Raw genomic sequence first — 144,179 nt, 5'->3', positions numbered from 1 at the left:
GAACAGATACCTACACACCCACATAAATGGTATTAAAATTTTTGACTGCCCCTGCCATGGAATACAGCGATTTCCCAGGCAGTTCAGTGGTAAACAATCTGCCTGCCAATGCAGGTGACCACGTTCAATCCCTGGGTCGGGAAGAATCCCCTGGAGTAGGAAATGGCAACCTGCTCTAATATTCTTGCCTGGACAATTCCATGAATAGCGGAGCTTGGTGGGCTACAGTCCATGAGGTCACAAAGAGACACAACTGAGTGACTAAGCACTCACACGGCATGCACACACCACAGCATACACATCCTGACCTTTATCCTAAAAAATTGGGCTTTCTAACCAGAGAAATTGGCTTATTCGTTAGTGTTAAGAGATAAGGGGAGCTGTCTTAATCAAAGATACTATCAGAGATTAACTGTTCTCTGTCTGACTTGGACATAACAGTTCTCTCCTTATTTTTGGCCCTGCTGAGCCTCTAAATGATATTTGTAATGAGTTCAGCCTACATATAATTTTTTAAATTGAAGTTGATTTATAATATTGTGCTAGTTTCAGGCATACAGCATAGTAATTCAGTTTTTCTTTCAGATTGCTTTCCATTATAGGTTATTACAATATATTGAACATAGTTTCTTGTGCTATACAGCAAGCCCTTGTTATTTACGTAGTTTGTGTATAGTGGTGTGGGTCTGTTTATCCCATACTCCTAATTCAGCCCATGGAATACTTTAACCACCTTTTGCATTTCTACAATTTTGGTGTGTTTGTTATCTTCTTTTATTCTGATTGTAGCCAAGGCTAAAGCAAGAATCAAACATAGACCAAACCCATTTCTTTACCAGTCCTAATCATAACATCATCTAGGTAACTTTATTATCCTTTCTTCTTATCAGAGCACAGAGGATCCTATGACATACTACCCCACATGGCAGCAGCCACTGTTAGCTCATTTCCGCTTTCTTCAGCCTTGGCCACAGTAAGAGTGAAAGATCAAAAATTGCAGTAAAGAGGCTGAATAAGCATGAAATTGTGACTGGTCTAAGTCAATCAGAACTTTAAATCTCTTTGCCACATATTCACCTTTCAGCCTGTGTTGCAGTCAGAGATGGTTCTTTGATCCAGTTCCCATCTTGGGCATAGTAGAAAGTCTGGAAGATATTTCCTTCTTGATGAACAGGAAAGGTGTTTTTCCTTTGCCCCCTTTTCTCATCTTTGAATGTTGTGTGAAGACCTAAGGCCTGGAGTTTCCGTAGCCACTTTGTGACCTTGTGACAAATGTGAGGATGCAAGGCAGCATGCGTAGCCTGCTGAAACTCAAGGATGAAAAGTCGCTGGGTCCCTGATGACATGTTTGAGTTGCCAGTCAACTCTGGAACTGCCCACTTTGGGAATTTTCCTTAAGAAACAAGAAAATTTCCAATGGCTTAATGCACTTTTCTTGCAAGTGAACCTATCCTAATTGGTGCAAAGAATTATCAAAGAGTGAGAGGTTAAGCTTTTCTGAAGGGTACCCTCAATGTTGTAGTAACTACAAACTTAGTTCAGTTCAGTTTAGTCGCTCAGTCGTGTCCAACTCTTTGCAACCCCATGGACTACAGCACGCCAGACTTCCTGCCCATCACCAACTCCTGGAGCTTATTCAAACTCATGTCCATTGAGTCAATGATGCCATCCAACCATCTCATCCTCTGTCGTCCTCTTCTCCTCCCACCTTCAATCTTTCCCAGCATCAGGGTCTGTTCCAATGAGTCAGCTCTTCACATGAGGTGGCCAAAGTACTGGAGTTTCAGCTTTAGCATCATTCCTTCCAAAGAACACCCAGGACTGATCTTCTTTAGAATGGACTGGTTGGATCTCCTTGCAGTCCAAGGGACTCTCAAGAGTCCTCTCCAACACCACAGTTCAAAAGCATCAGTTCTTCAGCACTCAGATAATAAATCCAATTTCAGGAGTTAACCAGTTGAGTGAACACGAACATTTGTCTTCTAACTGGTGGAAGCTGATCTTTACAAAAGATGGACAGATTTAGATTAGCAAGTGGCCAAAAAAGAAACAACCAGAATCTATATCCACCAAACTTTGAGTACAGCTATATGGCATATTTTAAAAAATATACTCTCTGTTACATCTAAAACATGTTGACATTAGTATATTTTTTTTGACAATACCAAACTACTGCACAATTGCACTCATCTCACACACTAGTAAAGTAATGCTCAACATTCTCCAAGCCAGGCTTCAGCAATATGTGAACCGTGAACTTCCAGATGTTCAAGTTGGTTTTAGAAAAGGCAGAGGAACCAGAGATCAAATTGCCAACATCCGCTGGATCATGGAAAAAGCAAGAGAGTTCCAGAAAACATCTATTCCTGCTTTGTTGACTATGCCAAAGCCTTTGACTGTGTGGATCACAAGAAACTGTGGAAAATTCTGAAAGAGATGGGAAGACCAGACCACCTGACCAGCCTCTTGAGAAACCTGTATGCAGGTCAGGAAGCAACAGTTAGAACTGGACATGGAACAACAGACTGGTTCCAAATAGGAAAAGGAGTATGTCAAGGCTGTATATTGTCACCCTGCTTATTTAACTTCTATGCAGAGTACATCATGAGAAACGCTGGACTGGAAGAAACACAAGCTGGAATCAAGATTGCTGGGAGAAATATCAATAACCTCAGATATGCAGATGACACCACCCTTATGGCAGAAAGTGAAGAAGAACTAAAAAGCCTGTTGATGAAAGTGAAAGAGGAGAGTGAAAATTTTGGCTTAAAGCTCAACATTCAGAAAACGAAGATCATGGCATCCGGTCCCATCACTTCATGGGAAGTGGATGGGGAAACAGTGGAAACAGTGTCAGACTTAATTTTTCTGGGCTCCAAGATCACTGCAGATGGTGACTGCAGCCATGAATTAAAAGACGCTTACTGCTTGGAAGAAAAGCTATGACCAACCTAGACAGCATACTAAAAAGTAGAGATATTACTTTGCCAACAAAGGTCCGTCTAGTCAAGGCTATGTTCTTTCCAGTGGTCATGTATGGATGTGAGAGTTGGACTGTGAAGAAGGCTGAGCGCTGAAGAACTGATGCTTTTGAACTGTGGTATTGGAGAAGACTCTTGAGAGTCCCTTGGACTGCAAGGAGATCCAACCAGTCCATCCTAAAGGAGATCAGTCCTGGGTGTTCATTGGAAGGACTGATGTTGAAGCTGAAACTCCAATACTTTGGCCACCTGATGTGAAGAGCTGACTCATTTGAAAAGACCCTGATGCTGGGAAAGATTGAGGGCAGGAGGAGAAGGGGACGACAGAGGATGAGATGGCTGGATGGCATCGCTGACTCGATGTACATGAGTTTGAGTGAACTCTGGGAGTTGGTGATGGACAGGGAGGCCTGGCATGCTGCTGTTCACAGGGTCGCAAAGAGTCAGACACGACTGAGCGACTGAACTGAACTGAACAGAGAAAAGTAACCTATACAGTGTAAGAATGGGCTGCCCAGGTGGCACTAGAGGTAAAGAGCCCACTTGGGAATGCAGCAGACATGAGACCCTGGCTCAGGAAGATCGCCTGAAGGAGGCCAGGGCAACCTACTCCAGTATTCTTACCTGGAGAATCCCATGGACAGAGGAGCCTGGCAGGCTATGGTCCATAGCACTGCAAAAAGTCAGACATGACTGAAGTGACTTAGCGTGCTTGCATGCATATTATAAGAACAGGGAGTTAGAGTCTGAATAGAGACCTTTCAAGGAGCTTTGGAGGGCACTAAGGCAGAGAATAACCTTGAGCTGGCACATGCATCCACCTCAGAGCAGGTGATACTAATTATGTGTTTTCAGAACCAAAGGAAATCAGAAATATCTCTTGATTTCATCTACCTCATAACTAAACATTTTAATTTCCATCAATTTTTATTGAGTGGGTATTCATTTTGCAGATCATTACTGACAACTCTAAATGGTCCTCTTCCTCACAGCACCTAAAATATTGTTGGGTCTATTTAAAAATTGAATTATGGAATCTCTTTAAGAACATAGTACTAAGGAAAGTTCCTTAACTTTAAAGTCAGACCAAGGAGAATTTAAATTTCCTGATATTAATTAGCTGTGATCTTGGACATATTACTTTACACATTTGAGCCTCATTTCTTAACTGAGAATAATAATGCCCATCACAAAAAGCTGTTGGATAATTTAACTAAAGAATGTATAGAACACACAGTAGATATTGATAAGTGATAGATTCCTGTTAAGGGCTAACAGGAAATAGATGGAATATTTAAACTGGGATATTTTAAGGTTTACTTTTTCTTTAAAAATTATTTCCAATGGTGGGCAGAACTTAGGGGAACTACCTCTAAGAAAAAATTCCAGGGTAAACAAAGTTGCTCTCCAAATTTAACTTACAGGATTGTTTATCACATCGTTTTTGTGAACTTGGGGAACATTCGGAAGCTATCCAGATGTCTAAGTATAGGGGATTGTTTCAGTTCAGTTCAGTTCAGTCGCTCAGTTGTGTCCAACTCTTTGTGACCCTATGAATCGCAGCACGCCAGGCCTCCCTGTCCATCACCATCTCCCAGAGTTCACTCAAACTCAGGTCCATCGAGTCAGTGATGCCATCCAGCCATCTCATCCTCTGTTGTCCCCTTTTCCTCCTGCCCCCAATCTCTCCCAGCATTCACAAAGCTGAATATCAAAAAGCCACTAAAAATAATATTGTAAATGTATTTACATCAAATATTTTATTAGTGTAGTACTAAATGAAAAGAGCAGGGGTAAGACATCATGGAGAGTAAAATCTATTTTGCTTTAATTATATGTATGTTTTTAATCTACATTGATACCTAGAAATGAATATTTAAAGTCAGACCCTTAAGATTCTCCTGAGAGCTTTTCTGAATTGCCAGTTTTCTCAGTCCTCCTGAAAAAGATAGAAAGTTTATTTCAGGTTTGGGGAGATAGGAGTCACCCTTAACCTGATTGGGATGATTTACATCGAGTGGCCAGAATTCTGTTCAATAATGAGTCTTCTCATGTATGTCTGAATCGGAGCTATCTCTGAGGTGGGGTGTGGTTCAAAGTGAAGGTAGAAAAATTGCTCTTGCTTGCCTATGAGTTTAGAGCACGCTGCCTTGCTAAGTGTTGCTTGTTCCTTTGTGATTAATGATGCGTGAGATATCTGGGAAACTGAAAACCGCATGAAGGCTGTGATGCGGTATATTCCCTTTCGAATAGACTATGAAATTGGACTGGCCATGGTTTAGCTCAACACAGGCTGGATGACTGAAGTCCACGTATGGAATTACTTAACACAGAATAACCCAGAAAGCACAGCTGCTGGACTACTGTGGTCTGAGTTCATTTTCTGGCAATACCTCTGAGGGTGGAAAGGTGGAGTTTCATCAACAGGGAACTCGAACTGAAGTGCTTACACTGTGACAGGATGTAATGATACTTTTAGGGAACAGATCACAATAAACTGTGGAAAATTCTGAAAGAGATGGGAATACCAGACCACCTGACCTGCCTCTTGAGAAACCTATATGCAGGCCAGGAAGCAACAGTTAGAACTGGACATGGAACAATAGACTGGTTCCAAATAGGAAAAGGAGTACGTCAAGGCTGTATATTGTCACCCTGCTTATTTAACTTCTATGCAGAGTACATCATGAGAAACGCTGGGATGGAAGAAACACAAGCTGGAATCAAGATTGCTGGGAGAAATATCAATAACCTCAGATATGCAGATGACACCACCCTTAGGGCAGAAAGTGAAGAGGAACTAAAAAGCTTCTTGATGAAAGGGAAAGAGGAGAGTGAAAAAGTTGGCTTAAAGCTCAACATTCAGAAAATGAAGATCATGGCATCTGGTCCCATCACTTCATGGCAAATAGATGGGGAAATAGTGGAAACAGTGTCAGACTTTATTTTGGGGGGCTCCAAAATCACTGCAGATGGTGATTGCAGCCATGAAATTAAAAGACGCTTACTCCTTGGAAGAAAAGTTATGACCAACCTAGATAGCATATTCAAAAGCAGAGACATTACTTTGTCAACTGAGGTCTGTCTAGTCAAGGCTATGGTTTTTCCAGTAGTCATGTATAGATGTGAGAGTTGGTCTGTGAAGAAAGCTGAGTGCCAAAGAATTGATGCTTTTGAACTGTGGTGTTGGAGAAGACTCTTGAGAGTCCCTTGGACTGCAAGGAGATCCAACCAATCCATTCTGAAGGAGATCAGTCCTGGGTATTCTTTGGAAGGAATGATGCTGAAGCTGAAACTCCAGTACTTTGGCCACCTCATGGGAAGAGTTGACTCATTGGAGAAGACTCTGATGCTGGGAGGGATTGGGGGCAGGAGAAGAAGGGGATGACAGAGGGTGAGATGGCTGGATGGCATCACTGACTCGATGGACACGAGCCTGAGTGAACTCTGGGAGTTGGTGATGGACAGGGAGGCCTGGCGTGCTGCAATTCATGGGGTTGCAAAGAGTCAGACACGACTGAGCGACTGAACTGAACTGAACTCTATATGCTAACGAATATTCTAAAGTTTTCTCAAATTATTACTTTAAATCCTCTAAAAGCTCTGTGAAGGGGAATTCCTTGGTGGTCCAGTGGCTAAGAATCTGCCTGTCGATGCAGGTGACAAGGGTTCGATCCCTGGCCCAGGAAGATCCTACATGCCGCGGAGCAGCTAAACCCCTGCACCACAGCTGCTGAGTCCACACTCTAGAGCCCGGGGGGCCGTAACCCACTTCAGCAGGTCCTCCTAGAGCCCGCGCTCCCTCAACAAGAGAAGCCACCACAACGAGGAGCTTGTGCACTGGAATAAAGAGTAGCCTCTGGCCAGCCAAAGCTAGAGAAAGCCTGCACATCGTGACTAAGACCCAGTACAGCCATAAATAAACAGATTCGTTGGTGGCTCAGACTGAATGCAATGAAAGAATCTGCCTGCAATGCAGGAGATGCATGTTTGATCCCAAGTTGGGAAGATCCCCTGGAGGAGGGAATGGCTAGTATTCTTGCCTGGAGAATTCCATGGACAAAGAGGAGTCCGGTTGTCTACAGTCCATGGGGGTCACAAAGAGTTGAACGTAACTGAGCGACTAACACTTTCCAGGCTGGCCACAGCTAGAGAAAGCCTGTATGTAGCAACTAAGACCCAGCGCAGCCATAAATAAGTAGATTAAAAAATTTTTTTAAATTAGTTTTTAGAAAAAAGCCCTATGAGAAAGACACTGTTATTAGTTCAGCTTTACAAACTGAAGAAACTGGGAACACAGAGAGGTTAAGTAACTTGTCCAAAGTTACAGAGCTGGTTAAGTAGCAGAGCGGGGATTTGAACCCCAGTCTTGCTTCTTAAACCATTACTATCTGCTACCTCTGTAGTAAGTGTAACGTCCTTGACTGAAGCTGGCAGGATGTAGAGGAAAGGGAGAAGGCGGAGCTTGGCAAACGAGATAATGTCCTGACAAATGTCCATTAGCAAGCAACTGCTGTGGAGGAATACGGGCCCAGTGTTTCCAGATCATCCGAGTTTTTAAGAGAAAACTGAAATCTGACTTTTAAGTAAAATTCCTAATTTTAAAATATATTGCTGACCAAAGCATAAGTGTGCGTGCACACACATATGCACAGAAACACACATTCTTACTACGGTGGATGACTAACTTCTGAGCCCTGTTATAAAAAGAATGGGTATTTTGGGACTTCCCTGGAGGTCCAGAGGTTGACTCTGCACTTCCACTGCAGAGGGCGTGGGTTAGACCTCTGGTAGGGGAACTAAGATCCCACATGTCAGAGAGCATGGTCAAAGGAAAAAAGGACATTTCCATGTTCAGTTGTCTTGATCAGAGAAAATAATCTAGCTGATTAACCTTAGATGGAAAGGACAAAAAAACCCTCATCATTTATTATTCTGTGGTTTAAGCAAGTTAATGTCTCAAGTTTTTATTTCATCTGTAAATCAATGGGGATAATAGTATTATCTCATAGGATTTATGTGGGGGGCTATGTGGGACTATGTGGGGGCTGACTTGGGCAACCAACTTTTAAAAACATAAATAATAAATAATTATTCAATATATAATGGGGTAGATATGACATAAATGTATTATATTTTAAAATATTAAATATACAATATATTTAAATATTGTATTATATATAAAAATATATAACTATAATTGACAGTTGTTTTATTACTTTAACAAAAATGTGAAAAGTGTTTATTGGAAATTACTGGAAATTATATATCATTCTGTATTATTTGGGCTTCCCAGGTGGTAAAGAGCCTGCCTGACAATGCAGGAGACATAAGAGATGTGGCTTCCATCCCCGGGTTGGGAAGATCCCCTGGAGGAGACATGGCAACCCACTCCAGGATTCTTGCCTGGAGAATCCCATGGACAGAGGAGCCTGGCGGGCTACAGTCCATAGGGTCGCACACAGTCGGGCATGACTGAAGAGACTTAGCGTGCACACACCCAAGCAGTCATTTATCAGATGCATCCTTTGTGAGTACCTTCTCCTTGTGCAGGCCTTGTCTTCTCATTCTCTTGACAGTGTATTTCACATATCAGAAGTATTTAATTTTAAATAAGTCCAGCTTATCAATTATTTTTTTCATGGATCCTGCCTTTGGTATTATATATCCACGGTCTTCTATCGGTTGGCCTAAAAGTTCATTTGGATTTTTCTGTAACATCTTATGGAAAAACCCAAATGAATATTTTGGTTAACCCAATATATTTTCACCTGTTATCTTCTAGGAGCTTTATAATTGGGGGCTTTATATTTAGATCTATGATCTATCTTTAGTTAATTTTTGTGGTGGGTGTGATGTCTGCATCTAAGTTTGTTTGTTTGGGTTTGGTTTTTGCTTGTGGATATTCAGTTGTTCCAACAGCATTGTTAAAAAGATTAGCTTTTGGATAGCAGCCATTCTGACTGGCGTGAAATGGTACCTCATTGTGGCTTTGATTTGCATTTCTCTGATAATGAGTGATGTTGAGCATATTTTCATGTGTTTGTTAGCCATCTGTATGTCTTCTCTGGAGAAATGTCTGTTTAGTTCTTTGGCCCATTAAGTCTACAAGCAATAAATGCTGGAGAAAAGGGAACCCTCTTACACTGTTGGTGGGAATGCAAACTAATACAGCCACTATGGAGGACAGTGTGAAGATTCCTTAAAAAACTGGGAATAGAACTGCGCTATGACCCAGCAATTCCATTGCTGGGCATACACACCGAGGAAACCAGAATTGAAAGACACACGTGACCCCAGTGTTCATTGCAGCACTGCTTATAATAGCCAGGACGTGGAAGCAACCTAGATGTCCATCAGCAGATGAATGGATAAGAAAGCTGTGGTACATATACACAATGGAGTATTACTCAGCCATTAAAGAGAATACATTTGAATCAGTTCTAATGAGGTGGATGAAACTGGAGCCTATTATACAGAGTTCAGTAAGCCAGAAAGAAAAACATCAATACCATATACTAACACATATATATATGGAATTTAGAAAGATGGCAATGATAACCCTGTATGCGAGACAGCAAAAGAGACACAGATGTATAGAGTCTTTTGGACTCTGTGGGAGAGAGAGAGGGTGAGATGATTTGGGAGAATGGCATTGAAACATGTATAATATCATATATGAAATGAATCACCAGTCCAGGTTCGATGCATGATACAGGATGCTTGGGGCTGGTGCACTGGCATGACCCAGAGGGATGGTATGGGGAGTGAGGCGGGAGGGGGGTTCAGGTTGGGGAACACGTGCACACCCATGGCGGATTCATGTTGATGTATGGCAAAACCATTACAATATTGTAAAGTAATTCAGTTCAGTTCAGTTCAGTCCCTCAGTTGTGTCTGACTCTTTGTGACCCCAGGAATTGCAGCACTCCACGCCTCCTTGTCCATCACCAACTCCCAGAATTCACTCAAACTCATGTCCATTGAGCCGATGATGCCATCCAGACATCTCATCCTCTGTCGTCCCCTTCTTCTCCTGCTCCCAATCCCTCCCAGCACCAGGGTCTTTTCCAATGAGTCAACTCTTCGCATGAGGTGGCCAAAGGATTGGAGTTTCAGCTTTAGCATCATTCCTTCCAAAGAACACCCAGGACTGATCTCTTTTAGAATGGACTGGGTGGATCTCCTTGCAGTCCAAGGCATTCTCAAGAGTCTTCTCCAACACCACAGTTTAAAAGCATCAATTCTTCGGCGCTCAGCTTTCTTCACAGTCCAACTCTCACATCCATACATGACCACTGGAAAAACCATAGCCTTGACTAGATGGACTTTTATTGGCAAAGTAATGTCTCTGCTTTTGAATATGCTATCTAGGTTGGTCATAACTTTCCTTCCAAGGAGTAAGAGTCTTTTAATTTCATGGCTGCAATCACCATCTGCAGTGATTTTGGAGCCCCCCACCCCCAAATAAAGTCTGACACTGTTTCCACTATTTCCCCATCTATTTCCCATGAAGTGATGAGACCAGATGCCATGATCTTAGTTTTCTAAGTGTTGAGATTTAAGCCAACTTTTTCACTCTCTTCTTTCACTTTCATCAAGAAGCTTTTTAACTCTTCTTCACTTTCTGCCATAAGGGTGGTGTTATCTGCATATCTGAGGTTACTGCTATTTTTCCCGGCAATCTTGATTCCAGCTTGTGTTTCTTCCATCCCAGCGTTTCTCATGATGTACTCTGCATAGAAGTTAAATAAGCAGGGTGACAATATACAGCCTTGACGTACTCCTCTCCCAATTTGGAACCAGTCTATTGTTCCATGTCCAGTTCTAACTGTTGCTTCCTGACCTGCATATAGATTTCTCAAGAGACAGGTCAGGTGGTCTGGTATTCCCATCTCTTTCAGAATTTTCCAGTTTCTTGTGATCCACACAGTCAAAGGCTTTGGCATAGTCAATAAAGCAGAAATAGATGTTTTTCTGGAACTCTCTTGCTTTTTCCATGATCCAGCGGATGTTGGCAATTTGATCTCTGGTTCCTCTGCCTTTTCTAAATCCAGCTTGAACATCTGGAAGTTCACGGTTCAATTAAATTTATATTAAAAAAAAGATTAGCTTTTACCCTTTGTTAGAGTTCAGTTGACTATATTTACATGTTTCTATTTCTAGGCTGTCTATTCTCTATCATACTGATCTAATTGTCTGCTGCTGATGCTGCTAAGTCGCTTCAGTCATGTCCGACTCTGTGCGACCCCATAGACAGCAGCCCACCAGGCTCCACCGTCCCTGGGATTCTCCAGGCAAGAATACTGGAGTGGGTTGCCATTTCCTATTCCAATGCATGAAAGTGAAAAGTGAAAGGGAAGTCGCTCAGTCGAGTTCGACTCTTAGCGACCCCATGGACTGCAGCCTACCAGGCTCCTCCGTCCATGGGATTTTCCAGGCAAGAGTACTAGGGGGCGGTGCCATTGCCTTCTCCGATCTAACTGTCTATTCTTTCACAATACCACACCATTTTGAATAGTGTAGCTTTAGAGTAATTCTTGAAGTTGAATAGTGTCAGTTCCTCTAATTTTGTTCTTCTCCTTCAATTTTGAGTCTTTTCCTTCCTTATATGAGCTTTTATAAAATTAAAACAACAACAACAGCTGTGTTTTAAACTGGTAAGTCTGCAGTAATTTGACTTTTTATACAATCTTATTTATTTTTATTTGGCTCTGCTGGGGCTTTGTTGCTGTTCGGGCTTTTCTCTAGTTGTGGTGAGCAGGGGCTACTCTCTAGTTGTGGTACATGGGTTTAGTTGTTTAGTTGTGAAATCTCCCTGGACCAGACATTTAACCTGTGTCTCCTGGCAGGCAGATTCTTTACCAACAGGGAAGCCCCTCATATTAACAAAATCAGTTGGTTGATACCCATAAAATAACATGCTGGAATTTTGACTGAGATCACATTGAATCTGTAGATGAAGTTAGGTTGGGAACAACTGACGTCTTGACAACATTGAGTCTTCCTAACTATGGACACGGAATGTATCTTCATTCACTTAGTTCTTATTTGATTTCTTTCATTAGAGTTTTATATTTTTCATATACATCATGTCCATATTTTTTAGTTTTACACCTAAGCATTTCATGGGGGAGGGGGGTGCTAATGTAAATGGTATTGTTTCAAATTGCTAATTCCACTTTTTCATTCCTAGTATCTAGGATAGAGGATTGACTTTTGTATATTAAATTGTATGTTGTAGCCTTACTGTAATTCCTTACTAGTTTCAGAAGGGTTTTTTTGTCAATTTTTTTCAGATTTTCCACATAGACGATAATGTTATCGAAATAAAGATAGCCTTGGCCCATGCAGACTTAGCTACATGCATTGTTTTGAGAGTAAATTTGTAAAAATTTGTAATTATTCAAGCTAACTTTGGGTAAAGTTTGTGTCTCCAGTTCTTACGATAGCACGTATTCCAGTGTTTAACAAAAAATTAAAATAAACAGTGAGAGCACAGTGGTTGTAGAAACAAAGAAATAAAACTTGAGTTACTTCAGTTCTGTCATTATATGTAATGTTGGGAAGTTTTTTGTTTAAAAATTTAAGATAAAATTAAAAATTTAAGATTATAGAGATATTTGTAAGTTACTAGAAATGATCCTGAAGAAATAAACACATGGGCAATGTTTTGCAATTTTGGATTTTATTGTGAAATTGGATTCTTATGAATCACTGCTTACCTTTTGTCAAAAAAAGAAACTTAACTAGTTTATCTAGTATACATTAACAGAATTTTTGAAGTTAAAATTAATTAAGAATTAATAAATCTGGCTATATTGTCCATTAAACATGAGTATGCGAAGATCAGTTTCGACCAAGTCATTGACAAATCTGCATAGGTTAAAAATGACTTTGTCATATAGAGGAAAAAATGTTAAAAAAAATAGCCTGCCCCAACAATTAAATACTGGGTTTGATCCAAGTGTTAAAGGTGTCTATTTTCAGGGTAGTCCAGTTAAATTTTTCTCTCAAGCATCAGAGTTCCCGCCTCGGCTCCCTCTCTTTTTCTTCTCACTGTCCTCTCTCTTGTCTTCCTCCTCACTGCTTCATCCAGCTCTGAAGTGCTATTTTAATATGACGGATGTACTGAGAGTGAGTGAGTCTGAGGTGAATTCATCAGAATGGGTTGCAAAACTAACTGAATGAAAAATCCACATCACAAATAGGGGAACAGGAAAGCTTTTTAAAAAGGATAGTTGATCAAGTGGTGACCTTTCGGTAGAGTGCTGGGTAGTTTCCCCGTTGCGAGGACTATGAGGACTCTGAATGGGCTGCTCAGGATGTCCACACAAACTCTTGATGGGAGCAGACAAGCAAGATGGGAAGTGCTGGGTGGGCTGGTGGATATTGAGATGAGAGGGGAAAAGAGAACATAAAATGCACTGTAAGGAAAGACGGTGCTTTTCAAAAACACAGTGATACAAATTCCTCTTTTGCTAATGCTTTCTTGACCTGAGACAAGGGTGCTACATATCCAAACAGAACAAAAATTACTCAGAAAAAGTAAGTGCTTCTGGATCAAGGATATTCATGGAAAATTCAAAAAAGAAACTTAAAAAGCATGAATAAAATATAAATGTTATTACAATGATATTGTAATTCTAATAAAATAAAATATGCAACATTATTATAATTTAAGAAATGTGACTGAACAGAGAAGCCACCAAGTGTAAGCATAATGTAATATGTTATTTGTGGAATATACATTGGTAAGCGCTTCTTGATGAATTCAGCAAGTGGCTCTAGCGGTAAAGAACCTGTCTGCCAGTGCAGGGGACATAACAGATGCTGGTTCGATCCCTGGTGGAAGAAACCCTGGAGGGCGAAACGGCAGCCCACTGTAGTATTCTTGCCTGTTGAATCCCATGGACAGAGGAGCCTGGCGGGCTACAGTCCATAGGGTCACAAAGAGCTGGACATGACTGAAGCAATTTAGCACACATTCCTTAAAAATCTATATTCATTTGAACCCAGCACTTCCATCAGAGGAAGTTACTGTGATTTGGGGGAAAGATTTAACCTTATGAAAGTTAATTACAGTTAATTATTTTATAACTATAGAAATTCTGGAAATACCTCAATTACCCCAAAATAGTGGTTCCAGTAGATATAGAGTTGCCTTTGACTGAAAATTTATCTAGCAATTTAAAATTATGTACTATGTGCTGTGCTTAGTCGCTCAGTTGTGTCCTTCTCTGCGACCCTGTGGACTATATAGCTCACCAGGCTCCTCTGTCCATGGAATTCTCCAGACAAGAATCCTGGAATGGGTTGCCATGCCCTCTTCCAGGGGATCTTCTCAACCTAGGGATGAAACCCAGGTCTCCCACATTGCAGGCGGATTCTTTACCACCTGAGCTACCAGAGAAGCCCCTAAAATTATATATTGTGTGCTATCAAATATTTAAGCACATGGAAATATGCTCTTAAAAGAAACAAAAAAACAAACAAATTACCAAACAATGCCATATTATCCTTTATGCTTAGACAAGTAACTGGAAAATATATATTGAAATAGAAAGAAAATCTTTTCCCCCTTATTTCAGTCTTCCCTTTTGCTCTTCCCTAATCCAGTCCTGAGGAGTTTATAATATTTTGTCAAATTCTGGCGTAATGTTTTGGCCGCAGCGATAGACCGGCCATCTCTCTGCAGTCAGACGACTCCCTCTCTTGTTTCCTCCTGCCCCCATGCGGTAGGATTGGTGAATTGACTCGATCAGCTGGGACTAGCTGTTTCACCTGGTCTCTCTTCTTCATAAGCCTCATTATTGCTTAGGCCTCCTGTACCTTGCGGGGAGTTAGAGAGTGGACGATCCCAAGACATGTAATTGGGCTAAGGAAGAAGTGGAAATTCTAAGTTTATAGGGAACTGTGCTGAATCCACCCCTCAAGCATGCAAGGTCTAGGCTGACTGTCTAAACCACACGGAGGGTAGGGGATTCCTAGAGATACAACCATTATTTAAGCCATAGAAAACGGGAATCTCAAGGAATGGAGGCTTTTAGGGTGAGAAAATTTTTTTGACCAAATCCTTTTGTAGCCAGACTTTTGCCCAGACTACAGTCAGAAATAGTAATAACCATCTGTTTTTATTTGCCCTGCATCCATTTTTTTCTTAACCTGATAAAAACACCATGACTTCCTCTATTGAGGTTTTTGACTTTCATGAGCTAAACGTTTTCCTGGCTTTAGGAGTTGTCACGTGGTACGAGTCTGGTTGATAAGAGCTATGCATTGCTCTGTCCATGGTATTTTGTTTGGAGATGAAACTGCACAAAAGGGAAGGTGTTTCTTTGAAACTAGGTGCACTGACATGAACTACCACTCTAATACCTGGAAAAGTCTGTGCAAATAAAAATTATGCAGAACTCATCAAGGAGAAGAAATAGAGAACACTCATTGATTGAAATGTCAATCAATCAATCCCTGGTAAGGCATAAGAGATGCTATAATGTTAGTGCCAACATTTTGTTGTTGTTCATTGCTGTTCAGTTCCTAAGTCTTGTCTGACTCTTTGCAACCCCATGGACCACAGTACACCAGGTTCTTACGTCCTCTACTGTCTCTTGGATTTGTTCAGATTCATGTCCATTGAGTTGGTGATGCTATCTATCCATTTCATCTTCTGCCTTCCCCTTCTCCTTTTGCTTCAATCTTTCCCAACATCAGGGTTTGTTCCAATTAGCCAACACATCAGATCACAGATCAAGTATGTATTGGAGCTTCAGCTTCAGCATCAGTCCTTCCAATGAATATTCAGGGTTGATTTCCTTCAAGATTGACTGGTTTGATCTCCTTGCAGTCCAAGGGACTCTCAAGAGCGTTCTCCAGCATTATAATTCAAAAGCATCAATTCTTCGGCTTTCAGCCTTCTTTATGGTCCAACTCTCACATTCATACATGACTACTGGAAAAAGCATAGCTTTGACTATACAGAACCTTTGTTGGAAAAGTAATGTCTCTGCTTTTTAATATGTTATCTGGGTTTGTCATAGGGTTACTTCCAAGGAGCAAGAGCCTTTTAATTTCACGGCTGCAGTTGCTATCCTCTGTTATTGGAACCCAAGAAAATAAAGTCTGTCACTGTTTCCACGTATCCCTTTCTATTTGCCATGAAGTGATGGGACCAGATGCCATGATCTTAGTTTTTGAATGTTGAGTTTTAAGCCAGATTTTTCACTCTCCTCTTTCACCAAAATAGCAGTAGAATTAAGTAATTATCAGAGTGATTATTCATCATTTCTTCCAGTAAGTGCCACTGTGATTTTCTCCATTAGTGTTTCTTTTGTTCAGGAATTTTCTGTTTCTTTAAAATTTGTTTCCTATTTTCTCTCTTACAAAACATCTATTACATGAAAAATGATACCAGCAAAATTCGTGCTAACAGATGTATGAAACGAATACACAATGAAGCTACAGTCATGTCTACACTAAGTATTTTTTTGCCTCGAATACCTGATTTCATGTCGAGTGGAGGGCCACTGAGCACACTGCCACCTCTTCCTTTTTCCTTACAGTTTGGTAGTCTTTAACTTGCTGATAGCGACAACTTTTTGTTGTTGCACACCCCTCTGTAATTGCATTTCTTGGCATCCTTAGGGTGGATAATAATAGTTTCTTATAAAGTTAAACATATATCTGCTCTATGTCTCAGCGATTCTACCATAGGAAGTCCCCCCCCATATATATATATATATATTCATAGCAGCATAATGCATGGATTTATTCCACATACTGGAAACAACCAACCAGTACTGAATAGATGAATGGCAAACAGACTGGCATATTCATTCAGTGGGGAAAACCTCAGTAAATCTGAACAAGTTTCTGATATGTGTACAATCATGGAGAAACCTATATGCAGGTCAGGAAACAACAGTTAGAACTGGACATGGAACAACAGACTGGTTCCAAATAGGAAAAGGAGTCCGTCAAGGCTGTATATTGTCACCCTGCTTATTTAACTTCTATGCAGAGTACATCATGAGAAACGCTGGGCTGGAAGAAGCACAAGCTGGAATCAAGATTGCTGGGGGAAATATCAATAACCTCAGGTATGCAGATGACACCACCCTTTATGGCAGAAAGTGAAGAAGAACTAAAGAGCCTCTTGATGAAAGTGAAAGAGGAGAGTAAAAATGTTGGCTTAAAGCTCAACATTCAGAAAACAAAGATCATGGCATCTGGTCCCATCAGTTCATGGGAAGTGGATGGGGAAACAGTGGAAACAGTGTCAGACTTTATTTTGGGGGGCTCCAAAATCACTGCAGGTGGTGATTGCAGCCATGAAATTAAAAGACGATTACTCCTTGGAAGGAAAGTTATGACCAACCTAGACAGCATGCTAAAAAGCAGAGACGTTACTTTGCCAACAAAGGTTCGTCTAGTCAAGGCTATGGTTTTTCCAGTGGTCATGTATGGATGTGAGAGTTGGACTGTGAAGAAAGCTGAGTGCCGAAGAATTGATGCTTTTGAACTGTGGTGTTGGAGAGGACTCTTGAGAGTCCCTTGGACTGCAAGGCGATCCAACCAGTCCTTCCTAAAGGAGATCAGTCCTGGGTGTTCATTGGAAGGACTGATGTTGAAGCTGAAACTCCAGTACTTTGGCCACCTGATGCGAAGAGCTGACTCATTTGAAAAGACCCTGATGCTGGGAAAGATTGAGGGCAGGAGGAGAAGGGAACGACAGAGGATGGGATGCTTGGATGACATCACCAACTCGATGGACATGGGTTTGGGTGAACTCCGGGAGTTGGTGATGGACGGGGGGCCTGGTGTGCTGCGGTTCATGGGGTTGCAAAGAGTAGGACACAACTGAGCGACTGAACTGAACTGATGGATGTACCTCATAGATAGGATGATGATAGAAAGAAATCAGAACAAAGAAACTTCATATAGGACTTCCTTTCTATGAAGTTCTGGAATAGTCCAAACAATACAAGGGAATGGAATTTTAATCAGTGTTTCCTGATATGAGGGAATGGTGGGAGAGAGAGAAGTTTCTGGAGTGATGGGAAACTTGTATCTTGATTGGGGTGTGCTCAAGATGAATGTTTCCTTCCAAAGTCCACATGTTGAAATCCTAAACACCGCCCCCGCCACCCCTGTCGGGTGATGGTATTAGCAGTCGGGGTCTTTGGGAGGTGATCAGTACTTTTACAAAGAAGCCTCAGAGAGATCCTTCAACCCTTCTGCCCTTTGTGGTTACAGTGAGAAGGTGCCTTCTATGAACCAGGAATAGTTCTCACCAGACACTAATTCTGCTGGTGTCTCGATCTTGGACTTACTAGCCTTCAGAACTGTGAGAAATATTCTTCTTTATTAATCACCCAGTCTCACTTCAGTTCAGCTGCTCAGTCGTGTCTGGTTCTTTGCAACCCCATGAACCACAGCACACCAGGCCTCCCTGTCCATCACCAACTTCCGGAGTTCACCCAAACTCATGTGCATTGAGTCGGTGATGCCATCTAGCCATCTCATCTTCTGTCGTCCCCTTCTCCTCCTGCCCTCAATCTTTCCCAGCATCAGGGTCTTTTCAAATGAGTCAGCTCTTCGCATCAGGTGGCCAAAGTATTGGAGTTTCAGCTTCAACATCAGTCCTTCCAATGAACACCCAGGACTGATCTCCTTTAGGAAGGACTGGTTGGATCGCCTTGCAGTCCAAGGGACTCTCAAGAGTCTTCTCCAACACCACAGTTCAAAAGCATCAATTCTTCGGCACTCAGCTTTCTTCACAGTCCAACTCTCACATCCATACATGACCACTGGAAAAACCATAGCCTTGACTAGATGGACCTTTGTTGGCAAAGTATTCTCTGCTGTTTAGTTGCTGTCTAGCTTTTCTTCCAAGCAGTAAGCGTCTTTTAATTTCATGGCTGCAATCACCACCTGCAGTGATTTTGGAGCCCCCAAAAATAAAGTCTGACACTGTTTCCACTGTTTCCCCATCTATTTCTCATGAAGTGATGGGACCAGATGCCATGATCTTCGTTTTCTGAACGTTGAGCTTTAAGCCAACTTTTTCACTCTCTTCTTTCACTTTCATCAACAGGCTCTTTAGTTCTTCTTCACTTTCTGCCATAAGGGTGGTGTCATCTGCATATCTGAGGTTATTGATATTTCCCCCAGCAATCTTGATTCCAGCTTGTGCTTCTTCCAGCCCAGCGTTTCTCATGATGTACTTTGCATAGAAGTTAAATAAGCAGGGTGACAATATACAGCCTTGATGGACTCCTTTTCCTATTTGGAACCAGTCTGTTGTTCCATGTCCAGTTCTAACTGTTGCTTCCTGACCTGCATACAGATTTCTCAAGAGGCAGGTCAGGTGGTCTGGTATTCCCATCTCTTTCAGAATTTTCACAGTTTCTTGTGATCCACACAGTCAAAGGCCTTGGCATAGTCAATAAAGCAGAAATAGATGTTTTTCTGGAACTCTCTTGCTTTTTCGATGATCCAGCAGATGTTGGCAATTCGATCTCTGGTTCCTCTGCCTTTTCTAAATCCAGCTTGAACATCTGGAAGTTCACAGATCACATATTGCTGAAGCCTGGCTTGGAGAATTCTGAGCATTACTTTACTAGCGTGTGAGATAAGTGTAATTGTGTGGTAGTTTGAGCATTCTTTGGCATTGCCTTTCTTTGGGATTGGAATGAACACTGACCTTTTCCAGTCCTGTGGCCACTCCTGAGTTTTCCAAATTTGCTGACATATTGAGTGCAGCACTTTTACAGTATCATCTTTTAGGATTTGAAATAGCTCAACTGGAATTTCATCACCTCCATTAGCTTTGTTCGTAGTGATGATTCCTAAGGCCCACTTCACATTCCAGGATGTCTGGCCACCCAGTCTAAGGTACTTTATTATACTATTCTCAACATGCTAAGGCAGGATGGTACTTACAAGTCAAACCTCACCGTTAACTCTGAGCATTTTATTGTATACTGAGTATACCTCAAAAGAGTTGATTTATTAAAAAAAAAAAAGTTCTGACTTCAGCTTCTTTTTAGGTCTTTCCAGAATCATACATCATTATCATGATCAGCACTGTCTCATACATAATTTTCTTTGTGTTTTCAAAAATCATTTCTGCATAGGATTGCCTGTAAGTGAACTCAACTCAAAATAAGGTAGTTACCATGAGCAACTTATCTCACTTGATTTCTTCTTTTTTTTTTTTAAATTACTTTTCTTTTTTTAAAAAATTTATTTATTTATTTATTTATTTATTTTTACTTTACAATTCTGTATTGGTTTTGGCATACATTGACATGAATCCACCACGGGTGTACATGCGCTCCCAAACATGAACCCCCCTCCCACCCCCCCCAACAACATCTCTCTGGGTCATCCCCGCGTACCAGCCCCAAGCGTGCCATATCCTGCATCGGACATAGACTCTTACATGATATTATACATGTTTCAATGCCATTCTCCCAAATCATCTCACCCTCTCCCTCTCCCACTGAGTCCAAAAGTCCACTATACACATCTGTGTCTTTTTTGCTGTCCTGCATACAGGGTCATCATTGCCATCTTCCTAAATTCCATATATATGTGTTAGTATACTGTATTGGTGTTTTTCTTTCTGGCTTACTTCACTCTGTATAATCGGTTCCAGTTTCATCCATCTCATCAGAACTGATTCAAATGTATTCTTTTTAATGGCTGAGTAATACTCCATTGATTTCTTCTTTTGTGGATTATATCTTTTAGTTAGAACCAGTACTATTCATGTTAACATTTAGAAAAGAAGAATGTCCTACTGTATGAACGTGTTGTATGCAACAATGAAGGATTTTTAAAAAATTAGTGCACTCAGGAATATTCAGATACAAGTATGCTTAAACTCAGGCTGAAATCAATTTACCATGAGAAAAGGCAATTCCTTATTTTTTCATTGAAGTGTAGTTGATTTACAATATTATATTGTTTTCAGATATACAACATAGTGATTCAATATTTTTATGGATTATAGTCATTGGAAGTTACTGCCCTTTAAATACATGATGCCAGATGCTACTCCCTTCTAGCCTCCAAAGATTCGACAGAAAAGTCAGCTGATGGCCTTTTGAATTAGTGTTTTCCTTTTCTTCTTCTACATACCCAGGCATGGAGTTGCTGGAACACATGGTTGTCTTACTTTTAGCTTTTGATAAACCTCCATACTGTTCTCCACAGTGGCTGTACCAGTTTACACTCCCACCAACAGTCCATGAGGTTCCCTTTTCTCCACGTCTTCACTGACACGTTGTCTCTTGCCTTTTTGATAATAATCAATCTGAAAGGTGTGAGGTCATATCTCGCTGTATCTTTGATTCGAATTTCTGTGAAGATTAATGATGTTGAGAATCTTTGTTTACGGTTGTATGTATGTATGTATGTATGTATTTATCTTTGACTGCACCGGGTCTCTGTTGCTCCAGGCGGGCTTTCTCTAGTTGCAGCAAGCAGGGGCTACTCTTTGTTGTGGTGCATGGGCTTTTCATTGCGGTGGCTTCTCTTGTTGCAGAGCACAGGCTCTAGGTGAGCGGGCTTCAGTAATTGTGGCACAGGAACTTGGTTGCTCCATGGCATGTTGAATCTTCCCAGACCAGGGATCGAACCAGTGTCCCCTGAATTGGCAGACGAATTCCGATCCACTGTGCCACCAGGGAAGTCTGAGCATCTTTTCCTGTGCCTGTTGATCATCGGTATGTCTTTGGAATATGCTTTTTTTTAGAAAAATGTTGAGCTGTTCTTTGTATCTTTTGGATATTAACCCCTCATGGGATATATCATTTGCAAATACCTGGTCCCATCCATTAGGCTGTCTTTTCATTTTGTCAATAGTTTCTGTTACTGTGCAAAACTTTTTAAGTTTGATTAGGTTCCACTTGTTTATTTTTTTCTTTTGTTTCCTTTGCCCAAGGAGACATATCCAAAAATATATTGCTAAGACCAAAGTCAAAAAATGCACTATGTTTCCTTCTAGATGTTTTATGATTTCAGGACTTATAGTTGAGTCTTTAATCCATTATGAATTTATTTACACATGTGGGTGACAAAGTTGTCCTGTTTGATTATTTTGTGTGTACCTGTCCAGTGTTTCCCAGCACCATTTCTCGAAAAGGCTGTTTCCCATTGTATTTTCTTGCCTCCTTCATAATAGATTAATTGCCATATAATGTGGTTTTTGATTACTGTCGTTTTGTAGTATAGTTTGAATTCAGGAAATGTAATATATCCAGCTTTGTTCCTCTCTCTCACGATTGCTTTGGATATTCAGGGTCTTTTGTTTTTTCCATGCAAATTTTGGAACTATGTATTCTAGTTCTGTGAAAAATGGTATTGGTATTTTCATAACTAATGAAAATATACATTGAATCTGTATATACCTTGGGTAGTAAGGTCATTTTAACAGTATTAATTTTCCCAATCCATGAGCAAGGTATAACTTTCCATTTGTTTGTAATGTGTTCAATTTCTTTCATCAGTTTCTTACAGTTTTATGAGTACAGTCATTTTCCCTCAGATTTATTCCTAGGTATTTCATTCTTTTCATATGATTGTAAATGGGATTCTTTTTTTCCTGATAGTTTGTTGTTAGTGTACTTAAATGCAACAAATTTCTGTATGTTAATTTTGTATTATACAACTTTATAAAATAAACTACAACTATAGTTTAAACAACTATAAGCTACTGTAATAAATAATATATACTGTATTCATTGATGAGTTTTAGTAGCTTTCAGGATTTTCTATGTAAAGTATCATATCATTGGTGAACAATGACAGCTTTACGTCTTCCTTTCAGTTTGGATTCCTTTTGTTTCTATTTCCTGTCTCATTGCTCTGACTAGGACTTCCGATACTATGTTGAGTAAAAGCGGTGATAGTGGGCACCCTGTCCTGTTCCTGATCTTCAAGCCTCTTTAAGTCTGGTTGAGATCAGCTGAAAATGAGCTGGGTCCTGGGGCTCCTCTCAGTGCACGGACCTTCTATGATATGTCTCCCAGATTACTACAGTCTCTTAGGTTCTGTTAGTTTTCAAAGTGGTTGGGGATCATCTCTCTGGGGCAGGTCCTAAAAGTTGAAATTACCGGTATGGAAATGAAACCTTTTGCTCCTCAGAGAGGAGCTTCAGGTTTTGAACTTTCTCTGGGTTGTGTGCCACTGTGCTGGGGGTGCGGTTTATGGCGAGACTGTATCCCAGCCTCCTACCGAGTTTGATGTAGTTCCTCTTGTTTGCCTGATGTGTAGTCATCACTCAGCCAGGCTTTAGGTTTTTGAAAGACATTGTTCTATACATAGATGTAGACTCAGTGTGTCTGTGAGATCAAGATTTTCCTATATTGTCATCTTGAGCCAGAACTCCTTTTTTTGTGTTGTTTCTTTCCTTGTTTTTGGCTATTTTCTAGATAGTTCTGATTACCTTTGACTATCTCAGTTATTTCCGTAGGTCTTGGAGTAAAAGCAAAAATTAGAGAACCCACTAGAGTAGTAGTGGCGGTATAACCACTGTCTTTTATTTTCTGTATTTTGATGCTTTGACATCTGGGGCCTTGCTGACCCTGAAGGGACTACTCCTCCAGAGGTTAGTACATTTTTAGAGATAATAAACAACTCTCTCATGAGCACAGTTTTCAAATACAGAGGAGCCAATCCAGAGCTCACATTCCAACGATCTCTTTTACTGAGCTCTCACACTTAGGGCCATTTATCCACATGCCCTCATCACCCCAAGGCTAGGTACCAGATAGCTAGTAGGGACAGCCCCTATGCTACCGAGACCATTGACATTATTCAAACTAGTCCATCCTAAGCCTGCTTACCTGGCCCGGTCAGTTCCTTCTCACAGAAACCAAAATAAAGGCTCTCGCCCACAGTTCCTCCCTCTCCCTCTGCCCTAAAACCAGCATCAGTGCTTCCCTGTGTGGCCCCCAAGACACAGAGTGTCCTCTTTTCTTGGCAACTGTAATAAACTAACCTTTCAATGTCAGTTGTCTCCTGATCTTTTGGCCCTACTATACCTCTCGCATTCTCCTAATGCACAAGTCGGAGAAAACTACCCATATTGAAAATAGGTAGGAGAAAACTACCAATTCTTCTTATTCCCCATCTTTTTTTCTGCACTTGAAGAGATGCTATTTTTTGTGTGTGTGTGACTAGTAATTACAAATAATTTGTATACATAATTTTTCCAATAAGTTATCTTCCTACATAGATTATTTTCCTTTCAAACTCAAAAGGCAGGGGCAACGTGGTGAAGTCTGTGGTAGAAAATGTTCTGGTTCTGGTTACAAATATTGGCTGTTTAAGTTTTAACATTAACAACATTAACTAGAGACATTTAACTTCACATCTCCAAAGTTTGATCTTTCTATTTTTAACATGGGGTAATAATTTTAACCTAACAAGATTTCTTAAGCATGAAGTGAAATAACTTCCATAAAGTATCTAGTGAGTTCTTAACATTGCTCTAGGTTTTATGTGAATCCTTGGATTTGGATGGTGTCCTGGCTATCAGGGCTTCCCTAGTGGCTCAGACGGTAAAAAAAACCCGGGAGATCTTCTCCTGGCAATGCGGGAGACCTGGGTTCGACCCATGACTTGGGAAGATCCCCTGTAGAAGGGCATGGCAACCCACTCCAGTATTCTTGCCTGGGAAATCCGCATGGACAGAGGATCCTGATGGGCTGCAGTCCCTGGGGTTGCAAAAAGTCGGACACGACTGAGTAATTAAGCACAGCACCTGGCTATGATGGCTGCTTCACTAAGTCTGACGATGGTCACTGTTCAACTCATTTCCAAAACTACAGTAGGGGAAATTTTCACTGGACTTTCCCTGGCTTCTCTCTCTTGGAGGATGTGAAAGTTTGTTTGGAACTCCAAGGGATCAACATTTGGGAACTTTCTTCTCTCATTTTCACTCTTAAAAGTCTATTTCAACCTGCAGTGGTCTTTGAGAGTGGTCCTCAAACTATAGTGTATAGTTTAGTTTTTGTAAATATAAAAGAACCAACCATATAGGACCTCGTGCTTTTGCAAATAAAGTTTTACTGGAACACAGTTGCATTCTTTTGCTTATATATTGTCTATGGTTGCTTTCATACCCCAGACTGCAAAGACCCAAGGCCTGCAAGCCTAAAAGATTTACCATCTCTAATGAGGTGGATGAAACTGGAGCCGATTATACAGGGTGAAGTAAGCCAGAAAGAAAAACACCAATACAGTATACTAACGCATATATTGGAGAAGGAAATGGCAACCCACTCCAGTATTCTTGCCTGGAAAATCCCATGGACAGAGGAGCCTGGTAGGCTACAGTCTACGGGGTCGCAAAGAGTTGGACACGACTGAGCGACTTCACCTTACCTTACCTTAACACATATATATGGAATTTAGAAAGATGGTAACGATAACCCTGTATGCGAGACAGCAAAAGAGACACAGATGTATAGAACAGTCTTTAGGACTCTGTGGGAGAGGGAGAGAGTGGGATGATTTGCGAGAATGGCATTGAAATATGTATAATATCATAAATGAAACGAATTGCCAGTCCAGGTTCGATGCAGGATAGGATGCTTAGGGCTGGTGCACTGGGATGACCCAGAGGGATGGTATAGGGAGGGAGGTGGGAGGGGGGTTCAGGATGGGGAACACGTGTACACCCATGGCAGATTCATGTTGATGTATGGCAAAACCAATACAATATTATAAAGTAATTAGCCTCCAATTAAAATAAATAAATTTATATATAAAAAAAAGATTTACCATCTCATCCTTTGAGAAAATGTTTGCTGAACCGTGGTCTTGGCTGTTTGAAGCTTGGCTTCTTTCTGCGTGGATTAAAAATGACTACACATTCTTTGCACTGTTCTCATCAAGAGGTGGAGTTTAGGGGGAGATCCCTGGTGGTCCAGTGGATAAGACATCACACTTCCACTGCAGGGGGTTCCAGTTCCATCCCTGGTTGGGGAACTAAGATCCCACGTGCCTCATGGAACAACTGAAAAATGGGGTTGAGGGTGGGGAGGTATATGTGACATATTTTTTTAAACAAAGAGGTGGCGTTTAGGTCCCATCCCGCAGTGACTCTAAGCTTGGCCCTGGCCTGGTCTGGCCAATAAGACATCAGCAAGTGTGACAAAGGCTTGACTAGTGCTTTCCACATTGGGACTTGCCTTCTTAGAACAATTCCCTGAGAACACCCCCTCCGCATGCAGTGAAAGTCCAGTCTGGTCTGTTGGAAGATGAGAGGCCGTGAGGACAGAAACCAAGGCACTCTAGTCTACAGTTAGCACTGAGCGCCAGTAAGGAAAGAGAGGCCACCTCTGTCGTCAGATGAATGTAGTTCCATGTGACTCTAGGTGGTACCAGAAGAAACAGTCAACGCACAGAATCTTCTTAAGTTTAAAAAAATTTAAGACATTAAGTTTTGCCGTGGATTGTTCTGTAATTGCTAACTTACATGCTTTCTTTGCCCATCAAGGGAGAAAATGGCCACTCTGTACACAATTACTGTTAGAGACTAGCACTTTGACTCCCGGTCTGGACTTTGCTTGAGTCACATGGCGCAGCAGTGTCAACTTTTCATATCAGAGTATGCAAGGTAACTTAGGCAAAAGGTCTTCAGCTCTGACAACGCCTTTCACATCCTGTGGCACAAACCCTTTGCTGTCTTCCATGTATCTTACGAGGTTTGGGGAGATGGAAGGGATACAAGTCAGAAGGCAAATGTTGGTAACTGCTTTCAAACTTTGTATGAAATGAATGGTACTACTACTGCTGTTTTTGTAGAACATTTAATGTAATGCAGTCAATTCTTTATTACCTCTAATGGAAGGGTGTCCTAGCATGGTTGAACCAAATTCAATTAAAATATAATAAACTTTAATTTCTTGGAGTGATGGATGAGAAGTAGACTCCTAATGGCTTGAAGGAAATTCCCAGGTCTGGCACTGATTAGCTATGTATCTTGAGCAAGTTATTAATTTCTATAGGCCTTCAGTTACCTTATCTATAAAAATAAATTATTGATATTGCCTTGCATAGTTATGAGAATTCGTTGGCATTTAAGTTACTGAAAAGGATGGCCCAGTGTAGTGCCTGGAACCATGGAGAGTGGAGCCAGCATATTATGGTTATGTATGTAGGTTCTGAAGCTAAACTGCCTGGGTTTAAATCCCAGCTCTGGCACTTAATAGCTGTGTAATTTAGCAAATTAAGCTCTCAATGTCTTTGCTTATCTCATCTATAAAATGGGGACAACAGCAGCAGTTTAGAGTTGTTGTGAGGCTTAAATAAACACATGTAAATGACTTGGCACAGTAGCTGAAATAAGATTGATTGAAATAAATTGATAAGAGTTTAATAATTGTTAGCCAACTATTATTAGCAGTACACGATTGAGCCCTTATCCTTATCTCCTTATCTTCTATGTCAAAGCTAGGCCTTAAACTGATCATTTAGAATCCTTGTTTTTCTCATTTTATTGCTCTGTCAGAGTGTTATCCCATGAAGTTGGTGGTTAAATAAGGAGACATTTATTCAACAACCCCCAAAATAAGGTGGAAAAAAAGAAAGATTGTAAAGGTTTATCGACAAATGCAACAAGTTTTTGTTGAATGCCAATACTAAGTTAGGCACAGTTAGATACACTATTATCTTATGTGCTGTATCTGGCATAAAATAGCAAAGCTTAGGAGAGATTATTATCTATTTTGATGGCATCATTAACATATTTAATTTGTAATGGTATATCTTAGAAAAAAAAGTGGTTTTATGTCCATATATCTTCCAAGTTGCTACAAGGCATCTGTTGGATCTGAGAAACAGACAGCTGTTTAGATCCAGGCATGCAATATGACATTAGGATCAAAATAGAAAGGAAGGAAAATAAAATAAGGTTCAAAAGAAAATAATCTTATGATGACTAACATGGGACTTCTCTGATGGTCCAATGGTTAAGAATCTGCCTGCCAATGCAGAGGACGCGGGTTCAATACTTGGTGCAGGAAGATTCTACATACCAGTAAGGCAACTCAGCCCATGCCCCAGAGCCCATGCTCCACAACCAGAGAAGACACCATAACAAGAGAAGCCACCTCAATTCACACTGCAACTGCAGAGTGGCCCACACACACTGCACCTAGGGAAAAGATGTGCACACAGCAATGAAGACCAGTGCACTCAAAAATAAAAAACATAAATTTTAAATTTTAAAATATTAACATGTTTTGGGGGTACAACGTACCTGTACTTTACACAATAAAAACAATGTTCAACATAAAAAACAGTAATAAGAAACTCATATTCAAGTCAGCACTGCAGACACAGAATTAAAAGGGGAACTAGGATCCCACATGCCCAATGCAATGAACCCTGAGTGCCCCAGCTACTGAACCCACGCACAGCAACTACTGAGCATCAGTGCCACAACTAGAGAAAGAAGCTCGCACAAAAGGCCTGGCATGCTGCAAGGAAGATCCCGAGTGACACAACTAAGACCCAAGGCAGCCAAATAACTAAGCAAAAGTTTTAAAACCACATTCCATTTATTAAGAAAAAAAATGGGATTCAATCTTATGATTCCATTTGCCAATCTCAAAACAGAAAGAAGGATCATATTTTCCTGACTGGTCAATCAATTTAATGATTACAGGAAATACAAAGTTCTTTTGTAAATGACTCTGCTAATGATTGACTTGCATTTGAAAAATGCACGTCAGCTCTCTCCCTCTCCCATTTATCACCCTGCAAAAGAAAGGAAAACATTTAGAAACAGGACCTAATGTTCACGATCATTTGATTCCTTAGATAGAGCAATGGTTACTTATACCATAGGTTATTACACTATCATCAAGTGTATCAGGTAAGCAGATTAAGTGCTTTTGAAATCTCTCTACAAGTATCTACATCAGGCAAGAGAATATGGCTGTTAAGAACTTGGTTCTGATCAGAATTCCTTAAAATACTGCCTTCCTTTTGTCTTCTTTTGATTACAATTGCCTTTTGGGATGTGAGTGTTGGTCTCAAAAAGATGTACAGATAAAAAAGAAATAGCAAATGGGCTTACCACAGGAGAGCAACCAACTGTAACCCTATTATATCATAGGTGAGAGTATTATTGCCCGGAGAATCCCATGGAATAGAAGAGCCTGGTGGGCTACAGTCCATAGGGTCGCAAAGAATTGGACATGACTTAAGAGACTCAGCATGCACACACAAAGAGCTTTACGGGGCTTCTCAGGTAAAGAACCTGCCTGAGAATGCAGAAGACATGAGATGCGGGTTCGATCCCTGAGTCAGAATGATCTCCTGGAGGAGGGCATGGCAACCCACTCCAGCATTCTTGCCTGAAGAATCCCATGGACAGAGGGGCCTGGCAGGCTACAGTCCATAGGGTCACACAGAGTTGGACATGACTGAAGTGACTTAGCACACACCCATATGAGCTTCACAACCCGAATGTACTGCTTCTAGGTGAAATCAGAAAAATATTTTGACATCAAGATCACCAACAGGGACTTCCCTGGTGGTCCAGTGGCTACGAGTCCTCTCTTCAAATGCAGAGGACCAGGTTCAGTCCCTGATTGGGAAACTTGATCCCATATGCCCCAACTAAGACCTGGCACAGCCAAATAAATGAGTAAAAATATTTTTTAAAAAATCACTAGCAAATACGCCCTCCCTTTCAGATGACAAGTTATTTCAGCTTGGAGTGACCCTATTTAATTTATATTTGTATCTTCAGCACCTCGCACATAGCGCATGCTCAGTTGTGTCCGACTCTTTGTGACTTCATGGATTATGGCCCCCAGTAGATTGTGGCCTGCCAGGCTCCTCTGTCCATGGGATTTTTCAGGCAAGAATACTGGAGTGGGGTTGCCATTTTCTCCTCCAGGGGATCTTCCCAACCCAAGGATCAAATTAGAATCTCCTGTGTTTCCTGCACTGGCAAGCAAATTCCTTACCCCTGAGCCACCTGGGAAGCCCAGGGGGTCTATATACTTGCTCAGTAATAAATGACTTACAGTGTTATGTGCAATTTAAAGACAACAATATACACGGGCACAAATCTACCACTATAATAAAATGTCACGGTGTTTTCAACAGCTATGCATTTCTGTGCATGATTCCGCTTAAGAGGTTCCTAGGTCATTTTCTATAACTTGTATTTCCAATTAAGTCTTGGGAATCATGACATAAGATTACAGCACCTTGAGACTTTGCCTGCTTTAAAGATACTCGCTGAATTGTCTGGCTGTTTTAAAAGTTATTTTTAATCTTCCTTTCTTTTTAAGGAGAATCTTCATATTCTCTTATAGTATTCATTAATGTGACATAGTATCATTTAAGGAAACAATGGTCACAAGGTGAAAAGTCAAAAAATGACCACTAAAAATGGTCCCTTAAATTAGCATCTATTCAGTATTTGCTAGGTGGTAGGCCCCTTAAGCAGAGAAGGAAATGGCAACCCACTCCAGTACTCTTGCCTGGAAAATTCCATGGATGGAGGAGCCTGGTGGGCTGCAGTCCATGGGATCGCAAAGAGTCAGACACAACTGAGTGACTTCACTTTCTATCGTTCCGGTTGGAGAAGGAAATGGCAACTCACTCGTGTTCTTGCCTGGAAAATCCCATGGACGGAGAGGCCTGGTGGGCTGCAGTCTATGGGGTTGCAAAGAGTCGGACATGATTAAGCAACTAACACAGGCCCCTTAAGAACCTTCATGTACTGAATTATCTAGTCCTTCCTATGTCTCTAGGAGGTGGGCTTCATTGTTAGCCCCATTCTGCCAACAAGGAGTCCCAAACACAGAGGTTAAGTGACCTTTCCAAGTGATAAAGCCAGTAGTTGGTTGAGCTGGGAATCTGAGTCTTGGGTGGAGGGCTAGAAGAACAGAGGGTGGGGGACTTCCCTGGTGACTCAGTGGCCATGACTCCACGCTCCCAACGCAGGGAGCCTGGATTCGATCCCTGGTCAGGAACTAGATCCCAAAGGCCACAACTGAGAGTTTGCAGGCTGTGACTAAGACCTGGCACAGCCAAATAAACAAAGAATGGAAGGTGGCTGAAGGTGATTCACTGGATGGCAGTGCCCCACGGGGTCTGCCTCTTCCTTCCTCCCTGCTCTCCTGTGCTATGGGCCATCTTGAGGTCTGGGAGTTTACCTTTTCCACCCCTTCTATAAGCTACTCCATACCCTCCAAGAAATTCACTCCCACTTTTTAAAATTTTGCTTGTCACCAAGAATCAGTGTCTGTACTTACGTCTGAAAGGGCCTCGAGTCACCCAACAAGTTGACATACAGCTCACACAGAAACACAAGGGCGACTTCCTGCCCTCCAGCTGCTTACATATTATCTCAGAAAAGCCATGGTAATGACTGAATCCTTTGTCCTCCTGTGCAAGCTCTAAGTGAAAGAGAGCCAGACCTATGTGAGCTAGATCAGTGGAGAAAAAGGCTTAATGGAAGGCCCGGCATGGGATCTTTGGGGAGAGTCACTGTCATGGACAGCTTTTCATCATCTGCCCATCCCACAATCCCTTCTTCAAACACTGTCCCTCTCAGAACAGTTGATCCTGATGCACATGGTAGGCACTCATTTGTTGAATGAAGGAAAAACCGCCCATCTGAACAAAGATAAATTTCGACTAAATAGATTGGAATAAAATCTTTATCAGCTTCACATGAAATTACATGAACTCTACTCTCCCACATAGTTGAGAACCTTATGTTGTTTCATTTTTAAAAATTGCTTATTTACACAACAAAAACGATGTCCAATGTTAAAAACAAACCATACTTCTCTAGTTTTGAACTATTGAAATTAGTTGCAGAAGAGCTCATCTGATTCAATTTGATACTAGGTCTGTCAACTCCAAATTGGCACTTGCCATCTGCCTCTATAAGGATTAAATCATGAGCTGGTGCAGAAGATCAGCATCCTTTTTAGGCTCCTCTTATTTTCAACACCCCTGAAAAGAGTTCAAGGTGGAGATAGCAATGAGGCACTGTGCTCTGGGAAAACTCAGCAGAACAGGTCTTCAGATAGATATTTTCAGGAGCTGATTTTTATGAGCCCAATTCCTGTATCTCCTCATATCTAGAAAAACACTTAATCCTTCATGGTAACAGCTGCTCCTCGTGACTAGCAGAAAGCTTTTGCCAAAAAAAAAAAAAGGTGCTTGATTGCATGTACTCCCCCTTCACCAAAATCACATACTCTGAACTTCCCCGGTACCTCTTTGGAGCAGTTTCTCAGTTATCTTAAATGCTGTCTCCTGGACGACTATAGTCCTCATTTTGTCACAAATTAAACTCCCAACTCCCAAGTTGTGCCTTTTTTTTTTTTTTTTAGAGGGCAGATCTTTCTCAGATTATTCTATGCAATCTCCCAATCAGGCATGATGCTTGCAATAATACCCTTCAGCTGTCAATCAGTTCTCTGGTCTTTATTCAAGGCCCAAAGAAAGAAGAGGAAGTGAGATAAAAAGGATAGTTTTGCCTATGTTCATATAGTGGATACACTATATGATACATTCAAGACATTTAAGACAGAAAGGACACTTCTGCAACAGACTCTTTAATCTGGATTGTTAGTTTACTTCTGAGCCCTGATTTTCTCATCTTTAAGACAGATTCATTCTAGAATCTTTTAGTTCCAATGTTCTATGATTCAGTTTCAATAGATGCACACACTGACATGCTAATACATTTTGCTGGAAGTTGGTCAGTCCCTAACAAATCAACAGCCAAAGAATGCTCCACTTATTTCACATCTACACTTGAGGCATAAGCTAATGGAGGGCGGGGCTCCAAAAAGGCCTGAGTGAGATTCTTATTTTGGGCTGGAGCAATGCCTGGATGTAATAATTTAAACAGAGTCTAGGTTTAAATGTCATAGCTTTTTTTTTTTCCCCCTGACACTGCACAGTGGAGTCACCTGATGAACTGTTTTACTGCTGCCCTGTTCCCACCCTTAGAGATTCTGCTTAATTGATCTAGGTTGCAGCCTGGACATGAGAATTTTTATCAGCTCTCCAGGTGATTCTAACCTGAGAAAAAGGCGACTATTGGCATACAGCAATGATTGTCAAACTTCAGTGTGCATCAGTTTCCTGGAAGGATTATTAAAACTTATTTCTGGGTGCCCTACTAAATGTCTGACTTCTAGGGTGGAGCCCAAGAATTTGCTTTTCTAGCAAATTCCCAGGTAATGCTGATACTTTTGTCCAGAGACCTCACTTTGAGAACCATTGCCAGTAAGGAGGAGAAGGCAATGGCAATCCATTCCAGCAGTCCACGGGGTCTCGAACAGTCGGACACGACTGAGCAACTTCACTTTCACTTTTATGCATTGGAGAAGGAAATGGCAACCCACTCCAGTGTTCTTGCCTGGAGAATCCCAGGGACAGGAGAGCCTGGTGGGCTGCCGCCCATGGGGTCACACAGAGTCAGACACGACTCAAGCGACTTAGCAGCAGCAGCAGCAGCAGCCAGTAAGGAAGTATCATTGGTAGTGGCACCTGAAGTCCAGAGTTTAAATCCTGACTCTACTATTACCACCTATGCAATCTCAGGAAGCAACTTATTCTCTTTTCTTTACTGTCTTTTTAACAACACCTAGACCTGAGTTGTGAGGCATCAAGTGTTACCAAGCAGGCTTTAGTTCAGCACGTGGCATAGAATGCCGTTAACAGGTACTCAGTTCCCTTTTCTGTTACACATGGCTAGACGGTATGAGTAAGTTAGTAGCACTGGTTAAAATTTGGCAGGAAAAGGTAAGAGAGAATTGAAGCAAACAATGTCTCATTAGAACCGTATATATAACATAGGATGATAAATGTAGAGAAGTGTTTTAAGTAAATGTCTTAAAAGATACTTTCAATCTTTAAAACTTAATTTAGTAATTTAGGGGCAAGGAATATTAGATACAACTGACAGTGATAGAAATGTTAATTTGATCGACAAAGAGCATGAATGTTTTAATGACCTACAATGGACTCCAATACTTCACTTATAGTCATTTAATTATCTAGAAAATCAGAAATAAGAATATAAGTGGCATACCTGCCTAAACCTTTTAATGTATTGATCTTTGTTTTTTAATTAGACTGCAGCTGGTCTTAGCTGTGACTCGTGGGCTCTAGTATACTTTAGGCTCAGTAGTTGTGGTGCAGGCTTAGCTGCCTTGAGGCATAAGGGACCTTAGTCCCCCAACCAGGGATCAAACCTGTGTCCACTGCATTGGAAGGTGGATTCTTAACCACCGGACAACCAGAGAAGTCCCTATTGACTTTTGAATACAATTCCAGAGAAAACCTGAATTATTCAAGTGTATCAGAATCCCTATTATCCAAGCAAAACTTCTACCAATGATGTGATAGGTGTTTTTATTTACATATGCCAACACACAAAAGATGAAATAGCTTTCCATCCTGCTTGCCACTTGCTTCCTGTTGTATGTCTCAAGGTCCTCTCAGGAGTTAATGTTCAAACCCTGAGAGGAATCCTGGGAGGAAAGCAGGCCCACTGCAGAAGCTGCTGAACATCCCTCCCAATACAGGAAGGGCACCCGACGTTGCGCCTCCACAGTGGGGCTGGCTGAGGCGAGAAGCGGAATACTGTGAGGGTTTCTCCATGGAATCTATGAATGCAGTTGTCTAAGTTGAGTTTCAGAGGTATTAAACTGTTCAGGTCTGAAGGCAGAAATCCTCAGGATTGTTTACACAAAGTTTCTTCTTCTACCAATAGGTGACCCAGAGGCGAAGTCTTAACTGAGATTTTTAGTTTTAAAAGCCTTCTCTTTCCACTCTGGCCTGATGCCATCAACAGCTTTCTTTTTCTGAATTCCTTTAAAAAAAAAGTGCACGTCTTTGCTGCTGCATCCAATTCTGAATAGTGCCATTTCTTTTATTATTGTTCTCAACTATTACTTAACCTTAGGATATACTTTTATCTTCTCATCTATTTATGAATTCTCTTAACTAGACTGGTAATTTGACCTCTTCCTCCATAGAACTTTCTCAAGTGCCTCAATTCTCAGTAACCATCCCTTTTGTTGTTTACAATATAAATTTGACCCTAACTTGCATTGTCCTGTCTATGCAGGTAACTGTATACTATTTTATGTGTAAAAGTGTTCTCTTCCCAAATGGAACAAAAAAACAAACAAAAAAAAAACCCTTCAGGATGGAGGCTATGTATTTTACTTCTTTGTAGAAGTCGTAACAAACCTGATGTCCAACAAACATTTGTAAAATTCTTATCAGATTATCCATGCTAAAAATTGGACACAACTGAATTCTTGAGTCCTGAGGGAAAGTTTTCGTACTCTTGCTGCCAAGATTATGTAAAGCCTATAGCCTGCCAAGTATACGTAGAGGATGGAAATGATTTTCTTTAAGCCAGAAAATTAGCCTTGGTTCAGCTCTCATGAGTGCTTTAAAATCAACCTTCAATACCACAAGAACAGGAGGGTTCCCATCTCATTAGTGCCCTTGGTATTCCCTAATATCCATTCATCCATAAGTTTTCCCACAAAACATAAACCAAACTTCCAGAGCCCCTAAAACAAACAAAACTTTCTTCCCCTTCCTTGCAAAATACTTCATTCATTAAAAGCCATAACCAGTGCTTAAAACCTTTCAAAAAAAGAAAAATCAGCAATCCAAACCGTTTTAACTTGAGTTGAAGGAGAGCTGATTTCATGCCCGTCCCACTGGGGAGCAGTCCCTCTCTCAGAGGTTGCCTGTTAACAGAAACAGAAAGACTGGTAGATGGCCTGAGTGTTTTCACTGGGTTGGTTTGGCCTCATACTCTAACTACAGTCATTCCAGTTGATCCTTTAACAGGACTGTAAGGTACCAAGACAGTCACTAGAGCAGTCCAGAGACTAGTAAGATTTATGTTTACATCTCCCAAGTTTTTTAAAGACTTGTTTGCACAAAGCTGGATTATGGTATTTTACCTCAGTTGTCACCACAGGTATTATGAAGAAGAAATACTGTTCTAAGATTCTTAATTAGTTGCTTTAGTTTTCGTTTTTTAAAATGACTCAGATTGCTATCCTCTTTTAAGTCTCACTCTATTACTCTTGCTACATACTGAATTCTTCTACTGAAGACTATCACTTAATCCTTACAGCAGAAACCTAGAAACCAGAGTTGCTTTCCACTTCTTTAATTCTCCGTAAGGCATCACTATTATAATATCATACATGAATATGTACGTATATATATATGTGTGTGTGCGTGTGTGTATATATATATATATATTTGTTTTAAAAAGTAGAAATGTTCAATCATCTTTGTTTGATACAAAGTAGGTGCCCAAGTAGGTATTAATAGTTAGAAATTAAATAAAAGGCCACAAAAACTTCCCAAGGAAGATCATTAAAGAGAAAAATCCCTTTTTCCTCTTATTACAGCTGGCCTTTGATGCATGCCAGGTAAGAAAAAAAGGAATACTGCAGGGTGATGGGAAGACTGGATCTTTCCCATTTTTTGGGTTGTAGCTGAACTTCTATTGGTGGGTCTAGTAAAATATATAACTCTTCGTTTGTTCTAGGCAAGTCCTTCTTTCGGGTTTCCTTCAGACACTGCCTTTACTCTCCCATGAGAAAAATGAGGATTCAGAGATTTTGAATAGCAAGATTCTGGTTGGGTAGCAGTCTCTTGAAATCATGAGCTGGCTATGTAGAGGGAAAAGTTATGGAAGACTGGCAGGAGAGGGTGAGTGAAAAAGAGAAATGTATCTTCTTCTTTGGGAGCACAGGAAGAAAGCAAGTTTTTCAAAGTCGTTGCCGGTATCTCATGAAGGCCCAGGCTGCTACCATGGTGAGGGCAAACACTGGCAACAGCACCATAGTTATGGGAATACCACTTGGCTCCCCTTCGCCTTGAGGTCCTATGGGCCCATTCTGCACCTGTAACTGGAAGGGAAAGAAAAATGTTAACTCTAGTGACAATGTGTGTTTACCACAACTGCAGTGTCCAAGCTGACACGTTACCTGGGTCAGCAGTCTCTGCATCACTCAAAGCTGTGCGCCCTAAGCACTACCAAACACAAGGTGTCCTCTCTCTTTCCGGAGCTGATGCATCAATGTCACTGATTCTTGGGAAAGAAAGTCAGTCTGATGGAAAGGCATTTAACCTTGCTGTGCTACTGACCTAAAGGGACCCAAGTCAGATAAGTCAGATAACCTCTTCCTATTTCTGCACTGTCTCCACTAAACTATATGTATACCATACCAGGAAAATGAAGATATGAAATGAAGCCTACTGATCCTATAGGAAGCCTGGAAATTACTGGGCAAGGGCAGGGGTGTCCATCTTTCTAGAAACGTTTATCGAGAAAGATTTATCAGTAGTCAGCGTGTAATAACAGCAGATCTGAGCAATGGGACAGGCGCAATGCCATTATTTAGAAATACTTTTCAATTCCTGAAAGGTACCTACTCCTTCTGAAGATGGGGTCCTGTCCTTCATCCCCCATTCTGTAATTCTAGGCAAAGATAAAGGTGAAACTTATATGGAATGGAGGTAAAAGATTCAAACGTAAATAAGTTAAAAAATTTCAGATCCTAACAGTTATAATTTTCCATTGCCGAAACATTCCCTTTTGAGGCTGGTAATTTTTCTTCATTTCAGTCAATCTTGTAAAAGGTAGCCTCTCTTAACATCAACTTTTTTTAAAAAACCATTTTTAAAAATTGAAGTACAGTTAATTAATAATGCTGTGTTTGTTTCAGCAAAGTGATTCAGTATATACATAAATATATTCTTTTTCAGATTCTTTTCCATCATAGGCTACTACAAGATACCAAACAGAGCTCCCTGGGTTATACAGAAGGTTCTTATTATTTACTTTATATATAATAGTGTATATATGTTAATCTGAAACTCCTAATTTATCTCTTGCCCTGCCTCCACTATCCCTTTTGGTAACCCTAAATTTTTTTCTATGTTTGTGAGTCTCTTTCTGTTTCATAAATAAGTTCATTTGCCTCATTGTTTTTTAGACTTCACATATAAGTGATATGATACAGTATTTGTTTTTCTCTGATTTATTTTACTTAATATGTTAATCTCTAGGTCTATTCATGTTGCTGCAAATGGCAATATTTTATTCTTTATGGCTGAGTAATATTCCATTACCACATACAAACACACCCCATATCTTCTTTATCTAGTCAACTGTCACTGGACAGTTCGGTTGCTTCTATGTCTTGGCTATCGTAAACAGCACAGCTATGAATGTTGGGGGCATGTATCTTTTCGAACTAGATTAATATTAACTGGTAATAGATAACTTAGTAATTGTGAAGCTGTCTTGTTTTAGTTAGATTTAATTTCATTAGTCCATGAAATTCTGACCCCTCAAACTGAAAGACAAGACTGAAAAAACTACCTTTTCTATCTTATACCCCCCCTATAGCTTTCATTCATTTCCAGATGAGATGTCCTGAGAGAACACGCTCAATACAAAGACATGGCTTTTATAGGCCAATTCCTTGACCAGAACAATCTGTTTTGTTTGGAGTTATTTACGGATGTTTCCTTAAAAAATGAACTCACATGCCTTCAAAATTAACTCTAATCATATTAGAGTGTATGCCTATATTTGCTTGCCTTTGTTTGTTGCATATCAATACTTTCTCCCATGCTTTAGAAACATAGAAGGGCCAAGGCAGAAGCAGCTGAATACTAACGTCTCCTATTGACCTGGTTTCCTAATCTATCACACCCAGATTCTGCTTGCAACCCTGGCTGTTTCTCAGATCCTTCATGCCTTGTGCCATTTACACTTCTTTCACTATCTCCTGTTGAATTCTTCAGTCTCTGAAGCCTCACTCAGGAGTTGGGTGAGGCAAAGACAGCATCAGTTTAAGAGAGAGCAACTTTAAAGACACAGTGAACCTGTGTTATAAGTGCATTCCAAAGTCCTTCATGCTACAGGATTATGTCCACTCAGGCTTTTCTTCTTTTCATGCAAATAATAAAACACTAGGAACTAAGGAGAGGATATAGGGATAGGTAGCTGTCTTGATCAAATTCTGAATCTCATTTCTTTTCTCCTAGAGGTCCCCTTTGAGCATGAGGGCTTTGGTCAAGAGGATCCCCACGATGATAAGAAAAGTGTTTAAGATGACGATAGGGAAAAGCACATAGTGGATATCAAAAAACCCACCACCTCTGTCACTTAGGAGTTTCATAAATAAAAATGTTCAAGGGAAGACATATGTTTCCTCTACTAAGAAATAAAATGGGCCCAGTTATATTCTTCCCGATTTATTTTAATTTGGTTGTCAAGCTTTATCTTTAGGGCATATTATCTTGAAGCTACTGGGTTGCAAATGTAGTTAAGAATTTCCTTTAATGATTAGGAGAAGTCTCAGAACACCCTTGCCTATGCACAGATAATCTCTTCAAAAGAATGAGAGGGGAAGGAAAAAAGCCAAACACACTACTGAAGATTACACCACATAATTAATTCACAACAATGTCACAAAAACCCGGTGATGGCAAATGACACCTACCCTGTGCTGCACTCTCAGGGACACAGCATAGCCCGCATTACGGAAGAGGTCCACAGCATCCTGGTGCAGCAGGTTCTTTAGGTCTTGGCCGTTGACCTGTCAAAAACAGCAAGGAAAAGTAGTGAAAGATACAGAGTGTGAACTCTCATAAATCAAAAGATTTACTTACATGTGACCACAGATTTAAAAACAGACAATTCCAAGGGCTAGGAGAAGGGGTAAAGTTACTTAGAACTCAGAATAACTTTTTCATCTTCAAAGCTACAGGTCTTCCAGGTTACCACTCTATACCCTTTATATTTTTAATCCCTGGCATGGCCGGGCCAGCTTCAGCTCTAGAAATGTAACTCTAGGAAGCTCTCCTACAATTTAGTTTGATGTGGTATAAATCGACTAGCCTCTCCTATTGTTTTTGTTCTATTCTGAACAATTTCCACTGACTCCTTGGATATTCCTATCCTCCTCAAATTTACTAAAAAACATATTTCTGTGATGATACAAACTACTAAAAATGTTCTGGTGAAGCTGAGTCCTACCACCTAAAGGTAAGAGATACAAAGGGCCTCTGCTATCAACACTTCTCAGGGTCAGGAGTGACACTGGCCACAAGCAATACCTAGTCTATGCTGTACTCAAGGGATACGGTGTAGCCCACTTTATGTAAAATCTCCTTAGCTTTCATACCTGGCAATGGCAGCAAGAACATCTAATATATTTGGTAGGTTCTGTTCTATATGCTTTCATACATTACTCATTGAGTAATCACAATCCTATGAGGTAGACATTATTTTTATCTTGTTTTCAGCGATTAAAAAAAAACCAAACCTGAAGCTTAGCCAGGTTAGGTAATTGACCCAAAGTCATAGTAACTGTAGAAGCTAGGGCTAAGGGTTTTATACCCTGGAAGGAATACTAAAGTGCTCTTGCCTCTTACTGCTCCTTCTGTACTATTACTCCTCCATCCTGACTCACCAGCTATTCTTTCCTCTGCTGAAGCTCAAGTCATTTACTTATTCAACCTTCTCATCTTCCTTGTCACGGTTTCCCTTCTCCAAGAGGTTCATAACTAGCCCTCCAGTCTTTTCCCTGTCAATATTCTTGCTGAATAACTCCATAATCACTCTGGCCTTATTAACTGTCCAAACTGAAGGGTTCCAGCTCTATTCCATTCTAGTCACCAACGGCATAAGCCTTCCACTTCAACATTAGGCATGCTTCAGCTCCAGTATCTCAAACTTAAAAAAAAAAAAAAGATAAAAAATCTACTTTCTCCATATTTCCTATACCTCTGAAAATCTCTTCATTCTCATCAGTGCCTTTTACACATCTAGGAGTTCCTACTATTTCAAAAAGGCATTTGGAAAACGACTGGAATCCCTTATCACCATGATCTTCTACCATCTTTCCAGTCCTGGGCAACACACTGCATTTCTTTTCCTTGTCATCAGTGAGCTCAATATTCCGAGAGAAAGATACACAGTCACGTTTTCCACCACAGACCCATGTGAGCTGGCTTCTGCTGTACCTTTACAATCCTTCTCATCAGGTGAACTCCCTAATATATATGCAGTGGGTAGCTGTTCCCAAGACCTTTCCTACCATCAAACTCCAATTCCATCTCTTTTCTCAGCAGATCCCTGTCTTATCTTTTTTGAGAATACTGGGAACTTATGACAAACATTCTCTCCATTTTCTTTCCTTTCCCCTTAAGGTTTCTTAATATCCTCTTAGTGCTGCTTTCTCCTTTTTTTAAAAAAAGATTTGGCTGTGCTGGGTCTCACTGCTGTGTGGGGTGCCCTCTAGCTGCAGCGTGGGGGCTTCTCATTGCAGTGGCTTCTCTTGTTATGGAGCACAGGCTCTAGGGTGCGAGGGCTTCCGAGGTTGTGATGCCCAGGCTTCCCTAGTGGCTCAGCAGTAAAGAATCCGCCCGCAGTACAGGGGATGCACAAGATGCAGATTCAACCCCTGGGTCAGGAAGATCCCCCAGAGGGGGAAATGGCAACCCACTCCAGTATTTTTGCCTGAAAAAGCCCATGCACAGAAGAGGCTGGCTGGCTACAATGCCTGGGGTTGCGGACAGTCAGACACCACTGAAGCTACTGAGCAGCAGGAGCATGGGTTCAGTAGTTTTGGCTCCCGGGCTCCAGGGCACAGGGTCAATAGTTGTGACGCGTGGGCTTAGTTGTCCCAACACATGTGGGATCTTCCTGGACCAGGGCTAGAACCCATGTCTCCTGCACTGGCAGGTGGATTAAATACCACTGGGACACAAAGAAGGCCCTGTTCTCAGTTTGTTTTTGTAGGTCTTTCTTCTCCATTCCTCTCTGGTTTTCTCCTCCTGTGGTTTGGTGACCATCTTTAGTGTTGTGCTTGGATTGCTTTTTCTTTTTTTCTCTTGTGTGAGAGTGTGTGTGTGTGTGTCTATATCTACTGTAGTTTTAGAGTTTGCTGTTCCCATGAAGTTTTGATACAGTTCTGTATCAAAACTATATACGTAAAAGGTTGTTTTAAGTTTCTGGTATCTTCCCTGCTTCAAGAAGTTTCTTTAGCACTTGTTGCTGGGAAGGCAAGTGTAATCTTGGTCCTCACATAAGCTTCCTTTTGACAACAGGGAAGAAAGACATTGGATGACATCAGACAAAAGAAGAGCACAATCATACCTCTCAACCCTCTTAGTTTTCTAAAGGTATTCTAAGAGGTCAGTTACTCTAATTGCTTAAAAAAAATTTTTTTAAAGCCTTTTAGAAATGCAAAGGTAATTTCATTTTTAAAGAATCATTTCTCATCCTTTGCCTAAGTATGTGGGAGGTAAAACAGCTCCATAAAACTGATTCTTTCTCTCTTCAAAAGTATACATCTCTCTATTCTAAAGCTGAATTTGCTTTCTAATATTTACCTCCTCTAAGTGTTTTACAGATTCCAGCTCATACAGACGAACTTCCAAGTGCTGTAGATTTTAATCCTAAATATATGTGGAATCCACTCTATTGCAATCCTATTAGGTTGGTGCAAAAGTAATTGTGGTTCTACACTGTGGAAATTTGCCATTTGATATTGGGATACATTCTTAAATATGGTTATGCTCTACATCGTTTAAAGTGCATTTCCTGCTTTATGTTCTTTTAATAGTGACTTATTACTTACTGTTTATTTTATATTTATTTTAGACTATAGAAATGATTGATGTTAGACAAACAGCAAATTCAAAAAAATTTTTTATTTGAGTTCAAAATGGGTCATAAAGCCGTGGATACAACTTGCAACATCAGCAACACATTTGGCCCAGGAACTGCTGATGAACGTACAGTGCAGTGGTGGTTCAAGAAGTTTTGCAAAGGAGACGAGAGCCTTGAAGATGGAAGTGCAGTGGTTGGCTGCTGAAAGTTGATACCAACCAACTGAAAGCAATCACAGAAGCTGATCCTCTTACAATGACACAAGAAGTTGTCCTAGAACTCAACATCGACCATTCAAGGTCATTGAGCATTTGAAGTATTTTGGAAAGATGACAAAGCTTGATAAGTGGGTGCCTCATGAGCTGACCAAAAAACAACAAAAAAAACGTCATTTTTGAAGTGTTGTCTTCTCTTATTGTACTCAACAAAACAAACCATTTCTTGGACTGTGACATGTGACGAAAAGTGGATTTTATACGACAACTGGCGATGACCAACTCAGTGGTTGAACTGAGAAGAAGCGCCAAAGTACTTCTCAAAGCCAAACTTGCATGAAAAAAAGGTCACGGTCACTGTTTGGGGGTCTGAGGCCCGTCTGATCCTGGTGCAACTGTTACATCTGAGAAGTATGTTCAGCAAATTGAGAGATGCACTGAAAACTGCAATGCCTGCCTCTGGCATCGGTCAACAGAACAGGGCCAATTCTTCTCCATGACAACGTCCAACTGCTCATCACAAAACCGATGCTGTAAAAGTTGAACGAACTGGACTATGACATTTTGCCTCATGGGCCATATTCACCTAACCTCTCGCCAACTGACTACCCTTCAAGTACCTCAACAATTTTTTGCAGGCAAAATGCTTCCACAACCAGCTGAGGCAGAAAATGCTTTCCAAGAGTTCATCGAATCCCAAAGTACAGATCTTTACCCTACAGGAATAAAAAAACTTATTTCTCATTGGCAAAAATGTGTTGATTGTAACAGTTCCTATTTTGATTAATAAAGGTATGTTTGATCCTAGTTATAATGATTGAAAATTCATGGTTTGAAACTGCAGTTACTTTTGTACCAACCTAATAATATAAACCAAAGGTTCGCAAAGAATGGTCTCAGGACCAGCAGCATTAACTTGGGGATTTGTTAAAAGTGCAATTTATTAGGCCCTATTCTAGTAATCTGGTGATTCTGAAGTTTGAGTTAGCTTTAACCTAAATTGCTTGAAGCTTTCTCCACACCCAGTCTACTTACCCTACTTAACCCATAGTCTATGCATCTAGACTCCATCAATGATTTTCCATTTACTGGAGTAGTGATTTTCTGAAGACAGGTTTGTTGACCCATTACAAAAGATAGTGAAGTCAATCCAGTGGGTCAAGATTAGAATTTAATTTTAAATATGAGAAATAATTTTAAATAAGTGAAATTAGAAAACACAACATATCAAAATGCATCATATACAGAAGAGATAGGTATTATTTTGTTTAACTTTGCTTATGTGTGTGTGCGTGCATTTCCCATTACAGGTCATAATTTGAAATGTTTGAAAAACACTTGCCTATAGCTGTGCTTCTCAAAATTTATCCACAGGCTGTTTCCTGAGACTCTGCATTTGTAATAAACTCCCAGGTGATGGGCAGATGGTCCTTGGACCTCAATTTTACTACCAAGAGCTATTCAACTGAGAAATCTTAGAATACTGCTAAACTTGTTACTTCAGTTTCGTTAATTCATGGTACTGTAAGTTGTATTAAACTTGACATATGATAGATTTGAAACATGCTAGAAAATTTTGTTAACTGAATGATCAGTGTTAAGATTGTGGTATTCTAGTTAACCGATGGGGGAGTCATACGGTTTTTTGCTTTGACTATGGCTGTTATCAGTATTTAAAAATGAGTTTCCCATTTCCTGCCTTAGAAAAGGAGTAAACTGAGTTAAAATAAGCCTTCTTGGATGATTAATAATTTTGCATGACATTAAGATAATCTAACATTTAGGATAATGTAAGAGTTACTGGAGTGCTAACTATAGGATAATATAAATGCAGATGTGTAAGATACAGAGAAAGAATGGGTTCAATTTAGTAAGCACTGATCTCAGATTATACTCTGGATAATTTAATTCTTCCCCCAAATCTTGAAATGAATTACAATTTGGGGGGAGGGATCCTCTTTTTTCATTAAAGGAAAAAAAAAAAAGATTATCTAGTTCCAATTAATAAAGTCAAACCAAAAACGTCAGTTATGTTATAATTCATTCCTAATATTCTGCATTTGCTATAAGCTCCTAGGTGACAGAGCTTCATTCACAGAGCAACTAGCTTACTAGATGCTTCCTCTGTGCCAGCTACAGGCGAACATGGTGCTAAAAGAGATGAGAAAACAAGGACTTTTCCTTAGAGGTACTCCGTCTAAAGGATCCTGCATATTTCAATGTCTCTGTAACTGACTGGATGAGAGTTTCTAGTTTCCAACTGATCTCCTAAGTGAAAAGTGAAAGTGTTAGTTGCTCAGTCATGTCCAACTCTTTGTGACCACATGGCAGTAGCCCGCCAGGCTCCTCTGTCCATGGAATTCTCCAGGCAAGAATACTGGAGTGGGTAGCCATTCCCTTCTCCAGGGGATCTCCCTGACTCAGGGATCAAACTCGTCTCCTGCACTGCAGGCAGATTCTTTACCATCTGAGCCACCAGGGAAGCTTTAAACTAATAGTCAATAATTACTCACATGAAATCTAGGTCATTTAATGATACTTCTATTAGTTACCAAAAATGAATATATACTAAAGAAAGGACATATTCTTAGTCTGATTACCTAGCACCAGATATAGTTGGAGCAAGTTTTACAACATGGAAAAATAACCATGTGAGGAAAATATGGAAGCCCTTAAAGAACAAATGGGAATACAGGCCAATAAATAATTTAGCTTCATTTTATAGAGACTCCAAAGTTAATTATAAATGAGCACTTAAGTACATCAAAGAGATAAAGCAAGCTCAAGAACAGGTGGAACCATTTAATGGTTAACGCCTAACAAGTACACTTAAGGACACAAAGGGAACAGAATGGTGAGACAGTGTTTCTTAAGAAAAGGGATCTAGAATTTAAATTTTGCAACACACTCTTAGAAGGGGAACTGGAGACAAAGAATGTAGCCCTAGATAAACAGAGAGCAGGCTGGCCTTTTCCTCTTGTATAAGCTCCGTCTTTTCTTCGGTCTTCTCTATTTCTCTCAGGATCTGTCTTATGATGAAGGCAAAGAATAAGAGGGGCCCTGTGGTGAGGGTGACTGCATTCCCTGAGGTGTGGTGAAGGAGGGAAGAGGGCTGTTGCTGTGGTTAGTCGCTGACTCTTCTGCGACCCCATGGACTGTAGCCCACCAGGCTCCTCTGTCCATGGGATTTCCCAGGCAAGAATACTGGAGTGGGTTGCCATTTTCTTCTCCAGGGGATCTCCTCGACGCAGGGAATGAACCCACATCTCCTGCACTGGCAGGCAGCTTCTTTACCACTGAGCCACCATGGAAGCCCAAACAATAGTGAGATACCCTGGGTGCTCAGTTGCTAAGTCATGTCCCAACTCTTTGTGACCCCATGCACTACAGCCCACCAGGCTCCTCTATCCATGGAATTTCCCAGGTAAGAATACTGTCTTATATTTTTGCCTTGTTTGCCTGGCATTTTCTCTTCCCTTCTTTTACATACCTCTTCCTTATCTGGCCAGAACATAAACTTGAATCATTCTTTGGAATATGTCTTATATATAGTTGCAATGTTTTATATCTTGCAAAAGATCTTTATAATAATTTTTTTGTATTTTGATAAAGTCAAGTTCTCTGCTATAAATTTTAAAGACAATTGAGCTGAGGTTTTTAGACATCTACTTTTCTCTTTGTTGATATTTATCTCCTACCATCTCTTTTAAAAACACTTGAGTGGCCTTCCAGTAATTTCTTTTCTCTCTGAGGTGATGGTTCACATACAAAAGGCTCCTTTATCTTGGCTCAGGTCTAATAAATTCTCTCATACTGAGGTGTATGTCCTTTTGTTCTATCATTTTACCCTTAATAGAAAAGACTAATTTCAGTTTTTATGTAAAACCATACATAAACTCTACTAATTCAGCATGCAACTTTCTCTTTAGGATAAAGAACCCCAGCTCCTCATTTATCTTTTAGGAGATAATATAGTATATGGGTTAAAAGTAGAGGTTCCAAATTTGCAGACCAAGTCCTCTGCCATCTACTAGTTATATGACCTTGGGCAAGCTGTTTGACCTCACTAAGCTTCCTTAGCTGCAAAATACGCATAACAATTATACCCACCTCATAGGGTTGCTATAATACTAAATAAGTTTAAAGTTCTCAGTATACTGCTTGGCATAGAATGCTCAAAACCTTTAAATTATTCTCATTTTTCAATGATTTATCTTTAACCAAAGCCTTTTGAAGAATGACTCTCTTCTTAACCCTACGTTTTTCAGGTCCCTCTTCACCATGAAGCCTAGTTCCCAGTATTTTGAAGAGAATGCTGTTATGTGTCAAAATATTACACTGCATAGTCTCCAACTACATGCTACACTTTAATCTTAACAACCCATTCTCAAGTTTTCCTTAACACATCACTCAAGTTGACTTCATGTTTTCAGAATGTCTTTTTCCTAGGAGCAATAAGAAATAACCTGCTTCTAAACTTAGGTAGATTATTATTGTCTTTATCTCACAGATTAATAGGGCCTAGGAGACAGTAAAGAGGCAAAACAATCAGTGAGAAGGATTAAAATGGGGTATTACCATCCATGATGCTATTATTTATATTCTAGATCAGCCAACCTTTCCAGGTGTTCTTAAATTTCTTAACTTGTTAATTTGTTAAATATATATTAAACACTGTGCTAGAATATAAATGGTTAAAAAAAGATGTAGTTTGAGCCCTTGAGGAACTTCCAGAAAATAATAAAATCAATGGTTACCATGTAGTCAATGCCCTCTTAGAGACATTAGCAGGGTGAAGTGGGAGCAGGGTGGATAGATAACCAAATCAGACTGCATTCCAAATTTCCTCTAAATAATGAGTTTAAAAAGGTCTTTGAATCTAAAAGGACACAATTTCTACCTTCCTCTTTTGTCTCCAATTTTGGAGTAAAGGAAGACTCACTTTAGTGTTTAATCAACAAAAGGAAGTAATAAAGTATAACAAAAGAACAACAAAAAAATGTGAGTTTTAAGTCCCTTTCCCACACACCAATCCCTCACATTCTCGACTTAATTTGCCTTCTCCATTGCGTGAGGTACTATCTTCCATGCTCTATGGCAGGGTTGGAAAAGATAACGGATCAAGGCCCCTCTTACCAAACTCTGCAATCTGGATACAGTAAGTCCCCTACATACGAACATTTAAAGATGCAAGTGTGTGTTCGAATGTCCAGTCATGAAAGGCCTGATGAAACTGCAGCTTGCCCTCCCTCTCCTGTAGCTGAGCACCCTCCAGCTCTCTCATCTCCCACCTCTTCTCCCTCCTCCAATAACTCTGCTTGCCTGTTCACTCACTGTCAGCCCCTGTATGCCAGCTGTTGTACTCCTCTACTTTTCAAGGTACTGGACTGTAAGATTTAAAATGTTTCATTTTCTGTTTTCAATGCATTATTTGCGTGAAAAATATTATAGACCTATTATAGAACTATAGTACTATGTAGCCAATTGTGTTAGCTGGGTACTGAGACTCACTTTGTTGGACTTACGAACAAATCAGCCTTAAGAACTTGCTCTCAGACTGGAATGCATTCGTCTGTGAGGGAATTACTGTATTTCCAGATCCAAAAAGGCAGGCAGGAATCTTCCCAAGGAAGGGGTTGGGGTTAGGCACTAGTGACTAAGGAGCCAGGGACAGTGAAGGAGGCGGAAACCAGTTCTCACCGAGAGGATCTTATCACCCTCCTGGAGCCGCCCATCCAGGGCCGCAGCCCCGTTCTCTTTGATGCGGCTGACGAAGATGCCACTGTCATTGGAGACATACTGCTGATCTGTCCCACCGACGATGTTGAAGCCCAGCCCTAAGAAAATCATGGAGGAGTTGTAAAGGAGATAGGGGTGAAGAGGCAGAAAGAGGTTAAAGAAGATAAGGAGGAAGAGAAAGGGAAGGCCTTGTGGCAGGGGTAGGGGTTACGGAGTGGTGGGGGGGGAGGTAAGCGGGGTGGGGAAGTCCAGACTGATGTAGCTGGTGGCTAGTAGTGGGCAAGATCAGTGATTAGTATCACTAACAGAGGTCAAGGGTACCCAGAGTTACTCAATCAGACCAGCCAGGGCTAAAAATACAAACACAGTGATCAACATGGTTAGTTGAATACAAAAAGAAAAAAAAATTTTTTTCAAAGTCATTAGCACTGTGATGGCTCAGAGTAAGTGATTAATAAATATCACCTGTCATTATAATGACATGAAAGGCTCTGAGAAGCCTTGCAGGAAAGCACCCTGCTTAACTTTAGCTCAGCCTCTCCCCAGCCTAGCTGCCTGCAGAGCCACCGTGGAGCTCACAAGATGCATCATTGCACAGAATGTATTTGTCTTCATCAGTTTACACTGCTTCCTGAAAGCCGTGACAGCCTCAGCCCGCTGACCCCCACCCCTGAGAGCAAAATCACGGCAGGAACCGAGGCCTCTTGGCTCTGAGCTCTTTCTTGCCTTTATGATAATCTCTCTACCCCCAAAACACTTCTCCCAACCAATAAACAAAAGAATTAGGAGCCATTCTCCCAGGCTCCCAAGACTAAGTATTTCACATTTGGATTCTTCAGCACTTAGTGGTCAGCTTTCTAGACCATAGGCAATTAAGGCAATTCTAAGATGTGCTGCTCATATTTGATTTAGATTCTGTTGGTAGCTTTTGGAGGATCTAAAATATTGACTTTCCTGCTTAGAAGAAGCAACGCGTTTAACTAGTTGGCAAATGAACTGTTCCTTATTGAGAGGGAGATTCTTAAACAAACCTTCCCCTGTATATTTCTCCCAGCCTTCAGAAGAGTTTGTGTATGGTGGTGCTTTGGAAAAAATGGCCTTGGGAGCTCATTTATTTTTTTCTGTTTTGAATTGAGGTGGTGGCAGAAAAAGGTAACTGATGACAGTTCATGACAGGACTAAACCAACAAATTCATTCTTCTTTCCTTTTATGCCTCAAGTGCAAACAACTACATCCTTGGGTATAGTGACTATCACTGTGTGTTAGTCTTTATTCACTGTGTGTGTGTGTTAAGTTGCTTCAGTCGTGTCTGACTCTTCACGACCCTACGGACTGTAGCCCACCAGGCTCCTCTGTCCATGGGATTCTCCAGGCAAGAACACTGGAGTGGGTTGCCATGCCCTCCTCCAGAGGATTGTCCCAGAACCTGTGTCTTATTTACTATAGATAACTAATAACCTATTGATTAGCAACTACCCATTTCCTGCTCTTCCTAGCCCCTGGCAACCACCATTCTATTCTTCACGTCAGTGAGGGATTATTTTAAACAAGTATAAAGTTTCAGTTTTGCAAGATGGAAGTTCTGGAAATCTGATGTACAACACTGTGCCTACAGATAACAATAGCCTTATTAGATATTTAAGAAACTGTGGGTAGTAGACCTCATTTAAGTGTGCTTACCAAAATAAAATAAAATTGAATTTAAAAAAAGAAAAAGAAAATGACTACCAAGGTACTATTTCCAAAGATCAAACAATAAGTTGTAGGAAGGGCTTCATTTACAAAACTACTTATATGGTTTCTATCTATGCAATAGAGAAAAGCCTCTTTTTATCTATGCAATAAAAAGAAAAGAAAGAAAAGAGGGCCTTCTTTACATCCGGTGCTGTAAAATTCAAAGACACAGTGCAAAGAGAAAAGAGATAGCAAACACATATATCAGGAAACACATAAAACAGATATGAAAAACATTTATCTGGCAGCACAACTGGAAAAATACAGCCATAATCACTAGCCTACTACTGGTTTCAACAGAACACAGATACTTAGAGGGATGAGATGAAAGCCTAAGTGAACCTCATCGTATTAACAACATACGCACTAGCGAATCAATCTATGACTTAAGGAAACACATGGCCAAACAAAGCAGCAGCAGGAAATGTCTAATTGAAATAGCCTACCTCCTGTACAGAGTATCTGCAGCTAGAGAATGGAAAGGATACATAATACAAAAAACTTCCACTGGAAGATGACTACTTCAACTTCTTTAAAGGATAGATTATAAAACTTTTAAGTTATTAAATGGTTTCTCTCAGAAAAACCCTAATTTTTATCATAGTGGGTAGACGGTACTGGAAAGGGGATGAGAGGCAATTCAGATCAGATGGAAAGGTAGGTGGAGCTTGATTATAAAAGGCTTTGAAATACCTTTAAGACCGTGACAGGTTTCAGCAAGGTGCGCTGAGGCCAATCAGCCTGTCTCAGTACTGGGAGAAACAATTTGGAGAAAATTTTTCAGTGAAATCCAATATCCTCACCAAACAATAGAGCTGCCTCTGGGAATCTTGGAATAGGAAGTATATGTTATGTTGCTGAATGCAACATAGTAATTAGAAAGAAAAAGAACTCTGCTACTGGGTATTTAAAACTACAGAATAGTGATTAAAAAAGAGTGGAAAAAATCTTCCCCAAATTTTCTATATACAAACAAGTATAGTCTACTCCTTCCCCCACAATATATAATCATATTTATAATGCCACGCTTATTGCTACATCAATTGTAAATGAACCACACCACTTAATATGAGAACTTCTAGACTAACAAGGTCTCTTTCTTCAGCTACAACATTTACAAACTGAACTTACCTTTAACTTGAAGCGTTGCTGCAATAAACAGGAGTCTGAAGCACTGAGGAGTAATATTACCAATTCAAGCCTGGGCCCTATGGATACCTACATAATCCTCAATCAACTTATTCATTATTGATCATTTACTACATGTTTGGCATTGCATTGGAGAAGGCGATGGCACCCTACTCCAGTACTCTTGCCTGGAAAATCCCATGGACGGAAGAGCCTGGTAGGCTGCAGTCCAGGGGGTCACTTTCACTTTTCACTTTCATGCATTGGAAAAGGAAATGGCAACCCACTCCAGTGTTCTTGCCTGGAGAATCCCAGGGACGGCAGAGCCTGGTGGGCTGCCGTCTATGGGGTCGTACAGAATCGGACACGACTGAAACGACTTAGTAGCAGTAGCAGCAGCAGGCATTGCATTATATCCCGAGGAAGACATAAAGCTAAACTGGACAGTCTCTGCTTGAACAACAAGTAGAAACATATCCATTTTCCTGTCCCTCTTAGAGTCTGCAAAAGTAAATTAAAGTCAGATGACCTGGCCACAAATTCAACTCCATAACTTACCCAATATGTGGACTAAAACAAGTTAGTGTACCTTTGATCCTCAGCTGCTGCTTCTGTAACCTAAGGATTATAAATTCTGTCCTATCTAACTCAGAAAGTAGGGTCCAATAACATAAAGTCTGAAAAAATCCTTTATAAACGTGGAGTAGCTCCTTTAATAGTAGTTGCCAATAAAACAGTAGTGCCTGCTACACCCCCGAACTAGACAGTCTGACGGAGAAAGGATGAATGAACATAAAGTACAAATGTGAAAAATCCTGAAATAAAGGAAGACAGATTAAAATGTCCATCCATCTATTCATAGGGTAAGATTAGACTGTGGAACTCAAAAACTTTCATCCTTATGGAAATTAAGGCTATTACCTGTGACCCAGACTTTCCCTAATTGAGTAACTTCTAGCAATGGCAGTATTGAAAATATTCAATAATCAGGCCAATGCATGCACCAACCAGATGTCAGCTGGAAACAATCAGAATGGGAAGGTCTACAATGGCAACCCACTCCAGTACTCTTGCCTGGAAAATCCCATGGACAGAGGAGCCTGGTAGGCTGCAGTCCATGGGGTCGCTGGGAGTCGGACACGACTGAGTGACTTCACTTTCACTTTTCACTTTCATGGATTGGAGAAGGAAATGGCAACCCACTCCAGTGTTCTTGCCTGGAGAATCCCAGGGATGGGGGAGCTTGGTGGGCTGCCATCTACGGGGTCGCACAGAGTTGGACACGACTGAAGCGACTTAGCAGCAGCAGCAGCAGCAGCACCCTAGCATACAACCGATGATTATTGGCTCCGTATAGGGAAAATCTTCCATAAAGTGGACCACATATCTTGGTTTGCCAGGGAATCTTGATAAACACATACTGTCCCCAGTGCAATTAAAATAGTCCCTTTCAATTTCAAAAGCATCTCAGTTTGGACCAATGTGATCATTTTGTCAAGGGCAATGTTAGAATATATTAATTGCTGCATGTTTTGTGGTAGTGAGGAATTGACGGCAATTTAGCTGTTCATCCTTTGGGGAATAGGTAACTAAGGAAAAATTAAAACATAGATGCACTGAATAATCATACACAAAGTAACAGTTTTAAAATATAATGTTGATATTAATAGTATGTGTTTATGCATGCTCAGTCATGTCCAACTCTCTTGCAACCCCATGGACTGCAGCCTGCCAGGCTCCTCCATCCATGGGATTTCCCAGGCAAGAGTACTGGAGTGGGTTGCCATTTCCCTCTCCAATAGTATAAAATCGTCTTAAAAACATGTCTACGTGGAACAGTGTTACCTATTTACAAAAATGTATACATATTTAAGACACATTATCTGTGAGGGAGGGATAGAAGATAAAGCTTAGGAATGAAAACCAAAGGGGACTTTGAACCTACTGATGAGAACAATTTATTATGGAGCTGAAGTTGCTGTTGTTCAGTTGCTTAGTCATGTCTGACTCTTTGCAAACCCAGGGAAGCACGCCAGGCTTCCCTGTCCATCACCATCTCCTCGAGCTTACTCAAATTCATGTCCATTGAGTCGGTGATGCCATCCAATCATCATGTTCTCTGTCATCTCCTCCTCCTCCTGCCTTCGACCTTTCCGGGATCAGGGTCTTTTCTAATGACTTGTCTCTTCACATCAGGTGGCCAAAATATTGGAGCTTCAGCTTCAGCATCAGTCCTTCCAATGAATATTCAGGACTGATTTCCTTTAGGATTGACTGGCTTCATCTCTCTGCAGTCCAAGGGACTCTCCAGAATCTTCTCCAACACCACACTTCAAAAGCATCAATTCTTTGGTGCTCAGCCTTATTCATGGTCCAACTCTCATATCCATACATGACTAATGGAAAAACCACAGCTTTGACTATACAGACTTTCGTTGGCAAATGTCTCTGGGTTTTAATCTGCTCTCTAGGTTTGTCAAGCTTTTCTTCCAAGGAGCAAGCATCTTTTAATTTCATGGCTATAGTTACCATCTGCAGTGATTTGGGAGCCCAAGAAAATAAAAATAAAATAAAATTAATAAAAACAACAGATAGATTATTTCCCCATCTATTTTGCCATGAAGTGATGGGACCAGATGCCATGAGCTTAGTTTTTTGAATGTTGAGCTTTAGGCCAGCTTTTTCACTTTCCTCTTTCAATTTAGAGGATCCTCAGTTCCTCTTCGCTTTCTGCCATAACGGTGGGGTCATTTGTGTATCTGAGTTTACTGAAATTTCTTCCTGCAATCTTAATTCCAGCTTGTGCTTCATCCAGCCCAGCATTTCGCATGATGTACTCTGCATATAAGTTAAATAAGCAGGGTGACAATATATATAGCCCTGACATACTCCATTCCCAATTTGGAACCAGTCTGTTGTTCCATGTCTGGTTCTAACTGTTGCTTCTTGACCTGCATACAGATTTCTCAGGAGGCAGGTAAGGTGGGCCTGGTATTCCCATGTCTTGAAGAATTTCCCAGTTTGTTGTGACCCACACAGTCAAAGGCTTTGGCGTAGTCATTGAAGCAGAAATAGATGTTTGTCTGGAATTCCATTGCTTTTTCTATGATCCAACGGATGTTGACAATTTGATCTCTGGTTCCTCTGCCTTTTTTAAATCCAGCTTGAACATCTGGAAGTTCTCGGTTCATGTACTGTTGAAGCCTGGCTTGGAGAATTTTGAGCATTACTTTGCTAGCATGTGAGATGAGTGTAATTGTGCAGTAGTTTGAGCATTTTTTGGCATTGCTTTTCTTTAGGATTGGAATAAAAATTGACCTTTTTGAGTCCTGTTGCCACTGCTGAGTTTTCCAAATTTACTGGCATGTTGAGTACAGCACTTTCACAGGATCATCTTTTAGGATTTGAAATAGCTCAACTGGAATTCCATGACCTCCATTAGCTTTGTTTGTAATGGCCTTTGTTTGTTGGCCTTCCTAAGGCCAACTTGACTTTGCACTCCAGGATGTCTGGCTCTAGGTGAGTGATCACACCATCATGGTTATCTGGGTTTTTAAGATCTTTTTTTGTATAGTTCTGTGTATTCGTGCCACCTCTTCTTAGTATCTTCTGCTTCTGTTAGGTCCATATCATTTCTGTCCTTTATTGTGCCCATCTCTGCATGAAATGTTCCCTTGGTATCTCTAATTTTCTTGAAAAGATCTCTAGTCTTTCCCATGGAGCTGAAGGGTATTAATTAAATCAGTACTTGGCATCTACTATCCAAAAGCAGTTGAGGGGAGACAGAGAAAGAAAAAGACAGGGACTCAACAGACTTTTTAAAAAGTGAATAAATGAAGACATACTCCATAGTGAACCCTGGTTATAAGGCGCCAATAAATTTTTTAAATGTCATCAAGATTAAAATGGATTTCTTTGTCTCTAATTTGGAGGAGAAGCTTAAGCACAAAAATGTACAGATGGCATAAGAATGACACCATCATATGACTGGGAGAAAAAGAAAGTGTGTCTAGTTTAAGAGCTTTGTAAAATGAAGCAAGAAATGCCTTCTTGGTGCCTCTTCCTGTCTCCAGGTTTGGATCTTGAGCTTGTTTACAAATAAGACCAGCAACTAATAGTTATTGTTTACCAGGTATAATGCCATGCACCCTACATACATTATCCCATTTAATCTCCCCAATAAACACATGAAGAGGTTATCACACTTTATAGATGAACTTAAAAGGGTAAGGCATGAAGAGATTAAGTAACTTTTTAAAAGGTAACACAGCTAATTCTTTGTAAAGCTCAGACACTAAGTTCGGATGTTTGATTGCTAAGTATAAGTTTTAAACCATTTTGCTATGCTGTATCTTTGTAGAAAATACGAACAACTGCATTAGAAAAAAAGTTTGCATAAATCAACTTGTTTTGGGGGCTGGCTTGAATAAGCTATGTTGGGATAATGACTGTAGAACAGTCCTCAAGTATAATATATTCCAAAGGAAGAATTGGTTATTCTTGAGTTGTTACCTCAGTCAGGATCCCTATTGTTTACTATCATGACAGAGAAGGGAAACTCTTTCATTTCATTCAGATTCTTCTCTTTAAAATCTAAACATTATAAAGTAAAAGAGCAGTGTTTCACAATCTGTTATTCTGGAAAAAAATAATTCATTAAAATGAAACAAAATAGTCCATTAACACCAATGATGGTAGCCACAGGTTGAGTTATGAACACCAGATGAACAAATACTCTACCTTCCCCCTATCTACCTGAAGGTTTTTCTATCCCAAGATAATCTCAATAATTTTCCCTAGATACCAGTCAAGCTCTATTGGTCACACAACCCACTATTCATTTAATCATTTCATGGCAAAATATATGTAGCATAAAATCAAGCTCTAAAGGACAAACAACTTACTGTTTGTTTAAAGGTAAAATATATGCAACACAATATTTAACACTTTAACCATTTTAAAGAGTACGATTCAGTGACATTAAGTACATTCACAATGTTGTGCAACCGTCACCATTGTCCATATCTGCAACTTTTTCATCATATCAAAGAGAAGTCTCCATCCATTAAATGTCTCACTCTTCCCTTTACCTGGTAACCTCTATTATACATTCTGTCACTGTGAGTTTGCCTATTCTATATACCTCATATAAGTGGAACAAGAGAAATTTGTTCATTGTGTCTTGCTTATTCCACAAAATATGTCTTCCAAATTCATTCACGTTGCATGATGTATCAGAATTTCATTCCTTTTAAAGGATGACTAATGTTCCATTGCATGTACATACCACGTTTTGTTTAGTCAACTGTCAATGGACACTTGGTTGTTTCCGTATTTTTGCTACTGTGAATAATGCTACTATGAACACTGGTATACAAGTGTCTAAGTTTCTGCTTTCAATTCTTTGGGGTGTATATCTGGAACTGAATTGCTGATCACATGGTAATTCTATGTTCAACAATTTGAGGAACTGCCCAACTGTTTTCTATCACAGATGTACCACATTTTACATTCCAAAAAGCATTGCCTATAGGTTCCAATTTATCCACCTCCTCATCAATGCTTATCATCTTCATTTTGGGGGTAGGGGTGGGGTTTAGGATAATTAGTCATTTTGATTAATGTGAAGTGGTATCTCACTGTGATGTTGATTTCACAAAGGCTAGTGATGTTAAACATCTTTTCACGAGTTTATTACCCATTTATGTATCTTCGTTAAAGAACTGTCTCAAGGCCTTATTTTTGAATGAGGTTGTTTTGAGAGGTCTTTATGTATACTGGTATTAATTCAGTATCAGATACATGATTTGCAAATATCTTCTCCCATTCTGTGGGTTATCTTTTACTCTCTTTATAGTCTCTTTTGAGTCGTAAAATTATTAATTTTGGTAAAACCCAATTAATTTTTTTCTTCTGTGCCTGTGTATCTGGTGTCACATTAACAATATCATCAGTTGAATCCAATGTCATAAAAAATGTTCCCTATCTTTTCTTCTAAGAGTTTAGTCTTAGCTCTCATATTCAAGTAGTTGATGCATTTTTAGTTAATTTTTGTATAAAATGTAAGGCAAGGATCCAAATTCGTTCTTTTGCATGTGGATATCCAGTTTTCCCAACATAATTTGTTGAGGCAACTGTCTTTCCCCTCACTGAATAGTGGTGGTGTCCTTTCAAAAATCATTTGACCATATATGAAAGTGAAAGTGAAGTCACTCAGTCATGTCTGACTCTTTGTGACCCCGTGGACTGTAGCCTACCAAGCTCCTCCGTCCATGGGATTCTCCAGGCAAGAATACTGGAGTGGGTTGCCATTTCCTTCTCCAGGGGATCTTCCCAACCCAGGGATCGAAGCCGGGTTTTGAACCCAGGTTTCCCGCATTGGAGGCAGACGCTTTAACCTCTGAGCCACCAGGGAAGCTTATTTCTGTTCTCTATTGTACCCCACAGCACTATACATCTGCTCTTATGTTGGCACCACAGTGTTCTGAATATTGTAATTTTCAGTAAGTTTTGAAATCAGGAAGTTGTGAGTCCCTTAACACTGTTCTTTGTTTTCAAGACTGCTTTGGCTATTAGGGGTTCCTCTGAGATTTTATATGAATATTAGGATGGGATTTTTGTATTTCTGTAAAAAGGCAGATGAGATTTTGATAAATACTGAGTTTGCAGATCATTTTGGATAGCACTGTCACTTTAACAATATTAACTCTTCTAATCCATGAACATGGAGTATCTTTCCACTTATTTATGCCTTTAATTTCTTTCAGTCAAATTTTGTAGTTTTCAATGTACAAGTTATTGTCTCATTAGTTATTTCTAAGTATTTTATTATTTTTAATGATATTATAAATGGAAATGTTTACTTAATATCCCTTTCAAATTGCTCATGTATGGAAACTCAACTAATTTTGTGTTGATTTTGTATCTTGCAACTTTGCCAAGTTTGCTATTAATTCTGAGGTTTTTTGGTGGAACCTTTAGAATTTTTTACACATAAGACTGTACCATTTGTGAACAGAGACAATTTACTTCTTCCTTTCCAATTTCCTGTTGGATAGAATTTCCAACACCATCTTGAACAGAAGTTGTGAACCCAAGCATACTGTCTTGTATTGGATCTTAGAAGAAAAGTTTCTTATACCAAGTATGATATATCCATATATGGATTCTTCATATATGACCTTTATCATGTTGAGGAAGTTTCCTTCTATTCCTACTTTGCTGAGTGGTTTTAACATGGAAAAGTGTTTAACATGGAAAGGGAATTTTCTCAAATCCTTTTTCTATATGTTGGGATGATAATGTGGCTCTTTTTCATTCATTCTATTAATATGGTGTATCATATCAACCGATTTTCTTATATTGAACCATCTTTGCATTCTTGAAATAAACTGCACTTTGTCATGGTATATAATCCTCTTAAAAGGCTGCTGAATTAAAACCTTGTAGCTCTGTAATCACCATAGCTTTCTAAAGAAAAATTTTGAGTTAATACCACAAGGTGTAAGGCCCAAACAGAATCTAGCAGCTTCATTGGCTGGATGAAATGAGGATCAAAGTTTTGGAAGGGTGAGGCTGCTGGAAGTTAGTTCTGGAAGGGCAAAGTTCTGGAAAGAAAGAAGCTAGACCGAAAAAAAGAGAGTACAAGAGAGAGTTCCAGGTATTCGCATGAGTCTACTGAGAGGCCATGTATCCATTAAGTGAAACTCCACCAGGCTAGACAAATAAAAACTAGTAGCAGGCTAAGCAATTCTCAAAAGTTAACACAAGGTAGAGAGACTTTTAACCAACCAGAATCAAAATCCTCAGTGATACACTAGGAAATTCAGTGGCAATCCACTTAGAACATTTGGAGGGTTCAACTGTCCCTGAAGTGAATGCTACTTTAGATTCACCCTAGAAAAGTTTATAAACAGTCCTAAAGAGGTAAAACTGACCTGCAAGTTACTTAACTGCTTACCAAAACAAATTCAACAATGTAATACTAGAAATGTTAATGCAACAAAACAAAACGCAGACACTGAGCAATGTAACCAGTCACAACATCCAAAATCTAATTAAAAACTTTTAACATGCTGAGAAGAAAACAAGGGTCCATATAGTCAAAGCTATGGTTTCTCCAGTAGTCATATATGGATGTGAGAGTTGGACCATAAAGAATGCTGAGCACCGAAGACCTGATGCTTTCGAACCATGGTGCTGAGAAGAGTCTTGAGAGTCCTTTGGATAGCAAGGAGATCAAATCAGTCAATACAAAAGGAAATCAACCCTGAATACTCATTGGAAGTACTGATGCTGAAGCTGAAACTCCAATACTTTTGGCCACTTGATGCAAAGAGCTGACTCACTGGAAAAAACCCTGATGCTGGGAAAGACTGAGGGCAGGAGGAGAAGTGGGCAATAGAGGATGAGATAGTTGAATGGCTTCATCAACTCAATGGTCATTAGTCTGAGCAAACTCTGGAAGATAGTGAAGGACAGGGAAGTCTGGAGTGCTGCAGTCCGTGGGGTTGCAAAGAGTCAACTGAGTGACTGAACAAAAAGGAAAGAAGAAAACATGACCTAGAATCAAAAAAAAAATTGGTCAAGAGAAAGAGAATCAGAAATATGAAACTAGAAGGCAACGATGTTTAAAAGGCTATTACAACTATGTGAAAATAAAGGAAGTCAAACATAATGAGAAAACGGAAGTTTTTCCCTCAAATATTGAAGTTGTCTTCATTTTGAGCTGATTTTTGTGTGTGGCCTAAAACAGCAGTCCAGTTCCGTTCTTTAGCATTCAGTTTTTCCAATATCATTATTGAAGATATAAATGATACATTTATCATTCCTCGACTGTATAGTCTTAGCTCCTCTGTCACAGATTAATCGATCATATGCATATAGGTTTACTCTCTGGACTTCATCCTGTTCTATTGATCTGTGTGTTAAAATGGAAGCTTTTTTAGGAAAACGAAACTAATAAGTTTAAAAACTACATATCTGAAAGGAAAAATACACTAGATGTGAATGACAACAGATTTGATACCACAGGAGAAAAGATAAGTGAAAAGATAAGTGTAGGGAAACCACAGTAACACGTGGGATAATGGCACATGGTTTAATACACATGTAAGTAAAGTTCCAGAAGGAGAAGAAAAAAGGGAGATGGAAAAAAATGTCTGAAGAAAACAACTGGCTCAAATTTGATGAAAATATAAACAAATCTGAGAAGTTCAAACTCCAATCAGGATAAATACCAAAGAAACACACAAACACTAATACATATCATAGTCACATTGCTCAAAACCAGGTATAAAGAGAAAATTTTAATAGCAGTCAGAGGGAAAAAGGACATAGTAAGTATAAAGACATTACAGACTCAACAGATGAGTTTGAGCAAGAACAGATGAGTCTGAGCAAGCTCCGGGAGATGAGGAAGGACAGGGAAGCCTGGAGTGCTGCAGTCCATGGGGCCGTAAAGAGCAGGACATGACTGAGCAACAACCAAGTACAAAGGAGTAAAGATAAGAATGACAATAGACTTCTCCTTAGAAACTATGCAAGTCACAAGTCAATGAAACACCATCTTTAAAATGCTAAAAGAAAAATACAAATTAACTTATAATTCTATGTCTAGTGAATGCAGCCTTCAAAAGTAAGGCGGAATAAACACTTTTTCAGAAAAACAAAAGCTGTCAGAATGTGACATAAGCAGACTTATACTATGATAAATATTAAAGAAGTCTGTCAGGCAAAAACATAAATACGGAACAGAAGCTTGGGTATGAAGGAAAGAACACAACTCGAAATCATAAATATATGGGTAAATGTACCTTAAAATTAAAAGCATGAACACAGATATACTAAGCAGCTGGACTGGTCCCATGAATGTAACAAAAAGTAAATTACAAGGGATAATAAGGGACATTTCCTGATTTTAAAAAAAGGAGTCAATTCACGAGAAGACATTAAAACACTAGATATGGATGCACCAATAACAGAACTTGAATATCAATGAAACAAAAACTGAAATGAGAAAAAGGCAAGTCAAAAAAGACTTGCAGGATTTTTCTGGTGGTACAGAGGATAAGAAACTGCCTGCCAGTGTGGGGGACATGAGTTCAGTCCCTGGTCTGGGAAGATTCCACATGCCATGGAGCACTAAGCCCATGCACCACAACGACTAAGCCCACGACTTAGAGCCCAGGAGCCGCTGCTACTGAAGCAGCTGCTGACCCCACGTGCTGGAAGTACTGAAGCCCCAATGTGTAGAGCCTGTACTCTGCAACAGGAGAAGCCACCGAAATGAGAAGTACAGGCAGCACAACTGAAGAGGAGCCCCTACTCACTGCAACAAGAGAAAGCCCATGCACAGCAACGAAGACCTGGTGCAGCCATAAACACGTCAAACTTTTTCAAAACGGACTTGTAGATTTCAACACTTCTCCCTCAGTAATTGACAGAACAAATAAACAGAAAAGTCAGTAAAAATACAGAATCTTTGAATAACACTAAGAATGAACTTAACCTAATTTACATTTACAGAACAACATACTCAGCAACTGTAAAATAAACATCCTTTTGTAGCACACAGGAAACGTTCACAAAGATTGATGGTGTAAGTCCAATAAATTTCAAAAGATAGAACTGAATTAGAAATCAATAAAAATAACTATATTGGTCTTCTTGGGCTGACATAACAAAATACCACAGACGGAGTGACTTAAAAGAAATTCTATTCTGGAAGCTAAGATCAAGGTACCAGCAAGATAGATTTCATTCTAAGGCCTCTTCTCTTAACTTGTAGGTGGCCACCACCTTGCTCTTGCTCCTGTGACTTCTCTGTGTATACACAAGGACAGAGTGAGCTCTCTGGGTCACTTTCTCTAAGGACACTAATTCTATAAGATCAGGGCCCCATTATTATAACTTCATTTAATCTTAATTACTTCAATAAAAGGGCTTGTCTCCAAATACAGTCACATTAGAGCTTAGGGTTTCAGTATATGAATTTTGGAGGGACACAAACACTGTCCTCAACAATAAAGATATCCTTAAAAAAAAAAAAAATCCCTAAATGTTTGGAAAGCAAATAATATATGAGTTAAAGATAAAATTATAAGGAAAAATAGAAAACATCTTAGCTGAATGATACAGTAAAAAAAATTTACATTGTGGTACACAAAATTATTAATAAAAACTAAATAAATGAAGCTCTACCATGTCTTGGACCAGAAGTCTTAGTACTTATAAGATGTAATTCTCTATAAATCAAAATAGATTCTAATTTATTTTTTTATTGAACTACAGTTGATTTACAATATTGTGCTAATTTCTGCTATAAAGTGACTCAGTGATACATATATATATATTTTTTCATATTCTTTTCCATTAAGGTTTATCACAGGATATTGAATACAGTTCTCTGTGCTACAGAGTAATACTTTGCTGTTTATCAATTCTATATTTAATAGTTTGCATCTGCTAATCCCAAACTCAATCTACCCCTCCCCAACCTGACTTCCCCCTTGGCAACCGCAAGTCTGTTCTCTACGTCTGTGAGCTTGTTTCTGTTTCATAGAACACTTTATTTGTGTTACATTTTAGTTTCCACATATAAGGTGGCATCACATGGCATCTGTCAGGCTCCTTCTGACTTCACCAAGTATGGAAATTTCTAGGTCCATCTGTGTTGCTGCAAATAACATCATTTCACAAAATAGGAAAATTTTCATGTAATCCCAATCAAAACCCCACCAGATATTTTTATAGAAATTGACAAGCTGGTTCTAAAATTTACATGGAAATTAATACTCTGGGTTTTTTTTTTTAATTTACATTGTTAAACTTCTATTTTTTAATAGTCAAAACATTTTTGAAAAGGAACAAACAAAATTGGAAGACACACTTTATTTCAAGGCTTACTAAAAAGCTACATTTGTCAATGTATTTGTATAGAGAAAAACAGGATAATGGAATCAATTTGAGACCAATGCTGGGCCCACATATAAATGCTCAACTTATCTGATATAGTAATGTATTTCAATGGTGAAAGGATAATATTTTCAATAAGTGTTGGGACAACTGTGTATGAGATAGACATAAAAAGGAACTTGCATGCTTAACCCCAAATACACGCAAAATAAATTAATTTGACATGAATCACAGAACTAAACATAAAAGCTAATCTATAACATTTTATTAGAAAACATAGAAGAAAATGTTCTTTACCTTGGGGTAGTTAAGATTTCTTAGACATTATACAAATAGTACCAACCACAGAGGAAAAAGGAAAAAAAACCCGACAAACTGTTCTTCTTAAAACTTAAAGCCTTCTTTCTACTCTTCAAAACACAAACCCCACTTCCCAAAATGAAAAGGCAAGTCAAACCAAAAGAAAATATCTATAGCACATAAACATGACAAAGGACTTCTGTCCAGAATATATAAAGAACTCTTACAATCTGATGAGAAGAAAACAAACAATACAATAAAGATGGGTAAATGACTTGACTTCTTTCCAGAATATATATGAAAGGGCAATAAACATATAAAAATATGCTCCATCATCATTTGCAACCAGGAGATGCAAATAAAAACCATTCCACAACCCCTGTAATGACTAAGATAAAAAGGAAAGATAATATCAAATACTGGCAAGGATGTGAGATGATAACTGGAACTGTCATACATACCTGGTAGAAGTATAAAATAACACACATATTTTGAAAAACAGTTTGGCAATTTCTTTTAAAGCTAAACACACACCCTTAAAACCAGCAAACCCATTCTCAATTATTAGGTATTTAATCAAGACAAATTAAAATACATGTTTACACAAAGAGTTGCATGTGAATACTCATAAGATTTCTTTTTAATAACCAAAACCCCAGAAACAACATAAATGTGAATTAATAAGTGAATGGATAATCATACTATGGTATATTGTGGCATACTTACACAATGAAATGTGTGTGTGCTGTGCTCAGTTGTGTCCAACTCTGCGACCCTGTGGACTGTAGCCTACCAGGCTCCTCTGTCCATGGAATTATACTGGCAAGAGTACTGGAGTGGGTTGCCATTTCCTCCTCCAGGGCATCTTCCTGACCCAGGGATCAAACCCGTGTCTCTGTATCTCCGGCACTGGCAGGCAGATTCTTTACCACTAAGCCACCTGGGAAGCCCCATGCAATGAAATACTGACAGTAATACCAAATAAATGTGTAAATGAGTGAAAGAAGCCTAAGTACACCCTATATGATCCTATTTCTTGACATTCTATATTAGGCAAGTGATAGAAATCAGACCAGTGGTTGCCTAGAGCATGCAGTGAGAGGGCCCACTGCAGGAACACACAGAGAATTTTCTCAAGTGATGAGTCATGATTATACATATGTATATTATTTGCCAAACTTCTTAGAACTTTATACTTAAAATGGATGTACTTTATGTCAATGATACTGCAATAAAATTGATTTAAAAATGAATCTGATAATTCTCAAGTGCAAAAATGCAAGTATTCTAAGCATCTAATATTTTAAAAATATATTTATTTGGCTGTGTTGGGTCTTAGTTGCAGCACGTGGGATCTTTGTTGCATCATACAGAATCTTTTGTTGGAGCAGAGACTCTTCAGTTGTGGCACGCAGGCTCAACAGTTTTAACACGTGGGCTCAGGAGGTTGCAGTGTGCTAGCTTAGTTGCTCTGCGGCATGTGGGATCTTGGTTCCTCAACCAGGGATTGAACCTGTGTCCCTGAACTGCAAGGTGAATTCTTAACCACTGGACCCCCAGGGAAATCTTTTCTTTTCAGTTGCTAAGTTGTGTCCGACTCTTTGCAATCCTCTATTACTGACTCACAATTAATCAATAATAAAAGAGAGCCCAAAGTTCCTCAAAGCATCAATTACTTGGTAACAACTGAGCAAAAAATGTGATTACATTCCCCTACTTCTCACACTTCTCCACAGAACAGACTATTACTTAGCCCTAAAAAGAAATGGACTATTAAGCCATGAAAAAACATGGGGAACCTTAAATGCATGTTACTCAGTGAAAGATGCCAGTCTGGAAAGGCTACATACTGTATGATTTTCATTGTATGAAATTCTGGAAAGGCAAAACAATGGAGACAGAAAAAAGATCAGTGGTTACCAGGGTTGGGGGAAGAGAGGGCTGTATAGATGTAGCACAGATTTAACCCAGTGAAACACTCTGTATGATACTCTAAGGATGGACATAAGTCATTCTACACTTGTCCACTTCTGTAGAAGGTACAATACAAAGAGTGAACTCTAAAGTGAACCACTGGACTTTGGGTATTTACAATGTGTCAATGTAGGTTCACCAATTGTAACAAACACTCTAGGAGGGATGTCAATAATGGGGGAGCTCAGTCAGTAAAGAATCTGCCTGCACTGCAGGAGACCTGGGTTCAATTCCTGGGTGGGGAAGATCCCCTGGAGAAGGAAATGGCCACCCACTCCAGTATTCTTGCCTGGAGAATCCCATGGACAGAGGAGTCTGGCAGGATATAGAGTCCATGGGGCCGTAAGAGTCAGACACGATTTAGTGACTAAACCACCAGGCATATGGGGGACATGGAAAATCTCTTTACCTTCTTCTCAATTTTGCTATGAAACAAAAATTGCTCTAAATAAATGAAGTCTTAATTAAAAAAAATAATAATTACCATCTCCCTGCTCTTCGCCCTTCTACACCTAAGTGTTCTATGTCTCCATGATTTTCAATGTCCTCTTCCTTTTGCCTCTGGAGAAGGAAATGGCAACCCATTCCAGTAGTCTTGCCTGGAGAATCCCATGGTCAGAGGAGGCTGGTTAGGCTACAATCCACAGGGTTGCAAGAGCTGGAAACCAATTAGCGACTAAACCACCACCTTCCTTTTGCCTAGAAACACACTCCACTGAAATGACTGGTTTAACTAACTCGTTACTGCAATAATTAGTTCCAATGATGAATAAAGTTGCTATAAACATCCATGTGCAGGGGACTGGCTTTTGTTTATTTTTCTACATCCTGTCCCATACAGTACCCAGTACACCTATGGACCTCAGTTGGTGTTAAGTTTCTGTTAAACCATTGGAAATAATACTCAAGGCAGGAATTCCTAACACTTCCAATTCTGGGGAAATGCAGCAAGGTTAAAAATGTCTCTGTGAGCCTCTAGCAGGCTTTTTCAACACCTGGGGGGAAAAAAAGGCACAACGTCCCTAAAATGCCTGTGAGATAGGTTACCCTGCCTTTCCCAGATGACTCAGCTCTTACCCTGCTGCTGCTGCTAAGTCGCTTCAGTCGTGTCTGACTCTGTGCGACCCCATAGACAGCAGCCCAGCAGGCTCCCCCATCCCTGGGATTCTCCAGCCAAGAACACTGGAGTGGGTTGCCATTTTCTTCTCCAATGCATGAAAGTGAAAAGTGAAAGTGAAGTCGCTCAGGTGTGTCCGACTCTTCGCAACCCCATGGACTGCAGCCTACCAGGCTCCTCCGTCCATGGGGTTTTCCAGGCAAGAGTACTGGAGTGGGGTGCCATCGCCTTCTCCGAGCTCTTACCCCAGTAAAGTCTATTGTCTACACAGCAGCAGTAATGACAGGCACCATTAAATTAATTAAATGAGTTATTTTTGGCAAACTGCTTAGATAAGTACTTGATACAGAATCAACATCATTTGTAAAAGGAAACAAAATAAAATCCCCATTTAATTCTCACAAAGATTCTGAGTGGGTACTTTTAATACACTCATTTTCAAGAAATCAAGGTATAGAGATGTGAGGTAACTTGCCCAAGCACACGTAGCTAGCAATGCAGGCAAAAATGCTCTTAATCACTATGCTCAGCTACCCACTGCAATTATATTAAAATTCAGTTCTCTTTTGTATCCACAGTGCTGTGCACAGAAACCTGCCCTATAGTCACTGCTCAATATATGTGTAGACCGAAAGAAAGATTCAAATAAGTGACTCAAAAGGTTAATAATGAGGCATCTTTCACTCAAAACTATTATAGTCTCTGGAGAAACTCTGGTCCAAAGATGAAATATGTCACTTTTTATTTGTTACTTCTCCCAAAACAGAGTAACAAGTGTGCATGACAAACAAGGAGAGAATAAGGGAAAATCTTAAATCTCAAAGGAACAGAAAGATGGTATAGCAACAAAAAAATGTACTGTGCTCAACTCAGTCCCTCTCCATCCTGGTGCCCCCTCTGATGGAAGCAACAAAGAATATGGCCTATGTGAATGAAAAAAATATTGCCTACAACATCATTAAACAAAGGTTGCTGCAGCCATCAAGCCATCACATTACAGCCGCCCCCGATGGTGAACCTTGAGCAAACTCAGGATTGAAACAGGATGCCTGTCATCAAGCAGTCAGCCACTGCTTGGCCATCTCCAATGAGGTACCCTGAGGAGATTCAGGGCAAGATACAGGATGCTGGCCCTATAGAGCTCAGGTGCATATCAAAGGAATGACTTCAATGAGCCCAGACTTTTGCATCTTCCCATATACAGAAGGAAAGACCTGGTGGCTCAGACAGGTGGGGGGGTAGGGGGAGAGAGGGTACGGCCCCACCTGCAAAGAAGACTTGGGTTCGAGCCACAAAGAAAAGCTCTAAATTCATTAATTTGAGATGTCTGGTTTTCTTAACAGTAATCTTTTGATGTTCTGACTACCTGGTCTTTGTTGCAAAAATTTCTGTATATCCTGGCTCCTCCCTTACCTCTTTGGAGCAGACTGAGAGCTACCTGAGAGGCTTTGCCCTGGCCTTAAGTCCTCAGTTCTATCTGCCAAATAAAACATAACTTTCAACTTGGTTGTGCTTTTTTTAGTCAATACCTACCAAAGATGTTTTAGGCAGTGTCTGTCAGGATATACATCAGGGCTTCTTTTCATTGCTCCTACACTTCTCTTTCAGATATATAGGTAAGCATTTGATCTACCTATTCCTGATCCTTCCATAATTTGGCTTCTCCAAACTGGCTCGCCTGTGGACTTGATGGTTTACTGCAACCAGATTACAACTAGTTATACTAATCATTGGTTTAATGTGTTCTCTTTGTTTCCTAATTATTTGTGCTTTATGTCTCTCTGCTACACTTGACTTTGTTAATGTTACTGGTTGTGTTATTTACATCCTGCCTATTTTGTAAGATTGTTGTCTCCTCCGTTACTCCAGGCCTCCAACAAAACTAATGATGTCTTAAGAGTTAAACATATATAACTCCACATAGAATAATTATAATAGTGCAACTCTAGTTCACTTTCATGCATTGGAGAAGGAAATGGCAACCCACTCCAGTGTTCTTGCCTGGAGAATCCCAGGGACGGGGGAGCCTGGTGGACTGCCGTCTATGGGGTCGCACAGAGTCAGACACAACTGAAGCGACTTAGCAGCAGCAGATATGGGAAGAAGCAACAAGGAAAAACATTTCTTGGATCACAATAAATTAGTAAGACAGGGGATCCAGAGAATTTTAAATTATCAACAGGGCCTAATCCAGAAATTAGCACCTTGAGTGGCATAGCAACAGAATCTTTGCCTGATCTAGGAATGAGCCTTCCTAGGGAGGCTCATGGGACAAAAATTAGTCATGAAATGTTTCTCCCAAATGTTGGTCAAATTTATGACCAAGGGGAGAGATTGTAGATGAAAAAGGCTGCCTGCCACTTTGGTAAACAAAAGACGTTGCAGCCATCAAGCCATCATATTACAGCTGCTCTTGACAGTGAGCCCTGAGGGAACTCAGGAGGGAGACAAACAGACTGACCCAATGGCAAGCCATCAGCCACTGCAGCCACCCCCAACGGTGCACTGCAAGAGGACTCAGCATGGGAAAGAACAGGATATTGGCCCTACATACCTAAGGTGTGTATCAAAGGAATAATTTCAACGAACCCCGACTCACATCTTCCCATACATAGAAAAGCCTTAAATTCCCTAACTTGAGATACCTACTTTTCTTTCATTAACAGTAATCTTTTGATGTTCTAACTACCTGGCCTTTGTTGCAAAAACCCCTATAATATTCTGGCTCCTCCTATACCTCTTTGGAGCACTCCCTCAGAGCTCTTTGAGTAGCTGTCTTGTGGGCCTGAAGGCCCCAGGAAGACTGTCAGATAAAACATAATTCTCAATGTTTAGATTATGCATTTTTTTTTTCAGTCACCAGCATCTTTATTCTCTCACTCCACGATAAGCCCTCGTGCAAGAACTGAATGCATATGCCTGGTCTCTACTAGATCATGTCTCTTACTTAAGTGGCAGAGTTAAGAGTTGACGTAGGTCTGTGTGACTGTAAAGAATCCACCTGCGATGCAGAAGATGCAGGAGATGCCATGGGTTCGATCCCTGGGTCGGGAAGGTCCCCTGGAGGAGGGCATGGTAACCCACTCCAGTATTCTTGCCTTGGAGAATCCCATGGACAGAGGAGCCCGGCAGGCTACAGTCCACAGGTTCGCACAGAGTCGGACACAACTGATGCAACTGTGTGACTTAAGCACAACTGAAGCATGCTGTGTGACTTAAGAATCCAGGCTCGGAACCACTCTAGAAAGATCACAGAGTCCTGTGAGAGCAAAGGGAGAAAAAAAAATTGTGTTTATTTCTATATTTGCTTCCTTACTTATCTCTCTTCCCTCAACTTCAGTCCGAGCTCTTCTGATTCAAAGGATATGTATTTCATTTCCTGTTTTCCTAATGCCTTGCCTGGCACACGCCACAGAGAGGTCAGCAGATGTTCATGAAATGACTAGGCAAATTGATGAATATCAAAAATTATAATAGAATGCTATTACATAAAGATAACTAGTAACATGGTCTATTCCAGCTCTCAAAAAGTCATAAACAAGGTTCTCCACTAAACACAATTTAAGAGAGAAGAATGAATTTGGTCATAATACAATGTAATGGGTAGGAAACTGACTAAGATTCCAGAAACAAGGAGATGGAATATGTGGGAAAACACATACAGGGAGAAAAGTATATGCTATAAAAATTGTATCTCTAAAGACTGCTTCAAGGATCAACCTTATTAAGAATTTTTAAGACAGAAGAAAAAAAAAGTTGATAGATGCTCAACTATAGGCACATTTTGTAAAGCTATGTGACTAGGCAGCACAGCAGCCTAGTAAGTGCAGCTACTATACTAGGAGGTAGTATGTGGAACATTGGGATCAACAGATCTGGGTTAAATTCTGGGCTTTTGAAACTTACCCACTTTAGAACTTGGGCAAATGCTTAACCTCTCTGAGAGACAATTTTCTCATCTAATAATGTGGATTAATCACCACTCATGATGGTTTTGAAGAAAAAAAAATGTATATACGTATGTGTGTGTGTATGAAATAATTAGCATACTGCCAGAAAGATAATACGGAATTCCTTAATTATTCATGATTAAAACTGTTCCATCTCATTATCCTCTGCAACTCCCTTAAAGAAAGTAGAAAAACAGAAATTCTGCTCCCTTTTTAAAGATGGTAATCAGGAGCAACTTGTTGAAACTTATTGAGAACTCAGTCCTGAACAAGGAATCCTAATATCCAACATGAAGTTAAAAAAATCTAGATTAAATTCATTGTCATACTTCTTAGAGTAACTGAGTCTTTCCAACATTAAGAACTCAATTTGATAAAGGAAAAAGCGGGAGGCTTTGAGATTATAATCAAGCTGGATTTCCACAGAAAGAAAAGAGCGTTCCGTAAAGGACAAAAAGTGGACTCTTCAGATCTTTAAAGGCATTTGAAATTTCAATTGGTTCTTTAGACCACTTACTGTTAGTTACAAATGGCAGGACTCACGAAACAACACATGGAATGGGCCAAAGAATCATGAACTCTTGGAGGAGGACAAAACTTCCAGCCATCCAACCTAAGACTCTCCTTACAAGGCTGAGGAAGAAGGCATAGGAGAGTTGCCGAGCTACCTATCAAGCTTCTTTTTGCCTCACCAGATACTCACTTCATTGTCATAATTTTTCCAAGATTTTATTTCCTGTGCAGTAAGCAGGACCATACAGAACAGATTCATTTGCCTTGCAAAATGGGCCCAAACACTGGAATTATCCAAGACCCTTGTCCCTGACAGAACACTCACACACAAAAACAAAAGTATATACATTCTTGCAATTACTTGATTAAATTATCAGGTCCCTGCAAAGGAAGCTGTACTGAAACAAAGAGTGACAATACCTCCTACACACAGAAATGCATACTTGGAACTAGAGGCTTGTCCTAGCTTGCTACTTTGGGACTACCCAAAAAGAGAAAAGACTGCTACCTTGGGCCTACCCAAATTACTGGAAGCTTCTAGGCGTGATAACTGACTTATTCCCTATATATCTTAATGATGACACAGTGAGGAAAAGTGGAGTGAGACTGTGAGACTTCTTGGGAACACCACATGGCAGGTAACTAGCAACGGCAGGTGATAAACAGAAACTTGAAACTTGTTAAATGAACCAACCAAACTTCAAAAGTCTGCGGCTCTACTCGTCTAAATTTTTTAAAGTTTATAAACTTTTATGGGTAAGATGTGAAAATGCTTCGAAAAGATTAAAAGTCACTAGGTGAATAAATACACACACAAAACAGAAATTAACTCTGAGGTGAGATACATTAGCTAAAAAAATTATTATTAATCATTCCTTTGATGCTTTTCCTAATTCCAATAATTCAGAAAAATGGTTATATTAGGAATTTCAGGTCTGCAAGATCAATAGGATCAGAAAAATTTCAGTGAACGGTCAGCTGAACATCAGCAACACTGTTATGTAACTACCAAAAAAGGTGAAGTGATATTACACTAAACTTTAAAAATATTTAGTGACTGGAATAAGCAAGAGAATAGCAGAGTGCTGCTCTGCTCCAGTCAGGTGATTCTGAAAATACTGCAGATACTACACTGATAGAACTATGTCAAAACAGGTTAAATTCTTAAACAGGAAACAAAACACAAAGAGAACTAATGTAACAACTAGGGATAGTTAGGCTTAGAAGGAAGAGACAAAACAGGAATACAACCAGCTGCCTTTAAATACTTGCAACTACCATGGTTTCAATTGGCCCTAGGAGAACAAGTACCAATGGATGAAAAGTACTGAAAAACAGATTTTGGTTTAACAATAATTTTCTATGTTAGTCTCGAAAGTCAATAACCATTAATAGGAAGAGAAGGAGAAACTTAAGTAAGAGAAGTATACCTAAGAGATGTGGGCATACTGAATGAGCCTTTGACAAACGTTTAGAAGCTCCTATGAAGCATGGCATTTAACCATGCAGATTGGCAATAAATTACACTCTCATTAAGCTGATTTCCAATTTTTTATAACAAGAAAAAAGACAAAGATGATTCTGGGCCATATTTTATGAAAAATAATCTATAAGTTGTAGTCAAGCTACTAAAAAATTTCAGGTGAGAAAAGATGGACTGATTTGGTAGTAGTGATGGCAACAGACAGGTGTGTATGGCTTACAAAAACATCTCAGATAGAGTGCCTTGGTACTCGATGAGCTGTTGGAGACTTGAAATAACAGTATTAGCAAGACTTAGTGTGATAATCTATTCATTTATTTCCTAACAATAAAAACAAGAGTAATGAACACACAGTGTTTACCACACAATGTTCTAAATATTTTACAGATTAACTGATTTCATCCTCATACTCCTTAGAAATGTACTCTACTATGCACACTTTACAAATGACAAATTAAAGCTTCTATCAGTAAAGTTAGCTAATGAGTATCAAAGAACTAGTAAGAGGTTAAATAAACCCAAAGCTTAAGCTCTTAAAGCACTAGACAGCTATAAAGGAAAGGCAACAAAAGCCAACGTGGGCAGCAATGTTAAGAGCCTAGTGGAATCAAGAGCATCAGGAAATACGAGGACCAGAGGTGAAAATGGAAGATTTGGTCGTATCAGAATCACATGACAGGTTTGTTGGGAGGAAAAGAGGAAAAAGCCCAAACAAACAATTGCACTGAATCCAAATTCAGAGAGATGGGTTCTAGGAATTAACTTTTTTTTAAAAAAAAGAAAAACCAAACAAAGTTGGATAATTTTGAAGCGAAACCAGCTTTGGGAACATTTGTAGTGGATCTCTAAGGTCTCTTTCTGTTTCAACATTCTAGTTAACCCTCTGAATGAATTTTCCAGAAATGAAAGGCGGGAGGGAGGAATACCAGCACCGAGAAAACGGATATGCAATTACAGTCCACACCGTTTATGCTCCCATTTTCACTAAACAGTCTCTCAGAAATAGGGACAGAGCAGACAAATGGAAGGAGGGGTGTGGTGTTCATCAGTGCTGGCTAAAAAAGCCTGCTTCCCCACCCCCCCTCCCCCCACCTCCCAGGATTTTTCAGTACCATTAGCAGAAAGAAACCCCTCCTGACTATAGAAACAGGTGGTCACGACAGGGAAGCCTGGCGTGCTGCAGTCCACGGGGTCGCAAAGAGTCGGACACGACTGAGCGACTCAACCAACAACCGACTGCAAATTAGGTGGTCTCCTCAGATCCTCTCGGGCTAACGCCGGATGTCAGCTCACAAACGCTTCAGGAAACCTCTTGGATGGGGGCCGTCTTCTCCGGGGCCAAAAGAATCCGGCTCCGCAGAAGAGGTGTTCGCTCTGCAATTTACAGCCTCAAGAACTCTTACTCTCAAGCGATGATTACTTCTGCACATACCTGACGGTCCTCTGGTGAGATTGATCTCTTCCTCGGTAACCAAGTAATCCACTCTTCCGTTCATATTTTACTCTCTGGCTTCCCGACCGGGGTCAGCGAGGATCGGTGCAGGTGAAGGTGAGAAGCACTGCCGGCACAGCCACAACACCGCACTTTCGGTTTCAGCAGCCGCGAACCGGAAAAGGAAGCCGGATGAGGGGCGAGCGCCGGGAATGCCGGGAATTGTGGTTCTGGCTGCCGCCCGGCAGGAACTCTCACCTGGTCCTCAAATCAAACTACAAGGTGAGCAAGGAGCGCGTTTCTGTCATGATTTTACCATTCCAGACGGATTCGGGGCGGGGCGGGCTGGATAGGAAAGCTAAGAGACATAAAATAGTTGCTCAGTTCAGTTCAGTCGCTCAGTCGGGTCCGACTCTTTGCGACCCTAACGGACCGCAGCCCGCCAGGCCTCCCTGTCCATCACCGACTCCCTGGAGTTTACTCAGACTCATGTCCATTGACTCAGTGACGCCATCCAACCATCTCATCCTCTGTCGTCCCCTTCTCCTCCCGCCTTCAGTCTTTCCCAGCATCAGGGTCTTTTCAAATGAATCAGCTCTTCGCATCAGGTGGCCAAAGTATTGGAGTTTCAGCTTCAACATCACTCCTTCCAATGAATATTCAGGACTGATTTCCTTTAGGATGGACTGGTTGGATCTCCTTGCAGTCCAAGGGACTCTCAAGAGTCTTCTCCAACACCACAGTTCAAACGCATCAATTCTTCGGCACTCAGCCTTCTTTATAGTCCAACTCTCACATCCATACATGACTACTGGAAAAACCATAGCCTTGACTAGACAGACCTTTGTTGGCAAAGTAATGTCTTTGCTTTTTAATATGATGTCTAGGTTGGTCGTAGCTTTTCTTCCAAGGAGCAAGCGTCTTTTAATTTCACAGCTGCAGTCACCATCTACAGTGATTTTGGAGCCTGAGAAAATAAAGTCTCTCACTGTTTCCATTGTTTCCCTATCTATTTGCCATGAACTGATAGGACCACACACCATGATCTTGGTTTTTGAATGATGAATTTTAAGCCAGTTTTTTCATTCTCCTCTTTCACTTTCATCAAGAGGCTCTTTAGTTCCTCTTCACTTTCTGCCATAAGGGTGGTGTCATCTGCATATCTGAGGTTATTGATAATTCTCCCAGCAGTCTTGATTCCAGCTTATGCTTCATCCAACCTGGCATTTTGCATGATGTACTCTGCATATAAGTTAAATAAGCAGGGTGACAGTATACAGCCTTGACATACCCCTTTCCCAATTTGGAACCAGTCTGTTGTTCCATGTCCAGTTCTGTTGCTTCCTGACTTGCATATAGGTTTCTCAAGAGGCAGGTCAGGTGGTCTGGTATTCCCATCTCTTTCAGAATTTTCCACAGTTTCTTGTGATCCACACAATCAAAGGCTTTGGCGTAGTCAATAAAGCAGAAGTAGATATTTTTCTGTAATTCTCTTGCTTTTTCTATGATCCAGTGAATGTTGACAACTTGATCTCTGGTTCTTCTGCCTTTTCTAAATCCAGCTTGAACATCTGGAAGTTCACAATTCACATACTGTTGAAGCCTGGCTTGGAGAATTTTGAGCATTATTTTGCTAGGGTGTGAGATGAGTGCAATTGTGCAGTAGTTTGAACATTCTTTGGCATTGTCTTTCTTTGGAATTGGAATGAAAACTGACCTTTCCAGTCCTGTGGCCACTGCTGAGTTTTCCAAATTTGCTGGCATATTGAGTGCAGCACTTTCACAGCATCATCTTTTAGGATATGAAATAGCTCAGCTGGAATTTCATCACCTCCACTAGCTTTGTTTATAGTGATGCTTCCTAAGGCCCACTTGACCTTGCAGTCCAGGATGTCTGGCTCTAGGTGAGTGATCACACCATGGTGGTTATCTGGGTCATTGAGATCTTTTTTTGTATAACTCTGTGTATTTTTGCCACCTCATCTTAATATCTTCTGCTTCTGTTAGCTTCATACTGTTTCTGTCCTTTATTATGCCCATCTTTCCATGAAATATTCCCTTAGTATTTCTAATATTCTTGAAGAGATCTCTAGTCTTGTCCATTCTACCTAAGAGGCTCGTTTAGCCTTTTAAAGACTTGCATACATGTAAGAGAGACAGAAGAAAGATTTTAATTACAAGTTTGTTCAAGAAAATTCTCTATGGAAGGGGAGAGGGGTAAAGGTCTCTCCCTGTTGGTAAGAGGGAAAATTCAGTCTTTTTTTTTCTTTTAAGTCACTACAATAAGACCAGTAAACAGAGTAGTTTCAGATTTGATTATTAATCTGAATTGGAATGTCTTCATTGGAATTGAACTTTTCATTCTTCCACCAATCCCAGTGGCTTAACTCCAGGTTGTTTCTCAAAGCAGATGCTACTGTGTTTATCAACCAAAACAAGAAAGAGGCAGATTCAGCAGGAAGGCCTTTTATTTGCCAATCTTGAGAGAAGTTAATATGGAGTAGTGGAAAGAACACAGGAGGTGATATTAGAAGTCCTGGTCTCAAGTTTCAGCTCCATCTTCTTCCAGTTGTCTGGCTTTGATCAGATAACTTAATATCTCCCAGTTATGTTTTCCCCGTCTTAAAAAGGGCAAAATAACAGATCTTTAAAATGTTTTTGAAAAAAGTAAATGAGATGAAAATTTTTTAAAATGACTTCTCAACTTCAAACTCAGATTCATGCCATCCTCAACTTGTGGCCCTGCTTAACACGTTAATTGAATGAGTAAAGTGATCATAATGAAAAAAAGTATGATAAGTGAAAAAAAATGGTAAGTAGATGACACTGGAATGCCAAGAGAGAAGAGATCAAATTGAAATTGGAAAAGAAAATCAAGAAAGTCATCAATGAAGTCAATCAATTTTGAGGAAAAAAAGAAGTTTCTTACAGACTGCATGGTGGTAGGGGGAATCACTATTCCGTACTTGCGAAGATTGCCCTTTTCACCTGAGCACTCAGCTTCCAAAGAAATATAAGAAACTATACAAGAAAAAGGGTCACCAAATAAATTGAATAAGTACTGATGGTAAAGAATCTGCCTGCAATGCAGGAGACCCGGGTTTGATCCTTGGGTTGGGAAGATCCCCTGGAGAAGGGAATGGCAAAGCACCCCAGTATTCTTGCTTGAGAATTCCATGGAGAGAGAAGCCAGGCAGGCTACAGTCCTTGGGATCCCAAAGAGTTGGACACGACTGAGAGACTGTCACTTCATTTCATTGGCAATAAGTGGAGGGACAGATAAAGCATTTAAATTCCCTGTATATATTAATGTAAATGTAATTTTTAAGAATGAGGAAACTTTATTATTCAGCTACAGAATGACCAATGCAAGAACATATGCTAGTTCTTCATAGGGGTTGGACTGGCTAAGGACGACCAGCTGAAGATTCGTGGATTTTAAGTGCTTTTGGCTCACTGAAGCTAAAGTGAGAATTTCCTTGCAATGAGTAGAATTTCCTTTCTGTCCCTTGTCACAAGTTTAAAAACCTCACAACTTGTATTAATATAACCATTTGGGGTCTGCTTTTAACTTGGACTAGTTTAATTTTGGAGTGGGAAATGGCAACCCACTCCAGTATTCTTGCTTGAAAAATTCCATGGACAGAGGAGCCAGAGTTGGGCACAACTGAAGCGACTTAGCACACACACATGCATAGCCTTCAAAGAGCTCACTGTGCTATTTCCCTGGTTGTCCCATGGTTGGGAATCCACTTTTCAAATCAGGGGACATCAGCGTATGATCCCTGGTTGGGGAACTAGGATCCCACAGGCTGAGAAGCAACTTGGCCCATGCACTGAAACTACTGAGCACATGTGCTCTAGAACCCATGCACTGCTACTAGAGAAAGCCTGAGTGCTGAAATGAAGACCCAGTTCAGTTGGGGGAAAGAAAGAAACACAACTCACAGTGAAATGGGGAGAAATAACAGGAGTTCTCATGGATTGTGTAATTGTACTGGGGCTTCACGTGTTATGTCAGTGTTAATTCCTTCACGTAATAAACTGAAAAGAGCCATGCTGTCTAAAAAAAAAAGAAGAAGAATGAGGAAACCTTAATATGCAGGAAGGCAGAAAACAGAGGAAATGGGAGTTTCCATTAAGAGAAAACAATTAAAAAAATCTGTGGAATCAGGTCAGGGGAGTCATGTTGTTTCCGAATGCAAGTCCATGTGCCTAATGCACAGTGAGGCCAAACAATATGTCCCACCTAAGAATTATTTTTCTGCTCTGAATTAACATGTTATCTAAAGCTAAACAAATTTTACATGTAGATGTACAGCTAATGGAATGTTGATTTTACATGTGTAGACTAGCAGTCAAGATTTTACTTTTTTGCTATGTTATTATTTCTTTGTCCCAGCACTACATATTTATAAGATATTCCTTTACTTTGTGCCTTTTTAAAAAATTTATTTACTCATTTATTTATTGGGCAAATTTGGTGTTGACCTCTGTATGTTTTTTTTTTCTGGACTATTATTTAAAATTTTGTCTGTTATCCTTTTTTTTTAATTTTAATTTTTACTTTATTTTACTTTACAATACTGTATTGGTTTTGCCATACATTGACATGAATCCACCATGGGTGTACATGAGTTCCCAAACATGAACCCCCCTCCCACCTCCCACCCCATATCATCTCTCTGGATCATCCCCATGCACCAGCCCCAAGCATCCTGTATCCTGCATCAGACATAGACTGGCGATTCGTTTCTTACATGATAGTATACATGTTTCAATGCCATTCTCCCAAATCATCCCACCCTCTCCCTCTCCCTCAGAGTCCAAAAGTCCACTCTACACATCTGTGTCTCTTTTGCTGTCTCGCATACAGGGTCATCATTACCATCTTTCTAAATTCCATATATATGTGTTAGTATGCTGTATTGGTGTTTTTCTTTCTGGCTTACTTCACTCTGTATAATCGGCTCCAGTTTCATCCATCTCATTAGAACTGATTCAAATGTATTCTTTTTAATGGCTGAGTAATACTCCATTGTGTATATGTACCACAGCTTTCTTATCCATTCATCTGCTGATGGACATCTAGGTTGTTCCCATGTCCTGGCTATTATAAACAGTGCTGCAGTGAACATTGGGGTACATGTGTCTCTTTCTATTCTGGTTTCCTTGGGGGATTGCTGGGTCATAAGGCAGTTCTATTTGCAATTTTTTAAGGAATCTCCACACTGTTCTCCATAGTGGCTGTACTAGTTTGCATTCCCACCTACAGTGCAAGAGGGTTCCCTTTTCTCCACACCCTCTCCAGCATTTATTGCTTACAGACTTTTGGATCGCAGCCATTCTGACTGGTGTGAAGTGGTACCTCATTATGGTCTTGATTTGCATTTCTCTAATAATGAGTGATGTTGAACATCTTTTCATGTGTTTGTTAGCCATCCTCATGTCTTCTTTGGAGAAATGTCTATTTAGTTCTTTGGCCCATTTTTTGATTGGGTTGTTTATTTTTCTGGAATTGAGCTGCATAAGTTGCTTGTATATTTTTGAGATTGGTTGTTTGTCAGTTGCTTCATTTGCTATTATTTTTTCCTATTCAGAAGGCTGTCTTTTCACCTTGCTTATATTTTCCTTTGTTGTACAGAAGCTTTTAATTTTAATTAGATCTCATTTGTTTATTTTTGCTTTTATTTCCAGGATTCTGGGAGGTGGGTCATAGAGGATCCTGCTGTGATTTACGTTGGAGAGTGTTTTGCCTATGTTCTCCTCTAGGAGTTTTATAGTTTCTGGTCTTATGTTTAGATCTTTAATCCATTTTGAGTTTATTTTTATGTGTGGTGTTAGAAAGTGATCTAGTTTCATTCTTTTATAAGTGGTTGACCAGTTTTCCCAGCACTACCTGTTAAAGAGATTGTCTTTACTCCATTGTATATTCTTGCCTCCTTTGTCAAAGATAAGGTGTCCATATGTGTGTGGATTTATCTCTGGGCTTTCTATTTTGTTCCATTGATCTATATTTCTGTCTTTGTGCCAGTACCATACTGTCTTGATGACTGTGGCTTTGTAGTAGAGCCTGAAGTCAGGCAAGTTGATTCCTCCAGTTCCATTCTTCTTTCTCAAGATTGCTTTGGCTGTTCGAGGTTTTTTGTATTTCCATACACATCGGGAAATTATTTGTTCTAGTTCTGTGAAAAATATCACTGGTAGTTTGATAGGGATTGCATTGAATTTGTAAAGTGCTTTGGATAGTATACTCATTTTCACTATATTGATTCTTCCGATCCATGAACATGGTATATTTCTCCATCTATTAGTGTCCTCTTTGATTTCTTTCATCAGTGTTTTATAGTTTTCTATATATAGGTCTTTAGTTTCTTCAGGTAGATATATTCCTAAGTATTTTATTCTTTTCATTGCAATGGTGAATGGAATTGTTTCCTTAATTCCTCTTTCTACTTTCTCATTATTAGTGTATAGGAATGCAAGGGATTTCTGTGTGTTGATTTTATATCCTGCAACTTTACTATATTCATTGATTAGCTCTAGTAATTTTCTGGTGGAGTCTTTAGGGTTTTCTTTGTAGAGGATCATGTCATATACATGCCTGTGTGCATGCTAAGTTGCTTCAGTCGTGTCCAACTCTTTTCAACCCTATGGACTGTAGCCCAACAGGCTCCTCTGTCCATGACAAGAATAGGAGATCTTCTCAACCCAGGGATCAAACCCACATTTCTTCTGTGTCCTCTGTTGGCAGACAGGTTCTTTACGGCTCACGCTACCTGGGAAGCCCTGTCCTTACACACATACCTTAATTAGGATCTTGGGTAAATCTTGGCCCTTTAAACTTCCAACATAAACTTGAGAATCATCTCAGGTTTTACAAAATGGCTGTTGAAACTTTGATTGGGTTGCATTAATTTTTTACACCAAGCTGGAGCAAGATTATATCTTTATGATTCTGAATCCTCTAACCCATGACATGGATTATCATTACATTTATTTTCAGTCACTTTAACCTCAGAAAATATTTTTTTTCTGTGAAATAGTCTTGAATACTTTTATTCAATGTAAAACTTGGATACTTTTAAGCTATTATAAATTGTTTCTGAAACTTTCAATTTTTTTACCCTGGTGTATAGAAATACAATTGATCTTTGTTGACCTTACATCTTACAAACTTGTTAAACTAAGTTATCAATTCTAATAACTCATTTGTGAAGGCTTTTGGATTTTTCATACAAACAATCACATTCAAATAATGACATTTAAAATTTTCTTTCCAATCTTTCACCAATTGTTTTCATTTTCATGCCTTACTGGATTGGCTAGGACTTCTGGTACATTGTTGAATAGAAGTGGTAAGAGTAAGAATTCTGTGCAAATCCTTGATCTGATCTTAAAGGGAATGATTTCAACATTTCACCATTAAGCCTGACATTTTTTGGGTAGGATTTCTATAATCTTGAATCAAAATAAAAAATTTCCTCTCCATTTTTAGTACTATTGTTGCAGGAAGGGCCCGAAACTGGGCTCTTGTCTAACACTCAGAAATGAATTGTCTGAGGAGACACATGTGCTGACAAAGCAAGAGATTTTATTGGGAAAGGGCATCCGGGTGGAGAGCCTTAGGGTAAGGGAACCCAGGAGAACTGCTCTGCCATGTGGCTCACAGTATTGGGTTTTATGGTGATGGGATTAGTTTCTGGGTAGTCTTTGGCCAATCATTCTAATTCAGAGTCTTTCCTGGTGGTGCACACATCACTCAGCCAAGATGGATGCTAGCAAGAGTGATTCTGGAAAGTGGACAGACACGCGGTGTCTCCTTTCGACCTTTCCCAAACTCTTCCGGTTGGTGGTGGTTTATTAGTTCCGTACTCCTTATCAGGGTCTCCTGTCATAAAACAACTCAGGCAACTGGTTACTATGGTGCCTGGCCAGGATGGGCGGTTTCAATCAGTGTGCTTCCCCTAACACTATTAGTAAGTGAGGTGACCTAAAAAATTTCCCCTGATTGCTTTCATGGTTATTTTCCTTTTCACTGCTTTTGGCAAATTTTCTATGATGTGTATTTATCTTATTGTTGTTATTATTATTATCATTACTACTACTACCACAGCTATGTCTATTCTGTGTGTAGCTTATAGCATTTTTTGAGTTTGCAGCTTATCTTTCATGAGATTTGGCAAATTCTCACCATTGTTTTGTTCAAATGTTGCTTTTGTTCCATTCATTTTTTATTTGTGTCCTAGAACTTCAATTGTATGTAAGTTAGATTTTCTCACAGCATCCTCTTTTTATTTGGGCTTCCCTCATAGCTCAGTGGGTAAAGAATCTGCCTGCAATGCAGGTTTGATTCCTGGGTCGGGAAGATCCTCTGGAGAAGGAAATGGCAACCCACTCCAGTGTTCTCGTCTGGAGAAGAGGAGTCTGGCAGGCTACAGTCCATGGGATCGCAAGAGTCAGACATGACTTAGCAACTAAACCACCACCTCTTTATATTTAACCCTCTCATCACTGTCTCTTTCTTAACCCTCTCATCACTGTCTTAATCCTTTCATGTCTCCATGTTTTATTCTGGATTTTTTTTTTCCAGAACTTTCTTTCAGTTTAGTAATTCTCTATTCAGTTGTGTTTCATTTCTTACTGTTTCTATCTACTGAATCTTAAACACTTGTCATTATATTTTTCATATTAGAATTCAGTTTGGTTCTTTTTCAAACTTACTATGTCTTTTATAGCTTCCAGTTCTTTGCCAAAACTTAAAATCTTGTCTTTTATCTTAAATCTATTAAGCATAGTTTTCTAAGTCTGTGCCTAATATAATAATTAGCTAGCTCTAATAGCTAGAGTCCCCACAGATCTAATATTTGTTCTTTCTGCCGGTTCTTGTTTATGTTACCTTATCTCTTTGTGTTCCTAGCTATTTAAAAACTTTTATTGAATACTGTATATTGCAGAATCAGAATTAATTTCTGGCCCAAGATGACATTTTCATTATCCAGAGAGCATTTCCTTTTTTTTCCTTCTGCCAGTGCTCAGGGGCAATAGCAATCCAAAATATTTTGATCCAAATTCAGGGATTGAAATAATTAGATTTTTAAAAAACAGTGAGATATAATTACATGCCATAAAATTCACCTGTTTAAAGCATACTTACAGTTCAAGAGTTTTAGTATACTTGTAGAGTTCTGCAACTTTCACCATAATCTAATTATAGAACAATTTTATCCAAACAACTTTATGCCATAAAGAAATCCTGTTCCAAGTAGTACTCATTCCTTACTCCCTTCCCAACTCTACTGCTGCTGCTGCTAAGTCGCTTCAGTTGTGTCCGACTCTGTGCAACCCCATAGACGGCAGCCCACTAGGCTCCTCTGTCTCTGGAATTCTCCAGGCAAGAATACTGGAGTGGGTTGCCATTTCCTTCTCCAATGTATGAAAGTGAAAAGCAAAAGTGAAGTCGCTCAGTCGTGCCCAACTCTTAGTGACCCCATGGACTGCAGCCTACCAGGCTCCTCTGTCCATGGGATTTTCCAGGCAAGAGTACTCTGCTGCTGCAAAGTCGCTTCAGTCGTGTCCAACTCTGTGCAACCCCATAGATGGCAGCCCACTGGGCTCCTCTGTCTCTGGGATTCTCCAGGCAAGAACACTGGCGTGGGTTGCCATTTCCTTCTCCATTGCGTGAAAGTGAAAAGCGAAAGTGAAGTCACTCAGTCGTGCCCGACTCTCAGTGACCCCATGGACTGCAGCCTACCAGGCTCCTCCATCCATGGGATATTCTAGGTAAGAGTACTGGAGTGGCTTGCCAGTGCCTTCTCTGAATCTAGTCACAAAAGACCACATTCTGTGCTATTCTTTTTATGAAAAGTCTAGAAAAAGCAAAGCCTGGAAACCAAAAGTAGATTAGCAGTTCCCTAGAGTACTCTAATCTACTTTTGGTTTCCAGGCTTTGCTTTTTCTAGACTTTTCATAAAAAGAATAGCGCAGTATGTGGTCTTTTGTGACTAGCTTCCTTCAATTAGCATATTTTCAAGCTTCATTGTGTCGTAGCATGTGTCAATACTTTATTCTTTCTTATTGTTATTAGTATTCCATCAAATGGATATACATTCTTATTTATTTATCAGTTAATGGCATTTGGATTATTTCCACTTTGGTTATTATAAATATTGCTGCTGTGCATATGTATGTACTAGGTTTTGTGTGGATGTTTTAATTTCTCTTGGGTATATGAATTGCTGAGTCATATGGCAACTCTATGTTTAATATTTTAAGAAATTTGCAACTGGTTTACGAAGTGAATGGATTCTGGGCTGAAGTTCCTATAAGTGTCAGTCAGCTGCACTTTTAAAAGCAGAAATTGATTTAGTCCATTCTGGCTGCTATAACCAAATGCCATACACTGGGTGGCTTATTTACAACAGTAATTTATTTCTTACAGTTCTGAGCTGAGAAGTCCAAGACCACAGTGCCAACAGATTCAGTGTCTGGTAAGAGCCCAGTTCCTGGCTCACAGAGTTTTCTAGCTATAACCTCACGTAGCAAGAAGGAGCAAGAGGGCTCTCTTGAGCGTCCCATACAAAGGCAGTAATTCCATTCATGAAGGCTCCACTTTCATGACTAATCAACTCCCAAAACCACCTCTAAAATCCATCACAATAGGGATTAGGTTTCAAGATGAATTTGGAGGAGTTAAAAACATTGAGCTCATGGCAGAAATACTCTCAAGGAAAAACAACACTAAATGCCATGCTCAACTCTGAATTCCTTTCTTCTCTCTGTTCTCAGCCTGATAATTATTCTCTATCTTGTTACATATTTTATGCCTTAAAGTAGATTTCTTACTATACATTCTATCTAGATGGTCTAGTTTTCTCAGAGTTTGATCTGAATTACGTAGTCTATCACTATTGGTAGTAGAAGTCCTTTAGTTATTTTCTTTAGTTGTCAGTTCTGCCCAACTCTACTGTGAATTCTTTGACAAAAATGGCTGTGTGTCTTGTTCATTTCTGCAGTACCAGATCCTATCATCTAATACATATTTTATAAATGTTATGCAAGTGTTAAGTTCTTGCTTTCAAGTATGGAATGGATGCTGAGTAATTAAAGCTGCTCACAAACTCTGGGAAAGCCAGAGAGCCAACCACAGTAGCAATGAAGCTAGAGCAAACTTAGGTCCACAAATGGTCTAAGGCAGACCAGGCCATTGTTGCTGATGGGCCCATGCACTGCACTTGTATTACTGATACCAATAAAGCTACATTCTAGAGCTGCTCCTGGGAAAGTAGGGCTATTGCTACTGCTAAACAGGAAGACCAACAAGAAAAGGGATGGCAGTAGGGAAGAGCAGGGAAAACTGAGGAAGAGAGTGCAGGAATGGGACATGGTAAATTTTGGAGAAACCTGATCTTGTGAAAGAATTGATAAGGGAATTTAGTCTTTTTTCAGTCTTTCAGAAATGTCATCATCCTCCAAGCCATTTAAATTCCACTGTTGTTCAAAAGGATTTCTTCAGTAGCTGCTATTTGGTCCATGTGTCCCAACAGCTTCTATGTAAATGACTTTCAAGTAGAACAAGAAACTTGTTAATAAAAAGGATTATATTTCTCATCCACTTACATAGATATAATTTTTATAGTAAGAATGCTTCTTCAGAAGCATGGTACTCCTCCAGGAATATCATCTGGTTCTCAAATCCTGTCCACAAGTATATCAGATCCAAAACCAAGAAGTAACTTTGTAGAGGACTGGGATAATCTGTCTATGCCACAAAAGACTTTGTTTTTAAATACACTTTGCTATTAATATATACCAAAAGATTTCTATGCAATAGGAAATGAAGGACTATCCAGAATCCAAGTGACTGCTTCATCTCATTTCTTATATATAGGGTCCCTAGAGGGAAATGGCAACCCACTGCAGTATTCTTGCCTGGAGACTCCCATGGACAGAGGAGCCTGGTGGGCTACAGTCCATGGGGTCGCAAAGAGTCGGACACAATTGAGCGAGTTCACTTTACTAAGCAGTCTGTTATCTTTCCACTTTAAAGTCTTCCTCTATTTGATAAGAGTAAGTAGTTGGGTGGGATGAAGGTACTCCATATTGGCCAGAACTAGAAGTCCTCTACCCATACGTTTTTAAAGGGATGGGTATTAGCCTAATATGTAGATATATCATAAGTTATAAACATCAGTGCTTTTTTTTTTAACATACAGGTTATCTCTTTTTCTTTTCTTCAGAATTACAGATAATATCATAAAGAACATCTATTACTTTGCAGAGGTCCAAATGTTAGGTCAAAAAGGATATTCATTTAAATTTTGATAAGTTTATTGAATTCCCATTCAATTAATTCATAACTTAATTATGTGAATGAGCATCTGTTTCTGTACATTTTCACTAACTTCATTCTCTTCACTTCAGTTCAGTTGCTCAGTTTTTTCCAACTCTTTGCGATCACATGAACTGCAGCATGACAGGCTTCCCTGTCCAACACCAACTACTGGAGCTTGCTCAAACTCATGTCCGTTGAGTTAGTGATACCATCCAACCATCTCATCCTCAGTTGTCCCCTTCTTCTCTTGCCTTAAATCTTTCCCACCTAGCATCAGGGTCTTTTCCAGTGACTCAGCTCTTCGCATCAGGTGACCAAAGTATTGAAGCTTCAGCATCATCATCAGTTCATACAATGATTACTCAGGACTGATTTCCTTTAGGATTGACTCGTTTTGATCTCCTTGCAGTCCAAGCTACTCTCAGGAGTCTTCTCCAACACCAGTGTTTAAAAGCTTCAGTGCTTCAGTGCTCAGCTTTATTTATGGTCCAACTTTCATATCCATACATGACTACTGGAAAAACCATAGCTTTGACTATTCCAACCTTTGTTGGCAAAGTAATGTCTCTGCTTTTTAATATGTTCTCTAGCTCAGTCATAGCTTTTCTTCCAAGGAGCAAGCATCTTTTAGTTTCACAGCTGCAGCCACCATCTACAGTGATTTTGGAGCCCAAGAAAATACAGTCTGTCACTGTTTCCATTCTTTCCCCATCTATTTGCACTGAAGTGATGGGACCTGATGCCATGATCTTAGTTTTCTGAATGTTGAGTTTTAAGCCAGCTTTTCACTCACCTCTTTCACTTTCATCAGAGGCTTCTGAGTTCCTCTTCACTTTATGCTCTAAGGGTGGTATCATCTGCATATCTGAGGTTGTTGATATTTCCCAGCAATCTTGATTCAAGCTTGTGCTTCTTCCTGCCTGGGATTTCACATGATGTACTCTGCATATAAGTTAAATAAGCAGGGTGACAATATACAGCCTTGACGTACTTCTTTCTCAATTTGGAACCAGTCCGTTGTTCCATGTCCATTTCTACCTGTTGCCTCTTGACCTGGGTACAGATTTCTCAGGAGGCAGGTATAGTTGTATGGTATTCCCATCTCTTGAAGAATTTTCCATAGTTTGTTGTGATCTACACAGTCGAAGACTTTAGCGTAGTCAACAAAGCAGAATTAGATGTTTTTCTGGAATTCTCTTGCTTTTTCTATGATCCAGCAGATGTTGGCATTTTGATCTCTGGTTCCTCTGCCTTTTCTAAATCCAGCTTGAACATCTGGACGTTGTCGGTTCATGTACTTTTGAAGCCTAGTTTGGAGAATTTTGAGCATTAGTTTGGTAGCCTGTGAGATGACTGCAATTGTGTGATAGTTTGAACATTCTTTGGCATTGCTTTTCTTTGCGATTGGAATGAAAACTGATCTTTTCCAGTCCTGTGGCCACTGCTGAGTTTTCCAAATTTGCTGACATATTGAGTGCAACTTTCACAGCATCATCTTTTAGGATTTGAAATAACTCAGCTGGAATTCTATCACCTCCACTAGCTTTGTTTGTAGTGATCCTTCCTAAGGCCCATGTGGCTTTGCATTCCAAGATGTCTGATTCTAGGTGAATGATCACACCATCGTGGTTATCTGGGTTATTAAGATCTTTTTTGTATAGTTCTTCTGTGTATTCTTGCCACCTCTTCCTAATATCTTCTGCTTCTGTTAGGTCCATACTGTTTCTGTTCTTTATTGTGCCTATCTTAGCACGAAATGTTCCCTTGGTATCTCTAATTTTCTTGAGGAGATCTCTAGTTTTTCCCATTGTATTATTTTCCTCTGTTTCTTTGCATTGATCACTGAGGAAGGCTTTCTTATCTCTCCCTGATATTCTTTGGAACTCTGCATTCAGATGGGTATATCTTTCCTGTTCTCCTTTGCCTTTCACTTCTCTTCTTTTCTCAGCTATTTGTAAGGCCTCCTCAGACAACCATTTTACCTTTTTGCATTTCTTTTTCTGGAGGATGGTTTTGATCACTGCCTCCTGTACAATGTTATGAACCTCCATCCATAGTTCTTCAGGCACTCTGTCTGCCAGATCTAATCCCTTGTATCTATTTGTCACTTCTCCTGTATAATCGTAGGGATTTGATTTAGACCAAACCTTAATGGTCTGGTGGTTTTCCCTACTTTCTTCAATTTAAGCCTGAATTTGGCAATAAGGAGTTCATGATCTGAGCCACAGATAGCTCCCAGTCTTTTTTGCTGACTGTATAGAGCTTCTCCATCTTTGGCTGCAAAGAATATAATCAGTCTGATTTTGGTTGACCATCTGGTGATGTCCATGTGTAGTCATCTCTTGTGTTGTTGGAAGAGGTTGTTTGCTATGACCAGTGCATTCTCTTGGCAAAACTCTACTAGCCTTTGCCCTGCTTCATTCTGTACTCCAAGGCCAAACTTGCCTGTTACTCCATATGTTTCTTGACTTCCTACTTTTGCATTCCATTCCCCTATGATGAAAAGAGTCATTCAACTTGAGCTTCTTCGACATTACTGATTTGGGCATAGCCTTGGATTACTGTGATATTGAATAGATTGCCTTAGAAATGAAAATATATCATTGTGTTATTTTTGAGATTGCTTCCAAGTACTGCATTTCAGACTCTTTTGTTGACTATGAGGGCTACTCCATTTCTTCTAAGGGATTCTTGCCCACAGTAGTAGATATAATGCTCATCTGAGTTAAATTCACCCATTCCAGTCCATTTTAGTTCACTAATTCTTAAGGTGTCAATGTTTACTCTTGTCATCGCCTGTTTGACCACTTCCAATTTACCTTGATTCATGGGCCTAATATTCCAAGTTCCTGTGCAGTATTGTTCTTTATAGCATTGGACTTTACTTCCGTCACCAGTGACATCCACAGCTGGGCTTTGTATTTGCTTTGGCTCAGCCTCTTCATTCTTTCTGGAGCTATATCTCCACTCTTCTCCAGTAGCTTGTTGGGCACCTACCGACTTGGAGAGTTCATCTATCAGTGTCATATCTTTTTGCCTTTTCATACTGCTCACTAACTTTGTGGGTGATCATAATGTTTTAATCTTTATAGCTAGCTACAGAATACTATTTAAGATCTCGTTGAGGGACTTCCTATTGATCCAGTGGCGAAGACTCCACACCCCCAATGCAGGGAGCTGGGGTTTGATCCCTGGTCTAGGAACTAGATCCCAGATGCCACAGCTAAGAGTTTGCATGCCACAACTAAAGACCTGGCATGGCAAAATTAAAAAAGGAGAGATCTCACTGATTCATGTTTCTTTGGATGCTATTAAGGTTGAAAAAAGTTTTAGTGTTAAGTGGTAACTTGTATGTGTCTGCAAATTTGAAAAACTCAGCAGTGGCCACAGGACTAGAAAAGGTCAGGTTTCATTCCAATCCCAAAGAAAGGCAATGCCAAAGAATGCTTAAACTACCGCACAATTGCACTCATCTCACATGCTAGTAAAGTAATGCTCAAAATTCTCCAAGCCAGGTTTCAGCAATATGTGAACTGTGAACTTCTAGATGTTTAAGCTGGTTTTAGAAAAGGCAGAGGAACCAGAGATCAAATTGCCAACATCCGCTGGATCATGCAAAAAGCAAGAGAGTTCCAGAAAAACATCTATTTCTGCTTTATTGATTATGCCAAAGCCTTTGACTGTGTGGATCACAATAAACTGGAAAATTCTGAGAGAGATGGAAATACCAGACCACCTGACCTGCCTCTTGAGAAACCTGTATGCAGGTCAGGAAGCAACAGTTAGAACTGGACATGGAACAACAGACTGATTCCAAATAGGAAAAGGAGTATGTCAAGGCTGTATATTGTCACCCTGCTTATTTAACTTCTATGCAGAGTACATCATGAGAAATGCTGGACTGGATGAAGCACAAGCTGGAATCAAGATTGCTGGGAGAAATATCAATAACCTCAGGTATGCAGATGACGCCACCCTTATGGCAGAAAGTGAAGAAGAACTAAAAAGCCTGTTGATGAAAGTGAAAGAGGAGAGTGAAAAAGTTGGCTTGAAGCTCAACATTCAGAAAACTAAGATCATGGCATCCAGTCCCATCACTTCATGGGAAATAGATGGAGAAACAGTGGAAACAGTGGCTGACTACTTTTCTGGGCTCCAAAATCACTGCAGATGGTGACTGCAGCCATGAAATTAAAAGATGCTTGCTCCTTGGAAGGAAAGTTATGACCAACCTAGACAGCATATTAAAAAGCAGAGACATTACTTTGTCAACAAAGGTCTGTCTAGTCAAGGCTATGGTTTTTCCAGTGGTCATGTATGGATGTGAGAGTTGGACTATAAAGAAAGATGAGCATCAAAAAATTGATGCTTTTGAACTGTGGTGTTGGAGAGGACTCTTGAGAGTCCCTTGGACTCCAAGGAGATCCAACCAGTCCATTCTAAAGGAGATCAGTCCTGGGTGTTCACTGGAGGGACTGATGCTGAAGCTGATACTTCAGTACTTTGGCCACCTGATGCGAAGATCTGACTCATTTGAAAAGACACTGATGCTGGGAAAGATTGAGGGCAGGAGGAGAAGGGGACAACAGAGGATGAGATGGTTGGATGGCATCACTGACACAGTGACATAGGTTTGAGTGAACTCCAGGAGTTGGTGATGGACAGGGAGGCCTGGCGTGCTGCGGTTCATGGGGTTGCAAAGAGTCGGACATGACTGAGCAACTGAACTGAACTATAGATGGTTCTACAAATATGATATTAAATACTTAACATCAGTATGTGTTTCAGTGAATTGATACATATCAATTGTGTGTCATTTATCGTTCAAACATATTTAAGAGGCCTTCTTTTTGTTGTTGTTGTTGTTACATAAATTAACCCATTTATTATAGGCTGGCAATATCATCAAATGGTGGTGCTTCACCTGGTCCTTCAATTCCTTCAGTCTTCTGATGGCAGACTTTACTGTGGCACCAGAAGTGGTGTGTAGGTCCAGGCCCCACCAGCTATAGTTTTCATGCAGGAACCACAGTTCCAAATGCCCACAGCTCATCTCTTCATCTTGGCGTTGCCACAGAAGGAGCAGGTATACTTGGCATGCTGGCTGATTTCAATTTTCTTCACCATTTTCCTGAGGGAGGCACCTTAATGGGTCCTGTATTTGCCCACAATTCCGACCTTCTTGGTGCGTTTTGCCATGTTAATGCAACCTAGGTCTGAGCCCAAGAGCTAAGAGGCCTTACTTCTTAATGGAAGATTTTAATGATGATGATCAATATTTGTGAGATATTTCTACGTTTTCCCTATCCTATTGGTGGTGTGCTCAGAATAGGTGTTATGCTCAGAATAGGTGGTATGCTCAGACTTCTCCAAAATAATAAAAATATTCTTGTGGAAAAATAATTCCTCTTCTCACCCACTTCCCCTCTGCCCAGAGATGTCCACATTCTAATCACTGGAAACTGTGAATAGGTTATCTTATGCAGCAAAAAGGAATTAAGAGGTGGAATTTAGATAGTAAACAGCTGTTCTTCAAATAAGAAAATTATCCTTGATGATCTAGTGGCCCTAGTGTAATCACCTGGGTCTTTAAAAGTGGAAAGGGGAGGCAGAAGAAAAGGTCAGAGTGATGCAACAAGATATGAGAAGGGCTTAACTTCCATGGTTGGCTTTGCAGGTAAAGGAAGTGGCCAAAAGCCTATGAAAGTGAGTGGCCTCCAGAAGCCAGGGAAAGCAAGGAGAGAGAGTCTCTCTTAGGGCCTGCAGAAAGGAATACAACCCCGACAACACCCTGATTTTAGCCCAGTGAGACCCACATCAGACTCAGACCTCCAGAACTGTGAAAATAGAAAAAAAAATTTAAGCCACTAAGTTTGTGACAATTTGTTACCCCAACAATAGAAAACCAATGTCGATGGTAAAGTAGTGCACAGATATTATCAAAAGGTATAGAAATGGGACACAGGGTTTGGAAAGCACTATATGCTGCAAGAATGCTGAGGGATACACGTGTGTGTAGAGTTATATGTAATTACCTGTGGAAAGCAGGGTTACCTTGGAGGTGGACAGAATTAGGAGCGGCACTCTTTGACTGAAACTGTCTAGTAATCCAACTGCTGAGTCGCTTCAGTCGTGTCCAACTCTGTGCGACCCCATAGATGGCAGCCCACCAGGCTCCCCCATCCCTGGGATTCTCCAGGCAAGAACACTGGAGTGGGTTGCCATTTCCTTCTCCAATGCATGAGAGTGAAAAGTGAAAGTGAAGTCACTCAGTCGTGTCCGACTCTTTGCGACCCCATGGACTGCAGCCCACCAGGCTCCTCCGTCCATGGGATTTTCCAGGCAACAGTGCTGGAGTGGGGTGCCATTGCCATTATAGCAAACTGAAGTTAACTAGAGTATGAGGCACCTTCTTTCTCTGGCCCTGGGCTATATTAAGAGAACACCCACCCCAATAATTCCAAAGTCTGTGTTACATTCAAAATTGCACTTGGTTACCTACTAATATAAATTCAAGCATGCAGTACGAATGTTCCTTAAATAGCAAAAAGCAACATGAAGATAGCAATAAAAAATAAACAATAAAAGTTATTAGTTGATGTTGAGGAAAAAGGGCACTAGAATACTGGCAAATCTGCTTAAGAATTCTAGCAAAAACCCAGTAAACCAAGATCCATGTAGCATCTAAATTTTAGGGATGATACCTCATTCTCTATGTTTTGATTAGCAATAAAACCTGAGAAGCCAAACCATTCTCTTCTTTATAAAAGTCCACGTACTAAGGTGAGGAACTGCATAGACCTGCCATTTTGCCTGCAGTAGTTACCTGATCTACGAATATGTTTTTGTGTATAGCAGTCATGTGTGCTATTACAAAATACTGAGAGGAGAAGGAAGTGACACTCATAGGGGGAGAACCTTGATTCTTGAAAAAGAACAGAAAAAAGATGAGACTAATTTACTAATATTGTTGTTCTTTGGGGGAAAACCTACCACACAATTGCATTCATCTCACGTGCTAGTAAAGTAATGCTCAAAACTCTCCAAGCCAGGCTTCAGCAGTACGTGAACCATGAACTTCCTGATGTTCAAGCTGGTTTTAGAAAGGGCAGAAGAACCAGAGATCAAATTGCCAACATCCACTGGATCGTGGAAAAAGCAAGAGAGTTCCAAAAAAACATCTATTTCTGCTTTATTGACTATGCCAAAGCCTTTGACTGTGTGGATCACAATAAACTGTGGAAAATTCTGAAAGAGATGGGAATACCAGACCACCTGACCTGCCTCTTGAGAAATCTGTATGCAGGTCAGGAAGCAACAGTTAGAACTAGACCATGGAACAACAGACTGGTTTCAAATAGGAAAAGGAGGACGTCAAGGCTGTATACTGTCACCCTGCTTATTTAACTTCTATGCAGAGTACATCATGAGAAACGCTGGACTGGAAGAAACACAGGCTAGAATGAAGATTGCTGGGAGAAATATCAATAACCTCAGATATGCAGATGATGCCACCCTTATGGCAGAAAGTGAAGAGGAACTAAAAAGCCTCTTGATGAAAGTGAAAGTGGAGAGCGAAAAAGTTGGCCTAAAGCTCAACATTCAGAAAACGAAGATCATGGCATCCGGTCCCATCACTTCATGGGAAATAGATGGGGAAACAGTGGAAACAGTGTCAGACTTTAGTTTTGGGGGGTTCCAAAATCACTGCAGATGGTGACTGCAGCCATGAAATTAAAAGACGTTTGCTCCTTGGAAGAAAAGCTATGACCAACCTAGACAGCATATTAAAAAGCAGAGACATTACTTTGCCAACAAAGGTCCATATAGTCAAAGCTATGGTTTTTTCCAGTAGTCATGTATGGATGTGAGAGTTGGACCATAAAGAAAGCTGAGTGCCGAAGGATTGATGCCTTTGAACTGTAGTGTTGAAGACTCTTCAGAGCCCCTTACACTGTGAAGAGATCAAACCAGTCAATCCTAAATGAAATCAGTCCTGAGTATTCATTGGATGGACTGATGCTAAAACGCCAATACTTTGATCACCTGATGTGAAGAACTGACTCATTGGAAAGATCCCAACACTGGAAAAGATTGAAGGCAGGAGGAGAAGAGGAGAGGATGAGATGGTTGGATGGCATCACCAACTTGATGGACATGAGTTTGAGCACATTCTGAGAGATGGTGAAGGACAGGGAAATCTGGAGTGTTACAGTCCATGGGGTCACAGAGAGTCGGACATGGCTGAGCGACTGAACTGATACTAGGAGAAATCTTGCCCTAAAAATTGAGGGGACTCTTGTTGCATAAGTGTGTGTGTGTGCTAAGTCGCTTCAGTCATGTCCAACTCTTTGCAACCCTACGGACTGTGGCCCACCAGGCTCCTCTGTCCATGGGATTCTCCAGGCAAGAATACTGGAGTGGTTTACCATTTCTTCCAGGGAATCTTCCCAAGTCCATGGGGTCGCAAAGAGTTGGACAGGACTGAGGGACGAACAATAACAACAGCAATAGGCAAACAGAATAAAAGCCTTTAATTTCTAATGAATTGAATCATTAGAATCAAGTAGGAGGGTATTTGTTACTTGAAATGCATCAGTAGATGAACAACTTATCAAGCACTACAAATACCCACAGTGACACTGTTCCACAGAAAGAAAATGATAGTTTTCCAGAAACCAAACCTAAAATCATGGATTACTGCAATCTATCTGATTGTTGTTTTTAGTTGCTAGGTCATGGCCAACTCTGTTGTGATGCCATGGACTGTAGCCCAACAGGCTCCTTTCTGCATGGGATTTCCCAAGTAAGAATAGTGGAGCACGTTACTATTTCCTTCTCCAGTGGATCTTCACAATCCAGGGATTAAACCTGTCTCCTGCATTGGAAGGTGGATTCTTTAATAATGAACCACCAATCTAATTGATAAAGAATTCAAAATAGCTGTCACGAAGAAACTCAACGAGGTACAAGAAAACTCAGAAACCCAGTTCAATTGGTTTAGCAATAAAATTAATGAACATAATACTTTAACAAGGATATTGAAACTCTAAAAAAGAACCAAACATAAATTCGGCCACTGAAGAACTCAGTATATAGAATGAAGAATGCATTAGTAATCACTGGAAACAGAGCAGGTCATATGGAAGAGCATCTATTTGTCACTTCCACTGTATATTCACAAGGGATTTGATTTAGGGCATACCTGAATGGCCAACTGGTTTTCTGTATTTCTTCAATATAAGCCTCAGTTTTGCAATAAGGAGTTCATGATCTGAGCCACAGTCAGCTCTTTGTCTTGTTTTTGCTAACTGTATAGAGCTTCTCCATCTTTGGCTGCAAAGAATATAATTAACCTGATTTTGGTCTTGCCCATCTGGTGATGTCCAGGTATAGAGTCACCTCTTGTGTTGTTGGAAGAGGGTGTTTGCTATGACCAGTGTGTTCTCTTGGCAAAACTCTGTTAGCCTTTTTCCTGCTTCATTTTGTACTCCAAGGCCAAACTTGCCTGTTACTCCAGGGAACTGTTGATTTCCTACTTTTGCATTCCAATCCCCCCATGATGAAAAGGACACCTTCTTTGGTGTTAGCTCTAGAAGGTCTTATAGGTCTTCATAGAACTCATCAATTTAAGCTTTCTTCGGCATTATTGCTTGGGGCATAGACTTGTGTTAGAGTGATCTTGAATGGTAATCAGCCAACATCATTCTGTCCTTTTTGAGACTGCACTCAAGTACTGTATTTCAGACTCTTCTGTTGACTATGAGGGCTACTACATTTCTTCTAAGGGATTCTTGCCCACAGTAGTAGATAAAATGGTCATCTGAATTAAATTTGCCATTTCCATTCATTTTAGTTCACTGATTCCTAAGATGTCAGTGTTCACTCTTGCCATCTCCTGTTTGACCACTTCCAATTTACCGTGATTCATGGACCTGACATTCCAGATTCCTATGCAATATTGTTCTTTACAATCACTCAGTGAATCGGCACATGAATTAATCCTTTCCATCTCCTTTTCTGCTGGAATTTGTCCAAAGAAGAAACCCGCTGGTCTGCCTGACTGGTGACTTCCTAACATTTTATCAGTCCAGGATCTCTAATGTTTCTGCTGCCAATAAAGTGCGTTTTGTGCCTTTCCTTAACTCATAGGTGATACACACAAAAACTGATCAGTGATTGCTTTGCAAAGTTCCCAAAGTTGGGGACCATATTTCAGTCCACCTCATCCTGAGCAGCCTCAGACTGAATGTTTCCATTGCTAGCACCTTTTTCTTCACAGAACTTACATTCCTGCTGTAACCTTGTGCCTATCAGGAGGCTGGTCCCCAGCACCAGGTATGATTCTGTGCCTTGTGCCTATCAGGAGACTGGTCCCCAGCACCGGGTGTGATTCTGTGCCCTGCAATGCACCACAGAACCAAGCTGAGCAGAAGGGCTGGAACCTGAATTTAAATCTCACGTCCGTAAGTTAGGAGCGTCCCTGGTGGCTCAGTGGTAAAGAATCCACCTATCAATGCAGGAGATGGGTGTGATCCCTGGATTGGGAAGACCCCCTGGAGAAGGAAATGGCAACCCACTCCAGTATTTTTGCCTGGAGAATCCCATAGACAGAGGAGCCTGGCGGGCTACAGTCCATGGGGTCGCAAGGAATAGGACACGACTGAGTGACTACACAGCAACAATCCATTAGTTGATGAGGTCAAGATGAACTTAAATGAGCCCATTCCCTACAAGAATGTCAGTGAAGTCATGGGGAGTCAGGGTATATAACCTTTTAATTAATCTGATTTTTACTTTCTACAGATAGGAATTAAGCTCAGGTTAATTCTCATTTCTCAGGAAACAAATTGTAATTTAGCTCAGCACCAAGGATGCCCTCCAGTCACGGTATTATAGTTCCTTGTGCTAGGGATCACAGATCCAGCTAGAGCAGCTAAGCCTGCTCTCAGATGTTGGAGGCACATAGCAGAATTTGTCCAGCAAACCTTTAGTCACTTACTCTCCTTAACTGACTTGTCAAGTGCCAGAAACTAGTTTCCAAAAGAGATGAACTGTTCTCCACTGGTATTCTTTTTCCACTCCCCTCCCCTGTGCCTCGTTGTCTGCCTGACACAGCAGCACGGAAGCTTGGGTGCAGATCTAGTCCTGAATAGTGGCAGGTGGCCTCAGAATGACAGTGTGAAATGTAATCAAAGAAATCAGCTCCATCTGGGGGAGGGGGCCACTTCATGACAGTTGAGAGAGTAAATAGTCACAGGACTTTGATTTCAATAGATATGGACTGGGATATGAAATGAAATAAATAGCCAGCTAGGTGCTAAAAATTTAAACAGCCCACAGGTTATTTCAAGATTGTCTCATCAGTTACAAGCAGTTCAAAACTGAACACTTTAGCTTTTTCCAAGTGCTCATTTCTCATGAACAGAGGAGAGAAATGGGCCTTGGGATTTGGGAGTGGAGCCAGACGCATTGGATGTTAAGAGGTAGGAATGCTCCTTTTCTACCCAATACAATTTTCGGCAAGAGACCCCCCTGCCTGGCTCCCACATACACAAAAGAGTAGTGTCACAAGACCATGAGACATGTCAGTGAAATGAAATCCATTCCCTCCTTGAGGTCTGTGATCTGACATAGATCTGAGATCATTCTTAGAGATCTAATCTAGTTATTTAATGTTCAGGAAGATAATGAAATGGAGCCCCAGGAGGGTAAGGCTAATGCTGGGATCACAGACTGGACTCCCTACACACCTGGTACTTACAGACATCACTTACTCACAGATCCACTCTTCCTCATCCAGGCTTTGTACTCAGGGGACAAACATCAATGTGTCCTAACACTAATGTGTCCTTGGCTTGTCTGTTTGTGTTGAGTTATAGATAATATTGTACATATGGCCACTCCCCTTCTCCTTGTTCACACACATCCATCTGTTCATTCAATAAGCATTCTTAGTAGGTATTCACCTTGCATTGTTACAAATGCCCAAAACACTGTTTTTAACATTTGTTACAAATGCAAACTCTCAGAGGCTTGTTTCCTCACCTACATTCACAGAGACATGCAGAGTTTATCACCCTTGGGAAAAAATAATGGTTCCCACTCACCCTTAAAACTGAAAGTAAACAGAAGGACTGTCTTTAGCTGGTGGTCAGAGTAACTGGATTTCAGTCCAGAATCTTCCACTAACCAGCTATGTGACCTTGGGCATGTCGCCTTTCTTCTCTGGCCTCATTTATCCTTTTTGTAAAAGGAGGATCTCAGTCAAACATGGGTGATCTTAAGCTTTTTTCTCAGTTTTACACTCTCTAACTCTGCATGGCCTCGTGCGTAGTTGCTTCAGTTGTGTCCGACTCTTTGGGACCCACGAGGCTCCTCTGTCCATGGGATTCTCAAGGCAAGAATACTGGAGTGGGTTGCCATGCCCTCCTCCAGGGGATCTTCCTGACCTAGGGATAAAACCTGGGTCTCCCACACTGCAGGCAGATTATTTACTGTCTGAGCCACCAGGGAACCAAGTCCCTGCTGACCTCTATAGGTCACCTAGAAAAGTCTCACCGGTCAAGTGCAGTTTGAGGTGATAATAGGTGAGGCTTTCCCTGACTCATCAATGCAAACAGCACACATGAGGGGCTGTTTCCCAAGCTAGACGGTTCATGTGTGCCTATTAGTATGCCAGCTTCTTTAAGGCAGGGAGTATATATTTTCATCTCTGTGTTTTTCGAGCCTTCTAATGACTCCCCAAGAGGTGTACTGGATGGTTGTAGAATGAGTAGAAACTAGACATTCATAAACAACTGATGACTGCACAATATCTGGCAGTAAAAGCACGAGTATTAAAGATTCACAGATAGCAAGACACAACACCAATTAGCATTCAACCTGAATTTTCATGGCACTTTTTATCCTCATTTTTATTAAGCTACCCATCACTCAGTTCAGTTCAGTTCAGTCTCTCAGTTGTGTCTGACTCTTTGTGACTCCATGAATCACAGCACGCCAGGCCTCCATGTCCATCACCAACTCCTGGAGTTCACCCAAACTCACATGCATCGAGTCAGTGATGCCATCCAGCCATCTCATCCTCTCATCCCCTTCTCCTCCTGCCCCCAATCCCTCCAAGCATCAGAGTCTTTTCCAGTGAGTCAACTCTTTGCATCAGGTGGCCAAAGTATTGGAGTTTCTGCCTCAGCATCAGTCCTTCCAAAGAACAGCCAGGACTGGTCTCCTTTAGGATGGACTGGTTGGATCTCCTCAGTCCAAGGGACTCTCAAGAGTCTTCTCCAACACCACAGTTCAAAAGCATCAATTCTTTGGCGCTCAGCTTTCTTCACAGTCCAACTCTCACATCCATACATGACCACTGGAAAAACCATAGCCTTGACTAGATGGACCTTTGTTGGCAAAGTAATATCTCTGCTTTTTAATATGCTATCTAGGTTGGTCATAACTTTCCTTCCAGGGGGTAAGCGTCTTTTAATTTCATGGCTGCAATCCCCTCTGCAGTGATTTTGGAGCCCCCCCAAAAAATAAAGTCTGACACTGTTTCCACTGTTTCCCCATCTATTTGCCATGAAGTGTTGGGACCAAATGCCATGATCTTTGTTTTCTGAATGTTGAGCTTTAAGCCAACTTTTTCACTCTCCTCTTTCAGTTTCATCAACAGGCTTTTTAGTTCCTCTGCACTTTCTGCCATAAGGGTGATGTCATCTGCATATCTGAGGTTATTGATATTTCTCCCGGCAATCTTGATTCCAGCATGTGCTTCTTCCAGCCCAGCATTTCTCATGATGTACTCTGCATATAAGTTAAATAAGCAGGGTGACAATACCCATCACTGCAGCCATGTAATTAAAAGACATTTGCTCCTTGGAAGAAAAGCTATGACAAACCTAGGCAGTGGATTAAAAAGTAGAGACATTACTCTGCTGACAAAAGTCCATGTAGTCAAAGCAATGGTTTTCCAGTAGTCATGTACAGATGTGAGAGTTGGACTATAAAAAAGGCTGAGTGCCAAAGAACAGATGCTTTCAAACTGCAGTGTTGGAGAAGACTCTTGAGAGTCCCTTGGACTGCAAGGAGATCAAACCAGTCAATACTAAAGGAAAACAGTCCTGAATATTCATTGGAATGACTGATGATGAAGCTGAAACTCCCAATACTTTGGCCACCTGATATGAAGAACTGACTCACTGGAAAAAGACCCTGATGCTGGGAAAGATTGAAGGCAGGAGAAGGGGATGACAGAGGATGGGATGGTTGGACGCCATCACTGACTCAATGGACATGACTTTGAGCCAGCTCCAGGAGATGATGAAGGACAGGGAAGACTGGCGTGCTGCAGTTCATGGGGTTGCAAAATCGGGACATGACTGAGAAAGTGAACAACTCCGCAAATTACTGCAGAGGTTAGAGTACTGGCTTCAAAGTAGGTTTTTAAAACCCACTTTTATTGAGCTGATTTTATGTGCCAGGAAGTGTTCTAAGAAGAGACCCAGAACACGGGAGATAAATACAGGTTCCACATCCTTTGACAATTAGTACAAACATGACTGGGCTTCCCTAGTGGCTCAAGCGGTAAAGAATCTGCCTGCAACTGTAGGAGACCTGGGTTCATCCCTGGGTTGGGAAGATTCCCTGAAGAAGGACATGGCAACCCACTCCAGTATTCTTGCATGGGGAATGCCCATGGACAGAACTTGTCTAGCTACAGTACATGGCGTCCAAAGAGTCGGACACGACTGAGCCTGAGCGACAAAGCACGCACACACAACCAGTCTCAAGTCCCAAGGGGACACCAGCTTGCCGGAACTAAATGGCTCGCACTCGAATTTCCGGGGGGGACCTTGAGTGTGTTACTACGGATCTATTGCTTTTGCCTGCCGGAGGTCGATCTTCGAAAGAACCGGCACTGGGAGGCCAAGGGAAAGAGGTGAGTCAAGGACGTCTTCGTAGCGGAGCTACTGAGATTCGGAAGGCCACGCTGGGCTTGTTTGGCGTCTAAACGACTCGGACAGTTCAGTCATGTTCGCCTACGCGGTGAGGCGCGCCCTGCGCAAGAATAAGACCCTTCGCTACGGAGTTCCCATGTTGGTGAGCGCAGCGGAGGGTAAAGTGTGTGTTGCAGGCGGGTGGGGAGGAGGGATTCCGAGAGGGTGGGACCTCAAGATTGGCTGGGACGTGAGTGCGGTGAACCTGTAATGTGTGAGGCGAGGAACCGCAACCTGCGCTAGCCTGTGGCTGGCCTTTAGGCAGTCCTAGTTTCCTAGTCACTCCCCGCGTTGGTAGTTCGATCTCAGGTCCTTGTCTGACCTTTGGTAGTTAACCTGCATGTGCTTCTGAACCAGATTTTAACCCGAACCAGGCTTTAGCTAGAGCCTGGATGATTACTAAACTCATTCCCCGACCCCAACCTCCTGTCTGCCACGCTACAGCTTGAATATAACTCTGATCATCGAAACTAGTTATATTCACTTAATTTAACTACAGTTTTGGGCATCCTCAGGTTTCAGTTTAATAGTGTGAATTGGCTGAATTCTTCCAGGGTTGTTATGAGTTAAAAAAAAAATCCTTGTGAGTTAAATTTAGCACAGTGTAGCAGCCCTGCAAAGATAGTCGCTGCATTATGGTTGATATTTTTAAAGCACCTTGCAAGCAGTTTTGGCGTTTCTTTGTTTGTATCCACTCCTACATGGAGTTCTCAGAAGATCCTGTTCGTCTTGAAGATTCAAGTTAATGCTTAATACTTAACACCAACCGCAGTTGGAATCCAGTGAAACCACACTTTCTTTTCTGTTTGACCTTGGCAAGGTATTTTGTTTCAACAAACCTTGATGTCATAGTAAATGAAATAATTTAAATAAAGCAGGTGAACAGTTTTTAAATAGTTTATTACTTTTATGAGAATTTGGTACAGGAAAAGTTACCAGATTTTGCGTTTAACCAGGACTAAAGTAAAGTAGCGACCTTAGAAAAGTAATGTGTTTTTTAGTTCATCTTTGATGAATGTGGATTTCTTTTTAATCTTTAAAAACTCCTTTTTATCTTTTTAAACGTCTAAACAAAATCACTTATAAGACAACGCAGAATTATATTTGCGTAGCCAACAGGGACTGTGTAAAAACTATCCTCCCTGTGGATTCCCCTTCCACAAAATAGAGGTCCATTCAGAAACGTGATTGTCAGTGCAAGTTGAGGTCACCTGCATGTCCCACTGGAAGATAGTTTAGTTTTGTTTGTTATCTTTCAAAATCGTCAAAGCTAAGCTCTTAAAACCACTAGTATTAAAGTACCTTCTAGGGATTCCCTCGTTTGTTTTATTTCTAAGACAAGAGTACCACAGTAGACTTTTTCCTGAGTGTATTTCTCTATACTGGTCTCTGTGTCTATACTGAATCTGTACTACACTGGACCTAGGTCTATACTGTTTCAAAATGTGGGTCCTCCGTTGACTATATGGACCTTTGTCCACAAAGTGATCTCTTCGCTTTTTAGTACATTGTCTATGTTTGTCATAGCTTTTCTACCAAGGAGCAAGCATTTTTTAATTTCAGGGCTGCAGTTACCATCCACAGTGATTTTTGGAGCCCAAGAGAAAGTCTGTCACTGTTTCCATTGTTTCCCCATCTATTTACCATGAAAGGATGGGACCAGATGTCATGATCTTCATTTTTTGAACGTTGTGTTTTGAGCCAGTTTATTCACTCTCCTTTTTCACCTTCATCAAGAGGCTCTTTAATTCTTCTTCGCTTTCTGCTATGAGGGTGGTGTCAACTGCATATCTGAGGTTATTGATATTGGAATAACCTTGATGGAAAAGTCTCATTGGAATATCTTGATTCCAGCTTGTGCTTCTTCCAGCCTGGCATTTTGCATGATGTACTCTGCATATAAGTTGAATAAGCAGGGTGACAGTATACAGTCTTGACATACTCATTTCCCAATTTGGAACCAGTTGTTCCATGTCCAGTTCTAACTGTTGCTTCTTGATCTGCATACAGATTTCTCAGGGGGCAGGTAAGGTGGTCTGGTATTCCCATCTCTTGAAGAATTTTCCAGTTTGTTGTGATCCCCACAAAGGGTCCTAGACAAGTAACTAATTCTGTAGGGGAAAATGTTGAACTCAGTTCTCTAAAACCCAACAGTACTAGAAAGAGCTCAAATGATGCATGGTCTTCATCATATATCAGTTGGATATTCCATATTTACTATATTACTATGCCATAATTATTATAGCATACTACTATACTTAAAGTTGAAATTATTTTCTCTCTTTGTTGTCATTGTTCATTTGCTCAGTCATGTCTGACTCTTTGTGACCCCATGAACTGCAGCATGCCAGGCTTCCCTGTCCTTCTCCATCTCTTGGAGCTTGCTCAAATTCATGTCCATTGAGTCACTGATGCCATCCAACTATCTTATCTTCTGTCACTCCCTTTTTCTGCCTTCAGTCTTTCCTAGCAGCAGGGTTTTTTCCAATGAGTCGGCTCTTCACATTGGGTGGCCACAGTATTGGAAATTCAGCTTCAGCATCAGTCCTTCCAATGAATATTTCAGGGTTGATTTCTTTTAGGATTGACTGGTTTGATCTCCTTGCTGTCCAAGGGACTCTCAGGAGTCTTCTCTAGCACCACAGTTTGAAAGCATTAATTCTTTAATGCTCAGCCTTTATGGTCCAGCTCTCACATCCATACATGACTGCTGGAAAAACCATAGCTTTGACTAGGTGGACCTTTGTCAGCAAAGTGATTTCTTTGCTTCTTAATATGTTGTCTAGGTTTGTCATTGCTTTTCTCCCGAGGAGCAAGCGTCTTTTAATTTCATGACTGCAGTCACTGTCCACAGTGATTTTGGAGCCCAAGAAAATAAAGTCTGTCACTGTTTCCATTTTCTCCCCATCTATTTGCCATGCAGTGATGGGACCGGGTTCCATTATCTTAGTTTTTTGAATGTTGAATTTTAAGCCAGCTGTTTTACTCTCTCTTTTTTTTAATCTCTTACATAAATGTTAGTGCTTGCTTCACAAGAATATTTATTCAACAACAAACAGAAGAGGACTTAGAGTACCAGGTATAGACTAACAGTACTCTCCTTCTCTTCTTTCCCAAACCACTTGGAAAAGAGAATATATTTGTCGTTTCAATTTGTGCACTGCCCATTTAGTCCCCAGAATTTACCTTTCTAATCTGACCAGTCATTACTGGTTTCTGCATACTAAAATTCCGACCATTTAATGTCTGAAGATGATTTTAGTATATTCATTGTTTGGAAACTATCATCACAATCTAATTTTGAAACATATTTATCACCCAGTTCCCTGGTGGCTCAGATGTAAAGCGTCTGCCTACAATGCGGGAGACCTGGGTTCGATCCCTGGGTCGGGAAGATCCCCTGGAGAAGGAAATGGCAACCCACTCCAGTATTCTTGCTTGGAAAATTTCATGGACGGAGGAGCCTGGTTGGCTACTGTCCATGGGGTCACAAAAAGTCAGACACGACTGAGTGACTTCACTTCACTTCAAAGGAATCACCAAACTCACTTGTAGCCACTTCCTGTTCTCCTCTACTCTTCCGTCCTAGGTAACCACTAATCATCTCTCTATAGATGTAATAGAATAATACAATTTGTGGTCTTTTGTGATGACTTTGTTCACTTAGCATAATGTTTTCAAGGTTCATTCATCTAACAGGTATCAACGTGTCATACCCTTTTAGTGACAAGATAGTATTCCATCAGTTGGAATATTTATTGTCCATTGATAAGCATTAGTTGCTTTTTTTTTTTTTTTCATTTCTTGGCTATTATGAATAATGGTGCTGTGAACATTCATGTACAGATTTTTGTATGGATGTGTTTTCATTTCTCTGGGATAAATGCCTACTAGTAGAATTGCTGCATCATATGATAGCTCCATGTTTAACATTTTGAGGAACTGTCAAACTGTTTCTCAAAAAGTGCATCATTTTACACTCCCCCCAGCAACATATGAGGCTTCTGATTTTTCCACGTTCTTATCAACAGTTGTCAGTGTCCACTTTTTAAAAATAATTAAACCCTTACAAGGAGATGTGAAGTGGTTTTGATTTGCGTTTCTCTCCTGGTAGCTCAGCTGGTAAAGAATCTGCCTGCAATGCAGGAGACCCTGGTTTGATTCCTGGATTGGGAAGATCCCCCGAAGAAGGGATAGCCTACCCTCTCCAATATTCTTGGGCTTCCGTGATGGCTCAGACAGTAGAAAATCTACCTGCAATGTGGGAGACCTGAGTTCGATCCCTGGTTTGGAAAGATCCCCTGGAGGAGGGCATGGCAACCCACTCCAGTATTCTTGCCTGGAGAATCCTCATGGACAGAGGAGCCTGGCAGGCTATAGTCCATGGGGTTGCAAAGAGTCAGACACAACTGAGCAACTAAGCACAGCACAATGACTAATGATACAGGACATCCTTTCTTACGATTGATTATTGGTTATCTGTACATCTTTGAGGAACTGTCTATTCAAGTTTTTTGCCCATTTTTAAGAGAATGTGTTTTTCTTTATATTGGGGAGAGGTTTCCTTAAACACCTGGATTCAGTCTTTGTCAAGGGGCTCTGTGTGCTAGGGCATTCCTTCAGTACTCAGGCAGGGTACAAACAACTCTGCCTTAAAGTTTTACTTATTTGCTCAGAGCCTCAAAGTTAGCCGTTGTTGAGTGTGTAGGATCTTCTCAGAAATCTCCTGAACTCACACACAGCTATTGGCACGTGGACCATTCTGTTCATATGTATATGTAACCAAAAATAGGATCTGGCTGCTTGCAGCTCAAAAGCCAATAAAAAAGTAAAGTTAGTGGAAAGGAAAGGTTGCTTTATTTTGGATGCCAGCAACATGGGTGAACTATTTCAAATCCTAAAAGATGATGCTGTGAAAGTCCTGCACTCAGTATGCCAGCAAATATGGAAAACTAAGCAGTGGCCACAAGACTGGGAAAGGTCAGTTTTCATTCCAGTCCCAAAGAAAGGCAATGTCAAAGAATGTTCAAACTGTTGCACCATTGCACTCATCTCACAGGCTAGCTAAGTAGTGCTCAAAATTGTCTAAGTGAGGCTTCAACAGTACATAAACTGAGAACTAACAGCTGTTCAAGCTGGATTTAGAAAAGGCAGAGGAAGCAGAGATCAAATTGCCAACGTTTGTAGGATCATTGAAAAAGCAGGAGGGTTCCAGAAAAGCATTTACTTCTGCTTTATTGACTACACCAAAGCCTTTGACTGTGTGGATCACAACAAACTGTGGAAAATTCTTCAAGAGGTAGGAATACCAGATCACCTACCTGCCCCCTGAGAAATCTGTATGGAGGTCAAGCAGGAACAGTCAGAAGCAGACATTGAACAGCAGATTGGTTCCAAACTGGGAAAGGAGTGCATTGACACTGTATATTGTCACCCTGCTTATTTCACTTATATGCAGAGTACGTTATGCGAAATGCTGAGTTGGATGAAGCACAGGCTGGAATCAAGATTGCCATTTAGTTGGTGTGCTTTTACTTTCTCATATACTAAGTGTATAGTCTTCCCTTAGTTCATAGGTCTTTTATAAGAATTAACTGATACAATGATTGTGATCTGGTATTTAAATCATAGGATCAAGTACAGGTATAAATTAGTGATTTTGGTATTTGCTAATATGCTAAAATGTTTCCCAGTTATAGTTTATACTACATTTGCTCTGAAAAAATGAATGGTAACTCACCAGGAAGAATAATCTATAGGATTTTGTATAATCTGCCACCCTTGGCATTTAGATAAGTAATTTATAGATATGCTGAATTCTGCCCTTCTATTTTAATTGTTTCTCTGTTTTGTTTCAGTTGCTGATTGTTGGAGGTTCTTTTGGTCTTCGTGAGTTTTCTCAAATTCGTTATGATGCTGTGAAGATTAAAGTAAGAACTCTCATTGGAGTTTGACATGTATATTTGTATATTTTGGTTTATGAGACATGGATACTTAAAATACTAAGCTGTCTGAATTTTATCTCACTTTTTTTTTTTTTAATATTTATTTATTTGGCTGCACTGAGTCTTAGTTGCAATATATGGGATCTATTTCCCTGAGCAGGGATTGAACCCAGGGCCCCTGCATTGGGAGTGTGAAGTCTTAGCCACTGGACCACCAGAGATGTCCTTATCTTGCCTTTTCAGTCTGATGAATGATCTTTGGGCTCTTTTATAAAACATTTCTTTAAAAATTTTATATATATATATATTTTAAATTTTTATGTATATATTCATTTTGATTGTGCTGTGTCTTCATTGCTGTGCAGGGACTTTCACTAGTTGCAGTGAGCAGGCGCTGCTCTCCAGTTGTGGTGCACGGCTTCTGTTGTTGAGGAGCACGGATTCTAGAGTACGTGTGGCACATGGCCTTAGTTGCTCCACAGCATGTGGAATCTTCCTGGACCAGGGATTGAACATGTGTCCTCTGCTTTGGCAGGCAGATTCTTAACCACTGGACCACCAGGGAAGTCCTATACAATTTTTAAAGATTACTTTCCATTTAGAGTTATTACAGAATATTAGCTATATTCCCCATGATATGCAATATATCCTTGAGCCTTTCGTACACCCAGTAGTTTATACTTCCCACCACTTTACCCCTGTATTGCCTGTCCCCTGCCCCTAGTGGTAACCACTAGTTTCTTTCTGTATTTGTGTGTCTGCATCTTTTTTGTTGGGCTTCCCTGGTGGCTTAGATGGTAAAGCATCTGCCTGCAATGTGTGAGACCCAGGTTCGATCCCCAGGTCGGGAAGATCCCCTGGAGAAGGAAATGGCAACCCACTCCAGTACTTTTGCCTGAAAAATTCCATGGACAGAGGAGCCTGGTGGGCTACAGTCCATGGGGTTGCAAAGAGTTGGACACAACTGAGCGACTTCACTTTCTTTCACTTTTCCTTTTTGTTATATTTACTAGTTTGTTGTGTTTTTTTAGATTCCACGAATACATGGTATTTGTATGAATATGTGGAGAAAGATACATAGATAATGGATTTATAGGGCTCTTTTTTATAGTGTGCTTTTATTGTAGGACTAGTTTGTTTGCTGTATTTGTGAGTCTGCTTATTTTTTGTTACATTTACTAGTTTGTGTAATTACTACCAAATTCAGGTCTGTTGTTACAGAAGAATTCTGGTTAATTCATTCAAAAGTATGTAGCTTTAGTTTGTGGCACACATCTGATACTTGTTTTTTTCCCAAGTACAGTTAACTCTGGAACAACAGAGGTTTAGACTGTGCTGCTCCACTGGTACCATGGACTTTTTTCAGTAAATACTACAGTACTTTACAGTCTGCAGCTAGCTGAATCCATGCATGTGGAACCCACAGATATCGCGGGCCAAGTGTATATTTATTGAGGAAAATCCTTGTATAAGTGGACTTTCAAACAAACTCGTGTTGTTCAAGAGTCAGCTGTATTTCATTAGCAGACCTCAGTAATATTGGTGGGTAAGTAGAGTATTGAAAGCTTGTTCAGTTTTTTCAATTAATCTTATGGTTAAGAGAAATACCAACTCTAGCTAGTGTTAAAGACAGTATTAGAATAAATATTAAATTAAAAAGGAATATATGGTTTCTGTGAGGGAATAGACCAGTTATCAACTGAGTTTTAAAGTTTCTGTTAGCATCCCAATTATTTTATTAAGGACTTTTTGCCCTTTTGCTCTAAGATGAAAGTTATAGTAATCTGACTTTTGGAAATGGGATGTCATATACATATTTGAAAAATAATTGCATCTTTGTCATGAGTTTATCATGTCTTAGATCCTACAGATAAAGATTCAAGAAACTGGTTCTTATAAAGCTTATAGCATAATCAAGGCTGTGCTGTGCTATACTTAGTCACCCAGTCATGTCCAACTCTTTGCGACCCCATGGACTGCAGCCCACCAGGCTCCTCTGTCCATGGGGATTCTCTCAGCAAGAATACTGGAGTGGATAGGCTATCCTTTCTCCAGGGGATCTTTTGACTCAGGGATCAAACTGGGGTCTTCTGCATTGCAGGTGGATTCTTTACCAGCTGAGCTACCCAGAAAGCCCCATAATCAAGGTTGGGAGACTTCTAATATAAAAATGTATCCAAACATACAATATAACAATGCCTAGTGAAATGCTAGATTAGAATTTTGCATAACACATTGCTAGAAATTCAAGGAGAGATATATAGTTTAGATTTGGGAAAGGGATACCAGAGGCCTGCTAGAGGTATCAACCTTTGAATTAAGGCTTTAAGAATGATAAGAGTTAAATGATAGCTAAATGATGGAAAGGATTAGTATTATATAACATAGAGGGACTATTGGGCATATGGTTAGATTTTCAGTTTAGAACTCTCTGGCAAGAGTACAGGATGGATTAGGGGAGCAAGATAGGAGGGAAGAGAGTGTTTTAGTTGGAGATAGAGAGACCTGTTAAGATACTTTGGCAGTAATATAGATAAACAGTACTGGAATCTGAAGTAAAACATTGGCAATGACAATAGAAATGAATGGATTCTAAAAGAATTTGTAGCAGCAAGTTGATAGTGATATATGCAATATTAAAATCTAAATAAATATGGGATGACTTGAGGCTTTGGTTTTAAGGACTGGGTAAATTTTCACAGCAAGGGAGAATGAGGGAGATTGCAATAACAGAAGAGGTCTAGAGGATGGGGTCAGAGTAAAGAGAACAAAGTTGAGAGAAATGAGGTTGATTGAAGTTGAGAGGATGAGATTGGTTGAGGTCTGTGGAAGGAGGCTGAGAGGACAAAGTTTAGCTGAGCAGAATCAGAGGACAAGACCTACTGAGAGTGAGAGGTCCAGGTTGGTTGATACTGAGAAGTCAGACTGGTGAAGTCAAGAGTCAGTGTTTAGGTAAAGTTGAGTTCAAACAAGGTTGGGAGGGTAAGGTGGACTAACTTTGGGAGGAATTGAGAAGATTGGTTGAGGTTGACAGGAATTACAAGGGTTGAGAGGCTGAGATTAAGGGAGAGTCAAGAGGGAAAATTCTTAAAGAGATGGGAATACCAGACCACCTTACCTACCTCCTGAAAAACCTGTGTGCAGCTCAAGAAGCATCAGTTAGAACTGACATGAAACAATGGACTGGTTCAAAATTGGGAAAGGAGTACATCAAAACTGTATGTTGTCACCCTGCTTATTTAACTTAAATGCAGAGTATATCATGTGAAATCCTAGGCTGGATGAAGCACAAGCTGGAATCAAGATTCCTGGGAGAAATATCGATAACCTCAGATATGCAAATAATACCACCCTAATAGCAGAAAGTGAAGAGGAACTAAAGACCTTGGTGAAGGTGAAAGAGCTGGCTTAAAACTCAACATTCAAAAAACTAAGATCATGGCATCTGGTCCCATCACTTCATGGCAAGCAGATGGGGAAAAAATGGAAGCAGTGGCAGATTTTATTTTCTTGGGCTCCAAAATCACTGCAGATGGTGACTGCAGCAGTGAAACTAAAAGATGCTTGCTCTTTGGGAAAAAAACTATGACAAACCTGGATAGCGTATTAAAATGTAGAAGCATTACTTTGCCAACAAAGGCCCATATAGTCAAAGCTGTGGTTCATCCAGTAGTCATGTACAGATGTGAAAGTTGGATCATAAAAAAGGCTGAGCTGTTAAGAATAGATGCTTTTAAACTGGGTGCTGGGGAAGACTCTCGAGAGTCCCTTGGACAGCAAGATCAAACCAGTCAGTCATAAAGGAAATTAACTTTGAATATTCATGGAGGGACTGAAGCTGAAAACAAAGCTCCAGTAGTTTGGCCACCTTATATGAAGAGCTGACTCATTGGAAAAGACCCTGATGGTGGGAAAGATTGAGGGCAGGAGGAGAAGGGGACAACAGTGGATGAGGTGGTTGGATGGCATCACTGAATCAATGGACATCAGTTTCAGCAAACTGCAGGAGATAGTGAAGGACAAGGAAACCTGGCATGCTGTAGTCCATGGGGTTGCAAAGAGTCAGACATGACTTATGACTGAGCAACAGCAACTGGAGGCAGAGGGCCAAGCTTCAAAGCCAAGTTGTGCCTCTTTGACAAGTCATTCAAACTCCCTGTGTTCCATTATCCTTGCTTTGATCAAATAATAATACTTATGTCATACACTTTTTTGTGGGTTATAGGAAATAATAAATGTCAAAATACGTGGCATATAGCAGGTGCTTGGTAAATTTTTGGCTGCTATTAGTTGTAGTAGTGGTTATAGTACTATTGAGATATTAGTTGTCATACAGTTTGATAGATTGTGGAGATTTTCCCACATTTTTGTAATCTGCCATGCCATCTGAGCCATGCTTATATTAACTTTTTAAATTGCATATGGAATCTAACAGACTTAAATAACTTATGGCTGCTTTTATTTTTCTACAGATTGATCCTGAGTTAGAAAAAAAGCTGAAAATGAATAAAGTGTCATTGGAGTCAGAATATGAGGTACAGTATGCTAACGTAGCAACATTCCTAGTCTGTGACTGGTTCTATCTGCCTTAAGGTAAATTCAAATGATTACCTTAACAGAAAAAAAATTACCTTAAGTATACGTTATTGGAACAACTATGTGGTTGTTTGACAAGACAATAAACATGGATCTGTTTCTCATATATTATGAGTAAATTCTGGATGGATCAAGAATTTAAAAATAAAAAACCCAAAAGGCTAAAAGTACTAGGAGTAAAAAATGAAATTTCTTTTTTGTTTTCTTGAGTCAGAAAAGCCTATTTAAATGTGATGAGAAATAGAGATGCTTTAAAAGTAAATATTCAAAGGTACCACCTAAAACAAAAAATGTGTAATATAAAGTCAGTAGTTAGATGAGAAATCCTAAAAATATTGTTTATCCTTATCATGATGAATTGCTTAAATATAAAGAGCAAATCAGTATACAATTTCAACAACTTAGTTGGCAGTGGAAACATGGGCAAAACATGTCATGAGTTCAGAGACAAGGAAATAAATAGCATTTTTAAAACATATAAAGAGATGCTCAACTTATAATAGGAATGTTAATTAACATTATAATGAAGTGTCATTTTTCCAGCTATCTGATTAACAAAATCAAGGAGTTAATAGCATGTTTAATTATAGGATGTTGGGAAGGAGGACATTCTCCATCTCTTATCATATTTCCCCTTTTCTTTTTATGTGTGGTCCTTTTTTATTGAAATGTAGGCATTGTGAATAGTAAATATTGAAGAGACTTGTGAAGAGCGGTTGATTCTCATTTTAGCAGTCCAGTTATTGGCTGGTCATTTTGAGCTTGATTTTACACTCTGTAAGGGAGGATCTGTGGAAACGCTTTGAGGTTTCCTAAATCCCCTGAACTTTGTGGGACTCCTTCTCTGAATTGTTTTCCCGAGAGGATCTTGTCAGAGCTAAAGACTGGACCACTGTGTCGTTTGCTATTTTTGTTTTAGTTTAGTTTGAAACTGGACCACTTTTGCGTGAAGTAATTCAGTCAGCCTTGCATCCCATCTAACAGTTATTCTTAAATTCTTTTGAGCACCTATGTCTTACATTATCTGAGTGAAGGCCATTGTTCTTTCTTAAAACCTTTTTTTAACTTTGGAGCATTTCATAACTATACTTGAAGATAACTTACTCTGTTCTTGAATTAGTAGAAGTTTGTTCACCTTTGTAGATTTAAACTCTTGGTGAAGCTCTAAGAGAAATTTAGAGAATCATTATTCACTATTTCCCCATTATTTTCTCTTAAACTTCTAACTTGGTACTTCTCAGTATATAAGCAGTATATGGGCTATGAAGGGTTTGTCTGGAAGTAGATCCCTATAGTTCTTTTAGAAACCATAGAATGTGAGAGCTGAAGAAGTCATGCAGACCATTTGGTCTTGTCTTTTCATTGTTACTTAATGAGAAAATTAGTGCCCAGATAACTCAAATCACTTGCACAGGGTTATATAGCTTATTGGTAAAAGAGTAATGTTTAGTATCCAAGTGTCAAGGTCAATTTATATCATTTCCTCTGTCCCTGGATGTAAGCTGTCCTGTGTTCTCTGTGTTTCTTTTTCTATCTTTTTCAGTTAATTATTCCAGAATAACCAAAGCACATATAGGAAAGTTACTGTCAGAGTGGTGTGAGAGGATAAAGAAATGTTTATGTTCTTCCGTTTTATCCTGTTTTCATTCCTGTGCTCCAGAGGTACAGCTAACTAAAGATACAGTGATCCAAACTCTACGTGAAACTAGTTTTTATTGCCCCAGAAGGGCTTTGCTCACAGCCGTTATAGGGAATTGCTTTTCATTCTTAAGGCCAGGCTCATTTCTCAGGTGTGGAACAAATCATTGTGATATCTCTCCCTTCTAGCAGACTCTGTTTGGTCTCTTCCTTTCATTTACTGCCAGTACCTGTGCTAATCATTACTCTGCTGGATCAGTGTTGAGGTGGAATTTCGTTTTCTCAGCTTCTTCCCTTTGTGCTCTCAGAAATAAAACATGTAAATTATTCAAGAAATACAAGTCAGAATGACTTGGAACAAAGAGGAACCACCTCACATAGATCAGAATGGTGATCATTAAAAAAAATCTACAGATAAATGCTGAATCAGGTTTAGAGAAAAGATAACCCTCCCACACTGTTGGTGGGATTGTAAATTGGTGCAGCTACTATGGAAAACAATATAGAGGTTCTTCAAAAAACTAAAAATAGAGTTCCCATATGATTCAGCAATCCCACTCCTGAATATATATCTGGAGAAAACTATAATTCAGAAAAATATATGTACCCCTATGTTCATAGTTGTACTATTCACAATAGGCAAGACATGGAAATAACTTAAATGACTATTGACAAATGAATGGGTAAAGACAATGTGGTACATATGTACAGTGAAATACTGCTCAGCCATAAAAAAAGAATGACACCATTTGCAGGAACATGGATGGATCTAGAGATCATCATACTATGGGAAGTAAGTCAGAAAGAGAAAGACAGATGCCATATGATATCGCCTATATGTGGACTCTAACATATGACACAAATGAACATATCGACAAAACAGAAACACACTCTGATATAGAGAACAGACTTTTGGCTTGCCAAGGTGGGGGCAGGTGAGGCAGGGAAGGATTGAGAGTTTGAGATTAGCAGATACAAAGTATTATATACAGACTGTGTGAACAACAAGATCCTACTGTATAGCATAGGAACATATATTCCATATTCTGTGATAATCCATCATGGAAAAGAATATGAAAAAGAATGTATGTGTGTGTATGTATATGTATATATGTATAACTGCAGAACTTTTGCCATAGCAAAAATTAACACAACATTGTAAATCAACTATCATTCAACAAAATAAAATTTTTAAAAAACCATGTAGACTCTGTTCCTTTTTTAATAGTTTTATTCTGATGAGGGGAAAGATAGGCAGTAATATCAATAGCAAGAAAAATTCCAGATCCTATAAAGAAATATAATATTTCTTTAATTATTAAGCTTGACATGCAGTTGATTTGTTTACTAGAATTATAAGTGGGGGCCTATTGAATTCTTTCTACTCATTTATTCAGTTAGGTCCTAGCCAAACTCACAGGGCTCCTATACTAATATTTATGCTCTAATTTTTGTGGCTCTGTAGAAAATAAAGGATTCCACCTTTGATGACTGGAAAAATGTTCGAGGACCCAGGCCTTGGGAAGATCCTGATCTCCTCCAAGGACGAAATCCAGAAATCCTTAAGACTAATAAGACAACTTGACCATGTTGATTCTGTTTTTACTTTTTAAATTTTAAATAAAAATGTTATCAACTGGAATTCCAACCATATACTCCTATCCAATGGAGAGAAAATTCCAGACCTGCAGAAGCCTAGATATGAGTAATTTGATGACAAGTACTCTTGATAAAAAGTCAAGTACAGGTTTGTATAAGGCCCAACTCTTCCATATGCAAATGAAAGTAACAATGTTGACCATATATATTTTACTGCTCAATAAACATGTGAATATTGCTACTTAAAGAGTGTCCTTTATTCTACTCCCAACATGCATGCATACTAAGTCGCTTCAGTCATGTCTGACTCTTTGCAAGCCTAAAGATGATAGCCCACCGGCATCCTCTGCCCATGGGATTCTCTAGGCAAGAATACTGGAATGAGTTGCCATGCCCTCCTCCAGAGGATCTTCCCAACTCAGGGACTGAACCCACATCTCTTAGGTCTCTGCATTGGCGGGCAGGTTCTTTACCACTAGTGCCATCTGGGAAGACTACCCCCCTCCCCACCCCCTCATATTTCTTTTCCACCAGCAAGTAGGATTCCTGCTTGACAATAGTTGGTCTAGATCCAAATTTTAACAGTAATATCAAGCAGAATTTTATATCGGACCTGTGTGGAAAATGATCAGTCTGGTGAGATTCTTGGTTTTAATTTTAATACCTCACATGACATGCTTATCAGTCTCCGAGGCATCACCTGATGATTGTATTGATACCACTAAAGTGTTAAGAAACGTATATTGTCCCAAGTTAAAGGAAAAGTAATGAGGTCTTAACTTCCAGCCTAATATACAAAAAAAAATTGAAAAACTGAAAATTGATATTCTTTGATCCATGAGAACGGAGGTACAGGATAAAACCATCATCTGAAAACTTGAGATACAGACAAATATATAGAGAATCTCCTCCAGTTTTCCTGGAGGAGAAACCACCTGGAAACCCCTGCTGGGCCCAGCATCAGATAAAAATACCTAAAGGGAAATTGACTAATTACTAGAGACTGAGCATGGACTAACCTGAGAGTTAAAAACTCCTGGAGATCAGGACAGGAACAAACTTTGACTTCCAGAAGCCCCACCAGCTTCTCACAGTGAATGTTGGAGAAAAATCTTGTTCTTCTAACAAGGGGAGGGAAAGTAACCATTTTGAAATATGCTCCCCCAAATTCTCTTAACAAAATCCTGGTGTTAAAGGGAACTAACTCTTGGTAGAGCCTAATTCCACTGGATTTTACCAGAGCATAACCAACTGGCGTAAGAGAAATACCCAACTCTAGCCCCTACCAGCCTTTCTTTCTCACCTAAATGGGGGGAGAGGAGCAGGGAGTAAGACTGAGAAGCAGTTGTGAAGGTTACATACCAGGATCTCATGACTGGTAATAGACTAAGACCTAATCAAAAGACTAGACTGTTGCCATCCCACATTACTGCCACATCATCCGAGGCCTACTCAGTGGACTTTGTTTTACCCAGTCCAACTGGATATCATGACCAACTTTGAACAGCAACAACAAAAACTACACAGCATACTAAACGACAAAAGGCACAGTTCTAAAAGACAAACCAAGCATGAAATTCAGATACATACATGGCAAGGATTGGAGAATTTAAAATGACTATGGTTAGTATGTTTACAGTGCTAATGAAAAAAGTATACAACATGCAGTGGGATAATAAGCAGAGATGGACGTTCTAGGAAATCAAAAGGAAATTCTAGAAATCAAAAATGCTATTAACAAATGAAGAATGCTTAGATGGAGTCATCAATAGAGTAGACAGGATTGAGGAGGGAAGGAGTGAAAAGGAGCGTTAGGATACATATATCATATTAACACTAATCAGGACGAAGCTGGAGTAGCTATTTAATTCAGGCAAGTAGACTTTAAAGCAAGGAAAATTATCAGGGATAGAATCAGGGAGCACTACATAGTAATAAATGAGTCAGTTCTCCAAAAAGAACAATCTTTAATGTGTTTGTACCTAATGACAAAGCAACAAAATACATGGAGGAAAAACTGACAGAATTGCAAAGAGTAATAGATGAATTCCACTATTTTTGTTGGGGACTTCAACTGCCTTCTGTCAGAAATGGACACGTCCAGCAGTCAGGAAATCAGTAAGAACCTACGTAAGCTCAACAGTACCATCAATCAACTGGTCTAATTGAAATCTCTAGAATACTTCTTCCAACAACAGTGGAATACATTCTTCTCGAACACACATGACATTTATCAAGACAACATTCTTGGTCACAAACCACATGTTAAAAAATTTAAAAGAAGTTATACAAAGCATGCTCTTAAACCACAGTGAAATTAAGTTACAAATCAGTAACAGAAAGCTACTTGGAAAATCAAATACTTGGAGATGAATTAATACACTTCTGAGAGAGTCAATTCCTAGGTAGGTTGATGATAAGTCCAGGGTTCCCAAGGAGGAGAAAGCAGTCCCAAATCCTCCAGAAGGAAAAAGGGATCTGGGGCTCTCAAAGAGAAAAGGACATTCTTTTCTATGTTGCTTTGTCTTAAGTCAGTATAACAGTGTATCCTGAGGACGTGTTTCTCCTTAACAAGAACCTTCTGATTTATCCTGTCATCTTAAAGTGTATTTTATGGGAGTGGGTCTGGTAAGATCTTTCTATTCATTCTAATCTTGTTAATTTAAGATGTATGTTGTGGGAGTGGGTCTGAAAAAAGTATATAAGGCCTTGATAAGACTAGCTAGGGGGCCATTCTCTGTCCCCCTTCTGAGGTCTATGTCAGAAGATTTCTCTGTCCCTTTTCTTTAATAAAACTCTGCTACACAAAAGTTCTTGAGTGATCAAGCCTGGTCCCTGGACCCGAAGCTAAATCTTCAGAGATCACAAAACTGACATTGTTCACCGTGAGCTGTCACTTCTAAATAACACATGTCACAGAAGTCTAAAGAGAAACTTAAAATATTTTGAAGTAAACGAAGCTGAAATACAACTTAACCAAAATTAGTTGGGTAGAGCAAAAGCAGAGTTTTGAGGGAAATTAGTATCATTTAATGTGTGTATTAAAAAATCTATTAATCTAATGAAAAAGAAGAGCAAGTTAAATTCAAAGCAAGCGGAAGAAAAGAAATAATAAATTAGAGCAGAAATCTATTGAGAAAACCAACAAAACCAATAGCTAGTTCTTTAGAAAGATCAATACAATTGATAAACCTCTAGCCAAACAGAAAAAAATAAAAGAAGACACAAATTACTAGAAATGAAAACAGAGACCATCAGTATTGGCCCTATAGATATTAAAGAATAATGAATATTATGAACAACGTTATGCCCCCAAATTTGATCATCTAGATGAATCAATTACATTTCCTTTCAATTCCTTGACATTTCGTTTCCTTGAAAGACACAGTCTGCTAAAACACAAGAAGAAATAGGTATTCTGAATAAGGCCATATCTTTTATTTTATTTATTTTATTTATTTTTTATTTTACTTTACAATTCTGTATTGGTTTTGCCGTACATTGTATCTTTTAAAGAAATTGAATCAATCATTAATGTTCTAACACAGAAGACACCAAACACAGATGAATTCAGTGGTGAATGCTACCAAATATTTAAGGGAGAACTTATACCAGTTCTCTGCAACTTCTAGGAAACAGAAGCAGAGGAAATACTTCCTAACTCATTCTTTGAGGTCTACATTATTATAATACCAAAGGCAAAGAAAGACACAACAAGAAAGAAAAACCATAGACCAACATCCCTCATGAAGATAGATGCAAAAGTCCTCAAGAAACTATTAGGAAGACAAATCCAACAATGTATAAAAACAATTCTATACCACAACCAAGTGGGATTTATCCCAGGTATATCTGGACTGGTATACAAGGCTCTATACAAGGCTCAACTTTGCTCATTATTAGAGAAATACAAATCAAAACTACAATGATAGATCACCTCACACCAGTCAGAATGGCCATCATCAAAGTCTACAAACAATAAATGCTGGAGGGTGTGGAGAAAAGGGAACCCTCTTGCACTGTTGATGGGAATGTAAACTGATACAGCCACTATGGAAGACAGTATGGAGAGTCCATAAAAAACTAGGAATGAAACTACCAAGTGACCTAACAATCCCACTACTGGGCATATACCTTGTGAAAATCATAATTGATAAAGCCATATGTACCCCAGTGTTCACTGCAGCACTATTTACAACAGCTGTGGAAGCAACCTAGATGTCCTTCAAGAGATGAATGGGAAAAGAAGCTATGATACGTATATACAATGGAATATTACTCAGCCATAAAAAGAAATGCATTTGAGTCAGTGCTAATGAGGTGAATGAAACTAGACCCTATTATACAGAGTGAAGTAAGTCAGAAAAACAAATATTGTATACTAACGCATATATGTGGAATCTAAAAAGATGATCCTGATCAACCTGTTTGCAGGGCAGCAGTGGGGAAGCATACATACAGAACAGACTTATGGAAATGCGGGGTGGGACAAATGGAGAGAGTAGCATGGAAACATACACACTAACATATATAAAATAGAGAGCCAGTGGGAATTTGCTGTATGACTCAGGGAAATCAAACCAGGGCTCTCTGACAACCTGGAGGGCTGGGATGGGGTGAGAGGTAGGAGAGAGACTCAAGAGGGAGGGGACATATGTATACCTATGGCTGATCCATGTTGATGGATGGCAGAAATCAACACAAAACTGTAATTATCCTTCAATTAAAAATTTAAAAAGTCACAGCATAGATAGTATTTTAATAGCATTGCTCAGCATTCTGTTAGTAGCAGTTAAGCTTATGTTTCTTTGCTGTTTTTTTTTCCTGAAATCGTTTTGTGTAATGTGTATTTTATATTAAAATTGATTGTTGAAATAAAAGTTTAGAAGGAAATTTAATGAAAAGGTTATATCTAAATAATCTTATCTCCTCTGTAGACAGCAGAGTTCAGTGGGAAAGAATGCAAACTGATAGACCTAAATTGGAATCTTGGCTCTGTCAGTTTGTCAGATTACAAACTGTGTAATCTTATACAAATTGTATAACCCCCTTGAGACTCCATTGCTTTGTCTGTGAATTGAAGTTTTGTTGTTGATGTCAGTAACCTAAGTGAAATATGTATGGAACTCAGGCAAGGAAACAGGTGATAAAAAAGAGTGGCTACTACTATTGACTAGGAGGTTAAAAAATAGTCTTTACAGATGACAGATATTCTGTCCTAAATTACTGCTTCCAGTAATTCTCTTTTTTAAAAAATTTCTCTAGTTTTGTTTTCTGCCTTTTGACCCTTAAATAGTATTTAACTGGCTGGAAGCATCACCAAATGATAGAAGGCAAGTGGACAAAAGTTTTCTGAAATGGGATTTTTTATTTCCTCTAGATTGGGAGAGTGGAGACGAGACTTTCAGGACAAAAAAAGTGCTGAGAGGCATAACTGGTCTGTGGTATTTCCAACAGAAATCATCCTGGTGTGGGAAAGCCTTGGAGTCACTGCCTATTACCAGTGGAGGGTGTGCTAAGACCACACAACACTGAATTTGGGGGTTCACCTCTTAATTAAGGGTGCTTCCTAGATGGCGCTAGTGGCAAAGAAGTCACCTACTAATGCAGGAAACAGAGACACGAGTTTGATCCCCAGGTCGGGAAGACCCACGGGAAGAGAGCATGGCAACCCACTGCAGTATTCTTGACTGGAAAATGCCATGAACAGGAGAGCCTGACCTACAGTTCATAGAGTCACAGAATTGGACATGACTAAAGAGACTTAGCACCGCACACACACTCTTAAGTAAAGCCCAGCTCTGGTGCAGGGTGCACTCTCTACAGGGCCCCTAGCCTTCGGTTCTGGTTTGTTCTCTCTGCAGTTTCCCTTTACATATTGTGAGACCAGGAGATACCAGACTGGGTGAAATTGCCTTGGCTACTTTAGCTGCTACATCCTCCTAGTGCAGAGCTGATGCCTGCAGCCCAGGAGAGCCGCATAAATTCTGGACTCCACAAAGAAGAGATCAAAGAAACTATAGAGGACAACAACTTGCACATCCCGTGCTTCTAGGAGCTGCCTATTACCTCTTTCTGAACTGGGCTTTACTCTCTCTCTTCATCTATATCCTTTTGCCTTCACATTTTGTGCTCACCTTTCTCCTATCCCTTCTCATCTTCTTTTTCCTTGCCACTCAGGCCTCCTCCCATTTAAAAAAAAAAAAAATTCAAATAAGCCTTAATGAAGCTGAAACTCCAATCCTTTGGCCACCTGATGCGAAGAGCTGACTCATTTGAAAAGACCCTGATGCTGGGAAAGATTGAGGGCAGGAGCAGAAGGGGACAACAGAGGATGAGGTGGTTGGATGGCATCACCAACTCAATGCACATGAGTTTAGGTAAACTCCAGGAGTTGGTGATGGACAGGGAGGCCTGGTGTGCTGCAGACCATGGGGTTGCAAAGAGTCGGACACGACTGAGCGACTGAACTGAACTGTGTCATTGAACACTGAGAAAAGACACTCAACTTGGAGAAATTGCAGCACTTTACCAGCAAAGGTTCAGCAGTGAGGTTCATTAAGGCTTATTTGGTGATTTTTATTTCTTAATGGGAGGAGGCCTGAGTGAGCAGAATAATTATATTGGACTGTGACACTTCCAAACACACAGAAAAAAATCTTGACAAAATCATCTGAAGGCCTGTTAGCCAGTTTTTTGTGTTTTGTTTGTTTGTTTGTTTTTCTTTCCAGAGCACACTGCCTTATTTCTGATTTCCACTTTGAGCTCCTTTCAGGAGGTGCTGAAGGTTAGCAGCTGCAGTGGCTATGACTTAATTTTTTTAGAGGCAGACAGCACGTGCCAGATTCCAGTTGGCAGGGCCCCTTCATGGCCAAAAATTTGACCATGGTTGGGGGCGTTTTATGGCCGTTTTGTCCTGTGGTGCTAGGAATGCGCATTTGCTGGTTTGGCAGAGGTCCAGCTGATAGGCAGCTCAGTGTGCTGTTCCTGGAGGAGGCCATGAAAGTAGCACAAGTTCTAGACCATACCTGTCTCACTAGTAATCTCTTAGGATCCAAGAAGACATTCCCTCTGCTGCTTCTTCCCATGTCTACACTCACATTATTACAATCAGTGATCCCATGTTTATTATTTAATCCCTGTGTTGTGCCCAACTCTTCTGTGACCCTTATAGACTGTAGCCCACCAGAGGCTCCTCTGTCTATGGCGTTTCCCAGGTGGGAATAGTGCAATGGATTGACATTTCCTTCTCAGGGAGCTTCCCAACCAAGAATTGAACCCTTGTCTCTTGCACTGGCAGGCAGATTCTTTACCACTGAGCCATGTGTTCATATATATATATATATATATATATGTATCGGAGAAGGCAATGGCACCCCACTCCAGTACTCTTGCCTGGAAAATCCCATGGACGGAAGAGCCTGGTAGGCTGCAGTCCATGGGGTCACGAAGAGTCGGACACGACTGAGCGACTTCACTTTCACTTTTTACTTTTATGCATTGGAGAAGGAAATGGTAACTCACTCCAGTGTTCTTGCCTGGAGAATCCCAGGGACGGGGGAGCCTGGTAGGCTGCATTCCATGGGGTCGCACTGAGTCAGACATGACTGAAGCGACCTAGCAGCAGCAGCAGCAGCAGGATACTCTAGGTCATCTAACTTAGTCTGTTAAGTAACTATTCCGTTCAGTTCAGTTCAGTCATTCAGTCGTGTCCGACTCTGTGACCCCATGAATCGCAGAACGCCAGGCCTCCCTGTCCATCACCATCTCTCAGAGTTCACTCAAACCCACGTCCATCGAGTCGGTGATGCCATCCAGCCGTCTCAGCCTCCATCGTCCCCTTTTTCTTCCCCCACAATCCCTCCCAGCATCAGAGTCTTTCCCAGTGAATCAGCTCTTCGCATGAGGTGGCCTAAGTACTGGAGTTTCAGCTTTAGCATCAGTCCTTCCAAAGAACACGCAGGGCTGATCTCCTTTAGGATGGACTGGTTGGATCTCCTTGCAGTCCAGGGACTCTCAAGAGTCTTCTCCAACACCACAGTTCAAAAGCATCAATTCTTTGGTGTAAGTAACTATAGCCTGGTGTTAATCTCCTAGTTGTAAATCGTGAAGCATCTGCTTTTACCCAAAGGTTGATGATGAAGTTAGGCTTTAGGGAAAAAAACACAAAAAACCATGACTCAGAGTATCCGTTTAATAATTTAGTTAAATCTTGTTAACAGTATAACATAACAGCAAAGGACTGCCTGGGAAGTGAGTCTTAGTAGCACAGACCTTAATTAATAAAACTAGAATTTAATATTTAGCGAAACATAATTATTTCTAAAATTATGCTTTTTTATTCATCATAGCCGACTAGTTTGTTCTTAAAATAAGTTTGGTCCACTGACCATATAGGCTTTTTTTGTATTGACTCTGTCATAATTTTTTAGGTGTCTCAGACTAAATTCCCAAAGGCCTCTGAATGCCAAGAAGGTCATGCCAAAGGCCTGCCATCACATTTTTCTCTTATATCGGTCCCCCAAATATTTTGAGATATCTGTATTTTTTAGGAGATGGTCTTTTTATTTATTTGATGAGGTTGTTCAGAACCCAAGTGTCTCCAGTTTCTGGAGGGACAAGGCAGAGAGTAAAGGAAAATGTTTGAATTTTACCCATAGGTGTAAAATACCAAATTGTTTTAAACCATAAGTAACTTGAGGATAAGAGCTTCTTTATATCTGAAAGAAAGAAAAAAAAAAAAAAACAACCCACAAAGCTTAGAAGCCAGTAAAATGTCAGACAAAAGTCATGAAAGTTGCAACCATATTTAGCAGTTCATTTAATCCCTTGTAATTAATCTTTGTTCTGTCTATGGGGTCGCACAGAGTCGGACATGACTGAAGCGACTTAGCAGCAGCAGCAGCAGCAGCAGCTGTTGCCCTTGCCTGATAATTGAGGGTGATAATCTAAAGAAGTTTGTAAAGTTTTTGTTAAGGCTTGTGTGATTGGTCCAGAGAAGTAGGTGCCTTGCTCACTGGAAATTATAGAAAGCGTATCCCAAGTGGAAGACACATTGTTACACATTTTTTCTGCACCTTCAGGGCATTAACCCTGTGCAGGCAAATAAAAAAAAATAAAAAACAATGAGGTTCATCAGGGAGCTGGGAAAAGCCAAGCAGCTGTCTTAGATTTCCCATAGCCCTGACTGTTTGATTTACCCATTTTAAAATTCCTGACTTAGGAGTAGACTGTTGCCATGTTTTAAAGACATCAGTACAGCAAAAGTCTTAATTTTTGTAGAAGCAGAATGAACTTTATCCACATGTGCCATAGTCTTCATAGACCATTGTGAAATAATGCTTCTTTACTTTACCAAAGTAACAAAAGATTTTAAAAACAAATATAAATGACTTAAAGGTAAGGAAATTCACATAGTCTGTTATCAAAAGCCACATTCCAAGAAAACTTTCTTCTCTTAGGAGAGAGAAAACCAAATTCCAGTCTGATACCAGGTTATATTCACTGTGATAACAATAGTTATTCACTTAGTCAAAGTAACAAAAGATTTCAAAGGCAGTCAACATCTTAAGAAAACTGTACCGTGCACCCAACTTTTCTTAAGCAACCATGAACTGTTCTTTATATGAGCACTCTGTAGGTTGGTAAACATAAATCACCCAGAGCTCTTCATTTTGTTTTCATTTTCTTTCCTTAAAAGTTTCTTCACGTAAAGTGACTTTCCCTGTTGACAAATTTGCAATAGATGTAAGAAGAATGTTATACTTATTGTTGATGATTCTTAAGACCTGCTATTAATGTTAGTTAATCTAATTAATATGAACAGGTCTTAATTTAATATTGAATATTTCCCAGTTCATGTGAACCTAAAATTCATTCAGTTTAATTTCTCTGTATTTAGAATTGTTTGATTTGTAAGCACTTTTGTTTAGGCCCGTGAAATTAGAACTCATTTACAAAATAACCTCAGCAATAGGATTCAAAGACAAAGATGCACACTGAGACTTAGACTACTCCAGACAGAAAGAGATCTCATAGTTTTCCACTTGAGATTTAAAATGTCTCTTTGCACTTGTATTTTCTTCCTTGGCTTGAAGTTCTACTAATCTGTCCAAGGCTGAAGTCTCAGGCAGTGTGGGCCGTGTATGTCAAGGATGTGATAACAGTTAACTTCAGGTTTTTTTCCTAGGCATGTTTCTCAAGTCTGAAAGAAGTATTTTAACAAGCTAGCTTTCTCTAATTGCACATGCAGAAAGAACCGGTTTTGTAATTTCAAAAAGGTTTCATTTTGACCAGTTTTCTCCAGAGTCTGAAGAATATTATGACCAGTCTTTTTCTTTCTGCGTCATAGCCTCATAGCTAAAATTTAAATCAGAAAGTGCGCAGATTGGTTCAGATGACAGGTGCAGACTGACTGATAAGATGTTGTCCCCGGAGGGTTGACCCTCTGGGGAGGTGGGGTCTTAGTCTGATCAGAAGAATCGGAAGGAGCAAGAAAACGTGCAGGGGTGGGGGCAGCTTGGTTTCCCTTCCTTCCTCACCACATGCCCTGAGAGGTAGGAGAAGTTAGAAGGAGATTTTTTTAGAATGTTCAGAGAGTTTTTTCAGGCTTCTGATTACAGACAGAGTAGGAGATGGGGAGATAAGGCAGCAACAGAAAGACACATACAACATGAGTCTTTCAGGTTTGGACTGTGACTTCCCGCCATGAAGGAGTTTAGTGTGCCAGTAAGAGGCCATTTTCTTTGGCCTCTCAATTTGTGTTGGGGCCAGGAAAAGAAAATGAGCCTTTTCTTTTTGAGGTTTCCAGAATCAAATTTTTTCCTGTTCCCCAGCAGCAGCAGAATGTAGCTGAGAGGTGAGTCTGAGGGAGTCTCCCTCCCTCTCCAAAACCCATTCTTAGCCTATATGCCATAGAATGGGGGTGCTGAGAGTCACCAGCCATAGAAAGGAATCCCTTTTGTCCCAGGGAGCCCTCCCTGAAACTGAGACACCATGTGACTAATGGCACAAATGGCCGATTATCCCAGCAATCGTGTCAGACAGTGAGAGGTAGCTCCTGAGCATGCAGCTAAGGCACAAACTGTGAGACAAGATACCATGCAACTTGGACAGGAAAAGACAGGAGAGAAAGAGATTACCAGAACCAACCTGGTGACTCACCCTTTGGCAATTCGCTGAAACATGGAGGCACTGTTTAGAATGCCTCAGAGGCAACTCCCAGACTCCTGTGTATCAATCCAGACCAAGGGAGGAAAAGTGAAAGTAACAGGGAAGCCAGGCTGAGGGATCTGCTTTGTGGCTCTGCCAGGAAGGCAGCAGTCAGGGGTGAATGGGCTTAGTGTTTTGCTTGAACCCATGTGTGCCTGACATTGCACAGAAACTGTCTGTCTGGGGGCAGATGTCCTAGTAGCCTTGTCCATTCTATGACCCCCTTATCCTGTCATGGGAGTGTTCAAGTGGCAGGTGCACTAATGGCTTTTAAGTGCCTGACTTGTGCTTGCAGTTTTAATTGGCCTGGTCCTCAGCTTAAGGGAGAATGGGGAAAGGAGGAAAGGAGGGCCTTCACCCTTTCAGGTGGCAGTTACTGGGGCATAGTGGACTTGGGGCCTTTGGAACATGCCAGAGAGTACCCCTGGCCAGAGTTCCTCAATTGCTTCCACAGACACTGACCTATTCACAAGAGGTTTGAAGAAAAAGAAATGAGAGAAGAAAGGAGAGTAGGGGAAAATGCCCCTGAGAATCCCCATATGGGCCACTCAATGTTGTGATCTGTGCCTGGGCTGGAAAAAAATTTCCAAATACAGAGTATTTTAGAAAGGAATGAGTTCATTAAGAAAAAGAGCAGAGAAAACGAGGGTGCTACAAGCACCTGCCAGACCAGGGAAAGTTAACGCTTTTCGTGGGTTAGTAGCCAATTGTCATAGTCTCAAGACAGAGAAAATTCCTGCCAGAAGGGTGACATTAGAGAATTGCTGAGGATGGATATTTTTGTCTGTTATGGGGTCAGGGAGCTGGCTGGTTTACATCAGGGGAGCTCTTGCAAAGTTTGCTATGTGACTCAGTCATGTCCCTATGACCATGGTGCAGGGCTCCACACCTGTGGAACCTATAGCTTTCCACAGATAACAATAATTAACACAGCATGAAAAAATTATATTTCAATAAAAAAGGAGAAAAATTTGGACAAATCAAAATGTCATAGGGTGGCTATCCTGTTGATTCTCTACTGCTACATCCATCCTCTTCCCTTAGGTAGTTACCCTCATCTGAACTTTATATTTATAGAAATGGATTTGCCCCAAGGACTGAGACATTTAAATACCATGAATATAACATATATCACTTATGAGACCCGCTTCTAACAATCTCTTACGAAGCAATTGCTTCCTGTCTCCTTCTGTGTAAATTTTGTATCTGTACAAACAAAAGGCACTCAGTTACACCTGTACTTTACAAACAGGTTGTGCTTAGGCAGTTCCTATGATTTTAAGTATGAGATGCTATGACATTAATAACTGGGGACCACAAGTAGTGATAGAGCAGTGATCAATGGCTCCTTGTGTGTTGGTTTTAAATTAAAGATAGCAAATGCCAAAGTCATTATACTTTGAATACTTCTGTTTTAGCACAACCCAAGAGAACAATGAGAATGACAGACACAGCATTTATTAAGTGTGTAACGTATTCCAGGCCCCTCTTCCCTTCTTTGGACCATCACAAAACTCCAGAAAGGTACATTTCATCTTTCAGTGTAAAATGTCATATATAACCTTGATCCTCTTAAAGCCTATGGCTTTGAGCAAGATCGTACTTAGCAGAGTGTTGAACTGCTGTTGATATTCACATGCCTGTAACATGGAATTTTTTATCTTCCTACAGCATCAGTCAAGGTATCTTTTATGCTATCTTCAAGTTAGGTTTATTTAACGCTAACAAATACATGAACCGGTAAGAAAAACCTAGTACATAATCAACTAAGCAAAATCCTAATAAACTACTAAACACATGCATACCAGTTCTAACAAGATGTGCTATAGGCACATCCATGAAACATTAGTAACCACAACATAAATAAGTAGAGGTCCTCTTGTTGGTTGGAATCTAACAGTTCCCATTATCATTGAGAGGAGTAGTAAGACTAAGACCAGATATAAAATATTAAATGCATTTAACCACACAGACTCCTTTTAAATTGTCAAGTCATTTTATTTGAAGATAACAACTTGGGAATTATCAGTGTGCTTATTGATCATTTCTCCCAGTAAGTGCCAATGTGATTTTCTCCATTTTGTGAACTCCAGTTTTATTTACTTGGGTTCAAGGGATTATTTCTCAACACTTTCATTTCCCTGTTCAAGTATATCTTTTACATAGTAAGTGGCGCCTATAAATGCTGAAAGGCAAAGAAGGCAAAGGCGAAGAAGCAGCAGAGCTAGTGCTCTGTTTAGACTCAGCCTTAGACTGGCTCGAACGCCTAGTTCTGAGTCAGGTGGAGGGCCACTATCTACGCTGCCGCCTGGTCCTCTCTCAGTACAGTTTGGTGGTTTCCAGCCTCGCTGACAGTGACAGTGTTTCTGGCTGTTGCACACCCCTCTGTAATTGCATTTCTTGACATCGCAGTCAAAATCCAGGTCTTGAAAAAAAGTACAGTTTTGATCCTTACAGTATGCTCCTGGGCCACATGTTGCACCATCCACTACAAGCCCCATTTCTGGCACGTCTGTCCCGAAGTGGGCATCATACCCAAAGCAGGTTTGTGGTTTAACATCATGTACTATTATTTGATGAAAAGTAGTGTGCTCCCCACCCCCAGGAATTTCCTTCACGTTGCTACAGTGCAGCATTCCACAGTTAACATCATCACGTTCACATGGAACAGGTCTTCCTCCTCCTCGAGTCACCTTCACACCACAGTTTCCAAATCGGTCACCCCTGAGATTCAATACCTCGTAGCATGATGATGCAGCCGCTTTTATGTTATAGCCAAAGAGGGCTTGACACTGTAAATCACGGTCACTACAGTTTCCCTTCATACAAACAGCTGATGGTGAACACGGGGTTCCATCCTGGATATAAGTGTCAGCTGGACAATCATGTGTCTTCCCGTTACAGTATTCTGGTAGATCACAAATACCAAGAGTATCTCTGCAAATATATCCAGGATAAGCATATTTACAGTTTCTGCAGCAACTTCCATAGTCACAATCACTGCCAAGGCTGAGGACACAATTGGAATTGCAACATCGATCCCCACTACAGTCTTTGAAGGTGCCACAGTCACATTCTTCATTGGGATCTATCTTCTTGTCACCACATCGTCTTGATATATAAGGAAAATTGTTATATGGTATATATGGAGCACTCAAACAACCATCCCACATATGTAACCGTCGGTGAATTTTCTCAAAAGTACAATTGCTCATCATATCTAGAAGACCAGGGTTAGGACTCATGAGACAGTGTTGTCTCCGAAAACACTGACAACCTGGAACATCATGATTACAACCCAGTACATGACCTATCGCGTGTGCTCCAATAGTTGCAGTTAAAAATAGGTGGTATCTTGCAGCAAATACATATGACGCTCCCCAATTGGGATTGCACACTCCATCAAAGCTGCTGCCATAGGAGGCCCCAGCAATCTTATGTCCTGTTATAAGCAATGAAGTGTCATGAGGAATTTCATTATACCATCCCCAATATTTCCATAAACCAAAATCAGTTACTGCTTTTGTAACTGTATTAAATTCATACAAATTCATCTTATCCATGCCATCCCATATGCATAAAACACGTATCAAAACCTGAAGTTGACCCTGGTAATAGATGCTATGAATTATGTTATTCAAAATCACTATATTCTCTGTTATACGTGTCATATTATTGTTCTGAACAACTAATGAGTTTGAAACTGTGTAGTGAACTTTCAAGGCTTTCCTGTGTGGCCACCACAAATACACAGTGCCTGCTCTAGGCATTTCAGAAATCATTGCCTCCTCATACTCTTGATTTTTATTTTTCTCTTCAGCCTCACATTTCTCATCCTCTGCTGCTGTTTTCTGTGTCACAAGCTGAGAAATCAGATGCTCAAATTTGGAAGAAGCCTCCAATGGTTTGATTTCGTAAGTGAAGTCGTCCAGCTGCAGCATGCCACGCAGACCCCCATGGCAGGTGTCCAGGGTGCCCATGGACCCAGGAACCCCTTCCAGGTAGCTGAAGTAGTGACAGTCTCGGGGGATATAAGGGTAGTTCTCCTGCATGGCACCTTGGTCGTTATCGGTGATGACAGGAAAATGTCTGGGCAGCAAGTTCTTCTTGACTCTCAAGTGAACCACATGTCTTTGGCCGCTGAAGCGAATCTTGTAGGAGAGCTGGCCTTGTCTCTCAATTCCACTCACTCTGTGGGACACCTTCCTGGGAATCACAATTTCAGAAGAAGTGAAGCGCCATCCTGGTGGGTCATGGGAACAGCAGGTTGGACACAGGAATAGCCAGAGCAGAGGCAGCCAGAGATCACCTCTCAGGTGGGCCTGGGTCCAGGCATGCCCCATGAGTGAGGAAGTGTGTGACCAAAGAAAATGCACTGCGGTGGGAGGCAGGCAAGACTATCCCTGGAGAAGCAACTTTTAGACAGCAGGCTGGTCCTGAGGAGAGCAGAGGCAGACTGGAGGCTGGGCAGCCCCAGAGAGGTGGGGGAGGGAGCGCAAGCTCTTACATAACAATGTGTCCTCATGAAGGGGAGGGGCTGTGCCAAGTGGTCCTAGGGGTCCTAACACAAGGGTGTTAGGGAAGACAAAACACAGCAGAAATGAGGGAAAACAGAGTGCATATCTGGGCTGAGTGGTTCCATGGTCCTTCGGAAAAGCCACAGGGGAAGAATCGGGGTTTGGTGCAATTTTGAGACAGTGATTGACTTTTTGCCCTCAAACCAAAATGAGACAAGGCTTCAATTTGTAATGAAAATACGAAATGGAGAAGAGAGTGGAAGCTTCTTTTAGTCAGACTTTTGAGGAGAGAATCAAATTCTTTCATACTTTAGAAACGTGGGATGTGTTGGGCGTGATGAGTGGAACAGAACAATAGTGTCATGAGTAGAAATGTTAGGGTGGCCAATAATAGTTCCTTATAAAGTTAAAATGATGCCTGCCCTGTGTCTTGATGATTCTAGCCATAGGAAGTTACCACAATGATTCTATATACATATTCATAACAGCATTATGCTTGAATTTATTCCACGGACTGGGAACAAGCAAACAGTACTGGACAGATGGATGACACACAAAGGGCCTATTCACTCAGTGGGAAAATCCTCAGTAAATCTGAACAAGTTTCTGGTATGTGTACGATCATGGATGTGTCTCATAGATAATATGATAACAGAAAGAAAGCAGACCAAAGAAGCTTTACATAGGACTTCCTTTGTACGACGTTCTGGAATAGTCCAAAATAACGTACGGGGAATAGAATTTTAATCAGTGCTTTCCTGATGTGAGGGAATGGAGGGATGGAGGGAACTTCCTGGAGTGATGGGAAACTTCTGAATCTTGATTGGGGTGTGTTCAAGAAGAACGTTTCCCTCCAGAGTCCACATGTTGAAATCCGAACCCCCGCCCCAGGTGATGGTATTAGCAGCTGGGGTCTTTAGGAGGTGATTGGTGCTTTTACAAAGAGGCCTCAGAGAGAGCCTTCAGCCCTTCTGCCCTGTGTGTTTACAGTTAGAAGGTGCCATCTATGAACCAGGAAAGGGTTCTCCAGACACTAAATTTGCTGGCGTCTTGATCTTGGTCTTACTAGCCTTCAGAACTATGAGAAATATTTTTGTTTATTAACCACCCAGCCTCAGGTATTTTATTATATAGTATTCTCAACACACTAAGACTGGATGGTACTTAGAAGTCAAACCTCAACAAGCTGCATCATTAAATCTGAATATTTTATTGTATATGCTGAGTATACCTCGAAAAGTTGATTTACTTAAAAAGTTCTGACTTGAGCTTTTTTTAGTTCCTTACAGAATAATGAATCATAATCTGATCATCACTGTTTCATACATCTTTCTGCTTTCAAAAATCATTTCTGCATTGAATTGCCTGTAGATGAACTCAACTCAAACTAAGGAAGTTACCATGAGCAATTTATCTCGCCTGATTTCTCTTTTTGTGGATCATATCTTTAAGTTGGAACCAGTAATAAGGACATTAGCATTTAGAAAAGAAGAATGTCCTATTGCATAAATGTGATGTATGCAACACTGAAGGATTTTTTAAAAATTAGTGCACTCTCTTGCCTGGAAAATCCCATTGGATGGAGGAGCCTGGTAGGCTGCAGTCCATGGGGTCGCTAAGAGTCGGATACGACTGAGTGACTTCACTTTCACTTTTCACTTTCATGCCTTGGAGAAGGAAATGGCAACCCACTCCAGTGTTCTTGCCTGGAGAATCCCAGGGACGGGGGAGCCTGGTGGGCTGCCGCCTATGGGGTCGCACAGAGTCAGACACGACTGAAGTCACTTAGCATCGGCAGCAGCAGCAGGAATATTCAAAAAGATACAAGTATGTTTGAACTCAGCTTGAAGTCAATTCACCGTGAAAAGAATAGGTAACTTCCTATTTTTTAACTGAAGTGTAATTGATTTATTATATCATATTATTTTCAGGTGTACAACATAGTGATTCAATATTTTTATGGATTATATTCATTGGAAGTTGCTGCCCTTTAAATATCCAATGCCAGATGCCACTCCCTTCTGGCCCCAAAGTTTCCACAGAAAAGTCAGCTGATGGCCGTTTGAATTAGTGTTTTCCTTTTCTTCTTCTATATACCCAGGTGTGGAGTTGCTGGATCACGTGGTGAATTTACTTTTTAATTTTCTGGTAATCCTCCCTACTGTTTTCCATAGTGTACCGATTTACATTCCAAACAACAGTGCACAATGGTTCCCTTTCCTCTGTATCCTAACAAGTGTTAGGATACAGAGGATCCTGGTCTTTTTGATGACAGCTCTTCTGAGAGGTTCATGAAATCATCTCTCATTGTAGTTTTGATTTAAATTTCCTTAATGATTAGCGATGTTCAACACCTTTTCATATGTATATTGGCCATTTGTGTGTCTTTCTTGGAGAAATGTCTTTTCAGGTCTTCTGCCCATTTTCTAATTGGGTCATTTTGTTTTCTATTTGATGTTGAGTTATTATATACTTTGCATAGTAATCCCTTATCCATCATTGCATCTCCAAATAATTTTTCCCATTCAGTAGATTATCTTTGAGTTCAGTTCAGTTCAGTCGCTCAGTCGTGTCCAACTCTGTGACCCCATGAATTGCAGCACACCAGGCCTCCCTGTCCATCACCAACTCCAAAAGTTTGCTCAAACTCACGTCCATTGAGTCCGTGATGCCATCCAGCCATCTCATCCTCTGTCGTCCCCTTCTCCTCCTGCCCGCAATCCCTCCCAGCATCAGTCTTTTCCAATGAGTCAACTCTTCCCATGAGGTGGCCAGAGTACTGGAGTTCAGCTTTAGCATCATTCCTTCCAAAGAACACCCAGGGCTGAAATCCTGTAGAATGGACTGGCTGGATCTCCTTGCAGTCCAAGGGACTCTCAAGAGTCTTTTCCAACACCACAGTTCAAAAACATCAATTCTTCGGCGCTCAGCTTTCTTCACAGTCCAACTCTCACATCCATACATGACCACTGGAAAAACCATAGCCTTGACTAGACGAACCTTTGTTGGCAAAGTAATGTCTCTGCTTTTGAATATACTATCTAGGTTGGTCATAACTTTCCTTCCAAGGAGTAAGCATCTTTTAATTTCATGGCTGCAGTCCCCATCTGCAGTGATTTTGGAGCCCCCCAAAATACAGTCTGACACTTTCCACTGTTTCCCCATCCATTTCCCATGAACTGATAGGACCAGATGCCATGATATTAGTTTTCTGAACGTTGAGCTTCAAGTCAAGTTTTTCACTCTCCTCTTTTAGTTTCATCAAGAGGCTTTTTAGTTCCTCTTCACTTTCTGCCATAAGGGTGGTGTCATCTGCATATCTGAGGTTATTGATATTTCTCCCAGCAATCTTAATTCCAGCTTGTGCTTCTTCCAGCCCAGCGTTTATCATGTACTCTGAATATAAGTTAAATAAGCAGGGTGAAAATATACAGCCTTGACATACTCCTTTTCCTAATTGCAACCAGTCTATTGTTCCATGTCCAGTTCTAACTCTTGCTTCCTGACCTGCATATAGGTTTCTCAAGAGGCCGGTCAGGTGGTCTGGTATTCCCATCTCTTTCAGAATTTTCCACAGTTTCTTGTGATCCACACAGTCAAAGGCTTTGGACATAGTCAATAAAGCAGAAATAGATGTTTTTCTGGAACTCTCTTGCTGTTTCCATGATCCAGTGGATGTTGGCAATTTGATCTCTGGTTCCTCTGCCTTTTCTAAAACCAGCTTGAACATCACGGTTCACGTATTGCTGAAGCCTGGCTTGGAGAATTTTGAGCATTACTTTACTAGCATGTGAGATGAGTGCAATTGTGCGGTAGTTTGAGCATTCTTTGGCATTGCCTTTCTTTGGGATTGGAATGAAAACTGACCCTTTCCAGTTCTGTGGCCACTGCTGTTTTCCAAATTTGCTGGCATATTGAGTGCAGCACTTTCACAGCATCATCTTTCAGGATTGAAATAGCTCAACTGGAATTCCATCACCTCCACTAGCTTTGTTCATAGTGATGCTTTCTAAGGCCCACTTAACTTCACATTCCAAGATGTCTGGCTCTAGGTGAGTGATCACACCATTGTGATTATCTGGGTCATGAAGATCTTTTTGGTACAGTTCTTTTGTGTATTCTTGCCACCTTTCTTAATATCTTCTGCTTCTGTTAGGTCCATACCATTTCTATCCTTTATCGAGCCAATCTTTGCATGAAATGTTCCCTTGGTATCTCTGATTTTCTTGAGGAGATCTCTAGTCTTTCCCATTCTGTTGTTTTCCTCTATTTCTTTTCATTGATTGCTGAGGAAGCCTTTCTTATCTCTTCTTGCTATTCTTTGGAACTCTGCTTTCAGATGCTTATATCTTTCCTTTTCTCCTTTGTTTTTCGCCTCTCTTCTTTTCACAGCTATTTGTAAGGCCTCCCCAGACAGCCATTTTGCTTTTTTGCATTTCTTTTCCATGGGGATGGTCTTGATCCTTGTCTCCTGTACAATGTCACGAACCTCTGTCCATAGTTCATCAGTCTGTCTATCAGATCTAGTCCCTTAAATCTATTTCTCACTTCCACTGTATAATCATAAGGGATTTGATTTAGGTCATACCTGAATGGCCTAGTGGTTTTCCCTACTTTCTTCAATTTAAGTCTGAATTTGGCAATAAGGAGTTCATGATCTGAGCCACAGTCAGCTCCCAGTCTTGTTTTTGCTGACTGTATAGAGCCTCTCCATGTTTGGCTGCAAAGAATATAATCAATCTGATTTCGGTGTTGACCATCTGGCATCTCCAAATAATTTTTCCCATTCAGTAGATTGTCTTTTCATTTTGTAAATAGTTTACTGTGCTGTGCAAAAGCTTTTAAGTTTCATTAGGCCCCATTTATTTATTTGTGCTTTTGTTTCTTTTGCTTTAGGAGACAGATCCAAAAAAATACTGCTGTGATATTTTTCAAGGAGTGTTATGCCCTTGTTCTCTTCTAAGTGTTTTATGGTTTGTGGTTTAGGTCTGTCACATGAGCTTATGTTCCTCAGTTCTTTGTCTAGTCACAACAAACATTGGAAAGACGGACATTAAAGACCCCTTGGCGTGTCACAGCTCTTGGGTCTTGGATAGACCGTATTACAGCTTTCAGGTCATGAAAGAACCGTGTTATAGCTCTTAGACAAACCAGTGCTACAGCTCAGAGTTACAGCTCTATTTTATTTAGAAGATAGCAGGAAAATCCATCTTCGAGGTGTCAGGGCATGTCTATCCAAAGACACGAAGAGAAGAGTGCTCCAGCGCACAGTGGGGGGGCGAGGTGGCTGGAGAGAGAGAGAGAGCTAGCTTTGGGTCCTTTTTTTATATGTTTCTGTCTCCCTGGGCCTGTCCTATGTAAATTGGGCCAGCCAGGAGTGTTGTTTTTTACCTAAGGTCCTCACTCCGGTCCTCAGACTTTCTTTTGTTCTATTTTGCGGGCTTTTCCCTTCTTTGTCTTTAAGCCGCTGCCATTTTGGACTCCTTTCCCCTATTCTACCTACCTAATAGGTCTTTAGTCCATTTTGAATTTATTTTTGTATACGGGATGAGGAAATGCTCTTGTTGGTGTACAGACAGAAAAGTCACTCAGTCATGTCTGACTCTTTGAGACCCTGTGGACTATACAGTCCATGGCATTCTCCAGGCAAGAATACTGTAGTGGGTAGCCTTTCCCTTCTCCAAGGGGATCTTCCCAACCCAGGGATCGAACCCAGGTCTCCCGCATTGCACGTGGATTCTCTACCAAATGAGCTGTCAGGGAAGCCCATTGCCAAAGCCCTTGACAAAAGTTTTGCTCTGCATTACTCCTGGAGGCCTCAATCCTCAGGAAAGGGAGAAAGAGCCAATCATTTCCTCAAAAACATTCTCAAAAAACTAATCCAGGAAACTTCAGAAGTTTGGATAACCCTGTTACCTATTGCCCTCCTTAGCAGTAGAATAACTCCAAAGGATCCCTCGGATTGAGTCCATATACATTCTTTCTAACATCAGACCTCCTTATGGACAGGGAAGCCCTAGGGCTACAGTAGTATGTAACCAAACTCTCAGTGTTCTAACAGGCCTTTAGGGAATTTGGCCCAGAAACCAACCCTCCTAGCCCTCATTCAGCCATACTGTATATCAACTTGGGGATAGAGTCCTTAACAGAACTTGGATGGACAGTTCTCCCAAGTCCCAGCCGGTTCCTATTTGAAAGGGACTTCTTCCAGTCTTCCTTTCCTCCCCTACAGCCATCAAAGTTTCAAGAATCTCCAGCTGGATTCACCTCTTCAGGGGGGAGCCTTGGAAACTGCCCTCTGCCTGAAGACTCAGGCACTCCAGCATCCTACACCTCTGAACCACTTGAAGACCTTAAATTTCTCTTCAAAAGGACCAAAGATAAGTAACAATTGAACTCTTTAAAAAGATCCATGATCAACTGCCCATGTTGTGCTCCTGATATCATGATTGTCCTTTCTTTCTTCCAATCTTGTGCCCTCCTGTGGATGATCCTATCCCACACCTATGGTGCCTAACCTTGGTTGTCTGGTCTTCCTGAGGCCTACACCAGGCATCATTCTTGACTAAATGCCCCTCAAACTCACTCTTGGGCTCCAGAATCACTGAGGATGGTGACTGCAGCCATGAAATTAAAAGACGCTTGCTTATTGGAAGAAAAGCTATGACAAACCTAGATAGTGTATCAAAAAGCAGAGGCATCACTTTGCCAACAAAAGTTTGTATAGTCAAAGCTATGGTTACTCCATTAGTCACGTACAGGTTTGAGAGATGAAACATAAAGGCGGCTGAGCGCCGAACACGTGATGCTTGTGAACTGTGGTGCTAGAGAAGACTCTTGAGAGTCCCTTGTTCAGACCAGTCAGTTCTAAAGGAAGTCAGCCCTGAATAGTCACTGGAAGGATTCTGAAGCTGAAGCTCCGTACTTTGGCCACCTGACATGAAGAGCCGACTCACTGGAAAAGACCCTGATACTGGGGAAGATTGAGGGTAGGAGGAGAAAGGGGTGACAGAGGATGACATGAGATGGTTGGATGGCATCATTGGCTCAATGGATGTGAGGTGAGTGTGAGCAAACTCTGGGAGATAGTGAAGGACAGGGAAGCCTGGTGTGCTGCAGTCCATGGGGTCCCAAAGAGTTGGACACGACTGAGCGACTGAACACCAACAAGCTCACTCTCACTCTCACCTTACCCTTCCTCTGTTCCACCACATAAGCTAAACCCTCCCAACATTCCTTAGACCCAGAGGAGTATTTATAGACCATAGCTACTGCCCACAACCCATCCTTCTACTGGCTATGCATCTCTGGAACTAGCCTTCAGACAATATTACTCTGGCCAATAGGAACTCAGTCCAATGTCTCAGCTTACCCAGATGCATCATTTGAATCTAGGACCACAAGCTTTAAGTTAGATCACATAGAGTCTATCTTTTATCAGGTCCTACGAGAATGCCTAAATTTTATTCCTGTCATTCTGTCAACCCCACAACCCAGAAGCATCCTAAGGAACCTAACCGAGGCTTTCATATACCCCCTCTCCTTTCAGGGCAATCACCCATGGGGGTATTCTGTCGGTAACATCTCCACACCATGCAACCATACTTTCATCCTGACTTTTCCCCAGTGAGTGAACAACATTGGAACAGCACCAACCAAACTATCCAAGCAGCAGTTAAACACAAAAAAACCAGTCTTCCGAAATATCTCAGCTTTTTGGTCTTCAAAATACAGATGCCAGACAAACCCTTTAATCGTGGATACAGACAGTACTTTCATTTCTATAGGGTGGGTCTCACTAAACATCTCTGGTCACCCATCACTTCTTGCACAATTACTGGTCTAGGGACCAAAAAACCCCACTTTTTAAAATTCTATGCTGTTTCCAGCATCCACAGGGGCAAATTGGGAGCCTCTGATCCATGTGGAGGTTCACTGGGAGTCCCAGTAGCCAGTAACACCAACCCCTCAATTATATTCCACTCTGACTCATATGGAGCCAGCTTACCCCCATCTCAAGGCCTCTTTTTCATGTGTGTGAGCTCAGCATACATGCGCCTGCCCCCACAGTGGAAAGGACAATGTTCCCTGGGTTACGTGCGTGAAAATCTTTACCTGAAAATGTCTAATCATCCGAAGGCCTGTTAGCCGGTTTTTTTTCTTTTCAGAGCACACTGCCTTATTTCTGATTTCCACTTTGAGCTCCTTTCAGGAGGTGCTGAAGGTTAGTAGCTGCAGTGGCTATGATTTAATTTTTTTACAGGCACACAGTAGGTGCCAGATTCCAGTTGGCAGGGCCCCGTCATGGCCAAAAATTTGACCATGGTTGGGGGCGTTTTATGGCCGTTTCGTCCTGTGGTGCTAGGAATGCACATTTGCTGGTTTGGCAGAGGTCCAGCTGATAGGCAGCTCAGTGTGCTGTTCCTGGAGGAGGCCATGAAAGTAGCACAAGTTCTAGACCATACCTGTCTCACTAGTAATCTCTTAGGATCCAAGAAGACATTCCCTCTGCTGCTTCTTCCCATGTCTACACTCACATTATTACAATCAGTGATCCCATGTTTGTTGTTTAATCCCTGTGTTGTGCCCAACTCTTCTGTGACCCTTATAGACTGTAGCCCACCAGAGGCTCCTCTGTCTGTGGCGTTTCCCAGGTGGGAATAGTGCAATGGATTGATATTTCCTTCTCGGGGTACTTCCGAACCAAGAATTGAACCCTTGTCTCTTGCACTGGCAGGCAGATTCTTTACCACTGAGCCATGTGTTCATATATATATATCTATATATACATCATCATTTTATCAGAGGCTCAGTCACACACACTTGGTAGTGCAAGCAACAATTTTGTAAAACAGGCAATAAAAAGAAGTGAGCTAGCAGTAGTAGTAAGGTCAGAAGTAAGAATTTAAGAATTTTATTAGGTATAGTCCAGGATACCCTACGTCATCTAACTTAGTCTCTTAAGTAACTATTCAGTTCAGTTCAGTACAGTCACTCAGTCGTGTCCGACTCTGTGACCCCATGAATCGCAGCACACCAGGCCTCCCTGTCCATCACCATCTCTCAGAGTTCACTCAAATCCACGTCCATTGAGTCGGTGATGCCATCCAGCCGTCTCATCCTCCATTGTCCCCCTTTTCTCCCAAATCCCTCCCAGCATCAGAGTCTTTTGCAGTGAGTCAACTCTTCACATGAGGTGACCAAAGTACTGGAGTTTCAGCTTTAGCATCAGTCCTTCCAAAGAACACCCAAGGCTGATCTCCTTTAGGATGGACTGGTTGGATCTCCTTGCAGTCCAAGGGACTCTCAAGAGTCTTCTCCAACATCACAGGTCAAAAGCATCAATTCTTTGGTGTAAGTAACTATAGCCTGGTGTTAATCTCCTGGTTGTAAATCGTGAAGCATCTGCTTTTACCCAAAGGTTGATGATGAAGTTAGGCTTTAGGGAAAAAAACACAAAAAACCATGACTTAGAGTATCCGTTTAATAATTTAGTTAAATCTTGTTAACAGTATAACATAACAGCAAAGGCCTGCCTGGGAAGTGAGTCTTAGTAGCACAGACCTTAATTAATAAAACTAGAATTTAATATTTAGCGAAACATAATTATTTCTAAAATTATGCTTTTTTATTCATCATAGCCGACTAGTTTGTTCTTAAAATAAGTTTGGTCCACTGACCATATAGGCTTTTTTTGTATTGACTCTGTCATAATTTTTTAGGTGTCTCAGACTAAATTCCCAAAGGCCTCTGAATGCCAAGAAGGTCATGCCAAAGGCCTGCCATCACATTTTTCTCTTATATCGGTCCCCCAAATATTTTGAGATATCTGTATTTTTTAGGAGATGGTCTTTTTATTTATTTGATGAGGTTGTTCAGAACCCAAGTGTTCCAGTTTCTGGAGGGACAAGGCAGAGAGTAAAGGAAAATGTTTGAATTTTACCCATAGGTGTAAAATACCAAATTGTTTTAAACCATAAGTAACTTGAGGATAAGAGCTTCTTTATATCTGAAAGAAAGAAAAAAAAAAAAAAACAACCCACAAAGCTTAGAAGCCAGTAAAATGTCAGACAAAAGTCATGAAAGTTGCAACCATATTTAGCAGTTCATTTAATCCCTTGTAATTAATCTTTGTTCTGTCTATGGGGTCGCACAGAGTCGGACATGACTGAAGCGACTTAGCAGCAGCAGCAGCAGCAGCAGCTGTTGCCCTTGCCTGATAATTGAGGGTGATAATCTAAAGAAGTTTGTAAAGTTTTTGTTAAGGCTTGTGTGATTGGTCCAGAGAAGTAGGTGCCTTGCTCACTGGAAATTATAGAAAGCGTATCCCAAGTGGAAGACACATTGTTACACATTTTTTCTGCACCTTCAGGGCATTAACCCTGTGCAGGCAAATAAAAAAAAATAAAAAACAATGAGGTTCATCAGGGAGCTGGGAAAAGCCAAGCAGCTGTCTTAGATTTCCCATAGCCCTGACTGTTTGATTTACCCATTTTAAAATTCCTGACTTAGGAGTAGACTGTTGCCATGTTTTAAAGACATCAGTACAGCAAAAGTCTTAATTTTTGTAGAAGCAGAATGAACTTTATCCACATGTGCCATAGTCTTCATAGACCATTGTGAAATAATGCTTCTTTACTTTACCAAAGTAACAAAAGATTTTAAAAACAAATATAAATGACTTAAAGGTAAGGAAATTCACATAGTCTGTTATCAAAAGCCACATTCCAAGAAAACTTTCTTCTCTTAGGAGAGAGAAAACCATATTCCAGCCTGATACCAGGTTATATTCACTGTGATAACAATAGTTATTCACTTAGTCAAAGTAACAAAAGATTTCAAAGGCAGTCAACATCTTAAGAAAACTGTACCGTGCACCCAACTTTTCTTAAGCAACCATGAACTGTTCTTTATATGAGCACTCTGTAGGTTGGTAAACATAAATCACCCAGAGCTCTTCATTTTGTTTTCATTTTCTTTCCTTAAAAGTTTCTTCACATAAAGTGACTTTCCCTGTTGACAAATTTGCAATAGATGTAAGAAGAATGTTATACTTATTGTTGATGATTCTTAAGACCTGTTCATATTAATTAGATTAACTAACATTAATAGCAGGTCTTAATTTAATATTGAATATTTCCCAGTTCATGTGAACCTAAAATTCATTCAGTTTAATTTCTCTGTATTTAGAATTGTTTGATTTGTAAGCACTTTTGTTTAGGCCCGTGAAATTAGAACTCATTTACAAAATAACCTCAGCAATAGGATTCAAAGACAAAGATGCACACTGAGACTTAGACTACTCCAGACAGAAAGAGATCTCATAGTTTTCCACTTGAGATTTAAAATGTCTCTTTGCACTTGTATTTTCTTCCTTGGCTTGAAGTTCTACTAATCTGTCCAAGGCTGAAGTCTCAGGCAGTGTGGGCCGTGTATGTCAAGGATGTGATAACAGTTAACTTCAGGTTTTTCCCTAGGCATGTTTCTCAAGTCTGAAAGAAGTATTTTAACAAGCTAGCTTTCTCTAATTGCACATGCAAAAAGAACCGGTTTTGTAATTTCAAAAAGGTTTCATTTTGACCAGTTTTCTCCAGAGTCGGAAGAATATTATGACCAGTCTTTTTCTTTCTGCGTCATAGCCTCATAGCTAAAATTTAAATCAGAAAGTGCGCAGATTGGTTCAGATGACAGGTGCAGACTGACTGATAAGATGTTGTCCCCGGAGGGTTGACCCTCTGGGGAGGTGGGGTCTTAGTCTGATCAGAAGAATCGGAAGGAGCAAGAAAACGTGCAGGGGTGGGGGCAGCTTGGTTTCCCTTCCTTCCTCACCACGTGCCCTGAGAGGTAGGAGAAGTTAGAAGGAGATTTTTTTAGAATGTTCAGAGAGTTTTTTCAGGCTTCTGATTACAGACAGAGTAGGAGATGGGGAGATAAGGCAGCAACAGAAAGACACATACAACATGAGTCTTTCAGGTTTGGACTGTGACTTCCCGCCATGAAGGAGTTTAGTGTGCCAGTAGGAGGCCATTTTTCTTTGGCCTCTCAATTTGTGTTGGGGCCAGGAAAAGAAAATGAGCCTTTTCTTTTTGAGGTTTCCAGCATCAAATTTTTTCCTGTTCCCCAGCAGCAGCAGAATGTAGCTGAGGGGTGAGTCTGAGGGAGTCTCCCTCCCTCTCCAAAACCCATTCTTAGCCTATATGCCATAGAATGGGGGTGCTGAGAGTCACCAGCCATAGAAAGGAATCCCTTTTGTCCCAGGGAGCCCTCCCTGAAACTGAGACACCATGTGACTAATGGCACTGGCTTTGGCAGAGTCCACACTGGGCAGTCTCCATTGATGTGCAAATTCCACCCAGATTTTGAAGGATGGAGATTATTGGAGCCAAAGGCCCATTACCTTTGAGAAGCAGGGCTCCATAGAGAATACACAATAGGGCAATGCCCAGCAGAGCCATGAGGGCAGGCCACTTCAGAACCCCAGACTAGTAGAACCATTGCACATTATCTCAGCCACGGGTGTTCGGCTGTAGCCCATGAGCCTACAGTGTAGGCTATGCTCTGCAAAGTGATGGGGTAGGCCTCCAGGAGTTGTGGGTGTCCAACGCAGAACTGCCATGGTTGTGTGTCTGGAAGGCAAGACCTTCACTCCAATGGGTCAGGGAGTGGGACAAAATCCCCAGTGTGCCTGGAGGGAGGAAAGAACATGGAACCAAAAAGGATTAATTATTCTGTTGCTTTAAGATTTTAGACATATGTGGAAACCGTCACTCCTTTCTTCCCTTCTTGGAAGTGGAATGGGAGTGTCTATCTTATGCCTGTCCCACCACTGTATTTTTGAAGCATATAATTTTGGTGACTTTTTACAAAAATTATTCAGGAAGTTCCCTGGTAGCCTAGTGGTTAGGATTCTAGGCTTTTACCACTGTGACCCAGGTTCAATCCCTGATCAGGGAAACGAGATCCTACAAGCCACGCTGAGTGGCCAAGAAAAAATTATTCAGGAATATCCATATATAGTTGAAAGATAAAGATTGAGGCTTTGACAGAAGGTGGTTTGAATTTATCTGGGCCATTATGTGACTGATGTCATCTTTTAATCATCTTTTCTTTCTATT

At 40.4% G+C, this 144,179-nt stretch overlaps 3 protein-coding genes and 1 pseudogene across 5 annotated transcripts; 1 reads left to right on the top strand and 3 right to left on the bottom strand.

The window, feature by feature from the left end:
* Positions 1–34,389: 34,389 nt before the first annotated feature.
* On the bottom strand, positions 34,390–74,421 carry LOC120852760 (synaptojanin 2 binding protein). Its single transcript, XM_040226176.1, has 4 exons — positions 74,232–74,421; positions 48,645–48,781; positions 39,554–39,649; positions 34,390–36,946 (listed from the first exon to the last, which is right to left on the bottom strand). The coding sequence occupies exons 1-4, from the start codon at positions 74,293–74,295 to the stop codon at positions 36,806–36,808; spliced, it is 438 nt and encodes a 145-aa protein (XP_040082110.1). The 5' UTR covers positions 74,296–74,421; the 3' UTR covers positions 34,390–36,805.
* On the top strand, positions 74,409–115,583 carry LOC120852761 (cytochrome c oxidase assembly protein COX16 homolog, mitochondrial). Of its 3 annotated transcripts, none has more exons than XM_040226178.1 (4): positions 74,409–74,513; positions 107,417–107,488; positions 111,976–112,038; positions 115,203–115,583. In XM_040226178.1, the coding sequence occupies exons 1-4, from the start codon at positions 74,424–74,426 to the stop codon at positions 115,320–115,322; spliced, it is 345 nt and encodes a 114-aa protein (XP_040082112.1). In that variant the 5' UTR covers positions 74,409–74,423; the 3' UTR covers positions 115,323–115,583. The 3 variants fall into 3 exon arrangements, with proteins under 3 accessions (XP_040082112.1, XP_040082111.1, XP_040082113.1); XM_040226177.1 differs by lacking the exon at positions 74,409–74,513 and adding an exon at positions 101,341–101,500; XM_040226179.1 differs by lacking the exon at positions 74,409–74,513 and adding an exon at positions 101,422–101,661.
* Positions 91,395–91,764, bottom strand: LOC120852762 (annotated as a pseudogene).
* Positions 115,584–128,664: 13,081 nt separating the features above from the next.
* LOC120853612 (disintegrin and metalloproteinase domain-containing protein 20-like) lies at positions 128,665–130,890 on the bottom strand. Its single transcript, XM_040227578.1, has one exon. It carries the CDS (start codon positions 130,888–130,890, stop codon positions 128,665–128,667), a length of 2,226 nt encoding a protein of 741 aa, XP_040083512.1.
* Positions 130,891–144,179: the final 13,289 nt, after the last annotated feature.

This window comes from Oryx dammah, unplaced genomic scaffold (assembly GCF_014754425.2).
Source record: "Oryx dammah isolate SB20612 unplaced genomic scaffold, SCBI_Odam_1.1 HiC_scaffold_26, whole genome shotgun sequence".
NCBI lineage: Eukaryota > Metazoa > Chordata > Mammalia > Artiodactyla > Bovidae > Oryx > Oryx dammah.
The sequence above is the reverse complement of the archived record's forward strand: the minus strand, read 5'-3'. Positions and strand labels throughout refer to the sequence as shown.

What these genes read in the sequence shown, in the direction of transcription:
- LOC120852760 (XM_040226176.1), bottom strand. Translation starts at nt 74,295, where the DNA reads ATGAACGGAAGAGTGGATTACTTGGTTACCGAGGAAGAGATCAATCTC. An exon ending in TCTCACCAGAGGACCGTCAG is followed by an intron (nt 48,782 to 74,231) that starts GTATGTGCAGAA and finishes TGATTTTCTTAG; the next exon opens with GGCTGGGCTTCAACATCGTC. An exon ending in AGGGTGATAAGATCCTCTCG is followed by an intron (nt 39,650 to 48,644) that starts GTGAGAACTGGT and finishes TGTTTTTGACAG; the next exon opens with GTCAACGGCCAAGACCTAAA.
- LOC120852761 (XM_040226177.1), top strand. Translation starts at nt 101,384, where the DNA reads ATGGCTCGCACTCGAATTTCCGGGGGGGACCTTGAGTGTGTTACTACG. An exon ending in TGGGAGGCCAAGGGAAAGAG is followed by an intron (nt 101,501 to 107,416) that starts GTGAGTCAAGGA and finishes GTTTTGTTTCAG; the next exon opens with TTGCTGATTGTTGGAGGTTC. An exon ending in CATTGGAGTCAGAATATGAG is followed by an intron (nt 112,039 to 115,202) that starts GTACAGTATGCT and finishes GTGGCTCTGTAG; the next exon opens with AAAATAAAGGATTCCACCTT.
- LOC120853612 (XM_040227578.1), bottom strand. Translation starts at nt 130,890, where the DNA reads ATGGGGCATGCCTGGACCCAGGCCCACCTGAGAGGTGATCTCTGGCTG.